A 144,179-nucleotide genomic window follows, 5' to 3' on the forward strand; every position below is an offset into this window, starting at 1 on the left:
ACATGATGATGATCAGTGCCGTGAATACAACACAACAATGAAACAACGTCTTTGCAACGCCTAGTGATCGAGCCGTTCATAAACCATTTGATCGTTGACGATAAAACAATAAATCGAATGGTTGGAACTGATACCTCCTGGCCCCTCCAAACTAGATTTAGAAAATTACTTACCTATATGTAGCCCTATAAAATAATAATAAATAAATAAATAAAAGGTATTTATTTCAGGCATAATAATAGAACCCATAGTTACAAAAAAAGTTGGACACTGTAAAGGGGTGCCAAGTTAAAAGTAAAATTAGACTAACTAAAACTATATAAATATTGCACAAATTTGTGCAGTCATTTTTTATTCTTGTCCATGTGAACAGAGATCAAGCGCTTAAACACTGGATTCCTGATGTCGTCAGAGACAGCCACGAGTATTTTGTTGTCGGAACGTTGCAGTCTCCGCCAGAAAGAGGCAACGCGAGACCGAATTATGGCGAAAAAGTCGGGGACCCCAGCGTCTGCGAACGTGCCCGACGCGCCGCACCGCGGGAGCCGCATAAGAGCCCGGAACGCATCATTGTACGGGACTCTTATTCTGCTCACAGCTTTCTGAGAAAACGTTACCCACAGCTGGCAGGTGTACATGCCAAAACAGTATGCCTTGAATAATGTGGTTTTTACATCCTTGCTGCATTTTACAAATCGTCGAGCGAGCATGTTGCCTCTGACTGCAAGGGCCCTCCGCTCGCGCTCAATGTCATCATCGTCATACAACCGTTCCGTCAACAAATGTCCTAGGTACCTGAACTGCTTAACTACACCAACCACCGTGCCGTACAAAAACATACTCGGTACTCTCTCCGGAGGCTGTCTTGCCTTAAACACCATCATTTAAATTTTAGAAACGTTGTATTTTAGTCCGTGCGCATTTCCAAAATGCTCACAGACTGAAAGCAGCTTCCTCAACCCCTTGATCGAGGGGCTGAGGAGCACCATGTCATCCGCATAGCTTAGGTTATTCACGCAAACGTTCCCTATATGGCAGCCGATCTTGGTGCTCCTCAGCTCCTCAATCAGCCCATTGACATAGAGATTAAACAGATCCGGAGAGGACCCCCCTGACGAACTCCACACTCTAGCCTATAATTGCTAGAAGTTGCGTCGCCCCATTTTACACAGTTCGTTTGGTTTCCGTACCAGAATCTCAGCAGCTCGACCACTTGTGTGGGTACTTGTGACGCCAATAGTTTGGCCCAAAGGATATTGTAGTTGACCAAGTCAAATGCGCGGCTTAGGTCTAAGAAGCACGCATAGACAATAGTATTTCTGGACGTGTAGTAACTAATAGTTCCCTTTAAACTAAATATAGCGGCATCTGTCGAGAGTCTGGGACGGAAACCAAACTGCGCGTCATCAATTTTGATGTTTTTAAGCAGCTCAGGATTAAGAAGACGTTCTAGAATTTTACCTAGTATCCATATCCAATGAGATAGGTCGATAATTAGAGGCAGAACCTAGATCAGCTGTTTTGTTCTTCACGATCGGAACTACAATTGTGTGCATCATGGCCTCAGGCAAATAACTATTTTTAATGCAATGGTTAAAGAGACAACATAGATGTTTATAAATTTTATCACTGGCCCAGATTACGTGCTCAATACTGAGCCCGTCGTGTCCGGGTGATTTACCACGCTTCATACTCAGTATAACTTTCGATATATCCTCACGTGTAAATTCAATGACGTTATTATTGTAACTAACTTCAGTATCGAGTTCGGAATCCGCGGCCAAAGGGCATACTTTGAACCTATTTGCAAACAATTCAGCAATACCGGACGGCTGCTGGCAACCCTCCACGGATACAGGTAAACTTTGTTTATGATTTAAGTTTTTTGTTGCATTCCAAAATTTAAAAAAGTTTTTGTTTCTTTTATGCGTAGCTAATATATTCATTTTAATACTGTCTTCATTTTTCTGACACCATTTTAATTTGTTTTTGAATAATTTACGGCTATTATACATATTTTCATATTCAACACCGCTGGAGGGTTTGCCAGCAACCGTCCAGTTTTTGAAATAAAACCGAGCTTCTTCATGGCTATCTCTGACGTGGTAGTTCCAACCCGGTACCTTCTTACGACTACTCTGTTCACGTGAACGACAACTAACAATAGCAGCGTTCTGTAAAACATCCGTTATATGTCTGTAGTGTCTATCTATATAATCATGGTGGTCCCGTATATCATGAACACATTTTAAATAATTATCACTGTCACAAATATCAGAATAATTTAAGCTAAATAAATCTAAATTATTGTAACAAAATTCGCCATAAGTATTAATTTGACTAGTAGTTCTCTCGCCCCATTTTACTTACTTTAGAGAGTCCGGTCCACAGGAGGTAGCTGAACTCATTGTCAATCCAGAGATATTACACTCATTGCTCAGTGGATGGTGATCGGGGCTTCTGACATCATGGGTAACATACGCGCCGACCACGGTATCCCAAGCCGCTTTGGTGGTTATACAATGATCCAGCCATCTCCTGCTACCAGTAGCCAAACATTGGAAAGTATATGTATCAGAATTGTTGCCCAATTTAATATGGTCAGCCCATTCCCATAACATGTCCTCACAAAATTTCTTTAATTGGTTACTGAACCTAGCACCCGGGTGCGCATTTAGGTCACCCATTATATAAGCCACTTGAACTTCAGATTCGTCCACAATCGCACTGGCTTCAGCTAAACAGTCCGTAAATTCCTCTACATTCTTACTATTGTCAACCGGCATATAAATATTTACTAATAAGAACGAACTCTTGCCTACAAATACACGAATCGCCTGAATTCTTTTGTTTGAGCACTGCACGGGTTCAACGTTGGAAAATATTTTCTTATCCCACATGATAGCGAGCCCACCGTATGTTCTTCCGCGAAGTATACCCTCCGAGGAGTCCACGGACGACTTCGCTACGCAGCCGAATGATGTATTGATGGACTGCACGAAGTTCAGGTCGTGCTCCATAAGCCAGGTCTCTTGCAGTAAAATTATATGTGAAGTAGTTGTCAAGTCTAACACAGTTTTAATAGAGCTCTTAATGTTCTTACAATTAAATGTAGATATTATTATTCTAGAGATTGTACTATCCATATTAGTGTTTTGGTAATTTTATTTCTCTCGCCGTGTGTTCATGGAACAACCTGAATTTGACACCTACTGGCCAAAAATCTTTACTAAGAAAAGTATCTAATTTATGTCTGACGACTGCTAACTTGAAAGAACAAAAGTCCGTTTCGTGCCTTTGTTGCAATGGTTCTATTTTAAGACATTCTTCATTGTTATCTTTTAAATAGTCTGATACATCCTCCACTGTAGTACTTTTTTAATCGAGATATGTAGATATGAGATGTCAAATCCGCTAACTGCAATCTACTAGAACTTTGCGCAGTTCCCGTTAAGTTATTAATCGTTTTCTTACGTTATACCTATACATGTTGGTGGTTCTAACAGTGGAAATCACTGGTTAGAGCAGCGGTAACTCCATTCCCAATCTGTAGTATCATTAAGAACGTCATTTATGTTATAGTAACCTTTACCACACAAAAGTTTTTTAACAATTCTATTGAATTTGTAACAGATTTGTTCTGTAAATTTTCTGGGAGCTTTTTGTAAGAGATATAATATGTGTTGCATCGCCCCACGAAAGACTTACTAACTCAACTTAGCCGAGCATTAGCATTACAATTTTAATGATTTCTTCTGCAAAAATTTTATTTCACCTGCATCGCAATATAAAGTTTTTTCAGAGGAACGGTCTATTTGTCATGATACAATCAGCAATATTCAACTTACGATTGATGAGGTAAAAAAATTACTAAAAACTCTTGATACATCAAAAGGCCCGGGTTGTGATAAAATTCCACCAAGCTTTCTGGTCGCTTGTTCTGCATCACTATCAGCGCCTATAACATTAATTTTTAATCGCTGCTTTCTTGAAGGATATTTCCCAAAAATATGGAAAACTACTTATATTGTACCAATACATAAAAAAGGGTCTAAAGCATCTGTTGAAAATTATATGCCTATATCAATACTTAATACGCTAGGTAAATTAATGGAAAGGGTAGCACACAATTACCTGTACCCCATAATCATCCGTCACTTACCTCTAGAGCAGCATGGTTTCATACATGGTCGCTCCACTAATACCAATCTTGCTGCTTGCTTGATGATGGTTATCAAATTGACGCAACGCCGTATCAAAATACTGATTTTGAGAAGGCGTTTGATCGAGTCGACCATATTATACTTTTACGCAAGTTGCAGTAACTAGGGATTCGTGGTGATCTTCTTCGTTGGATGGAGTCTTACCTGTACAATCGTTCGCAAGCTGAGACCTTGGCTGGGCATCGTACTGACCTTGTGGATGTTACTTCTGGAGTTCCGCAAGGGTCAATTTTGGGACCATTACTATATTTATCTTATTTGTATGATATTGGTGACTGTTTCCAGTTTGCTAAGTTTCTTATGTATGCTGACGACACTAAAATTTACGCTCGCATTAAGACTGAAATAGAAAAATAAACCTTCAGAACGATTTAATCAGACTGTGTGACTATTATCATGACAACCGTATTAGAGTCAATGTAACTAAATGTTTTCAAATCACCTTTACGCGAAAAAGAAATACAAATACAACACCAATACACATGTTCCTTAAAACGAAGGAATAGCATTAGGGACTTAGGAATAGTGTCTTTATTTCTCATATGTTCGTAGCGTCTTAGAATACTGCTGTAATATCTGGAACCCATATTATATGATATATATCGATGAAATAGAGTATATACAATCAAAATTTGTAAAGGTATTAGAATATCGCCTTCAGCACCTTATGGTTCTAGTTATGAGGAATCCTGTAGCCACCATAAATTAATGCAATTAAAAGACCGGCGAACTTTACTCGATGTGTTATTTCTGTATGACGTGTGCACAGTGGCGGATTTACCAGCAGGCTGAGTAGGCTGGAGCCGAGGGCGGCAAATTTTAAGGGGCGGCAAATTTAATTCATATTTTTTATTTCGATAAACAAATTGAAAAAAAAAATTAACACACACAAAAAACGAATTTCTAAATTTGAAGAGTAATTAAAATATTTAACAAAAATTGGAATATACTCCTATATACAGTGCTAAATAATAAATATTTCAACATCTCTACAAAAACAATTGCTTTTATTGTGAGATCCACCCAACGCTGGCAATAATTAATGACTGAAATTGGAAAAGGAAAAAGCGTGAAAAGGGTAAATCGCACACGTTGGTCAGCTAGAGAGGATTCATGTAATAGTTTGAAAGAATCTTGGCCCAAAGCTCTTAAAACTTTGCAATCGATCAACGATTATTGTGCCGAAAAGCCTGCGCGCGGCAAGAAGCAGCGGGAATACCTTTTAAATTAGAAAAACTGGAAACTGTGGTAATGATTGTTGTATGGTATGTTTTTTTGGAGAGAATAAACAAAGTGAATGTTCAAATTTAGACTTTTAACAAAGATTTTATTACCGTTGCTGATCTTTACGACGAGAGAGAGAATTTCAAGTACTTCGAAGAAAAGGCTATCGAGTTAAGCGTATCGAAAGAATATACAAGAGAGATGAAAAAAAGACAACCAAAAAGAAAAAAAGATTTGATGAAACACCCGATGAAGATATTGGAATAGCTGCGAGTGATTACTTCAGGGTTAAAACGATTCTCGGTTTCATAGATAGACTCATATCCGAGTTACAAAAACGGCAAGAAAATGAGTGAGTTGGTTACAATCAATTCTGACGGAAAAAGCCTTTTTTTGGAAAAAAATGTATCCTAATGATTTAGAAACAGACTTAGTTAAGGAATGCACACACTTTCAAAGCTACCTTTTGTCTGAAAGGATTTCAATCATTAAAGAGTCTGTCTTCATTCCTGCTCGAACAGAATCTAGGAAACATTTATCCAAACTTATAGTATGATATAGTAATTCGTATGGCTCTTTGTACACTAACGACAAATTGGTCGAGAAAGAAGCTTCTCTTGCTTGAAGAGAGTAAGGAACTACCTGCGATCCACTTTAAGTCATGAAAAGCTAAACGCTTTAGCTCTCTTGTGCATAGAGTCAGAGCTAATGAACAAAATTTCGTACGACGGTATAATAAGTGTTTTTGCAAATTTAAAGTCTCGTAAAAAAATATTGTAATGCTTTTATAATTTAACTTAAATTATAATACTAACAAATAATTAAGAAAATATATATCTATTGTATTGTTTTTAACCTGTAAGAGTAATAGTAAATCAACGTTCGTCATATATATATTTTTTATGTAAGCTTTATTCATATTATGTAAGTGTTGTATAGTTCTAAGACATACCTTACCTTACTTTTAAGTTAGTTGTGAAGTGCTACATGAGTGAGATATATTTTGCATACAATAATGTTTTTTGATAATTCTTTACTGTAAAAAATAATCAAGGATCTAACACGTTACCATAGTTTTCAATGATACTAACCATACGGGAAAAGTTGAGTTGATGTAACACAAATCAATGATGGAGTAAATCATAAAGTTGGAATTTTATTGATAGAAAATTGATATGATTGTGGACTAAGATAAGTTAACCTCTAAATTTTTAGGCGGCAAAAATTTAATAGCCTACGGGCGGCACATTTGTAAATCCGCCACTGCGTGTGCAACAACAAAATTGACTGCCCCGAACTTACATCTTCATTCATGCAATTTAGAATCCCGAATAAGCGTACAAGGCAAACCACCCTTTTTAATGTCCCAATTACTCACTCTATTTATGCACAGAATTCGGTGCTCTGCCGTACACTTAGCTGCTATAATAAACATTTCTTACCAACAGATATTTTATTCTTATTATATTCGTCCATACAAAAAGCACTTTCAAAAAGGAAATCATTTTAAGTTAACTATAATCGAGGAGTTGAAAACGACTGAACACATACGCACATACACTCATATGCACATACACTGATATACACATACACACATACACTAATTACGTTGGTTGCAGCCAGGAGATGCAAAAAAATGCAAATTTACTTCAACTTATTTATTAAAAGAAAGTTAAAACTAATTACAATTAATTATCCTAATGTCTACTGATCGATGCTAGATCAAGTAATGAACACACTTATATTTCCCACGATCGGGTAAACGCCGTCATGATGTCACCTAAGTCACGTTTCTGCTGCGCTTGCGCCTCGTGCGTCGAGTGCCGTGTGCAACGTTTATGGGACTATGCTTATGCGGCGCTTCGCTAGGGTTAGCTATGCGTAACACCTCCCCCCGTAGAACAGCGACTATTGCAGGACGTCTCCGAGATGGTCGCTGGTAGGCATCCATGGTCAACTTTTATTTGGTTAGGGTTGATTTTCCTGGGTGCCGGAACAGCATATGTTGCATCAGGGGTGCCGCTGCAGGTCTTCGTGATTCCGCTGGTTTCGTTTCTTCTATGTAATTGGAGATATAATAAAGTTCCAATAAGTGCACATGTACCCAATAGTATAAGGTACATGGGTATTGTCGTGTGATAGATTACTGGATCGGTGAAGCTTTCTTGATGTATCAATGATTGAGTTGCTATATCATTTTTAAAAGTATGGAGCTTGTGTAGACTTGGTGAATTTAGAATAAATTTTGGTAAAGATTTGGGCTCTGGTTCGATGTACTGGGGCATTTCAATTATTCTTACATGTCCTTTGATATGATCGTTTGAATTGGAGATCGTGAAGGTAGGTGCTTTCAAGTTGCAATTCAGTGGGATAATTGCTAAGTAGCTGCCATGTAAAGTTCGATACTGTTCTTGTCCACAGGATATCTTTACTTTTGTTGGAATAGGGAAGCTCATGGTGTAATGTTTGTCGTCAAGTGCTTCCAGTGCTTCGTTGTTCAGAGTAACTGACGTTAATTCACAGGATGGCGGGAGTTCTTGATTAGTAATAAGCTGCTGGACACAATCGGGCTTTTCCTGTATCTGTAGGTTTGATTTCGATTCGCAGAGAAATAGTGAGTTTAACTTCGGACATTCTGTCTCTATGTACCGAGAATCTTTGCTAGAGATTGCTACGAATGGTAAAGGTGGGATCAAGGTCTTATGGTTTCTGTTAGGAACAAGGGAGAGCTTATAGAAGTCGTATAGTGAAGGATCCACAATCGGTACTTTAATAACAATTACTATTTGTTTATCTAGATAAAAATAACCTAATTTAATAACTTCATAAAAATTTCTAATTTCAAAGTCAAGGACTTCCTTATTAGAATATAAAATCCTAAGCTTACTTAACATATCCTTAACATCACTAACACTAAATATAGAGTATGGAGTGCTCGATGCACGAATAAATGTTAACGTATTTTCTAAGTTCTGTAACTCTTCACACAGATCTTCTACATTATCTCCTAAGATCAGTAAGTGTTGTGCCATATGTGCGTACTTTATTAAGTCAGTGTCCTTTCTGGCGTCGCTTTGTAATATTAAATTTAATGCTTTATTCATTTTATCTTGATTTGATACAATACTACTTATTATTTGAGTGCTCTCGGAAACAAATTTCTTATTTAAGCTGACATGATTATTTAATTCTACTTCTAATTTCTGTTCATTACTGTGCAAGATCTTAATAGCGCGATCGTACTTCAACGCGTCTGTGTAATCCAAATTACCAGAAATGCTTTTTATGACGGAACCGAGACCGTCGATGAGACCTCTTTTATTTCGTGATGATTGAAATATATTGAGTTTATTTGTAATTGATGCAATTTTACTATTGAGATGTTCAATGTGTGGGTCAAAAAGGAATACAGTTTTATTATTTAATAAGGGTCTTAATTCGGATATCTGGCTTTTCACTAATTCTATCTGTCTATGAATATTTTCTAAGTCTATATGGCTAAGGAAGGCGTGGTAATGTGAGACAATTCTTGCTACTCCTAGTTTGAAAGGAAGTAATCCTGGTCCATTGTCAAGTGAGTCAATCGTTACTTCTTGTCCTAGGGTCGTGCGGAGTACTGTCAGCCATAGAAATATCCTGCAACAAGGTGAGGTTTTTAGGGCTTCGCTTAAGGCGAGATTTGGCAACTGGACCGCGTTTTTTCTTTGTGTAAATGTGGATTGGAAGGTCTGCAAGTACAGTATCCTGCGTAAAGCGAGGGGCTAGTTTTTGTCGGGATGCCAAAGGATTTTTTATAAAGACTTGCTGGTCAGGGGTATAGTCTATCTCCGGTTCCCTATCCTTGTTACGATTTTCAGTCAGTTGGGTGCGTTCGTGTAAGGAAATCTCATTAATCATATCATATACTTGACGCATTCGTTTCCTATGGTCTTGTGAATACTGCTGAAATAGATGTTCAGTTAATTCAATGTCAATTGGGTCACGCGGGTCAAAATGCCCTGTTATCAAGTCCAAAGGCCTACACCTCGTGAAACTATGGATGGAACTATTGTATGCTAAGATAGCATAAGGCATGAGATTAACAGCTGGTTCATTCCGTTTCTCAAGTTTCAGTATCCTGAGATGTTCAAGGATAGTGGAATGAAATCGTTCTACTATACCATTGTCGTTTGGTGAATATGCTAGTATTTTATGATGTTGCATCTTATGGATCCGGATGAATTCTGCAAATAACTGATTTGTGAATTCAGGTCCACCATCTGTCACTACTGTCAATGGGACACCGTGATGTGTGCAAAATATTAATAATGCTTGTACGACACTCAGAGCAGTACTATCCCTTAAGTGGTAGGCTTGCGCGTATTTAGAAAACGCATCTACAATTGTTAAAAATTTTTCGTTTTGAGCTGTAAAAAGATCAAGATGAATTATCTGAAACGGTTTAGAAGGAGGGGGAACTATTAAAAATCTCTGTTTAATTGGATTTCGGTCATATTTAGCCTGTCCACAAATGCTACATTCATTTATATATTTACTTATACATTCTTTCATCCTAGGCCAATAGTATTTAGATGATAAGGCCAAGTAACATTCAGTGATACCACGATGGTTTGTTTTACCCTCATGATATTTTTTTATGATGTCCTGTTGTCGCAAATATTCCTTAACGTTTTCTAATTCGATTTTTGTCAAGATGAGATTCATCGAAGAGCTTTTAAAGTTATCTTGTATAATTGGAATAATCTTATACATAGCGAGAGGTGGATGGATTATTATACCTGTTCTTACTTTTGGATTAATATATTCCTTAACTGCATTAACAACGTCATTAGTCAAGTTAGATTCGGAAAGTTGTATAGTAGTCCGGGTGTGAGTTTCAAAGGGTTTAGTCACTACTGGTCTTTTCGTAATATCGCCTACTAAAATGAAACAAATCTGTCTACTGAATTTATTTAGTGGTTCATCTGAAATTGGGACTTCGAGTATTGGAATTTCGTTACTAGTGTGAACAGTCACTGTTTCTGAATTAATCGGTAATCTGGAGGGAGCCGATAGAGTTTCAGACCCCGCAACTGATTGAGGCTTTTCAGATACATTAACAACTATAGAACTAGTGTCTTCATTATTTAATTCAACACGAGACAAAGCGTCTGCATTGGTGTTATGTTTGCCTTGCTTATAGACTGCGGTGAAATTATATTCACTCAACTTAAGTCTCCAACGGGTGAGTCTAGAGCCAGGCTCCTTAAGGCTCATAACCCATTGTAGAGGTCTATGGTCTGTGACTATTTTGAATTTTCTACCGAATAAATACGGACGAAAGTATTTTGTTGCCCAAACGATGGCTAGCAGTTCCTTTTCGATTGTACTGTAGTTAGTCTCAGTCGAGTTTAAAGTCCTGGATGCGTAAGCTATTGGTTTGTCGCTACCTATTGGTCCTTGAGAAAGAACAGCACCTATCGCGAAGTTAGAAGCGTCAGTTGTTAGTACAAAGTCTTTAGTGAAGTCCGGGTATTGTAGTATAGGGTCGTTAGTCAAGAGTATCTTACATTTCTCAAAACAGTCAATGTATTTGGGATCGTTGTAGGTGATTTTTGAACCTTTTTTTAGACATTGCGTCATGGGTTTAGTTATACGAGCAAAGTCTGGAATAAACTTCCTGTAATAACCGAGCAAACCGAGGAAACGCTTAATCTCAGAAGCAGTTTTTGGAATGGGGAATCTCTGGATGGCAGTGATTTTATCGGGATTAGGCTTTATACCATCTTTACTTATTACGTGTCCTAAATATGAGGTTTCTAACTTTAAGAATTCTGACTTATCCATTTGAATTTTGAAGTTAGATTCCCTTAATCTTTTGAAAACTTTTTCTAAATTAACTATGTGTTCCTGTAATGAGACGCTAAACACTATTATATCATCCAAATATACTAAACAGATAACATTCTGAAGATCCCTTAGGACATCATCCATCACACGTTGAAATGTGGATGGTGAATTTTTCAGACCCATTGGCATTCGTAAAAATTCGAAATGCCCATGTTCTACGTTAAATGCCGTCTTGTGGATGTCAGAGGGGTCCATTTCTACCTGATAGAATCCACTTGCAAGGTCTAAAGTGGTGAAATAATGACAGTTACCAAGCTTATCCAAAATATCGTTAATGTTGGGGATGGGGTATTTGTCATCCATAGTTTTTTCATTAATTTTACGGAAATCAACAACAATACGCCATTTAATTTTTCCAGAGGCATCGCTTTTTTTTGGAACTACCCATATGGGGGAGCTCCATGCTGATTGTGAAGGACGGATTATCCCTTGCTCAAGCATTTTTGTAATTTGTTCCCGTACTTCCTGTCTGTGAACGTAAGGGTATCTATAGGTTTTAGTATAAACGGGTAATTCATCTGTGGTACGGATTTTATGTTTAATTTTATTGGTGAATGTCAAGGGTTCACCATCAAGATAAAAAACGTCAGCATATTGTGCACAGAGAGATTCTAAGTTAGCACGTTCTTCTGGATTCAAATGATTAGTTCGTAATCGCGAAAGAACTTCCGAAGCACGATCACTAGGTTGTTGAGTGTGCGTGCATTGCTCATTAAATAGTTCTGCACTAACCGGTTTATCCATTGAGAACACTATATCATGCTTAGTGGGGTTTACGATCTCTATTATACCGCGATTGTTCTTGACTGTGGTAATGCAATCGCGAATAGTACAGTTGGATATTATTTGTTCTGTCACTAAAACGTCACCATCATGAAAATTAATAGGTATGCGGATCAATTTGGATGTGTTAGCCGGTATTATATCTTCATAAAGATTACAATTTCGTGAATCATACATGCATAACTGGTTGGTCGACTTACGTGTAACTAAGACTTTATTTTTTAAATCTATGCTAGACTCTAATTTTTCTAATAAATCTAAGCCAATTAAACCATCAAAATAGTTATGAAATTTATATATAAAAAGAGTAATCTCACTATCTTCGTTAAACTCAGAAAAACACGGTATGGTAATTGAATAATTATTCCTAGTGGTCGCATGAATATTAGTTACCTCAAAGGGTTCATAATTACACGGAACATTTGAAAAAAAAATTTTGACAGCTTCAGGGCTAATAAAGGACTGATTCGCGCCTGTATCAATTAATAATTTTAAGGGTGGATCTGCTATTTGAATAAATGGAAGTTGTCTCTGAGTTTGTAGATTAATTTCTATTTTGGTTTTTCTGATTTTTGAGTTTCCTGAAAATCCTGATTATCAGAAGGATGTTCATCATGGTGCTCTTCAACGTAAGCGGGAGTATGAGCACTATACGCTTGCTCGTACATTGGCTCATAATATAAAGGTTCTGAGTACGTCTGTTCGTAATAGTCATAGTCATATTCAGGGTATTCGTAATAATTGTAATAGTCAACGTCGTTTAAGTTTATTTCACGCGTCTTGAAATAATTAGATGGGGGTGGATTTCCATGTTGTCTCCAGTCACGTCCTATCATCGGTCTAGGCAATGGCTTAGTAACATAGTGGCTTACGCCACTCATGGGTGTAGGACCGTTATTATTAGGTGTGTGTCCTAACCTTTGCTGAGGAACTCTAAACACGTTGCTTTGCGGTCTGTAATTAGGTGGAGGTGTGCTGAAAATTTGTTGTGTACGCGTAGGGCCTCTGTTAGGCGGTGCTTGGGGTTGCCAGACTTGCAATGGCCCCGGTGGCTGAAAATTATGCTTTGGAGTTCCTGGTGCGACATTGAATGAATTAAAAGTAAAAGGCCGCGAGGGTGGCAAATTAAAAGGCTTAACATTATACTTATTTGTTGCGTCATATGAAGACGTAGACTGCACTCTGCGTTCACCTGGTAATTGGTCATTGCGCTGCTGTAAATATAAGGTGTTGATTTCCTCTTGAACGTACTCTAATGCCTTCTCTATTGTATCCGGTCGCATGCACCGAATACGTGAACCTAATGGGTCTTTCAGACCTCGTACAAACGCTTGTAGGGTTAACTTTTTATACAATGTACGCTTTGCTTCTACGGTAGTGGTTATCGTTTCATGAAGTGTAACATAGGTCATTATTGTACTAAACAAACTCTGACATTTTTCATAAAATTCTTGAGGTGATGAATTTTTCTGGGTTAAAAGTGCTAAATCATTATACAAAGCGGTCTCATCTCGCTGGTCAGCAAAATTATTAATTAAGGCATTTCTAATACCCTGCCAATTTTCGGGGATGCCATTTGAATTTATTGTGCGCGCGGCATGTCCGGTAATTTTATTAAGGATACCATTTAATAAGGAAAGGTTACTGAGTTCATATCCTGGCTCCGCTCTAATAAATTGTGCTACCAGTTGATCACACAAATGCACGAACCGCGTAAGTACGTTCGGATTTCCATCGAACTCGGGTAACAAGCGTAAGGCCTTGAAAACTTGGTCTACTAAATCTACACTCATTTTTGAATTAATATTATTATGCAAATTAAATAAACTAGAAAATTCTATGCTATCGCTACTTTCTAATATATCCTCTAAATTCCTACTTGCATCAATTTGCGAGATTCTACTAATACTAATTGACCTAGTGGTCCTCGGTTTCCGTGGATGGAAAATTTTTTTAAAATTTAATAGGTACACAGAGGAAATTACACTGGAAAACAAAAGGAAAGAGAAAAAAAAATCACAGGAAAATTACAATTAAAAAGGGTGAGCAACTCTAGTAAGATCTAGGTACTTACCAAATCATCTGCATTTCTCTGCTGTATCGATTTTCGGATACTCTACCTCGCCGCAACTCAAGTAGGTTCTAATAGCCCTTATCGGTGATCAATTCACTGACTCTATTATTTTAGACTATCCTACCGACTGCGCCAATTACGTTGGTTGCAGCCAGGAGATGCAAAAAAATGCAAATTTACTTCAACTTATTTATTAAAAGAAAGTTAAAACTAATTACAATTAATTATCCTAATGTCTACTGATCGATGCTAGATCAAGTAATGAACACACTTATATTTCCCACGATCGGGTAAACGCCGTCATGATGTCACCTAAGTCACGTTTCTGCTGCGCTTGCGCCTCGTGCGTCGAGTGCCGTGTGCAACGTTTATGGGACTATGCTTATGCGGCGCTTCGCTAGGGTTAGCTATGCGTAACACACTCATACACACCTTTATATTTATTAGTTATTTTTTTTATTTTGATTTAATCATAGTTTAATTAGAGCGTTAAATGTTATACCATAAATAGTGTGAACCTGTAATTGGCAGTCGGCCATCGCATAATATTTTTGTTATTAGTTTAATTTTTGTGTGCTGTTGGTTCAATAATAATAAAAAAATAAAAATAAAATTACAAGTTTTTGTTTAGTCCTGAGGGCATACCATCAACTTTTAATAAGCGATGCGATTCCGATGCAGTTCAGTTTAGGTACCTAAACTGAATCACTAAAATTCGTACCATGAAGTGCCTTTTACTGAATGGCGTTTGGGTCGCTTATGAAGAATGAACGAAATAAATTTGTCTGTGGCTCGCGGTGTCAGAAAGAGATGACGCTATACAGTCGTTGCATAAGTTTGTCTCTCTTACTCGAAACATAAGCGTTGTGTTTCGAAGCCTAAATTGATATCATTTTAGCGGTTTTTTTTTGCGTAGAAAATACTAAAAATACATTTTTAAATTGCGCTTTATAGCGTCAAATTATAAATCATTAAGCCCTTTTTGGCTTTGTCTTCCAGATAACGGCGAATTTGGAAATCTATCCAAATTTCGAGTTTTTAATACTAGGCGGGGCACAGGTGTCCGTTATAGACACATAGGCAGAGTTTTGCTTCATAAAATTTTTGAGCGTTATTGTGAGTCTACTTGAATGGATATAGGTTATTTTTAATGAAAATAAGAGACGAGACGAGCCGGACGTTCAGCTGATGGTAATTGATACGCTCTGCCTATTACAATGCAGTGCCGCTCAGGATTCTTGAAAGACCCAAAAATTCTGAGCGGCGCTACAAATGCCCTCGTCACCTTGAGGCATAAGATGTTAAGGCTCATTTGCCTGGTAATTTCACTAGCTTCAGTGCCCTTCAGACCGAAACACTGTAATGCTTACACATTACTGCTTTACAGCAAAATAGGCACCGTTGTGGTACCCATAATCTAGCCGGCATCCTGTGCAAAGGAGCTTCCCATTGGTAATCTACCTCTGTAGTGTGATTACTGTTAATCACATCTTTTTACATTATAACGTTTTACTTAACTCCGAATTAAAAAGTATTATAAATGTCAAATCAATTGATTATTGATAATCAAAATAAGATTTTGCCATCGGTTTATTTTTAATTAATTAATTTTTAATACAATGAAAACTTGTAGAAGTGTAGTAAAACTAGCACTTAGGCGAAATGTAGGTCCATTAAAATACAGTGTAAGAAATTATGATATGCCGGAGTACTTGAAGCCAATTGCAAATGACCCGTGTCCGAGCTTCTTTAGAATGGTGGAATATTACTATCACAAAGCTGTGCAAGTGGTCGAGCCCAGTTTGATTGAATATTTGAAAAGGCACACGCATTTCTCTGATAAGAAACGGCAGCAAAGAGTGGCTGGAATTCTGAAGGTACCTTAATTAAGTATAATAATATTGACACACTTTTTACACAAATTATCTTGCCCCAAGTTAAGCTTATATAGCCTGTGTTATGGGTTACAAGACAATGATATATTTAATACAATATACTTACTTAAACATACATATATTCATATAAACATACATAAGTACATTTAAACATCCATGACTCGGAAACAAACATCTATATTGATCATATAAATGCTTGCACCTACCGGGATTCGAACCCATAAGCATAGATAGAGCCTCTCTCTGTTACGCAACGCATCAACAGGCCAGCTTTATAACTTAGTGCACTCCACAGTGCGGTTTTCAAGGAACCTTTCACGCACATCAAAGCTGTGGAATGAGCTTCCTTATGCGGTGTTTCGGGGACGATATGACATAGGTACCTTCTAAAAAAGCGCCCACACCTTCCTTAAAAGCCGGCTCCTGTGATTCCTCTGGTGTTGCAAGATAATGTTCTTTCGACAAGTTCACAGTCTAGCTAGACCTATAAATTATCTAAGATGAAATCTAAGTCTCGTATGCCAGAAGGCGCCTCGATACGTAATGCGCTATCGTGTGTGTTTTGTCGCTGTTTTGTTTTTTACCAGTTGGCGGCTCCTTTGCACAGGATGTCGGCTAGATGATGGGTAGCAGTAATGTGTAAGAATTATTGTGTTTCGGTCTGAAGTGCGCCGTAGCTAGTGAAATTAGAGGAGACTTAACAGCTTATGTCTCAAGGTGACGAGCGCAATTGTAGTGCCGTTCAGTTTTTGGGTTCTTCAAGAATCCTTAGTAGCACTTTAGTGTAATAGGCAGGGCGTATCAATTACCATCAGCTGAAGGCCCTGCTCGCTGCGTCCCTTAGTCATAAAAAACTATGAATAAAAGAGACGAAATACACTTGATCATGGAAAATGTATTAGGACTCCTTCTGGAATACGGACCTGAGTTCTTTGGCCATTTCCATCAACATACAACCGACATAATAGTAAAGTGCGGCAGCACTACTATGCCGTACTCGGCCTATCTATCTAAGTCTGTCTCGCTAGTCTCATCGCAAGTAAACTGCAGGGTGGACGACCCGAGAGTCTTATTAAATTTAAGTCATACCCGATGTAAAATGCCAGTTTGCGATACGAAATAAGAATAACCCAAATTTCCAATAACGGAACCTGTTATTATGAAGCGCGGCCTAAGTGATAATACCGCCGTCAATGCTAGCGTTCAAAACAAAAACAAAACGATTAAAACATGAACCTTGATTGATTTGATTATTCGTTATTTGATATCTTGCAAACTTACAAATCTTGCGAATGATATGAACCTCTTTAACGGAGATACCTAAAGCAAAATGGAAAAGGAAGGCGAATGTATAGAGTAACCGATTTTGATTGACAAGTCGTAAATGCTCAGCCATACTTAGGATTAATTAGTGTTTTAAATATTAAACCACTAGCTGACGCACACATTGATAAATTGAAAATAGTCACGCATAATTGGGCTATTAGCTCATGTCTACGCTTGTATATTTCGTCTATGGGTTAAATATTTTAAAATGGTAAACACAATTGTACGCACAGGTGATGGGGTCGTGTAACAGCTCGCTACAGTTCGAGTTCCCGCTACAACGCAAGAACGGAGACTATGAGATAGTCCAGGGCTACCGCTCACAGCACAGCGTGCACCGCCTGCCATGCAAAGGAGGCCAGTATACGCAGTAGACACAACTTTACCTAACCATTACACTACATACTAGCAAATTACATGTAATATCTTTGGGTGTGCGACAAGGCAGCATTTTAAGTCCTACCCTCTTCCTATATATAAATGTATCTTGCTCATTCAGATCCAAAATGCAGAATTCTTGTGTTATGCTTACGGCGACACAGCTTTTGATTTCCACTGCGTGGTCGACTATAAAGGGTTTGAACCAAGGGCCGTTTCAGCCAAATAGACACACAGTATTTTTTTATTATTTATTTATTACAGCTTTGACATTACAGTGACTAAATAAAATAATGGTCCCACAAAACCATCTTGATGGTTTGTCGGTGGAATCTGAGCTATCTTAATTATACCATTTAGTAACTTAAATAGATGTAAAGTTATGGAGTTTTATTTATAAACGTGGAGGTGAAAATATTTATACAATATTATTTAACATTACTAAGGACTCTTATTATTTAAATGTTGATATATAATGTGTCCAGATTGTCAATATAATATTTTTTTAACATATTTTTAAACTTTATTTTATGAGGTTTGAGTCTGGTAAACTATTTAATATATATGGTATTCTCTTTTTTAATGTTCTATCTCCGTAATAATTATTAACTCTATGTACTTCATATTTACCATCAGATGTAGACCTTGTCTGGTGAGACATCATTTTGGGGAATATAAGGCCATGCTGCAGCTATACAGTAAACATTAAAAAATGATTGCTACAAATGAGATTTTTATTTGGCGTCTACAGAAAGATATTACAATTTAAACTTTGGAACATACTATTTATTCTTGTAATAGAATTTTTAATTGAAATACCCACCATCTGTAAATAATTTAAGTCCCTTGGTTGATAGGCATCAGATTCTCGGACCAAGTGGATCTTGAAGAGGTGAAAGCACTCGCCGCATTGATGACATACAAGTGTGCTTGCTCCAACATTCCCTTTGGAGGCGCGAAAGGGGGTGAGCTTACTTAGAGCATTTTAAGTCCATAAGTAAGTAAAAAGCACTTTTTTTTTCTTTTCACCCTTTCGATCAAAGGTCTACGCTCCTTTTAGCTCTATCTAGGTCTACTCAGATAGCACCTTCTAAGCCAATATATACAATATCAAGTCTATAACTATGGTTTAATATAATATTATAATAGTTTTTCATTTGTGTTCTTGCTCAGGTGTTTCCATAAATCCGAAGAAATACACGGTGGCGGAGTTACAGAGAGTCACACGCCGCTACACGCTCGAGCTGGCGAAGAAGAACTATATTGGTACTTATATAAAATTCCACTTGTATCTCAAGAATAATATATATCCTAATCATTATTTTAATAATAATAACAAACACGTATCGTTAAAAGTTATTCCAACCCCGTAAGCGCTTTAGACGAAGACTGCTTACAAGATGGCATGAGCTCTGATGATGGGTCAGGATAGGAAGAAGTGGCAGTCTTTGGAGAGGGCATATCCAAGGATGGGTTCTTGCAGACTAACTAACATAACAATAAAAATACATATAGTTAGATCTATATAAAATCATATATTAGTAGAATATTTTTTTAATTTTTTGTACAAAATTAACGGGTTTTCAATTTTATTATTATTAACATATTAAGTAAAATCCTATCAAGTAGTAAATAACAGTTCTGAAGTTCAAGTCTTATACAAGCTGCTGAAAGTAAAGAATATGATTAGTAAGACTGCACTGATGTTAAAGGAGCGGGGATCGATGTTCCAGCACCAGACGTAAACACATCATCCAGAGAGATGTCCTGGATAGTGGACACGTACATTAAAACGTTGGGTAAGTGCTCAAATTATCATACAGTAGCAGTTCAACTATAATCATACGGTGAGCTTTCAGGACAGTTTCTACCCCAAAATAGCTGTATACTTGCACCGTTTTGTTGTCTCGTAGGTATGTTGTATGGTGCCAATGTGATTCCAGGCACAATACTTCAAATCTCAAGTTGAAATTGGAGCGCAATGCGCAATTGAGGTCAAATCATATTAACACAATTAGCGAAGGTGATATTGCTTAAAATTTGTGGTGGATTATCTGGTCCTAATGTCTCTTACTTCAGTGTCAGTATTTTTATATAAATATTGACAGGCCAGATGTGCGACCTGCATCGGTGTTATAAGCCCACGTGTATTAAATATTATCAAAACCGTTAGTCATTTCGCAGATACGCAAAATAGATTTATAACAATTCATTCATTCAAATTCCTGTAAACTCTAGCATAACAGAGAGCATTCACAGTGCCTCTCCATCGCGATCGGTCCTGAGCATCTCTCTTCACTCCAGGTCTTTCCGATCTTTTTCGCTTCGTCAATGAGAGTCCACCGTTTGCTTTGGACGGCCGCGTTTCCGTTTTCTTTGGGGGTTCCAGTTTTGGGCTTGCCTCGGAATATGGTTGGAATCCCTTCGCAGTGTGTGGCCTATCAAGCTTCATTTGCAGCGTTTAATCTGTTGGTCGCTTGAGACTTCATGATAGCGTTGCAAAAGATGATCGTTTGAAATTTTGTCGTGCCAGTGAATATCGAGGATATTGCGAAGGCACCGTTTCACGTAAACCTGAAGTTACACCCATACAGCAATACGGTCTTCACGTTGGACCGTAATGCCTTGAGCTCAATTCTGCGTGTCAGTTTCCGTGATTGCCATACGAATCGAAACCGTACAAAGGTTGCTGGTCCAATTTGACAATCCTTGAAGTGATATCATTTTCAGCCCCTCCAGTCTCTGACCGCAGCTCCCGAGATCAGAAAATTTATGGACGCTTTCCACTACCTCTGTGCCAATGAAGGATCGGAGTGAGCTCGTTGCCCGGCACCTCATTTCTCGAGTCTTTCGAATAATAAGTCTTCGCTGCTTCCTGACGGACGTCGCTCAATTTGAACTGCATATCTGCGCGTGTGTGGTTTAAGAGGCATATATCATCGGCATAATCCGAATCCTCTAGAGTATTTAATATGCCCTATTCTGTACTAATTTATAAGAATTGCTTGTTTAATATTATAGTATACAATCAGTCATAATATATTAGGGGATGCTTTTAGCATACTAAATGCATAGAAGCAGGCCATTATCGATCCACATCGGAAGACTGATGGTAAAACTTGATATGAAAAAACTGAGACACCGCAAAAGATGAACTAATTAGTTTATTTAAGATTCTATTTTTTTATACACATATTTTTTTATCCAGATCAGCAAAGTCGATTTTGTTACAGTCAGATTCTGCAAGAGAAGAACTAAGTAATTCCTATTAGTTAAGAGCTGTATTTTTCTAAGAAGTATATTTCGAAATAGGTACCTACAGTGATTTAAGAACTTGATAGATTTAATATTTTACATTTGATTTGCTGATAGCAGCTGTTTTTTTAAGTTTAAGACAGTAGGGATACTAAGATCTGTTTGCACGTAGGTTATAATGATCTGAACGCGGCGGCCTGCGTCACCGGTAAACCCATCAACGGAGGCGGCATCCACGGCCGCGTGGAGGCAACCGGCCGCGGGGTCTTCATCACCGCCAGCGAGTTCGTGCACGACGAGCACTGGATGAAACTGATCGGCCTCGACGTCGGATTTAAGGTTTTCTAGGATTTTTCTAGCTTACTTCAAATGAGGAATGGTTATTGTCTATCAAGAAACACAGTAATTGCAGTCACTCATAACTAGATCTAGACTATGACTATTTTTTATTTAATTGTCATTTATTAGTATTAGTCAAGTATGTGTATTTCTGCCCATAACTGTAAGTTCTCCTTCTATTCTAACAACGGGCTCGTCAAACTCGACAAACGAGGAATTATGTTTTACTATGATGAGGCTTTTACCAGACTGCAACACATGAATTCTCTCAGTAAAGGTGTCCCATTCCAGGGAAAGACAGCGATCATTCAAGGGTTCGGCAACGTGGGGAGCTACGCAGGGGTCTGCCTGCAGGAGAGCGGCGTCAGAGTGATCGGTGTGGTGGAGGTGGACTGTAGTCTAAAGAACCCGGAGGGGATCAACTGCGCAGTAAGTAACTGCAAAACTTGCGAGGGTCGTGACGGACAAGTCGTATCGTATGGGTCACCTGATTGACCCATACGAAGTGATACCCCCCAATGATACTTAATTATTTATTTAGAGGATAACGTTTTAAAACACCATGATTACATTCGGACAGTTTTATGTATGTGTGTGTGAGTGTGAAGGTGGGAATGTGTGTGTATGTGTATTCGTTTTAATGTGATAAAAACACAGGATTTTAAGTATGAAAAGATACCTAACTGACATGAAAATAACTTATTAAATTATCTCTCAACTAATATTCTTAATATCTCATTGTGGAAAATATAAACCGATCTAAACTTACATACTCGTACTCTCTTGCAACACTGGAGGAATCACAAATCGTTGCAGGAGGAATACCAGCCTTTATGATAAGTGTAGGTTCTTGCTTTTTTTTTGGTAGCACATGTGTATGGCCCTGAAAACAAAGCGCAAGGAAGGTCATTCTATAATTTGGTAATACTGGAGAGAAAGTCCCTTAAGAACCACTCTGTGGTGGAACGCAACACATTCAGATGATAACGATATATTTTAGCTTGTAGCGTGCGGACAAGAATTCGGTCAAACAGCCTTAGAGTGATAAATGCAGTAGAGAGCTTTTCAGATCTACCTGATATCAACGGACGAACAATGGGCCCACTTGATTGAGGGATAATCGCTAACATTATTGAAGATGAGCAATGTGAAAAATTTTATAATTTTTGATCAGCAGCACTTCTTCGACTATGAGTCACAAACTAAGCCCAAATCGACTAGATTCATAACTATCACATCCACGAAAATCTGGGGTGCACCAGGCATACTTGTTGGCGCTGTTATTGAACTGTACAAATAATTATTTTATAAAAGTGACAAAAATCTTAATCTGTTTGCGCTTTGATTTTTTTGAAGAGAGTGAGCCCGCTCCCCGCCTGCCGTGTGGTTTAATTGTAGTTGTAGTACTCTACTCGTAGTTACCACCTCATTGTGTAGATGGCGTGCACAACACGTATATAACACACCAGTTATAATAAATCCAGTGTGATTCACTGCGTTATCTTACTGTGAAGGCTACAGAACTAGCAGACGGCTACAGGATTATTTTTGTTATAGGAGCTTTTGAAATACAAATCTAACAATCGAGGCAGCGCGAAGGGTTTCCAGGGGGCCACGGAGACGGGCCCTGAGCTGATGTTTGAGAAGTGCGACATCCTGGTGGTGGCCGCGTTGGAGAAGGCGATCACACACGAGAACGCACCTAAGATCAACTGCAAGGTAGACCGTTCAACCGTACTGGTCACCTACTACAGGCGTAGGAACATATTAAATGAAAAAATAACAACTACTTTCTCAGAAACATAGGTAAACATAAAATCTATATATATAATGAAAATGGTCTTTGTTTGAGGCTCAATCACGCCTAAAACACTAATCGTATCGACATGAAACTACCACCATTCGATGAGAAATTTAGCCTAGATGGTGTATAGCTATTATCTTATTTTTTACTTATTTTTCGAATTCCACCGTTCCTTCATTAATTTATTTCCATTTAAAATTCGCCCAGCGAAGCGGGCGGGAACGGCTAGTAATCTTATAAGATGTTCTGATAGTTAAACTTTTTAGAAACAGTAAGAGAAAAGAGCACTTTGAATAGATATTGGTCTAAGGTGTAAACTATATTACAAAAAAAAACACGAAGAATTAATTTTCAGGCAAATATAATTAAATTCTTTCTAGATAAAAATATTTACATATTCAACCTAAGATATATACAATAAATTTATGTAATCTCAGCTAGACGAAACTTCTTTAAAAGAATTGCAAGGATTAAAGAATAGATTATTGTTTATGACCATTCGTTTTTGGGTTTATTGTTCGTATTATAATAATAAACGAATAAAATGTAAAATAATTATCAAACTTTGTATCACCATGATCATTACTAAAGCCTACAATTATCATCTTTCCGAAATTTTACATTCGTCTCATTATCTTGAAGCCAAAATTGTTGTAGGTTCTTCTACACCACGTGTGATTTGCAGACATGGTTTTTTTTACGACAATAAGGGACGAGACGAGCAGGACGTTCAGCTGATGGTAATTGGCCATGCCCATTATAATGCAGTGCCGCTCTGGATTCTTGAGAAACCCTTGAGACATAGGATGTATACTCTCACTAGCTGACCCGACAGACATTGTTCTGTTCATAATAAAAAAAAAACTCTTGCGGGTGGGATTTCGTAAAATCCGTTCTGAGCTGACCTCTACTCGGTGAAAAGAATATTCCTACCAAATTTCAAGTCTTTAGCTCTGATGGTTCTAGAGATATGGTGATGATATACGTGGAAATCTCTTATATATATAGATTTAGCCAGTAATTTCACTAGCTACGGCATCCTTCAGACCGAAACACAAAAAAACGCCCATACGGTATCCGTAATCTAGCTGGCATCTTGCGCAAAGAAGCCTTGCGTTACTTCTTTTACACGCTATACTTTGAGCTTTGAAGGAAATAGTGTATATAGAAGGCAGAGCTATAGCACGATGCTTGCACGTGCAGATTATCCTGGAGGGCGCCAACGGGCCGACGACCCCGGCAGCTGACACTATACTGCGCGAGAAGAACATCCTGGTGCTCCCTGACCTTCTGGCTAACGCGGGCGGCGTCACCGTCTCCTACTTCGAGTTCCTCAAGAACATCAATCACGTCAGCTTCGGCAAGCTGAGCATCAAGTTCTGGCGGGATTCAAACACTGCCTTGTTGGGTAAGTACCGTCAGTAGAGCCACGCTCTAGAATTCCCTCCTGAAGAGGAGTACTGTGGTGTTTAGGTTTAGGGTATCTGCAGACTAGTGTTGTGCAGTATTGCTACTTCAATCTATACAGACCTGTATAATACTCGGAAGGAATTTCTTTCTAAGAATGGGATTGGGTGTAATTAAGTTCATTAAAACCGATCTTTGCGTGAATGTCACTCATGGACGAAAGTTATAGTGTCAAATTCGGCAATATTAGATCAATAATTTATTTCTAATGTATTTAAACGCGCCTGTGATTGACATGCGTAAACCCCATTTTTGTTAAATATCCATTTCCATGTATACTCTTTATAAATCATACCTGCAATAAAATTATGTCTTATGGCAAAGATTATATAATAGTACAAGGACGGAAGTCTCACTCTGCAAAATCAATTAAAGACATAGGGACTCTTGGCGTCATACAATGTAAGGTGTAATTCTGATCGCACAGAGCTACAAAGCTACATTTTTATTCACCTACTAGCTGACCCAGCAAACGTTGTTTTGCCGTATAAAGTAATAAGAAGAGAATCAATAATTAAAATTTTTGCAGTATAAACAAATATATGACGAACGATTCTCAGACCTACGAAATATTAAATCGTACATAAAATGTATCGTACTACAATAATTATTATATTCGATTCCCATCTTGCAACCCTATTTCTGTGGATGGAACAGAATAATATAAAAATCGCGATACAAAAATAGGTGTTGATTGTAGACAGATGAAAATGTTTAAAATTAAGTTTGTTTTCTAACTCCTGAGAAAGTTAGAAAGATATAAATATTCTAATTAGTTATTCATTTTAAACTATTCTTTCAATTTGATTTCTGAACGACGGGGGACATATCAAAGGAAAAACAAAATTGTTGTTTTTATTTGATTAAGAGCATTTTCATATTTATTCACCCTTTAAACCTTCCCTGGACTTCCACAAATACAGGGTGGCGCAATAGAACGTGCATATTGCATCATCTTTTTTCGCGGGGTAGAAAGTGCGCGGGCGGGGGGAGTCTGCATCGTTGGGTAGGCGGGCTCATGGAGTTTTAGTCACTTCGACGGGAAGCGTCGCGCATTTTACGAGAACTCTCGTTCATACATCGTTACTAGGCGTTTATATTGTTCTGAATATGGACTACGGCAAATTAGTGAAGCTCCGAGTGCTAATTTAATTAAAATATGGGTACAGCGTTTTGAAGAGACTGGTTCAACGTTTAAACCACAAGCAAAAGGTCGTCCAAGAACATCTAGGACCGACGACAATATTGAGAGAGTTATGCAGGTACGAGGAGATCCACAAATGTCTACTCGCAAGAGATCGTCTGTCTTACATTTATCTAGACGAAGTTTGCAACGAATTTTAAACTTGGATCTTAAACTGCATCCTTACAAGCTGCAGTTAACACAAGAATTGAAAGAGTCTGACTTCGGAGCAAGGCTCGCATTTGCTAATGAAATGCTTAATCGATTTTCCAATTTTGACAATATCCTTTTCTCAGATGAGGCCCACTTCCATATCAATGGGTTCGTAAACCGTCAAAATTGTCGTTACTGGAACAGTGAGAATCCCAAACTCAAGCACCAGAAACCACTGCATAGTCCTAAAGTGGCAGTATGGGCAGCAATCTCTGGTAGAGGAATAATTGGACCGTTTTTCTTTGAAAATGCGCGGGGGCAAAACGTCACTGTTAATACCGAACGCTATGTTGCGATGTTGGAAAGTTTTTTGGCTCCAGAGCTTGAAAATTCAAGAATAGTGAATTCTAGGACTTGGTTTCAACAAGACGGAGCTACCTGTCACACATCAAATGACTCCATGGCGGTTGTGAAACAAATGTTCCCTGGCAGACTGATTTCGAAAAGAGGTGATATCCCATGGCCCCCACGTAGTCCAGACGTGACGCATCCTGACTTTTTTTTGTGGGGATACCTCCAGAACAAAGTCTACAGCAATAATCCGAAAAATATCGATCAGCTCAAGGAGAATATCCGTGGTGAAATGGCAGCAATTACACCAGCATTACTGAAGAAAGTTTACAATAACTTCCGTTTGCGATTAGAGGAGTGTCGTCGTAGAGAGGGTCATCATTTAGACGATGTTATTTTTAAAAAATAAACTTCAGTTATTTCTTAATAATATAAATAATACCTCAGTTTTATTTTAACTATACCTTTTGTATTTATTTTTTAATCAATATTTTAAATATGCACGTTCTATTGCGCCACCCTGTAATTCAAGATCAAAAGTAGCCAAATCGGTCCAGTCGTTCTCGAGTTTTAGCGAGACTAACGAACAGCAATTCATTTTTATGTATAGATAAGTTGCCTCTCTTTCTACTGCTTGACTCTTACCTCTTCTGACGACATTAGAGTTGACTTCTTTACCTTAAACTGTAGCTTACCTAGTATAAGGTCATCTTATAAAAATTGCTCATTTTTTTCTATAATATAAATAGGTATGTAATCGTAATTTAAAATCAATATTCTTTCGCTGTCAAACCTACATTAGCTGAAGATTGTAATGTATGCGTTGGAAGACCACGACGTAGTCAAACCTACTTATTTTAAAGGAAATGAATTGGTAGCTATCATGTATGGTAATTTTCATTGTAATAAAAATCATTTTATTACTCTTTTCTTTAAATTTTTTTAATTTGGATCGCAATGACCTTTGATTTATTTATGTTTCTCCATTTTAAAAATATCTGAGCTTCTTGGTACTTCTTCCCATTTAGACTCAACTTTTCCGAGGGGTTATTCAATTCGATTCAATTCAATTTTCTTTATTTGCGAATTTGGGTGATATACAGGTGTTGAATATAAACAAAAGCACATGAGCAGCCAAACTCTGCTTAATTACAGCATGCAACTTTTAAAAAGACATATTACTATACTAATATATAATGTTCTTCATATTATCATCTAAATGTCGAAAATCTAAATGTCAAAAAACTAAATAGATGTCAAATTATAATAGTTAAAAATTGTCCGTAAGGTAATCACTGATTGTATAATATGTCTTATCTATTAGGAACATTTTTAACTTTGTTTAAAATTCGGGATCTCCTCCGTTTCTATAATAACCCTGGGTAAGTAATTATATAAACGAGGCCCAGCGCAGAAGAGGCTTTTTGTAAAATGGGCACAATTACTGGGTGGCTGTTGAAGCTCAATGGCATGTCTTTTGCTCTTGCGGTTATGAAATAAATTTAAATTACTTTTTACAAATACAATAATTTCATAAATATACAGACATGGCATTGTGAGAATTTTATATTCTTTAAAATACGGCTTGCAGCTATCTGTCATTTTTTATTTAAAAATTGCCCTTAAACATCTCTTTTGTGCCTTAAACACAGCTTCTTTTTCACTAGAATTACCCCAGAATATAATACAATATCTTAATAGCGATGCCACATATCCATGGTAAACCGTCAGTAGCACCGACACGTTTACAGTTTTACCCAACATATAAAGTGCAAAGGAGAATTGCCTTAACTTAGTACAAATATGATCTAAATGTTCCTTCCAATTTAAAGTAGAATTAATATACAGACCTAAGAATTTTGTTACATTTACTTCGTTGATAGTTTTACCTTCATAATTTACATTCAAAGCATACGATGTTTTTTCTCTGAGCTTAAAAATCATTAGTTCGTTTTATGTAAGTTGATTATGAGTTTATTACGATTAAGCCAGTTTATTATTATATCTAGTGTATTCTTAACATTAATAATAAGGTCATTTAAGGTTTTGTTTGCAAATATAACTGTACGATCATCAGCAAACAAGACCATGTCATGGTGAGTTACATATTTTGGTAGATCATTGATATATATAATAAATAATAGTGGCCCTAAGATACTTCCTTGAGGAACGCCGCGTTGAATTACTTTCGACTGTGAATGGTAATTAACAAGCTTTTTATATTTTAGGTTGACCTTAGTAATCTGTGTTATTTGTTTTCTATGTGTTAAGTATGAATTAAGAAGGTCTAATACGTTACCTCTTTCACCGTAGGCATAAAGTTTCTTTAATAATATTTCATGGTCAACAAAATCAAAGGCCTTGGTTAAATCCATAAATAAAGCACAGACTGGAACCCTATCATTTAAATTACGCATGATAGAATTAAGAAATTTGTAGACTGCCATGTTTATATTTTTATTCTTTCGAAAGCCAAATTGTTCCTCTGCAAACAATTTATTTTTTTCAAAATAACTATTCAAAGACTCATAGATAACCTTTTCAAATACTTTAGAAAGAATGGGGACAAGTGCTATGGGTCTATAGTTATTCATCGATTCCTTGTTAAGTTTCTTGAACAGTGGTTTTACTATTACAGTCTTCAGTTTATCGTGAAACACACCTTCAGAAATACATAGATTAATGATAAAGCTGAGTACCGGTGAGATTTTTAGAGATACAAATTTTAAAATCTTAGTAGTTATTTGATCATATCCAGTACTATTTGTATTGTTGAGCGATTTAATAGTCTTATTAACATCAAATGGGGTAGTAGGTTTTAAAAATAAAGAATTGTAATTATTACCATCATATTATTATTATTATCGTAAAAATGATTAAAAGCAGACTCAGGATTGTTAGTCTCATAAACCTCATTGAATCTAAGACAACCTAGATATTCTCTAAATTTTTCCAGATTTTCTTTACTATAGTCACGTGCTGATGAAAACCAATATTTCAAACAGTAGCTTACTTTAACCGGACACGATAATAATTGCGCCGTATGATCAGATAAAGCACAGTCAAAAAGTCCTTTGCACCCTTTAATATTATGGATAAAATGATCAATGCAAGATCCACTGATTAGTCTAGTAGGTTCATTAAAAGCTAGTTTAAGATTAAATGTTTTTAAAAGCTGAGGAAAAGTCCTAGATACTTTGGTGTCATTAAGAGTATTGATATTGAAATCACCGCAAAGAATTATTTTCTTTTTACTAAAGCAGAACTCTTGTAGGAGAGAATCAAGATTGAAAAAAAAGGTATTAAAATCACTTTGTAAAGTTTTTGGCGGTCTATAAATACATAATATTAAAATTTTATGTTGTAAAAGTTCCACTGCACAGCATTCTATTATATTGCTTTTACAAAATTTAGTAACGGGAAGAGCTTTAAACTTATGTTGCTTGTGAACTAATATACATGAGCCTCCATATCTATTATTTCTTGTAAAATAAGCTCCTAGTGTATAATTAGTGATATTAAGCAAGCTGGTATCATGAATTTGTCATGTTGTGCTCAGTGATGCATAAAACTTCAACTGTAATTTTTTATCAATAAAAGAATCTAACGTTAATAGTAGAAGATCTGATTTATTGATGAGTCCATTGATGATGCATTATATGTATTTTATTGTACACGAAAAAGATTGTTAGGTGTCGTGGAAATATTACTTTTAGTAGAAGTATCATTAGGGTACATTCATAAGTATCTGTTATTAATCAATTCTGATTCGATTTGACATGTAACTTAACAGACTCTGTGGAGAAATCGCTGAAGAAGTCCAATATCGACGCCAACATCTGTCCGACGCCGCTGTTCCAGTCGATGATGTCCGGCGCCAACGAGAAGCAGCTCGTCACCTCCGGCCTAGAATACTCCATGATCAACGCTTGTATGGTCAGTCTCACTTAATAAAATAACAAGTGCAAAAAAAACACGATTTGCTCTCCTAAGTACTAGATGAACTAAGTCGAATCCTAGAAGATGAAGTACTCCTCATCCTCGCGTCGTTTTCCTAATTACTGAGGGTCGTGACTCCCCCACTGCATTAGTTTCTCCCGTACGATTCCCCTCCATCTGCTGCGATCCTTAGCCTTATGAAGGGAATCATGGAAGTTGATGGTTAGAGCAGATCGTATTTGGTCCGACCATATCTTGGGACTGCGTCCTCTGGGACGCCTGCCATCTACCTTGCCTGTCACCATCAGCTGTTCCAAATTATGACCCTCTTTACGAGCAATATGCCCAAAGAATTCTAGCATCCTACTTCGGCATATTGTGGAAAGTCTTGTTTTGACGTTAAGCGCTCTTAGAATAGACACGTTGGTGCGAAAGGCGGTCCATGGAATCTGCAGCATTTTTCTCCAGCACAAAATTTCAAAGGCGTCTATTCGGTCTCTGTCGGACTTTTTCAGTGTCCAGGTCTCCGTTCCATAACTAAATATTGAGAAAACTAGCGAAGTCACCAATTTGGGTTTAGTTTTTCGCGTGATGTTACGGTCTCTCCATATCTTGTGCATCTGGGACATTGCATTTTTGGCCATCCCTATACGTCTCCTTATCTCTTTTTTTTAGACCCTTGGTAGACGAAGTCTAGGTAGATAAAGTACTAACGACTTAAAATTTAAATCGATGACGCCATTTTGAAATTGTCATTATATAGCTGAAAAAAGCGTGACAAATTATCGACGTTTTTATGAGACTTTAATAGTATATTATTTGAATCGATTTAAGGATGCTTTACAATTCTTATTTCTATAATAGACCTCCAGCCCCGAAATCCATCACGCAAACATGGGTCAGAAGTGGGATGATCTAGATTCTAGAAGAATAGTTGTTTGTTGTTGTGTGTCGGTCTAAATCTAGCGGTGCCCCTGGACAAAAATTAATGTTATCAATAATAAGCTCTAGATTTGTTCTATTGATATACACATAAACACACGTTTGTTGTTATATTACAATTTTATTGGAGTATGCATGCGGGAACCGTACGAACATTGATTGGTAAGTGTACATACAGTCTTATTACTTTTTATAGAATATTTATCACTACATAATATTAAAAAACAAAGTCCTCCGCCGCGTCTGTCTGTCTGTTCGCGAAAACTCAAAAACTACTGCACCAATTTTCATGCATTTTCACCAATGGATAGCGTGGTTCTCGAGGAAGATGTTTGGTATATAATTCGTTAAGTTTTTGTATATATTTTTGCATACATTAATTATATTTGTTGGAGGTGTCGGAAAACATAAGCCGTCTGGCAGCTTTCATCGAAAACGCTGTCTAAACTTTTGAGATATAACAAAATAATATGTTATGGAATTGTGTGTCTTATATAGTTCTAAAGAAAAGTCCACGATGGCACATGTCTATCTCTTAAGAATCACATACTATATCAAATTAAATACTTAAAAAAATGGCAATTATAAAGCGGTAAAGTAATAGCTGTTTATCTACAACCTTTGTTTTAAATCACATTAAAACACCCTCCTAACCATTACATCAAGCAAACGAGTGTTGTAATGAAATTCAGTACAACATATCATCCGTTTTCATAATAACACTCCTTTTGATGATATTATGGTTACTAAAAGGCATAAAAGGCTTTATACGCATATTTGTTTTAGAATCTTTTATAGAGGATTCATATTATGGGTGTAGATAAAGTCTTGTATGCAACTGTTGATAATTAGGTATTAAAACACACATTCGTGTTTTAATACAAGGGGTATTAAAACACGAATGTGTGTTGCATAAATAACTATTACACAAATCATTTTATATTCTCCATATTTACGGATCTCTATGAATTTTTTTGGAGAACAGTAATTAATTTGGTCTTAGTTCTAATATCATGTTGTTGTCGTGGGTGCGTGATATTTCGTCCTTAATTTTTCATTTTTTTTTTATGAAAACAAGGGATGAGACGAGAAGGACGTTCAGCTGATTGTAATTCATACGCCCTGCCCATTACAATGCAGTGTCGCTCAGGATTCTTGAGAAACCCCAAAAATATTTAATACCCTTTATCACAAAACAGTTGCATAAATAACTATTACACAAATTATTTTATTACTACATAATTATTATAAAATCATTCCTTTCCGATGGCTTAGACTACAATATTCCTGAATACTTAGATACGTAATTTTTTTGAGTCTGTTGGGTCATTTAGTTGTATTATATAATGTATTTCTTCTTGTTATTCACCAGAATGTGAAAAAGTCAGCGATCACACACAACCTGGGCCTGGATGTGCGGACGGCTGCCTACATCACGGCCATCGAGAAGATCTTCGTCACCTACGACGAACAGGGACTCGCCATATGATACATAATGTACTCCCACTGATTATTTATCTACCCCCATGCTTCAAATCCTCTATTAAAGATTCTAAAACAGAAGATTACATCATCAGAACGAGTGTTGTAATGATGTACTGAATTTCATTACAACACTCGTTTGGATGATGTTATGGTTTTAAGGACTGGCTTCTTTAATGTTAGTAGTAAGCTAACTGTTTCAGAATCTTTTATAGAGGATTCATATTATGGGTGTAGATAAAGTCTTGTATGCAACTGTTGATAATTAGGTATTCAAACACTCATGTGATACTATTATCATAATCCCACATTCGTTTTTTAATACCCCTTATTACACAACAGTTGCATAAATAACTAATACAAATTAAATCTAACTTTAATTTATTTTTAAATTTTTTACCAAAAATCAAATGTCGTATAAGTATCAAATAAAAATATTATTTCATATCTCACTTTATTTATATCAATATTACACTATTTACATACAAATATAATTGAAGTTATTTCATCGATTATAAATTATAAAATGATAAATTAAAATAATACTATACATTGGATTCGTTTACAAATTCAGTTAACAATATGTAGTTTAAGTTGTAGGTATATTGTATCCGTAGGCGCATGGCACGTATTATCGTGTATAGAAGAGGGATGTTACGAATATCAAACTTTTCACATTTGCGAATGCGCGAGCGGGAAGCGAAAAACCGCGCGGTCACCGGGCGAAATACGACAGCGTCCTGTACGAATTCGCAAAACATCAAGCGATGCGAATGTTCGTAACATCCGTTACTGTACTCAGAGCGCCGGTGATAAACATCCACGCGGGCACAACATCAACCTACTGGCGTCCAGACTTCAGTCGAGACAACCACTGGTAAAGTGTGGACGCCGTAAATCAATTATTCATCATCGCTGTCGCCAGTGTATACTTTCTTGTGGAATGTGCGAACATATAACGAGCGTACGGGTCACCTGATAGTGAGTAATCGCCGCCAATAAGGGCTATATTTCACCGGGACACCATGGTGGGGCAACTAGTGACACCAAATTAGACACCATACAGACACCAGAGTCACACCACTGAGACGGTATCAAAATGTATCGAAGATATAGAACTGCTGTATGTAAGCAGGAAAATACCATTAAAGAGAAAAACGGAAACAGTGTTGGATTCATCTATTAACTAATTATCTGATGGGGAATTATTCTAACGGCCGTTCCCAATATACTATCTACAGATAAAGATAAATTACTACCTTCTACGAGTACTGTCAGTAATTAGCTGTCAATAATCTGAAGCTGTTCCAATATACCCGATAAGTCATTCTTATATTGGGTCGCGTGATTTTCAATTTCCATACAAACTTCTATCGCTGGTAAGCTATACGTCCTCCCATTCAGAGACAGCGTGTACGGATAAGGTGAGTTACCGTCGATAAGTTTATTGGGACAGAAAAGTCAACGATAGACAGCCACAACTGGAGATAGACTGAATATTGAGAACGGCCGCAAATTGATGGTATACTTTGAATTTCGATAATAAACCTTTCTGTATCGAAATTATCAATCGTATGAAATTAACAAACGCAACTTAAAAACAAAACACAGAGGGAGCGTCACTGGCGTCCGGACTGGCGGCCCAGTGAATGAGACACCATACAACTCTATAGTAATTAGTGGTGGCGCGAACAGAATCATTATGTGCACGCTTCCAAGCTGGTCCCTGGAAACGGACACCAGGTGAGTAACTCTAATCGAGCTATATATATTTTGTTGGTTACGGCGACTGGGTGCTCCTACTTGGTGTCCCGGTAAAATATACACTTATACGCTATTGCAACACCACTGGAACGTTACCGGCCTTTGACGTACCCGCACTTTTTGTAAGTAAGTCGTAAGTAGTTACAATAATTTGTGGCGAGTTCTTCTGGTACTCAGCTTCAAGAATTAGATCAAATGCTAAATAGGTACTGATGGTCATACCGATAGTACGAGGAATAGCCAAGTACTTTTTTATGAAAATTAGGGACGAGACGAGCAGCTGATAGTAATTGATACACCCTGCCCATTACTATTCCGCTGAGGATTATTGAAAAAACTCATAAATTCTGAGCGGCACTACAACAGCGCTCGTCACCTTGAGACAAGATGTTAAGTCTCATTTGCCCAATAATTTCACTAGCTACAGCGCCCTTCAGACCGAAACACAGTAATGTTTACACATTACTGCTTCACAGCAGAAATAGGCGCCGTTGTGGTACCCATAATCTAGCCGGCATCCTGTGCAAAGGTGCCTCCCACTGGTAGCTGCTGGTACTTAAAAGGGAGTCCCGGGCCAATTTTGGTAAAATTTTGATAAAACTAAGACTGCATCAGGAACCGAACCCATTCTGAATATAACATGTCGTTCGCGGATTGCTTGAATATAACTATGATATATATGTGTACGTTGCGGAGCGGGTCACCTGTTGCAACCCGAGGGCACGGTTCACAGGCGGGCGGTGTCCCGGTGATCCCGGAACCAGGCCACGGTGTCTCTCACGGCCAGGTGGAAGGGCGTGAACTCGGGCGCGAATAGACTGCGCAGCTTCTTGTTGGAGGCTGTCTTCTTGTGCTGACCGTCTGCTCGCCCGGTGTCAAACAGCAGCCGACCTTCGAAGCCCAGCGCGTGCTTGATAGCCTCGGCCGCCGCCGCTATCGACACCTCGTCTTCTTCGTCCACTGCAAGGTTATATTTTTTTTATGACAATAAGGGACGAGACGAACAGGACGTTCAAAATTCTGAGTGGCACTACAGTTGCGCTTGCTCACCTTTTGACTTAAGATGTTAAGTCTCATTTGTCCAGTAACTTCACTAGCTATAGCGCCCTTCAGACCGAAACGGCAGAAATAGGCGCCTTTGTGGTACCCATAATCTAGCCTTTATTTTGTGCAAAGCAGCCTACCAATATTATCACTATTGCATTTATATGACATATTTTGGAGTTTGTACCCGTATATGATTTGCTTCCTACAAATCATTACCCTGTTTTATTTATGACAGATATCTTAGATCAGTTATACGTCTAGATAGACTGTAACAGCTGTGAAAACGTCGTAAACATAGAGGTTGACAGTTAAACTCTATTTTGAGTAATGCACGCACACTAACAAAGTGTCATACAAATCGCGAGTGTAAGACGTAGCTTGTCACGAACACTAAAGTAATAAACCTGGCTTGTTTTCATCGGTTGTCTAGCATCACGATGCGCTATCTAGATGTATAAATTGTCTAAGAAAGATATATTATGTTATGTATATCTTTTTACAACTATAATGCTTTAGAGATCAACATATCATATTTAATTATAATTAACGTACGATTGGAACGCTACTTGACAATATGACATTGTCAATATGCGTATCACTCCGGCTAGGTATAAAACTGAATGAACCACATCAATGTAGATGTGGCGTTCAGGTAGATGCTCTTGGACGTCACGGGTTATTCTGCCTAAAATCGGCAGGCCGTATCAGTCGTCACGCCAGCATTAATGAAGTCATCCGCAGGGCATTTGCCGCTCTTAATATATCAGCTGTTTTAGAGCCAAATGGTATTACCCGCCGCGATGGCAAGCGTCCTGATGGAATGACGCTGGTGGCTTGGGCACGGGGAAGGGCGCTATATGATAACATAAGTAGTTACTATACATGTGCTATAAATCACATAAGAGGTCCAATTTGAAACGCTTTGGTGATATCAAAAGGATTAGGGAATTGATTATCGGCATATTCTCTGATCAGGTTTCAGACCTGGAAGACGTCTTTCTTTAGTGATAAAAACCAGGCGATACTACTACACGGCCCCACTATCACTGGACCTCCTGTCCGTCCTGTTGTGTCAGTACGGTTACATGTCGTGATGTCGTCCTTAAATACCTATGAATTTTCTTATGGGCAAGTCCATTGCGGGAGACCTCGTAGAACATTCGTCCACCCAATTGGGGAGGCTTTAAAAAGGAAAGGTCCGAAGCACCCGGAACCGGCGAGCATGTATGAAAAGAGTAATGAATGTAGAGGAAGCACGTGAGATTTGTAAGGATAGAAGCAAGAGGCATTCTATTGTCCCTGTCTACCACGACGGGAACGAGGCGCGTGTGTGTGTGTGTTATTTAAATTTATATCGTCAATTCTAACTTCTTCTATAAATAACTACTAATTCTATCAAAAATGTTGTTAATGAATTCAAAAAATTCAAGAAGAGTTTCTCGTGCCGTGGCTGTCTCGATTTTAGAACGTGATTTAATTCCGAAGCATTGATAATTTAAGTGTAAGAATTCCAAAGGGATCGATTATAGCCAAATGAATAGCTCTTGCCTTTTTACATTCAAACAGTAATAAGTGTATTCTCACCGGAGAGTATCAGAGGTTCGATGCTGTCGTAGTTCCTCATCGTCCACAGGAACAGTTTGGCGATGTCCAACGAGTATATGAACTGGCGGAGAGGTTTGCCACTACCCCACACTGTGAACGTCTTCTCTTCTGTAATAACAAATAAACGTTTTAGTGGGATGTTGTAGGAAGGTATTGCGGCTGCAGTACCGCCAAGGGAGTGCAAAAAGTGAACAAAACCGTCCTAATTAGCCTTCGACATCTGAATGAATATTATATGAATGAATATACCTCTTGAGAAGCCACGAGTTAAACATATTTTTCTTCATCATTCCAGTCATATATATAATATAATAATATTACCAATACATATCATATTAATACAGTCCACATTAGCATAAGCAATCAACATATTGGTCCTTCGAGCCGGATTAAGATAAGCAATCAACAGAATGTGTACGCGTTTTATTAAACTCCTGTCGCCGAAACCCCACGTAAGGAAATTCATGCCATAGTTAGGTATATGTGGAAGAGTTTCTTGCAAACCAGACAGTGGAGGAACACCTCACACCCAGATGGTATATATATTTGTGGTGTGTTGTGCGAAGGTGGAATTCGTTGACAGGTTCTCTGATAAGACTAATGTTCAATTATTTATAATTACGTTAAATAATGCAATGCAATCTAAAGCGACAAGTGTCATGAAATGCCCGACAGTTTAGACCCTTTGGTCGCGAGAATACTGTACGTATAATCAAATTATTAAAACTTTCGTGAGGCATTAAAACGTTATTTATTAACACGGTTTATCGGAGTGGGTACCGACTAGTTTCTGAGTCCGACTGCGGACTTGTGCTCGTAGTGCCCGCGTTGACAGGGCGGGGGGCGCGGTATTTATGTTTTAGAAGCTACATAGATTTACATCTCCAGTCTACGTTGCCAATTTGGACTCACGAACCAATAATATTCTAAACAAATACAATGATTTGTAAAGCGATGAAGCTTCCAGTTTCGTGCCATTTTCTCGTAGAATCTCAACCTTTTCCGAGGTGGTGGGATATGTAAAAAGATAAGAAAACTTTTGACATTCATAAGTGTCATTTTCTTGACCTACATGAATAAAGTGATGTTGATTTGATTGGCCCTGCAATGCCCGCAGAGCGTGGCTACTAGCAAAAAATCAGGACACGTTTCTAATTATTCTACTAATAGAATAATTGTTAGCGTTTTTAGTACAGCTAATTACTAATCTATTGTACTTATAAAGTGGGGTCCTAATTTGTTAACTCTAAATCACTAAGCACCTGCATTCACACAAATAAAAGTGGAACTAAGCTTATTCTACAGTTTGAAGAGTGCGCGGTAGTTACCGTTTCTCATGGCGTCATCCATTCTGCGGATGAGCGCGGGGATGACATGGCCACAGCTCGGCGAGAAGTTGTCATGCGGCCCGAACACGTTGCACGGCACTACCGACGTGAACAGACACCCGTGCTGCTCGTGGTACCCTCTGCAACGTAACACATTCTAATTATGACAACTAAACAACCCTCTATCTACATATCAAACTATCTGCGAATACCCGCTTCGCTTGGTCATTTTTTAATGTATAGTTATTTGTTAAGGTTAATAATCTATCATTTCTAAAATTTTCATTTGATTATAATAATGGCTTACATTAGAAAACTTTCCAAATAACTCTAGAAATCTCTAGATCATTCTAGAATTTTCTAGAACAATCCATGTCATTTTAGATTAATGATAATCACACATTTTTAGAAATCACATGTTTTCACCCCCCTTTCTTCTAAACCCTTATAGGTATCAACTCGCAACCACCATAGTGCACGGTGGGAGTACAAACACTATGCGTCTGCGACGTGCAGTTTTAGCTGCAAAGTGAAACATAGGACCTCTATTTTAGTATAGATATAGATTTACTGCAACTAATTTTGAAATGTAGATGTGTGAGTATAGTAAGGTGAGGAGTTAAGACCTGTGGAATTTGTAGTTTCTAGGCATTACTGTTCAAATTGAAAATAATATATAGCTTTAAGGGTAAATGTATACACTTCTACAATAAAGTCCCAGCCACTGTTCAGGCATTATCTAAAAATAAATTTAAATGTTTTATAAAAAAATGGCTCTCGTAAATCCTATTACTCCACTGCTGAATATCTAAATGATCGGACAGACTGGGACTAGATTGTGATTATTTTATAGCGATAGAAATGACTGTACAATATTGTATATTTTTATTGAAAAGAGCGCAAAAAAAAGAATGCTGGGAGAGTTTCTTGCGCCGCTTCTACTCTCTCAGAGCGCCATTTGTTTCCGAAGCGGTAGTAGAATCTAGTAGTATAAGAAATGACATCAAAAAGAATTCTATAGGAATCAATTTTGAGAAAATAAATGCCTTTTATGCCTTTTATATTTTAATTCAAAATGTGATTTGTGACCCACCCTAAGAGTTATGCCTTACAACACCCGAGAAGAACAGGCGCAAGAACCTGGGCGGGCGTTTTTTTAAACAAAATTTCGTTTCAATAAAGTTTATGAATTAAATGGCCTCAGGGCAGTCGCTCAAAAGAGCGACTGCCCTGAGGCTGGGAAAACCCAGTCTGTGGTATCATTAAGAAAGTTATTTATATTATAGGTAGCCACATAAACAATCCAGACGTCATGGGACGAAAATTTGATGGCCAGAGCAAAATAGGGTCTGCGTATTTGGGTCTTGCCTTGCCTCCAAACGAGATTTATTTTTGATGATGCTAACTTATTACCGCACCGCCTTTTATGGGAATTTCTGTATTATAACTCCCTTGACAGGCAATATTGTTGCAAGCCGGTATATATATATCGTAGTCAAGAATGTCGAGGGTCGGGATTTTTTGCTTTTAAGTTTAAACCATACCATTTTATTGATTTTTCCTTTCCTTTTTGGGTAATGCTTGATATATACTCATAATAATTACAAACCGGGAGCTTTAAATCAAATTAGATCGCTTTAAGCTCACGTCAAGTACGTACCAACATTTTATTTATGGAAGAGAGGACAATCGAGAGTACGGAACACCTGATATTCAAATTCAAATATTTTTATTCAAAATAGGATGTGAAATCACTTATTGAAAGTCAAAAAAACTACCACCCATTCCAAAATGAATGCCTCAGGCCTGAGAAGAATGGGCGCAACAAACTCAGCGGGCTTTTTTTTTTCATCAAAAATATGTTTTACAATTATTAAAGTAACATTTACAAAGTAACATTGTACCATTAAACTTATTATTTAATAGACTGAGGGCGGTCTCTCCATTTCCAATCTGTGGTATCATTAAGAAAGTCATTTATGTTATAGAAACCTTTACCACACAAACGTTTTTTAACAATTCTTTTGAATAACGTAATACTTTTGTTTTGAACATTTTCTGGGATCTTGTTGTAAAAACATATACATCGCTCCACAAAAGACTTACTAACTCGACTTAGCCGAGCAGTAGGCATCATCAGTTTATGTCTGTTCCTGGTGTTAACATTATGGTTATGACAGTTTCTGGCAAATTCACTTATGTGCCTATGAACATACATTACATTATCAAGAATATATTGAGAAGCAACAGTCAAGATGTTAATTTCTTTGAACTTTGCCCTCAATTCTCTAGGACCTAGGTTATAAATAGCGCGAATAGCCCTCTTCTCCAGCACAAATATTGTATTAATATCGGTAGCGTTGCCCCATAGCAATATACCATAGGACATAATACTATGGAAATAACTAAAGTATACTAGTCGCGCCGTATCTATGTCAGTTAATTGTCTAATCTTTTTAACCGCGTATGCTGCAGAGCAAAGTCTGTTCGCCAATCCTTCAATATGGGGGGCCCCATTGTAATTTGGAATCTAGAGTTTAGTCAAGAAATACAGCAGATTCCACCGGGTCTATCACCTCTCCGTTTAACAAAACATTTGCATTTACATTTTTGACATTTGGTACGGTAAATTTAATGTATTTAGTTTTCTTGCTATTTAACAATAGGTTATTAGCGCTAAACCAGTACACGATGTCAGATAAAATATCGTTCACTTCGTCATACATAGCTTGGTTTCTTTTCGCCTTAAAAATCAGTGAAGTGTCGTCCGCAAACAATACTACCTTATGTTTTTTCTCTATAAGATTAAGAAGATCATTTATATAGATAAGGAAGAGGAACGGTCCAAAAATAGACCCTTGTGGTACCCCCATACTGAGAGGAGTCCCAGGAGATCTCCTGCCATTCACTTCGACCCTCTGAATTCTATTGTTTAGATATGAAGTCAGAAGATCGAGCGCAGTTCCTTTTATGGCATAGTGGTATAGCTTCCTGACCAGCGTTGAATGTTGAACACAATCAAAAGCCTTAGATAAATCACAGAAGATGCCAAGTGCATTCTGCGATTCCTCCCAGGCATCAAAAATATTCTTGATCAGCTCAACACCTGCATCCGTTGTTGAACGTCCCCTAGTAAAGCCAAATAGTTTCAAATGAAGTAACTTATGAGAGTTAAAGTAAGTAGGCATTTGGATTAAAATTATTTTTTCAAAAATTTTACTAAGGGTCGGCAAAACAGACACAGGACGATAGTTGTTCTTGTTATAGTTATAATTTTACTATGTTTCAGAAGGTCAGGAAACACGCCACGATTAATACAATTATTCTAATACTATTGCAAGATATGGTGCTATGACATCAATTATTGAACTTATTATTTTAACAGAAATGCCCCATACATCAGCAGTTTTTTTCATGTCGAGAAACTTAAAAGTTTTAATTATTTCTCCAGGGCTAACAAAACTAAAATTGAAAGTTTGTTGGCATTCTTTAACATTTTCCAGAAGAAGTGACTCAGCAACACTGGTGGAGGAGACAAGAGTGCTTGTGATATTAAGTGAGCACCGCCACCCACGTTCTCTTGCAACACCAGAGAAATCACAAGAGCGTTGCCAGGCCTTTAAAAAACTACACTAAGAATGCTTTTGCAGCATGGCAGTTTACGCACTAGACCCCGCTTCCATCATCCGATTTCTTTCCGTCAACCGTAGAAATAGTTCTACGACTACTTCGGACCGTGTTTTCAGGGATACGGAACGGACTCTGATCGGACGTAGAGCGTAAACGCATTTGTGTGTTTGTGTGAATACATATTAATTAGTCCAAGAAAGCTAACGTAGGTACCTATTACAGTTTAGACTAAACAGTTACCTATTCAAAACATCAATCATCCTTTTCGCATAGCTGTATCCAAAGTTAGATGTGTGAGGCTCGCCATTATGAATCTGAAATGCGCATTGGGTAATTGTATTGTGATGTTAAAATATTCATTTTTTTTATGACAATAAAGTACAAGACGAGAAGGACGTTCAGATGATCGTAATTAATACGCCCTGCCCATTACAGCGCAGTGTCGCTCAGGATTTTTGAAAAACCCAAAAATTCCGAAAGGCACTACACTTACGCTCGTCACCTAAGGTCTCATTTGCCCTGTAATTTCACTAGTTACGGCACTCTTCAGACTAAAACACAGTAATGCTTACACATATCGCTTCACGACAGAAAAAGGCGCCATTATGGTACCCATAATCTAGTCAGCGTCCTCTGCAAAGAAACATCACACTGGTAAATGCCCTTTGTAGTCTCTTACGATACCCTGGGACTTCCCAATTCTTTTTATGCCCCGGGGAAACGCAGGGCAATTGTGACTTCAAAAAATGTTCTAGTTAATCATCTGATTTTTGAAACCTGCAAGCACAGCTATCCTTTTACCACATTTAACTGATAATTTTTAAATAATATTCAAATATATTAATTAGAAATAGGATATGATATCACTCTTTGAAAGTCAAAAAGTACCAAGCATTTGAAAAAGTTTACCTCAGACCTGAGAAGAACGGACGCAGAAAACTCAGCAGGCTTTTTTTTAATAAAAATTATGGTTACATTGTAATATCGTACCATAACTACCATACTTATTATCTGATAGCCTGAGGGTTGACGCTCCATTCCCAATCTGAGGTATTAAGAAAGTCATTTATGTTATAGTAACCGTTACCACACAAACGTTTTTTAACAATTCTTTTGAATTTCGTATTACATCTACTTTGAACATTATCTGGGATCTTGTTGTAAAAGCATATACATCAATCTCATAAAACACTTACTAACTCTACTTAGCCGAGTAGTTGGCATTATAAGTCTATCTATCCCTGACAGTTTCTAGCAATTTATTCAGTTATGTGCCTACATACATAATATTATCAGGAATATATATAATACTCACCATAGTTTCATCAATGGGGTAGGTAACATTGTCAGGAAATATACAAGTGGACAGGCAGGACACGACCTTCACCACCTTGTACTTATAGCTGGCATGAAGCACATTGTCATTTATTGACATGTTGTCTCTCTGGAAACAACCCAACATCAACTTTACTCATATGATATTTACACTTTCAAACGGGTCTGTCTACAGTCAGCGTCAAAAAGCGTCTAATCTATACTAATATTATAAAGCTGCAGTGTTTGTTTGTTTGTTTGTTTGTTTGAATGCGCTAATTTCTGGTACTACTGGTCCGATTTGAATGATTCTTTCAGTGTTGGGTAGTCCATTTATCGAGGAAGGCTATAGGCTATGTTTTTTTTTTCAAAATTAGGAATCCGTAATAAAATTGCAATTTTGTAACACAAGGTGTAAAATCGAAAACCTATTTTTGCGTGCGCTGCAAAAACTATTGAGAATAGAACAAAATGATGTACAGGCTATAATATAGGCAATATTTTATTACTTATAAAACTATCGCGTGAATTACACTTTATATGGCAAAACAACGTTTGCCGGGTCAGCTAGTTTTAACCGTAAATTTTCACACCGCAAGTTCATTATCGACAAATGTATTCATATTTTTGAACACTTTGTGTGGTTCTATTTTTATGACGTTTATGGTCAATTCCCGATATATTTGACTACTTTGGATGATCTATTTGGTCACTTTCGGTGAATGTAATGGAAACAATGGGTGTTGCCATTTTTTTGAGTGCAATGGTTGGAGCTGACAGTACAATCAATACAAACAAAAAGGATTGGGCACAAACATTTTAAGAAAAGGGCAAACTAGTGTCCCATTGTTTCAAAGCAAATCAAAACATATTTAATCACGTAATTAGATGACACTTAGACATCAAAGTTGTACATTTTTCTAAACATTTTTTTATACGGAAGCGGGGGCAAACGAGCGTACGGGTCACCTGGTGTTAAGGGATCAACTCCGCCCACATTCTCTTGCAGCACCAGAGGAATCACAAGAGTGTTGCCGGCCTTTAAGGAAGGGGTGTGCGCTTTTTTTTAAATGTCGTATTGTGCTAGAAACACCGCACAAGGAAGTTCATTACACAGCTTAGTTGTACGTAGAAGAAAATTCCTTGAAAACCGAACTGTGGAGGAACGCCACACGTCCAGATGGTGTCGATGATAAATCCTAATTTATCTTGTCTCGTGCGAAGGTGGAATTCGCCTGCAGGAATCAGGTCGAACAGCTCTTCGGAACACTCCCCGTGATAAATGCGGTAGAAGACACACAATAAGGCGACGTCCCTACGCAACGCCAAATGATCCAGCCGTTCACAGAGCTCTAAAGACACAAAAAGTACCAAAAATATTATTCTTGTATACAATGAGGTTCTATTCACATAATATAAGGACATATCATTCGCTGTCTGATAGCGGAACGGTAAAAGTGTGCTTAAACACAATGCAAGCACACTTTTCTCCTTAGATAATTTATACGTCTAGATAGGTTCTCAACTTCTGCGATAACGCCCCCTTGTGGGCGTTTGAGACTTTCGGGGGGGAGCAGTAGAAGACCCAGAGAAAATTAGGGTGCATTGAGATGGCGCAGATGGGACGTGGGTAGATTAAAAAATATAGTATAAAAAGGCAAAAAAATACTCGAAAATACTGTAGAAAAAAACATATTCTCAAAGTGGCGGTGAGCAAAATAAGGTTGTGAAACAATGAATTGCACAAAAAAAGAGGTTAGTTCTAAACTCAATTTTACTCGACGTTTCCTACGAGGATATTTTGTGTGTCCGACATTTTACGCGTCGTATGCGTATTATAATTCTATAGGTTTTCTATTCTATTCTATTCTTCCTACTATGGCTCCTGTGGAAGGTATACCACAAGTTTGCCAATGTCACGTTAAGGTAGACCACCAAGCTTAGAGTATTCTTTTACTAATTTTAATGGTATTGATCGGTGCTTAAGATTGAAACAAGTTTTATTTTCTTATACCTGAAACAAATATACATGCTGTTAGGACTATAGACACACACAAATATAATTACTTAAATTATTTGATATAAGTACTTAGTGCTATTTACAACTTAATCTTATTTATTTTAATATATTTACACAAAATATATACAAAAGGAGTGAAAACTAGGGAGAGGAGACATTTAAAGGAAGTTGGGCGGGGAATTTCAGGAGGTATAAAATTGTATAAAGAAGGTTGTGTTAAAGGGCAATTGAAGAATAAATGATCCACGTTTCCCTCATCTAGACCACATTCACACAAGGAATTGTCCCTAATTCTTATTTTAGCCAAAAATACTGGGGTACAAGCATGATTAAAACGTAGACGACAAATAGTTGAAATTACTGACTTGTTGGGAATTTTAAATTTCGAGAACCAAGGTTTCTGAGGAATTACGGGTTGTAGATCTCCATAAAATTTGCCTTTAGAGTTTTTGGAAACTTGCCAAATGCTGGACCAATTCTCATGCAATGTGGGTTTCAGGATGGTGCGCAAGTCATGGGAGAAAATTTTTGAGTATTGGAGGGAACCTGTTGCAATAGCTGTCTTCGCACAGGCATCTGCATTTTCGTTACCAAGAATGCCTGAGTGACCTGGAATCCATGCTAAAACGATGTTAATATTGAGGTCATAGCATTCTTTCAAAGATTCCCTTATTTTAAATATAATTGGAAAATGACTTTTAGACCTAAATGGATTTGACAGTATTGATTGAAGGCAACTTTTGGAGTCTGAAAGAATAATAGAGTTGTTCATGCCATGAGCCTTAACAAATAAAATTGCTTCAAGAATGGCAATTGATTCCCCAGTGAAAACAGAAGTGATAGATGGGCAGCTGTAACTGAGTATAATTCTTGTTGAAGGAATCCATGCTGCAGCACCAACAGGGCTCATGTCTGTTTTTGAAGCATCAGTGTAGATTTTATGCCAATTTTGAAAATCAGAGTACATTATCTGAGAAAAAGTTTTATTGGCTTCTATGGAAAACTTATCTATACCTAAGTTTAAAATTACAGATGGTTGGAAAGTGAGTGCACTAAAAGGCATAGTAAATAGAGGCAATTTAGAATATTGGAAGAGGGGGTAAGAGAGGTGAGAGAATAATAAGTAACTGTGGAGAATGCAGGGTCTTTTGTCTTCAGGAATATTATTATTATTGTATAAAGCAAATAGTTGGTCTAATTTTGGAAGCAAGGGATGTCCACAACATTCAGCTAATTTGAGAAAAAATTTATTGGCAAGAAATTGACGGCGAAGTGAAAGGGGGGGTTCCAGACACTCTACTTGCATGGCATTAATCGGGCTAGATTTCATGGCTCCTAATATTATGCGCAAGCATTTAGCCTGAATTTTGTCCAGTTTATTCAGACCTGCTTTATTTCCTGGGATCAAAAACATAGTGCCGTAATCCATGTGGCTGCGAATGATTGCATTGTACAATAATTTTTGGGTGAAGGGGTGAGCTCCCCACCAGACACCAGATACAGAGCGCAGGATATTAATGTTTTTCTCACATTTCTGTGAGACATAATCAAAGTGCTTTACGCCTGATAATTTTTGATCTAACCAAATCCCTAGAAATTTAACATTGGTAACAACAGGTAACTCAACATTATAAATTTTAATTTTAATATGAGGAAACTTTTATTTGTAAATAAAACTACTTTGCTTTTAGCAGTTGATAGTGACAACCCATGTTGCATTAAATAATCAGCAAGATATTCAAGTGCACAATTTAACTGATTGGATGAATCCTGTATGGACTTGTTGGAAGTATACAGAACAATATCATCTGCATATTGCAGTATTTGGCAGAAGGGGGATACAGAGCTATTGAGGTCATATGTATACAGATTGTAGAGAAGGGGACTAAGGACTGAGCCTTGAGGTAAGCCTTTCCAAACTGACTTAGGAGGGAGGTAAGAGGATGGACCTTTGATAGTGATTGTTCTTTCCATTAACATATTACATATGAAACGAGATAGCTTCACGGGGATACTCAGCTGGTTGAGTTTACTCCTGAGTAGAGGAAGTGATACGTTATCATATGCAGATTCTATGTCAAGGAAAACTCCCAAAAGGTGTTCTTTACTGAGGAGTGCTATTCTTATGTCAGTTGTAAGGATGCCTAAGCTATCTAGGCAACTCTTGCCCTTTCTGAAACCATATTGAGAGTTGGAAAGGAGATTATTGTTTTCAACAAACCACTCAAGTCTGTGTTTTATCATGATTTCAGAAACTTTTGCAAGAGTAGAAGAGAGGGCAATTGGTCTATAACTTGTGGCTTCAGATGGATTCTGACCAGGTTTAAGAATTGGTATTATTACCTGATTTTTCCAGGGTGGAGGGATGACCCCAAAATCAAAAAGGTTATTTATAATATCTAGGTAATATTTCTTGGATGTAGTTGATGAGTTTTTGATGAAAGAATAGGGGATTCCATCTGCTCCAGGAGCAGAATCAGCTAGACCGTCTAAAGCGAGAAGGAGTTCAGAAAAAGAGAAAGGAGACTCTAAACTATGAGTAGAGGCAAGAGGGCCTGGAGGGGATGGAAAATAGTCCATGTTTGGAGCTGAAGGGGGGGACATTCTATCTGAAAAGTATTCAAGCCACAAAGATGAATCCACACTTAAGTCATGCTCTTGAGCACAAAATGAACCTCTAAATTTTTTAATTTGTTTCCAAACCATTGAGGATGAAGTGCTTGGAGACAAATTTTGGCAAAAGTTAATCCATCCTTGCTTTTTCTTTTTTTTAAATAAATATGTAGCTTTAGCTGCAACTTTTTTATAGTGAATAAAGTTAGAAAGTGACATGTTTCTGTTATAATTTTTTTCCGCTAACTTCCTTTCTTTGGCAGCAGCAGTGCACTCAGCATCCCACCAAGGAGTTGAAATTTTATTTAAAATAGGTTTCTTCAAAGGGAAGTTATTGTCAGCACAAGTAATCATAGCGGTTGTGAATTTCATATAGTTATCTACTACATTGAGATGGTTAGTGACTGGCAACTCTGCAATTTTTTTATCTAGGCAAGAAGAGTAATAAGGCCAATTTGCATCTATTAATTTATATTTAAAGGATGAGGAAGGGTTTTCTGGGGGGATTACTTTGTCAGGGATAGATATGGTTATAGGGAAATGGTCACTGCCATAGGAATTTTGTAAAATGTTCCAAGAAAGGAGAGGAGCCAGACATGGAGAACACAAGGTGAGGTCAACTGCACTTTTGGGATTTTGAGAAGGTGAAACCCTGCGGGTAGGAGAGCCATCATTGATAATACACAGATCACACTCATCAAATATGTCTAACAGAGAGAGGGCAAAATAATCACTGTGGCTTGAGCCCCATGAAGTGTGATGAGCATTAAAGTCTCCCATAATTATAATAGGAGGGGGAATAGATGAAATTAAAAAGAGGATATCAGCAATCATGGTTGACTGAGGTTGAGGTACATAGATTGAGACAAGAGAGATGTTCATAACCTTTGCTGCAACAATATTTATACCTGGATGAGGACTAGGAAGGGTAATCGAGGAGAAGGGAAGGGTGCGTCTTATTAATAAGGCGCAACCCGCACCAACACTTTCTGCTCGATCATCTCTAAGGCATACATAGCCGGGGACCCTGAAGTGTGAACCAGGGACCAGCCATGTCTCAGAGATGGCGATGGCAGAAGGAAGGTATTTATTTATGAGATGTGTAAGACTGGGTTTTTTAGGACGTAGGCTTCTGGTGTTCCATTGCAGAATGGACACTGGGGCCATGGTTATTGACTAAGGACAGAATTTGTGAAAGTTGATGGGCAACGTTGGATGGTAAGCTTAGACTGTTTTTAGTTATAAGGGATAGAATGATGGACAGGAGAGCCTCCAAGAGGTTATCATCCTGCGCTGATGATGAAAAATTGGATTGATGGGATAGTGCAGAACCATTCGGGAAGGATGAAGGAACATCGGCAATGATGGCCTGATGAGCAGCACGATCATAGGACTTACTTAAAATGGGTCTGGAGCGTGAAGGGAGTGTTACAGTTTTCCTGTAACTGACAGTAGGAGAAATGGATGGCTGAGTGGTATGAGCTGGTTGAGAGGAAGAGGGGGGTAATTCATTATGGGGTAATGAGGGATTAAGGAGAATTTCAGAGTAAGGCTTTACTGATTTCGGGCAACGGTTTGCTGCCTCCTCATAAGATAAGTTTTCCTGAGACATGATTGCTTTAATGGATTTTTGTCTACCATGTTCAGGACAAGCTTTGTTGGTGGCAAAATGTTGACCTGAGCAATTTATACAAGAAGCATCTTTATCAGTAACCTCACACGTATCACCAGCATGGGATTGGGCACATTTGAAGCACCTTGGCTTAGATCTACATACTGTTTTTATATGGCCAAAGCGGCAACAGTTCTGGCATTGGATAGTAGGGAACAGGTATGTTTCTATGGGGAGGGAATTGTGGAAGAGGAAGATTTTTCCCGGAAGCAATTGGCCTTGAAATGTTAATACAATGGTTTGGGTTGGTACCCAAGTCACTCTACCCTCCTCTATTACTTTCCTATTGAGTTTGCGAGCCTTGAAAATCTTTCCACAACCAGTGGGAAGATCAACCGACTCCACAAACTCATTCATAGACAGGTCCACTGGGACTTGACGAACTATACCCATCTTAGTGATGTTATAGTTGGGAATTGTTGCGGTATATTTATTAGCAGCTAAAAGTGGGTTATCCAGAAAACTGTTGGCATCTTTGGCTGTTTTAAATACTACTGAAATTTTATTTCTACCTACTTTTTTTATTCCGTCAGGGCAAATATTAGCAATTTTGTGCCTGTGGAGAAGCTGGCCGAATTTAATTGGCTTTATAGTGAGACCTGAGGCAGGGTCTTCTTCCGTGCGGGAGACGTGGATCAAAAAAGGTCCTTTATCAAATGTTGTATACTGTTTGATACCAATTATTAACGATGGATCACTATATACATTTTGGATAGAGGCAGAAGCCATGTCCGTATCGATAATTGTTTTTTTAGGCGCTGCGTTTCCTGAAGAACTATCTTCTAGCCGTCGTTTCGAGCCGGTTAGAGCAGGAATATCCGGTGGATCCGGAGGTTCCGGAGGAGAGATCTCCATAGTGTAGAAGTTAGTTGCTGTTAGTTAGGTTAGATGTATTATGAACTAATATCTATATTAAAATGTTAAGACCACTCACCAAAATAAATGTATAATAACAGAAAAGAAAACTGCTGCAATCAATTTTACAATAGGCTGCAGTAGGTAAAGCCTTTTTAAAAAAAGTGGTAACTAAAACTCGACTCACGCGTGATAGCTACCCGTCCGTTTTTTCGGGGTTCAATATCAACTTTCTTCTATAGGTTTTATTATCACAGACTAAAAAGTGCGTCAGGGATAGTCTGACGTCTGTGATTGGCCTAACCTCCAGATATACCCTTAGCATCACTCAGACCTCCTTTCTGTGTTGAAAGACCATTTCTCAGACAAATGATTAATGAATTTGGAAAAAAATATATTATTGATGACTACAAAACTACAATGAAAGAATTTTGTACAAATACATATTTGAACTACTCACAAAGAAGTCTAGATTGTGTGCCATGTTATGGAAAAGGCCTCCAACCATTGCTGCCAAGTGAATAACATGTGTAGGTTTGTGTTTTTCAAACAAAGCATCAGTTTCCACTTTATCTCTGAAAAAGACAGTATTAAATTGTATCACACTGTAATATTGTGCTAAATTTAAGTATTAATGTTGATAAAACATAAGGCTAACATGAACAGATATATTAATAAGGACTACCATAAACTATTTTTATTGTGGGTCACCTGATGTAAAGTTATCACCACCGGTACCATTCTCCTGCAACACCCGAAATAGCAGGAGCATTAGCAGCCTTAAATTTCTTAATATAATTGATTATATATTTTATATACAAATATAATATAGTTTAAATATTATCTAAGGGTGTTTTTAGGGTAAAAACAATAACTACCTCTAAAGTATGGATGATAAAGTGTTTGAAAGAAGACACAGATTTGTTTTAAACCCTCTTATGACAATATTATATAAGAGGTTCCTTAACGGCCGTTCCCAATATTCAGTCTATATCTTACTTGAGATAAAAACGTAACTATTGTTGACTTTTCCGCCCCAATAAACTTATCGACAGTAACTCACCTTATCCGTAAATGCTGTCTGTCAACGGGACGACGTATAGTTTACCCACAATAGTTTGTGTGATCATTGCAATTCACGCCTCCCAATAGAAGGCGATAAGAATGACTTATCAGATATATTGGGACAGCTTCAGATTATTGACAGCTAATTACTGACAGTAGAATGTAGTCATTTATATCTATCTGTAGATAGATAGGAACGGCCGTAAGAAATTCGATCTCGATAATAGATCGACATAGTGTGAAAAGTGATATGAAAATAATTACTATTCATAAATGATTAACATTTAAGATTTGTTATACTACTAGATATTTTCATGAACATTATTTATTACTAATGTAACCCAGATTACATAATAAGAATGATATCAGTTACTGTGTGATATATACACTGTTTATTATTATAATTGAGCGAAGCTTAGCTGAGCTCCAATTGATTTCTGTGTTAAATTCTTTCTCAGTCATTTCTGAACCAATTTAAAAAAAAAAATGAACTCATATAAAGCTTTCGAAATTATCTAGGTTTTCTCGAGACAGAATTTTCAATTTCGACTTGATTCAATTATTATATAGATTATATTTTTTACAGAAGTGGAATGTTATATACAAAATGTCTCATGTTTGCTTGACTTTCTTATAACGATGATATTGCACAAAATGTTAAGTATGACCAGATGTATGTTCAGGCAAAAACCCAGAGTGTTTTGTCTGTCATGTTCATAGTTATTGAATTTGCAAATCAGCACAAGTTTTTCCAAAAGATTCTTTTCATTGATTTTGTTTTATTTTCGTACACAGACTTAGTTTACCTCGCTTCGAAGCGGTACGACTAGCTACTGCAGCATCATAGAATTAATTTGCACACTTAGATATATATTTAATCTTTTAGAAGTAGTTTATATATTAGTATGTGATTGTTGGGTTCCCAAATAAATAAAAAATATATTTAAGAGTAGTAATTGATTACAGGCTACGGGATTCTCTAGCTATCATTGGCCGAACTTGTTATTCAGTGCTTGAATTTGATGGAAAAAAATATCTTCATTGATTTTTTTTTATTTCACGCTTATCCACAGTCAGTAATCTACTATACTATATTATGTGGATATGTTGGTAGATCTGGCTAGTGAGTGTGCAGTCCAGGTAGTGCACTACTCTTTCTTAATTCGGTCCTTGACTTCAGAGGACTTGACTTCTTGTCCAGGATATGTGCCCTTTTCAGATGTGTTGGTGGGTTGCTATAGAGTAGCCTTGGAGCTAACACATTCGGGTGGGTCCTTAATCTGGATTTGTATTTTGAGCTGGTATTAGCAATCTCGTCTCTGATTGAAGGCACGTTTGAGAACTGGTGAAATTTTGTTGTTTGTTATAAACCAAAGGGCTGTATTGATGATTTTAAGTATGTTGTAAAACCAAAATCACTGATTTTGACATTTAAAATAATAACAACATTCATGAAGGAATAATAAATAGGCTTTTGGCCAACGTTAAATTTTTTAATTTTAGCCAATTATTAAAGCTTTGTTTTCTGGGAAAAACAAATACATTTCAATTTGCAAATTTGTGAGTTCTGGCAACATTGGCCCAAGAAAATTTAAGACACTCCCATTTGTGGTAACTATTCAGTAACAATATTGTGTATTCTTCTCTGCTGATGCTAGTCTTTGGATGTTTGATTAGTGGCTAGTCAGGGATGTAGTGCCTATATGTATGTGCCACATCACAGAATGCCAATGACCCACCACATTTAGCACTGAAACAAGCAAATTGAGGTGGGATGCTTTCCTATTTGGGGCTGGGTTTGTTTCCAATTATTCGAGTGATTTTGTCAGTGCTGTAGCCAATTTGATACTACAGCATCAATGTTTTAATTCAAAGCAGTAATAGTATTGTTTTTTCTATTGACTCCAGATCTCAGAATCAGGTATAATGAAGCCCAGAAGATGCAATTTTTGTACATAAAATACTAAAATTATCTTTATCTATTAATACGGCTTTACTCACGTTTTTGTCGGTGTCGGTACCGTAGTTTCGGACCATTCGGAGGTCCTTCACCAGGGTGAGTGTGGTGGGTTCGCGATAATGTCCCACCTTTTACTGTAAAAGTAACTGAATGGTCCGAAACTAGTAGGTACCGACACCGACAAAAACATGAGTAAAGCCGTATTAATGGATAATTGTTTTAATAATTTTAAATTATCTTTTTTTTCGTATCACTACTATCTTTTAAACATTCCCCTGAAAACCTAGCCTAAGTATATGACTACTGAGTTTTGAATTGAGTGAAAAACTTGAGTGATTGAATCTAACACCTATCCCCTCGGTTTATGGGAAGGGAAGGGCGAACTTTGAATAAACAGTGTCATCAATACAGAGTGATACTACTACAGTATTATTGATGACCTGTATAGCCGAGTGGTTAGAGATCCTATCTACTAAGCTAGAGGTCCCGGGTTCGAATCCCGGTAGGTGCAAGCATTTATATGATGAATATGGATGTTTGTTTCCGAGTCATGGATGTTTAAATGTATTTATGTATGTTTATATGAATTTATGTATGTTTAATTTGTGTAAAAAGTGTGTCACTATTATTATTATTATTTATTGTCATCTGAGGACTCTTCTACTGATGCACCCTAGTATAAAGTTGAACTATTTGACCATATGTAACACAAAGCTGCTAGGATGAACAGAAATCCAGCACTCTGTAGCTAGATCTTAGTGATAATGCTTTATTGTATATTATCTTCTACCACATCTGTCATGGGGAGTGTTCCAAAGAGTTGCTTGACGCAAACCCTGCTGCCTAATTCTACCTTACTTCTACATGCCATAAACTTAACAATTACACATGTTTTACTAAAATTTCAGAAAATATTTTAACCTGAGATCAGCATCTTTGGATCCACAAAATATCCAGGTCTCATTGAGAACTTCATGAGCACCTGTTTGTTTTTCTTCCTTCACAACAGTCTCAATGGCCTTACCCACAAGCCCTGTTCCTCCTGTTACTAATACACGCTTCTCAAGGTTCATCTGAAAATATTAAATTCAACTATAATTATGTAGCTATGTCAAAAATTATTGATGAATAATACTCTAACGACTACAACTTATTAGTATAACCGTGTAATGATGGCTATCTAATTATAATACTGCATTTTCAAAACACGAATGTAACCTATTATCTCGATTATAGACACGTAACAATGTTAAACCTGAACGTGAACAACTAAAATTGCTAGAAACACCACTGTACCTTAATTAAATTACATCAATATTTATAATTTCTAAAACCAATTCCTAATAGGATAATATTTCTTTTAACTTAAATCTTTTTTCTTTATTTTTTAGATATTTGTAAATACTAAATAGTAAATAGACACCGGATAGCTAAGGTACTACCAAAAGATAAAAATTAAAAAATAATCTCGGTCTCGAACTTGATTCGAAGACCAAAATTGTCAAAATGTCAATTGTCAAGTGTAAGTTTGACATTTATATTATTTTTTTACTAACTTGTACGACCATCAAAGGTGGTCCTTTTCAGCCTATAAATAAGTCGTACGAGGGTAAAACTATAAACTTGTAAATACTTTACTACTCTACTATACTCGACCCTTTGGTGAAGGGTAAAGATTCACCCAGGCAGATAATACGTTTATCGAACTATCCATATATACCTATCAAAACTGGACAAAAGTGATAGGATCTCTTGGTTTAGGGGCCACCAAGCAATTCGGTAGAGATAATCTAAGACCTTTAGCCAGATCAAAATTTGATTGCTTGTGCCAGTGTGAAATATCTAAGTATGTATCCATCGTAAGCGTTGGGTAATTATTGCTGGAAATGTATGATACCAATCAAAACAACGAGATATAGTGTAAATATATTCATGATAAGTTTTTTCACTTAGTGACGTGAAGATATTTGAATTAATAGAGAGTTTTGACAAACAATAAAACTTACCTATTATTTTTTCTGAGATAGTCGGAATCCATATTGAGTCAAAGCCTTGCTTTTCAAGCGTTTTCGATGCTAGCGACTTCTATCTCCCTTCCGGTTTGTGCGTGCAGTGCTACCTAGTGTTTCTTTTACGGACTAAAGTTGTTACGTTGGAATGACGCACAAAATCTTTTCCTCATTATAAGACTCAATGTACCAGGTAGACATTACCTGGATTCCGGATATCTCAGAAAAAATAATAGGTAAGTTTAATTGTTTGTTAAAACTCTCTATTATTTGTTTCGTCTTCGATATCCGGAATCCATATTGAGTCATAATATGTTTATTATCTCCTGGTACTCTTTACGATGATGCTATAATGTGTTAATTACATAAATAAAATTAAATGAGAATTCATTAAAGTCGATATATTAATTGGTATACAATAATTAAAGATCAAAATATCATCTATTTGACAGCATTAAAATAATTAGATAAGGAAAGGGACTCCTGATTAGAAATGATTTGTTTCTGATAGTACTTCCGAAATGTGTGTTCTGATTTCCAATTTCCCGTGGACAGAATCTGATAGATGCTAAAATTTTCTAACCAGTTTAAGGATCCAACTGCCGAACGAACTGAACCAGGTGGGGCGTTAATTCCTGCATCTTTAAGTGCTGATTTTACCCAGCCCCCTATTATTGTCCTCGTAGCAGGTCGTGGACTACCCCTGGTGGTAATAAATAAATGACTGTAGTTGCCTTTCTCACGGCGTTCCTGTGATACCTGTATCAGACGTCTAATCCAGTACACACAGCAGATCTTTTGGTTGGTACCAAAATGCTTAAGAATACCAATTCTTAAGCATTTTCCACCCGGACTGTCTGTGATCAGCCTTATCAGTTTTCGAGCCGAATACTGGCCAAAGCAAGACTGAATCACCTTTATCTATAAAGATTTCCTGAGCCTATATGCAGCAAGGTGAGATCATGGACTCTTCTGCCGGATGACAATAATAACAAAATTGCAGTTCGTTTAAAAACTTCAAACATATTATTTTCATTAGGATTGACTTTAGATAAATGACTTATAAGAATTTAGTGATACCGAAATTGCTTTTAGTATATGCTTAATAAAGAAATTTGAAGATAAATCAACGTTATTGGTGATATTGGTAAAAGTTGAAATCACGGATCTATGAACAAGTATAGTTCTATAGGCCAGTCCTTCTACATTGTGGAGGTATGTTAAGTATCGTGCCACCTCTGTAGGAGAAGGAAATTTAAAATTTGTTGAACCCTTAGCACACCATTCTTTCCATTTTCTCCATGCTGGCGCATAAGTGTTAAGAGTTGATTTTCGCCAACTGGATAGCAATAAGGCTTTATCTTCTTCTGACCAATCCTCGATTACCCCTGACCACCCAAAATCAGCCACGCTTCCAACTGGATTTCTTGTTTTCGAGGTGGATTCATCCACGTCCTTGTGTCTACCAGTACTCTGTGAAGATTTGCAATGTGAAACGGGGCTTGTATTGCTCTGCGCTGGATGTCGGCTATCCAGAAGGATCTCGTCTATTGTGGGGCTATCAATATGTAAAGACCCTGAACCTCGTTTAAGTGCTGCAATACCAGAGGAATCAAGTTTGGCGGGGGGAACAACCATGCTAGCCGAAAGTTCCATTGTTGACAAAACGCATTGTGAAATAGGGCTTGACTGTCTAAAGTGTCTCTCGTTACGTAACAGTCCACTACATGAGCCGTATTTGATGCAAACAGGTCTACGACTGGAGTTCCCCACATCTGAAATATAATTTGAGTGGCTTCGTTTGTCAGATGCCATTCGGGCAAGAGGCCCCTTTGGCGTGACAAGGCATCTACTTCGACATTGTACCGCCCCGGGAAGTACTGAGCTGTTATGCATGTGTCCAACTCGTCTAGGAGAACCAGTAACTTCTTTGTCAATTTGAGTAATTTCTTTGACTTGGTCCCACCTTCCTTGTTGATATAAGCTACCACTGTGCTGTTGTCGGTTTGAATCAGTATGTGACATTGGGGCAATTGATCCTTCTTTTCCGATATTGCTGCAAAAACTGCATATAGCTCTTTGACATTTACATGCCAGCGTTTCTGTGTCTCTGTCCACTGACCTTTGATCATGGATTGTCCAATCTGAGTACCCCATCCCATATCGGAGGCGTCCGTTGTTAGGAGATGGGAGAACGGGGGACTGTGAATCGGTGTCGTACCCGAGGCTGCGTTGTACCACCATTTCATTTCTGTCACGGCAGGTTCTGGCAACTGTAACGGTTGGTAAGAGTGTAGTTTTGGAACCTGTCGACTGTAATATTGCAACGTTCGACAATGAAGCCTTCCTCTCCGAATCACGAATGTGGCAAAGTTGAGTCTCCCCAGTAGGGACTGGGCCTGTTTGAGGGACCAACTGCCTTTTGACATCTATTTCTGAAGTGCTTTGCGGAGCGTAGTGCACTTCGGCTCTGACAAGGATCTCGTGTTGTGTTCGGTGTCCCATAGAATTCCTAAAAACTCTAATTGACGAGTCGGAGCCAGAACAGATTTGTCGAAATTTATCGTCCATCCCAGTCTCTGCATGAAGTGTACTGCAAAAGCTATGTGATCGTAAAGTATCCGGCGATTTTGATTTACGATCATAAAATCGTCGAGATATACTACGCACCTTATGTTGTGTGACCTTAGATGTTCTGCGATCCAGTTTGTCACTGTGGCAAAAGTCCTTGGTGCTGAGGACAGGCCGGAAGGAAGGCAGGAAGGGTAAGCAGGTCATCTGCAGCAGTTTCCCTTTGTAGCTAAGTCTCAGGAATCTGCGATGTTCTCTGGCAATCGGCACGTGGAAATACTCGTAAGCCTGGCTCAAATCTGATTTTGCCATCCAATCTCGACTCTGTAAAAACTGTGGCACTCGGAAATGGCTGAACAGATGGAATTCCTTCGTTTTTACAAATTCGTTTAACTTTCTGAGATTGAATATCGGTCGAAGCGATCCGTCCGACTTCGGGACAAGAAAAAAGGTTGAAAGGTAACTGGGAGAAGTTTCGGCTTCCTCTAGAATTTGAGACTTGAGCATCACTTCTATTTGTTGGGTCATTAGAACACTCTCTTTGGTTTTGAAACATTCCAGTACTAGACGACTTGGGGTTATTAGGGGTGGTTTTAACATAAAAGGGATGCGCAACCTTTTAAGATTTGACAGACATGCGGTGGTGCTCCAATTTCATTCCAGATATGATAATATTGCTTTAGACACCCACTCCGAAATGATCGCGAGTCATGCACGGCGGTTGAAATGTCTAGTCGGGAGTCAGAACGGTGCTTTCTTGGTTTTCCATTCTGTCGTCCCCTCGATGATGCGGATCTGTTATCTGAGAATGATTTTGATTTAATAATTTTTCCTCTTTTAGAGCTGTTACGAAATGGCTTTTCATTCAGTTGCTTGCTTGTGGAAGGCTTAGGAACATTATCATTCCTCTGACGTTGCCTAATTGAACTGTTGCTGTATCCCTGTGTTGTACGCATTGCTGATCTGGCGGCAGACAATTTCTCGGCCCCCCCCCCCCCCCCCAATTTTTTCAATCAAGATATTTATTTGTTCGTTATAAAACAAATACTCTGCGGATGGTGGGATTTTCCTCAGAGCTTCAGAATGATACTCACCAGGAATTTGTTTAAGAAGCAGTTCGCGACGGTTCTGAATGGTATCAGCTCGCCTACCGCAAGCAAGTTGTATTAAATCACCCGTAATTTTCATGTAAGTAGAATCTTTATTAAGCGATTGATTAATTTTTTGGAAAAGTGAAGGAGGTGTTAGATTTGTTTCCTTATTTCCAGACCAATCAATTATTTCTTGTAATATTTTACCCAACTCATCTTTTTGTGTCAAAAGAGCATTCGCCATAGCAGAGAAAGAACGTTCTAAAAGATATTGACGATATTCTTCAGTGGATTGAGAACCAAAACGTTTTAACTCGTCATTAATTTCTAGTTCTACAAATCCAGGTGTCGTAACGTATTTCTTTTGTACTTCAGCAAACCGTACCGAATTCCATTCCTTACAATAAAATCTTTGCAATTCTTTTAACTTAGTGAGGTACTTTTCATTTGATTTAGGGTAGATCGGATCTTTAACTACAGTAGATGACTCAGCTAAAACCAGTTGATTTTTATCCTGATCGTTATTTGGGGGCACTAATGAGAAACTCCAACACGATTGAGAACCCGATGTCTGCATTGAGGGTACATCAGAGTTTAATGACGTAATCGGAACATTATTTAAACACGACGTTGTAACCTCTAAGCAAGATTGGTTTTTTGTATGTGAGGTATTCGCAGAATTAAACTAATTATTAATCATATCTGATTGAGATTGGGTAATGATATTTGTTAAGAAAGCAACATGTTGAGATAATAATTCTTACGAATGTGTGATTTTCCCTGCTGCTTATCGGTATTTGAACTGGATTCACTCTCCGAACTGGAACTCGATGACGAATTTTTGCTACTTCTTTTTTCATATCTTCTTTTATTTGTAGCACTTATATTTTCACAAATAGAATTAGGCTCCATTTAGAAGGGAGACAAAGTAAAGCTTAAATAACTTTTTTTAAAATTTAATTTGCTTTACTAAATTAGCTAGATCGATGTGAACGCAAAGAAAAACGATGCTATAACGAGGAAAAGATTTTGTGCGTCATTCCAACTTAACAACTTTAGTCCGTAAAAGAAACACTAGGTGGCACTGCACGCACAAACCGGAAGGGACATAGATGTCGCTAGCATCGAAAACGCTTGAAAAGGTTAATATGGATTCCGGATATCGAAGACGAAACAAATAATATTGAATTAATATACTACTGATGCAGACAGATAAAATGTAATAGTCCAAAATTGAAAACCGCCAAAATCTAATATATATAAGTCCAGAACGCTAGGCTGTGACATTGATCACTTATCTATATATATAAAAATGAATTGCTGTTCGTTAGTTTCGCTAAAACTCGAGAACGGCTGGACCGATTTGCCTAATTTTGGTCTTGAATTATTTGTGGAAGTCCAGAGAAGGTTTAAAAGGTTTAAATAAATATGAAAATGCTCGGAATGAAATAAAAACAACAAATTTGTTTTTCCTTTGATTTGTCCATACATAATTTCTATGAGAGAATTTATTGACGCACGGTTTGACAGTTCTGCTCTGAAACAATTTCATTACAACAGCAGGGTGCATATTTTACGAAATAATTCTTGATGTTATGATATATTATTGACAAATTCATAAAAAACATTATTTTATTTATTATATACAGAACAACGTCTGTCGGGTCAACTAGTAATTAATAATAATAAATTATATAATCCACAATCAAGTCATCGCCGATCAGCTTAATTATTTGGCATGCGTAGAATGTAGAGTATCTCTGCATCTTCTACAGCATATATCATGATGTTCAGAGGATTTGTTCTGGTTAATATCAAAATCCCGCATCACACATGTCGGCATTCCACTACCGCGCGTTTCATAAGAGCCTTCTAACCACGTGCAGCTGCTTTGCGGACTCATCTGCCGGCTGCTTTTACCCCGAATCGAAACGATAAGTCTCGAGCATACTCCCATCTTAATGGCCGAAAATGCATTTCTTGATCACTGGTATTGGCTATTGCTGATGTAGTTGGGTGGCTGGTTTTTTTACTTTCCATCAGAAAAGCCACTTGCCTGTATGCCCTTCTTATATAAAATAATATATTCATGTATACTTTGTGGCCTTGGTAACTAACTTGTTCCCTAATATACACTATATATAATATAATAAACTCCAATACCAAGGATTTAATCTAGAGAGATTAAATTCTATACGTGATGATAATTTGAGGAATCAAACCGGCCCTTGTTCACTAGCGAGTCGCAAAAATAATTTTAGACTGTAGATCTCAACGGACGAGCCGAGCGGAGCGGTAGTAGTGGTTGATGTGTGCCACAACCAAATCGACCCTGGATCACAAGTGACAAACAAAATTTAGATGGTTTTGGGTTTTTTTCTTTATGCTATACCTATAATAATACTTTCCAAGTGTAAATAATGTAGTAAATATAGTTTGGAACCCGGAAGCAGGAGTTTTCTTTACAAATTATAAGTATGTATACGATCAGTACGGAAAAAATGAGAATAATAAAAAAACACCCAAAATACATTAACCAAGAAATATAAAAAGTGAAGGTGAATGATCTTTTCCTTAACATCTAAGCATGCATTCAGTTAAAACTATACTTGGGAATTGGAAAATCGATAAAGTTTTTTCGATAGTCCAATCCATAGCAACAAAAACTAGGTTAAAAAAACAACCTGGTTCAAAAAAAGATTTCAAAATAATAGATATAATATACACTAAGAAGCATAAAAATAATTGTGCATTTTTTCACAATCTAATTCAAGATACGAAAATTATTATTTTTGGAGTAACTAGTTACTAGAGTAACTCGAATTGGATTAATATAATTGGATAAAATTACGTAATTATGTATATACTTTTTAGTGCATATAATATCTATCGTTTTGCAATAGTTTTTTTGAAGTCGATTGTTTTTTTTTTGTAAAATTTCGTTTTTATTTTATGATTTTTAGATATATATATTTTATGTATAGACCTACTAAGCAAGGCAACAATGATTGTAAGCATATTGCAATTTGATAACAGACAGTTCGAAATTCTGCTTCAGATCTCACCCTTGCTGTAAGTCCTTAAAGAATTGCATTGATCATCAATCTATACTGTAATATTATAAAGCTACAGTGTTTGTTTGTTTGTTTGAACGCGCTAATCTCTGGTACTACTGGTCCGATTTGAATGATTATTTTTTCAAAATTAGGGATCCGTAATAAAATTGCTATTTTGTATTTTGTAACACAAGGTGTAAAATCGAAAACCTATTTTTGCGTGCGCTGCAAAAACTATTGACAATAGAACAAAATGATGTACAGGCATAATATAGGCAATATTTTATTACTTATAAAACTATCGCGTGAATTATACTTTATATGGCAAAACAACGTTTGCCGGGTCAGCTAGTGATATTATAGTATTAAAAGAGGTATATATGTCACTAGCGCGCCGAAAATCAATCGCCTAAATTGAGTCAATTGGTTCCTTTGGTCGTAGTCGCTCTATCGATACGAAAACGGTACACACGCGTTTGTTGTTGACAGAATTGCTTGCAATTTGATATAGGTACAACATTTGTCTTTAAAACAATTCGACACGTGTTTCGCCTCTACACGAGGCATCCTCAGGACGTGTTGTCTCAAATAATTTTATAGGTACAACATTAAAATGCCGTCTTGTGCTATGGGAAGACGCACTAATTGCGGAAGTTGAAAAATAATCATAGAATTACATACCACAGTTAAGAAATCATGAATTCTAAAATTTTATTTGATATCATTATTTATCTAACAAAATAAATATGTCGCCATGACAACGTCGATCGCTGCCAAGCCGATAATAGATTAAAGTACAGAAATGACAAAATATTGATGCTGTCTGTTGCGGGATGATCGAGGTAGAATATTTTAGGAAATTTTGGTTTTTAATTAACTTTTTCAAAAAAAATTTTTTTCTACGAAATTTGGTGAAAACTTACCTTATTATGTCTCAAATACACTGTAATTTATTTGATTTAAAATATTTATTTTTCCGCCTTATTTTAACTTAATATCAAAAAAAACCCTAATTTTCAATCGAAAATTCTGACGTCAAAATATCAGCTTTTTTCAAAATGTTTGGGGGAATATTTTTTTTTACACCATCAGAAAGTAGATATTTCAAAGAACAAAAAGCCCCGTAACAACTAACATTCCTTCTATAAAACAAGACCAGCCATTATTATAATATAATGAGATATAATTATTAAACATGTTAATATTATTAAGATCTTCCCTATTAGCGTTGTATCATGCAGGCTTACCACGCGGCCGTGAGTAATTAGAACATCTTCCCTACTAGCGTTGTATCATGCACGCTTACCACGTGGCCGTGAGTAATTATAACATCTTCCCTACTAACGTTGTATCATGCAGGTTTAATGCGCGGCCCCAGGTAAGTAGAATATCTCTCCTACCAGCAACGTGCAGGTTTAGGGCGCAGCTGCTATTAAGTAAAACATCTTTCCTACTAGTGGCTACTAAAAGACAGGCAAGGTGTATGATTCCACCTGTATTGCGGAAGAATATCGATAGCATTTAGCAGGTGACCCGTGCACGAGATTGCCCTCCCTTTTCATATAAAAACCACGTTCAAGATCTTCGTTTGTTGTCTCTGTTTTGGTAGCAATTGTAAAGGTAATGCTTATTTTTTACATTTTAAGAGTGCTAGCGGCATCTGGGATCGACGAGCGGTATGCTGTATGATTGATTACGTTACTTACATTAACATACATACATACATAAAATCACGCCTCTTTCCCGTAGGGGTAGGCAGAGACCACTTCTTTCCACATGCTACAGTCCTTACATATTTGTTTCGCTTCGTCCGCTTTCATTATTCCTTTCATACATGCTCTCCGGTTTAGGGTACTCTTGACCTGGCCTTTTTTCAAGAAGTCCCTGATTTGATCTTGAAACGTCCGCCTAGGTCTACCCCTTCCAACACTTTCATTCACACTGGCCTTATACACTTTCTTCGTCAATCGTTCTTCATTCATTCTCTCGACATGTCCGAACCATCTCAGCATACCTTTCTCAATTTTTGTCACAACATCTTCTTTCAGACCACAACATTTCCTTATCTCACTATTTCTTATTCTGTCACTCAGTTTAACTCCTATCATACTTCTCAACGTTCTCATCTCAACTGCATTTATCCTGCTTTCATGTTTTTTCTACCATATCCAACTTTCACTTCCGTACATGAGTGTTGGAACCAACACCCCCTCATGCACAGCCAAACGAGCCTTATTAGACACCTTCTGCCTGCTCATAAAGGAGTGCAAACCTCCATTCACCATGTTTCCTGCATTCACTCTTCTTTCAATATCACTCTCATACTTTCCATCTCTTGTAGAACCCAGATACACAAACTCATTCACCTGTTAAATTTTTTCATCTCCAATCACGATATTGCATTTCATTTTCATTCCCTTTGTACCAAAAGCTCCATTCATAGCAGTTACCATCTCCTGCAAATCCTCGGCCGAAGATGCAAGTAATACTTGGTCATCAGCATAGAGAAAACATTTGACAAGTAACTCATTCATTGTCAACCCACTTTCATTCTCTTTTAAATCTGTGAAGCAATTGTTCATTAACAGAGTAAACAGCCACGGTGACGCTACACATCCCTGTGTAACACTTTTTTCGATATTAAACCATTCACCACCGCAGGAAAAGACCTGATCCGTATATCCCATTCCCTTTCTAAATCCCGCTTGTGCATCTCATACTTTTTCGTCTGTTTCATTCACAACTCTTTCAATCAACACTTTTGCATACAATTTACCGACGACGCTGAGAAGGCTTATACCGCGGTAATTTCTGCAGTCCTGTCGTGACCCTTTTCCCTTATACAATGGCACGATTACAGCTTTGCACCAGTCTCCTGGTACTTGCCCATTTCGCCAGCACAAATTGAAGATGCGGTACAGCTGGCTATGCCCTGACCAGCCCTCAGCATCTCGACGGTAATCCTGTCATACCCTGCAGCTTTATCTAATCTCATACTTTTCAATGCTTTCACTATTTCATCCATGCTTAACTTACTTTAACCCACCCATTAAAATCCCCTAACATGACGATCCGTTCCGTTTCTCCGCATTTATTCAAGACCTCTCTCATGCTGTCCCAAAATTCCTCTCTCTCTTTTTTACAACTGATTAAAGGGCCGTGTATAGATTCTTATTATTTAAATATATTTAAGAGCACGCTTAAATATGAACTGCCAGTACTAAATAAAAAAAGAAGTTGTCTATTACTTATTCTTCGAATGTGATTGGTCAATGTTTTCTTTAGTGTTTCAATAGCGCAATGAAAACGCCAAATTTGCTCTAAAGTTTAAACCAAAATGGAGGATTTGTCGGTCGAGGTGTACGGTGAAAATGGTGCTTATTATAAGGTTTGTAAATCGTGAAGTACAGTATTGTTTAACTTAAAATGTGTTATTTTTATTGGTGGTTTATATACTTAGTTATCCTAAGCAATAATTTCGATGTATAGTCTTATACTTACAAAAATACTTTTCTGAGAAGACCGTCGCGGCTCGAATGGACGCCATGTCCGTCTGACAGGGCGTGAAATTTCCATGTGTTTTATTCCCGATACCTTGTATATTTTTGTACGTCCGTCGTGATATCTTATTGGGATAGCGGGCACAAAAAATTATTATGCCCATATAACTCTTATTTGGCGTTAAATAGTTGATAAATTTCATAATTTCTGGAATTTTGTCCAATAATATTTTTATATTTATTTATATTTTTAAGGCCATTGTCACCGACGTGCTCGACAACGAAGTTCTCGTAGCCTTTGAAAATGAGTAAGTAATTGAGCTGTTTTCTTGATATAATTCAATTAATTATATTTATTTACATAAGCTTCTTTGTTGTAGTTGGCAGCCCGAATCGAAGTTTCCATTTTCGCAAGTATTCTTGCCACCTAAGGACACAGCTAAAAGCACAGATTATTTGGAAAGTCAAGAAGTAGAAGTATTTGCTAGATCAAATGAGAAGGAAGCATGTGGGTGGTGGACAGCAAATGTCAAGGTATTGAATTACATTTATAATTATTACCCTTACATTTTTGTTCCTTTGTTGTGTGAAAGAAAAGGTATTGTCTCGTTTATTTTTCCATTGGCATTAAAAGCTAAATTAGACGTAGTTAAGCAGAAAGGACTTAAACCACACTTTAGTCAAGTATGCCATCATACTCAAGATCGAATCTGTCATGTAGAGAAAACCCTATTTTAAAATGTACACGGAAACTGTTTGTTTTTTGATATTTTATAGGATACTTAGAAACTTAAATACCTATAACTCAAAATGCCTTTGTGTGGTTGGAGTCCTTTCTGCTTAACTACATCCAATTATGATATCTTGAATAAAACACATTATTAGAATACTTTATTTTATCTTTAGTAAGGGATATTTAAGTAGTTTTGATGATACTGTAAATAAAATTCTTAGATATTATAAATCTAATTGTTTTTCTGGTATGTTATATGTGTAGCAAAATATATAACAACACTACAGTTTGTTTGTCATTTAGTGCCTCCTGGAACCCCTCAAATGTAGGGATTGATCGGTTCTCTAAAGGTTTTGTGTTTTTATCTTAACCAAGGAGGAGCCAACCTCTTTTGGTTTTGAGTAGTTTAAATATCAACACACAATATTCAATGAATTTTTTAGCTATGAATTGCTTGATGGGAAGTTGTTACACCTAACCGATGTTGCAAGTGTGGGTACACTTGCAACATCGGAGGAAGAGTGCTGCGGACCTTACATGAAGGTATACATACTATGCATCAAGTATAATTGCAGTTAGTATAACATTGCATAAGAAAGTTGACAGCGCATTACCGACAAAGGTCAACGGGCTCGGGTTACACAATAAAATTTATTGCTTTTGAAGTGTTTTGGCTTGTTTATAAAAACAAATGTCAATGCTTTTGTTATTAAACAAGCTAGCACTTTGTTAGATTACATAAACAATAGATACTGCGTAATTTAAACAAATTTAGTTTTTAGATTTACCTACAGATTACATTTCGATTATTACTAATGAATTTAGTAATAGAATAGTTACTTAAACATCATAGATAATACGAAAAAGAAATTTTAAATCGACTGCTACAGATAATTTTTACGGTTGACCACATTTTAATGGCTTGTCGTATTTTACACAGAAGTTTTAAAATTAAATATTTTTACTTTTATATTCTGTTAAATTACCTTTCTTGTGGTGTATACAAATGATGTGTAGTATATCTAGTGATATTAAATCACTTAAATATATTTATGCATTATTCAAATACATAAAAATGAGTATTTATTGTGGTATTTTGTACATGGTATATTTTGTAAGTAAATTGTATTTTTGTAAATTTTACTGTCAAAGAACTGATGAGTGCCGAACATTACTAATTACACATGGCATTTCTCAGAATGACATAACATTTATTGTAGCTTTGAGTTTGTTTATCTGAATCTTACAAACTAATAAAAGTTGAATATCTTTTTGAATTCAACCAAATTATTAATATTAAGATTACATTTAAAACTGTGCACCATATATATATTATATATACTATATCATAAACATGAAAAGGTATAAAGGCATTTATTTTCTCAAAATTGATACCTTCCAAATTCATTTTGATGTCAATTCTAAAAAATAATAACTGAATAGAAACACAAAAGGAGTTTGAAACAAAATTAAGCAATATAATATGGCCTATTAAAATTCATTAAAACCTTATTTATCCTCATAGGGTGTCATGCCAGCTGTATTATTAGCATGCTGGCAACACTGCTTGTGGTCTTAACACAATCATAAGAAACGTATTAAAGCAGCTAGCTGCGAAAGCGCTAGCGCCTTGACCCGTATTTAGGACGCGGCTTTTAAATATCTACGACTTTTATTTATTTGCTTTACTCGTGCACGGTATCCACCGCCACCGACGAGCGGGATTATATTCTGGACAAATGACTTGTATACAAACATCAGTACCTTGGGGAACCGACGATACGCTGTATTCAATGGGTTGTTTTGAGAGTAATTCAAAAGGTTGTCCGAAAGCAGTCGTCGGGTGATCTTCACGAAAATCGTCACAGAATTGATCACGTCCACATTTGAATTTACTGAACTAGGAATGAATATACAGTTAAGAGTTGTTACTTCATTATCAATATTAAATCAAAAATTTTCTTGTTGACTTAAGTCAAGACACAGCTAAAATAATTGACCATGGAGATGAACGTCGCTCCATGTAATCGACGTGACGAGATGACGATAAGAGGAGTGATCTCGATAAGGGATTAGACAATGGGAGACTTAGCAGCGAATGCACAAATTTGTTTCTTCTTAGTTTTAAATTGGACTAAATTTTGTCGGCCCATGCCGGAATTGCAATGCGTAGTCTCGATTTCGGACACAAGTTTGATCCGGTTCTCGTCGACGGTATACCTGGACATGTTGGCCGGCCGGTGTAAGAAGCATACCCTGTGCTGGCATCTGCATATGAATTAATACTGAAGCATAGTAATTGATAGGCTTTTTGATTGAGGGTTTATTTCATTTACAGTAAAATGATGTTGGCAAAAGGCCAAGATGTGTACCGATCATGTGGTTATATTGATCCAGAGGTGATTATGGTCCCATTTTTGTTAAGAGTGTTCAATACTACATAATATATCTTTTGGTAATATTTTTGGACTACATGTCGTTCTGTTTATCCGTAGATGATACGAGGCGAGTTCCTGGTGATTGAGTACTTAGAATGGGACAACTGTTATTCAGAGATTGTGCCAAAAGACCGGCTGAGGGTAAAACAGGCCAAGACACCCATAGATAAGAACACTTTCCATAAGTTTGAGATCCCAGTGCCTGATGATCTTAAAGACTAGTAAGTATTCATATTTGAAATATCTTGTAGTTCGCAAAAGTAACTTGTGAGGAAAATTGTTAATTTAATTAATTCTTATAATTAAAAAATTAAAATGGGCACATATGCCCAAATTGAATGGTCTGAAATTAGTTATTTAAGCTGTCAATGTAATTGAACCAACCTTATCCTAACATTATAAAAGCGAATCGTAGTTTGTTTGTAACACTTTCATTCAACCGATAATCATGAAATTTTTCAAACAGGTAATTAGGAGTATAGAAAAGGAAATATGGTACATTTTATACCTAAATTTTATTTCACAGTCTACTTTATTTCATCATACTTTGCAAATTGTCTATAGTTTTTGGTATGCACGACACTAGAACGCACATGGTCGACTGTCATATCATTCGACTTGGTCCATTCATCTCTTTAACGGCAAACTACCCTAGCCTACTTTAAATAGTCTACTAAAATACACCTCAATAATGATTGTGACAAAAATTCAAACTATGAGAAAATCAAACGGTGAGAATCACCTGATAAGTGATCACCGCCGCTAATATTCTCCTGCAACACCAGAGATGTCCCAGTCAGCCCCGCTGTTGAGAGAAACGTAATATTATTTTTTATTAAGTAGGTACCCTTGTCCAGGAAAATAAGTTGGCATTACGACTGTAACTGATGACATGTGTAGGATCATGACATTTGCAAAAAGTCACGTGTCCTGGGATGTTTTAAAAATAAAATAAATAGAAGAGTTGCGTTTGTATAGCGTTCACGGTTTGCACAGCGCAAAGGTGGAGAACGCGCACAAGGAGTTTCAAAAGGCAATCGGCGCGGCGCTTGTGTGGTACGTGCCCGAGCGCGGCGTTCTGGCCGTCATTTCGCGCTGTGACACCTCCCAGCGGCGCGCGGACATGCTGCAAGAGATGCACTTCAGGTACTTTTTTTTATGACAGTAAGGGACGAGACGATCAAGACGTTTCATCATTAACATCAGCCGGTAGACGTCCACTGCTGGACAAAGGCCTCCCCCAAAGATTTCCACGACGATCGGTCCTGCGCTGCCCTCAACCCAACGTATTCTGGCGAACTTGATCAGATCGTCGGTCCATCTTGTGTGGGGTCTATCAGGACGTTTAGCTGATGGTAGTTGATACGCCTTGCCCATTACAATGCAGTGTCACTCAGGATTCTTGAAGAACCCAAAAATTCTAAGCTCTACCTTGAGACATAAAATGTTATGTCTCATTTGCCCAGAAACCTCACACTTGATATGGCGCCTTTCTGACAGCAAACACAATAATTGCTTACACATTAATGTTTCACGGCAGACATAGTCGTTGTGGTACCCATAATCTAGCCGGCATCCTGTGCAAAGGAGCCTCCCACTGGTAAAAACTTACGAGTGGGAACGGCACACCCGCACTGGCCGGTCGCACGACGCGTCCTTTGGCCGTTCGTGTCCGGCGTGTGCTGACAGTGACGAGGGAGGCGTCAGGGCCGCGGGTTCGAGATATAGCCCCCCGGTAGTATATGCCTCGCACACTGTTTAAATATATACATATAAATAAAATTGGAGTGTCTGTTTGTAAAATTGAAATAACCGCTTTTTACTACATGTATATGATGAATACATAGGTACATACACCAAACTAACATTTTTTTTTACAATTTTTGTGTCTGCCATGTTGGAGGTTCAGGTATTAAATGATTATAAGTCTGACTGCGATAATAAGCTCCTTTATTATGCAATGCAACTACTTATATACTAGTTGGAGCGATGAGTGTGTGCATAGGTGTAAAAAGGTGATACACACACTACACCTCCCACATAAAAAAAAATTATACTTCATATATAAGTAAGATATAATAACAAAATAAATACCTCAACATAATTACTGAAATAATTCACATATTTGTTAAAATGTACACTAATTGTTGCGGCTAATCTCTGAAATGGCTGGACCGATGTTGACGGGACTTTTATTGGCAGGTAGCTGATGTACTAAGGAGTAACTTAGCCTGAGGTAGTGTTGCAATGTCCAAGAAACGGTCTAACTCTAAAAAGAATTTACATGGCAAAACAATGTTTGCCGGGTCAGCTAGTCTAATAAACTTGGCCAATTACTATCTACTTAAATACCAGACTGGATTGGATCTTAGATAATTTATATGTATAGTATAAATATATATAGTATATGTATAGTAGTATAGCAAAGTCTCTTGCTGTTAGACATCGGATAAAAATAATAAGCCAGGTTTAATACTTTAGTGTGTGTGACAAGCTTATTATGTTTATGTTTCAGACTTTGGTGTGTGTACATTGCTCAATGGAGGTTTAGCAATGCACACACTGTAACTGAGGAACTGTAAACTCAATTTCTTTCAACATTTCCACAGCTGTCATAGTCTAGCTTGACATATAAATGATTTAAGGATTGGATATTGAAATTGGGAAGCAATTGGTATTTCTTTGATCTCCTTGCCACAAATATTTTATTTAGTCGTAAATAATCGATGTGGTGTGGTACAATCTGAATGACAAGTTTAGTTTGTACACTTTTATTTACAATTGTACCTTTATATTTTTCAGAAATTTAACACAGAAGCTATTACTACTGAAAAAGACTGAAGAAGCCGCTAGGCAATTAGAGTCAACGAAAATTCACAGCCAGGGAGGGTATGTTGCTTTTGGTTTCATGTCTTGCTTGTTTTTCTCAAATTATGAGTTTTGTGTATTAACATCCATATCAAACTGAAAGATATTGGATTTTGTAAGTATTTTATTTACAACTACAGTGGTTATGTATGACATTAAGATATTCAACCAGTATGACGAAGACTCGTTTGTAAAGAAAATTATGTAAACCACATAAAGTACATATGTTTAATTAATACCATATACACGCGCGTGTTTGTGTATATATCTATATGTGTATACAGGATGTCCAAAAGTTATGGGACATGAAGGGAAAGTACCTTAAATATCGTAGATAGGGTATTTTATTGAAAGAAGACTGTTATTTTTAAAAGTTAGTAAGCCTGCATTCAAAGATTGTCTAAAAATTACCTGCGACGACTGACGTCTGAAAAGACCCCTACTTTTATGATGCCAATCGAAAGAATGGCCAAAAGCTAATAACTCTTCATAAGATGCATAATAGCTTTAAGGGTAAATGTATACACTTCTACAATAAAGTCCCAGCCCCTGTTCAGCCATTATCTATAAATAAATTTAAATGTTTTATAAAAAAATGGCTCTGTCGTAAATCCTATTACTCCACTGCTGAATATCTAAATAATCGGACAGCCTGGGACTAGATTGTGATTATTTTATAGCGACTGTACAATATTGTATATTTTTATTGAAAAGAGCGCATAAAAAAAGAATGCTGGGAGAGTTTCTTGCGCCGCTTCTTCTCTCTCAGAGCGCCATTTGTTTCTGAAGCGGTAGTAGTATCTAGTAGTATAAGAAATGACATCAAAAAGAATTCTAAAGGAATCAATTTTGAGAAAATAAATGCCTTTATGCCTTTAAGTAACATAGTATTTTAAAAGAAAGGAACAACGAAAAATGTTTGAGTCAAATTTCAAGAAAGTTATTTACTGCCGACGATGACGTTCGAAAAGTAGCGATATTATCATTACATAGATAGCATTGGTTATTTGGGGCTAGTAAATTTTAGAAAATCTTTGAATGCAAAATTACTTCTTTCAGTAAAATATATAGATAGGGTATCTACGATATTTAAGGTACTTTCCCTTCATGTCCCATAACTTTGGGATGCCCTGTTTAATATAATTACTCATATTTTTTGATTTACCTATATAGAATATTCTTCACAAACAAGGTATATACTTAAATTTATTTTCACACAATGAACGACCAAAAGTACTGGAAACAATTAACTGTCCGAAACACGCATTTCGTTTCTGTCACTCTGTCTCGTTCGGCCATCCTGCAGTAACAGAACTCTATGCATGTATGCCTGAAGCTTAGTTCAGACAAAACTGTTTGGTGACCTCTTTTTTTTCTCGGACGTCAGAAGTGTCGAGTACACCGGATTGCTCTCACCTTGCTCAAAATGAGTGCTAGAGCGCTGCAGAATTGAATCCGGTGTTAATGCGTTTCTTCCGGCACTAATCATACGACATAGTCCCAGACTGGTGGAAGCCAGCCATTGTCCATCTGATACCTGAGAAAATATGTAGCTCCTCAGATCTGACTTTATACCTATTGATGGCTGGCGCTTCATGGCATATGTAGATTAATCAATAATCACCGACAGTACGACTTTCTCTATGTTCGATCGGCTGATAGGAGGAGGTCACAGGTCGGCTGCGATTATCCAAGCAAGGCTTTGCAGTTGGTCTGTACCTAGCAATGGCATTTGATAGAGCACGGCAAAACGCTCTTTCCCAGTCCCAGGCACAGGGTCACAAAGGACATCATCAAGAGCAGCTTTCGATAACATACAGAACTTGCATGTTCTGGATGGTAAACACTGGTCGTCGAGTCTGACCATGTGCATGTCGGCGTTAAACCAGGGTTTCCTTGAATTGTCCATCATGAAGAAATACACTAAGAATTTGTCAGTGCCGCGTTTGGCATTACAAGTCAGCAGATTGGGATAGGATGCGTTCCTTTTTTGCATCCTACCCTTGGGGCAGGGTTTGTTTCCTTTCAGATGATCCTAGTGCCTGCGCCGTTGCAGTAGCCGATGTGATACTGCAGGGCATGGATATTTTTATACCAAGCTCTGTAGTACCGATCGGTGGCAGATCACAGCCCTGGTTCGATGCGTCAGTTAAAGCAGCATCTGACTGCAAAAAACAGGCGTATCGAACTTGGGTTGCGGCGCTGGGCTCAAAGGATCCGAACTGCAAAGTTCTGAAGAGGAAATATAACCGTGCCTCCAGATTTTTTAAGCGGTAAATCGCCCGTGCGAAATCGAAGCACGTCGTCAAAATTGGCGAGCAGCTTTCCAGTTACCCGACCGGAACACGCAAGTTCTGGTCGTTGTCGAAAGCTGCTCTTGGTAACTTCAACCAGCCGTCCATGCCGCCGTTGCACATGAGGAATGACACCCTGGCCCATACGGCAAAAGAGAAAGCCGATCTCCTGTGCACTCTTTTTTCCTCCAACTCGACTCTTGACGACAACGGAAAAACACCGCCGACCATCCCGCGGTGTCAGAGCTCCATGCCTGAAGTACAGTTCCGACAGAAAACTGTTAGGCGAGCTCTGTTTTCGTTGGACGTCAGGAAGTCGAGCGGGCCGGATGGCATTTCTCCAATCGTGCTTAGAACGTGTGCCCCTGAGTTGACGCCGGTGTTAACGCGTTTATTCCGGCACTCTTATTCAAAAGGCGTAGTCCCTGATTCATGGAAGTCAGCCCTTGTCCATCCGATCCCAAAAAAAGGAGACAGTTCGGATCCGGCAAACTACAGGCCTATTGCTATTACCTCCCTACTCTCCAAAATTATGGAGAGCATAATTAACCGCCAGCTCTTGGTATACCTTGAGGGTCACCAGTTGATCAACGACCGGCAGTACGGCTTTCGCCATGGTCGGTCGACTGGCGATCTTCTGGTATACCTAACACACAGATGGGCGGCGGCTATTGAAAGCAAGGGGGAAGGCCTGGCAGTTGGTCTGGATATAGCGAAGGCCTTTGATCGTGTATGGCACAAGGCGCTCCTCGCAAAACTTCCATCATTTGGGCTTCCCGAGAGCTTATGCAAGTGGACCTCCAGCTTCCTCACTGGGCGCAGCATACAGGTCGTTATCGACGGTTATTGCTCGAATCCCAAGCCCGTGATCGCTGGAGTGCCCCAAGGCTGTGTGCTATCTCCCACGCTGTTTCTTCTGCATATCAATGATATGTTGGACACCTCTAACATTCATTGCTATGCGGACGACAGCACTGGTGATGCCGTATACACGGGCCATGCAGGTCTCTCTCGGGAAATCGTCGACCAGTGCCGGGTGAAACTTGTGTCTTCTATCGAGTCCTCTCTCGAGAAGGTCGCGGAATGGGGTAAGTTGAACCTTGTCCAATTTAACCCCCAGAAGACTCAAGTTTGCGCGTTTACCACTAAAAAAACCCCATTTGCCGTATCACCGCTCTTCGAGAACACTTCCCTTAAAGCCTCGCCTAGTATCGGAATACTGGGTCTCGAAATCTCGAGCAATTGCCAATTCCGTGGCCATCTGGAGGGCAAAGCCAAACTGGCTTCAAAGAAACTGGGCGTTATAAATAGAGCACGGCAATACTTCAAGCCGGCCCACATTCTAGCGCTCTACAAAGCGCAGGTCCGGCCTCACATGGAGTATTGCTGTTATCTCTGGTCTGGCGCACCCCAGTATCAGCTCGATCCATTTGACCGCGTGCAACGCAGAGCAGCTCGAATTGTCGGGGACCCAGTACTCTATGAACGGCTGGATCACTTGGCGTTGCGTAGAGACGTCGCTTCATTGTGTGTCTTCTACCGCATTTATCACGGGGAGTGTTCCGAAGAGCTGTTCAACCTGATTCCTGCCGCCGAATTTCACCTTCGCACGACACGCCACAAGTTACGATATCATCCCCACCATCTGGATGTGTGGCGGTCCTCCACAGTGCGGTTTTCAAGGAGCTTTCTTCCTAGTACCACGAAGCTGTGGAATGAGCTTCCTTGTGCGGTGTTTCCGGGACGATACGACATGGGTACCTTCAAGAAAAGCGCGTACACCTTCCTTAAAGGCCGGCAACGCTCTTGTGATTCCTCTGGTGTTGCAGGAGAGTGTGGGCGGCGGTGATCACTTAACACCACGCTCGTTTGTCCTCCTATTCCATAAAAAAAAAAAAAAAAAAGTTTATTCATTCAATTTGAACAAACACTACGAAGTAAGAAGATGGCGCTGCAAGCAAGTTTCGAAATACAATTAAGAAAGACTTATTGCATAAAATAATAAAGTTTGATACAGAATAACGATATTAATTCTAATACAAATTAATTTGAACATTTACACATTCAATTATTTTAACAATAAATGAAACATCAAACAATTCAAACAGTCAAAACAGTGTCTATTAAATTAGATAGACCTTAATAAATAGCAGTTATATGTTTACAAATAGCTATTTGTATTTAAATCTTATATATTTCAGATATATCTATAATAATATATTCATTTTAACGATAAACTAAGACATACATATATAAGTTGCAAACAATTGACGGTAGGTGGCGATTTGCGCCCATATGCATGATGGACTTGTTCGGCCAAATTTGCCATTTGGAGTTTCAAGGCATGGTTGTCGTTTTTTTTTTTAATTAGAAGCTTAGAACTTATTCGCAATTACTCCTATCTCTGACTTGTGATGTTCTTTTGCGGTATTCCAGATTTCCGTCTTATCAAGACGGATATCTCAAAAGTGTGACACTAATTTAAAAGCCCCTCCCTCTGATTCTTTTGCCGTTTGCATAGAAGAGAGTCATCTATCACTTACTATCTTGTGACATGAAACGCCAGTTGTTTTTTTTGTAATTATAATAATATTAATCATGTTTAATTTGAGCAAAAAGGAATTCACAACCTGTCTCCACAACATGCAGTCTATACTCCGCAGTCTTACATATAAATAATGTTTCTATATTAAATGCATCAGATTGTTTATTAAAATAAATTATTTGGTTTTCAAGAAAAATTTATAAATTTTTATATCTCTGTATTTTCCCGAGGATCACATTTCTGACGGCCCTTTAGCGTTATGGCGGATTGGGTACCATTAGCTACTAAAAATGAAAATTTTCCATCCTATTGAAGATTGACACATAAAGGCGGTCAACTGTTTGTTTGCAATGAATTCCTAATCGTTAAAAACATCCATATTATCCACTTGTACTATCATGTAGGTATTCTTTGGTAATCCTAAATTCAATTCAAATAGTTTTATTCGAAGTAAGATTTTAAATCACTTCTGAAATTATTCCCAAGATTATTAAACGTTTAAACAATTATTGTGATATTCGTAACACATTTGTATTGTACATTTTCTGGTATCAATTTGTAAAAGCATAGACATCGCCCAACAAAGGACTAAATCACTCGACTCAACCGAGTAGTAGGCATAGCAAGTTTATGTTCTTGGTGTTAACATTATCATTATTACATTCACATACAAAATTCATGATACAATGCTTGACCTTTATCATATTATTATAATAATAGGATTTTTGAGTAAATTGGACGCATTAATGTTAAACTCAAATTCAATAAAACGCAGATTGCGCTACTACGTAATATACATTCTATGAAGATAATATTCTAGAGACACTCACAAAGTGCAATTAAATCAATAAACAAAAACGATAAATTATTTTAAATCTTCATTTCTTCGCAGAATGATCGCAAATATGCACATAATATTTACTCTGGAAGCGAACTGAGTTGGCGGCAAAAGCGTTGATACTTTTAGAATCTCCTTCCGTTCAAATGTGTTTCATGTTTTCAGCAAAACAGAATTCATGCTGTTTAGATTGACATAGACTTAACAATAGTTTTATACTATGATGCTACTTTTCTGACGGTTTTTTATATTTACGTTCATAATTAATAATCATTAAAATCCCTGCAAGAATCTATATTAGGATTCGAATCAATACTATATAGGAAACATACGATTTTTATGATGCCATCTCACAAGAATTGAGTAAAGAATAAATGTAGAATATTTTTAGGAACATCCTGCATCAAAAAATAAGACTCATATAATCTATTGTTGAATTGCAGATTCACAGATGAATTTACTGTTCGTGAGGATTTGATGGGTCTCGCGATTGGTACGCACGGCGCTAACATCCAGCAGGCGCGCAAGGTCGAGGGCATCACCAACATCGAGCTGGAGGAGAACTCCTGCACCTTCAAGATATGTGGAGAGGTGAGTAGTTGACATAATTTTGCAAACAATTATTTTGCTTATGTTTGTGTGGCTACAGTCTCAGAGAATAGTTATTGTAGTTAGTGGATTGACTACAATTCTTTAATATCAGTGTTTTCCCATGCTGCTCATACTTATACATAATTCATCGTAAAAGTTGAGAACTACTACACAATATTAACTGTATTTTGATATAGGCAATTTGTCACAACATAGTGCTGTATTATATAAATATATTATAACTATACAGGGTGTCCCAAAGTTATGGGACATGAAGGGAAAGTAAGTGACTTAATTTACAAAAAAATACACATTTAATTGAGTACTCTCTTTTAAAATACTATGTTACTTAAGAAGAGTGATTAGTTTTTGGTCATTCTTTCGATTGGCATCATAAGAGTAGGGGTGTTTTTTTTTTACATTTAAGTCGGTTCGATTCCCAGACAAGGCAAGTAATTTTTAGAAAAACCTAGAACGCAGAAGTACTAACTTTTAAAAATAACATAGTCTTCTTTCAGTAAAATAGCCTATCTTCGATATTTAAGGTACTTTCCCTTCATGTACCATCACTGTGGGACATCCTGTATGCATGAAATACCCATATATATATGTATATTGGTGTTGAAATGTGTTATAATATTACTCTGGATTTGATATTTTGTAAGTAATATGAATTATTTGGTCAAAATTGAAAGATGTGGAAATTATAGTTATGAACAAAGAATCATTTTAATAATACATATTTCCACATCGAATGGCCATATAGTCCCATGCCGATACATTTACTAGTTGCTGTGTGATTAGATTAAAAGTCATTTAAATTTTATATGTGTACATATTGACACAACAAAGTAAATAATATGACCTTTGTAAAATAAAAATCAGTTGGTCATCTTTAAAAAAGAATGATAAATATTAATGTAATAATTTTCATAAGTTTATTGTTTAAGAAATGACGCTGAATATGTCGTGTGTCAGTCCGCAGAGGCGGTCCGGCGAGCGCGCACTATGCTGGAGTACGCGGAGGAGTGGGTGAAGGTGCCTCGCCAGCTGGTTGGCAAGGTGATCGGCAAGAACGGGAAGGTCATTCAGGAGATTGTGGACAAGAGCAGCGTCGTCAGAGTCAGTACAGTACAGTACAACAAACAATTAACATATATATTTTACGCGATATTACAATTTTTTTTTTATTGAAAATAAGGGATGAGACGAGCAGGACCTTATGCTAATGGTAATTGATGCGCCCTGCTTATTACAATGCAGTGCCGCACAGGATTCTTGAAAAACCCCAAATATTCTGAGCGGAATTACAACTGCGCTCGTCACCTTGAGACATAAGATGTTAAGTCTCATTTGCCCAGTAATTTCATTAGCTACGGCGCCCTTCAGACTGAAACACAGTAATGCTTACACATTACTGCTTCACGGCAGAAATAGGCGCAGTTGTGGTGCCCATAATCTAGCCGACATCCTGTGCAAAGGAGCTTCCCACTGGTAAAGTCTCCCCAGTCATGAAAAATCTCATAAAAAGTGGCAGAAAATTTTGAACTTGTGTATTATTCTTTTTATATTTGTCAACAAACGTTTTTTGACTGTCGATGGCGCCGCAGGTGAAGGTGGAGGGCGACAACGAGCCGCAGCCGGTGGGGCCGCGCGAGGAGGGTACTGTGCCCTTCGTGTTTGTGGGCACGCGCGAAAATATAGCCAACGCTAAAATACTGGTCGACTACCACGTGGCGCACCTCAAGGTGAGCAGTTAATCTTATCCAATTTAAATTTAATGAAATCAAAATCACTTTATTGAATAGGTGGGTCAATGATTGACACCTATGAGTGTTAAAAATTTTCTTTTTACATTTACCACTATCTCGTAAAATGAGAAGTGGCCAGAAACTCAATTCATTCTTTTAACCCTTGAATGCATGAAGCCCGATTTTAATTAGAATAAAAAATATTTTATACAACTTGAATTAATGATTAAATTAATTATTAAACAGGAAGTGGAGCAGCTCCGCGCAGAGAAGCAGGAGATAGACCAGCAGCTCCGTTCCCTGGTCGGCACGGCTACTTACCCTCCGCCGCAGAACAGGGTGCGGCGACCCCGGCCTGCGCCGCCCGGCCCGCGGTACCCGCCCGGTCAGTCATTATAGTGTTAAGTGGGCCTTAACAGGCTTGCAAGTCAAATATTCAATTTTAGTACATTAATTGGACGTAGCTCCTGAAAAACGTTCCACGCCACATTTTAAGGAATTTGTGTTGAAAGTTTAATAAATATTAGTATATCTAAGTCATGATGTCATTTAAAGAGTGACAGCAGGGCTGCCATTTTTTGTCAGTCCGTTAATATGAATCACATGGCCAGTTTTGTGTTCTTAACTCAATTTCGACGTTATTGTGGTTTGGAACGTTTTTCTGAAATGACATCCAATTAAGTAGCCAGATGTTATTTAAATAATAATATTTGATATGTTTACTGTTGGTATCACGCAGGCGGACGACGAACCACTCCAGAGATGGGTGAGGAGCGCGGTGAACGCGGTGAGCGACCGGAGCGAGGCGAGGGCGGGTACCGCGGCAGGCCGAGACCCATCAGGCCCAATAGGTTAATATATTTTTTTTATTACATTTATTCAAAGACTTAGTTGGTTCCCTGCATTAAGCAACTCAAACAAATTTTTAATCCCTAGGTTCCTGAATGTATGTAGATAAATAAACATACTTCATGAGTTAGTCACTAATTGTTTCATAAAGGTAAATAAATTACGCACCTCAGTAACGACACTATTTTAATTTCGAGTGACGTACTTTGAATGGCTCGCCCCAAACTGAATTCATAAAAATTGCGGTTAGGCTATGATCACCTATTTTATGCCGTACGCGGCGTCTAGCGTTAGCGTCAACGTTCAATTCCGTTCCTTCCAACGTCTGGACGCAACGCACAGCGTCGGCGATCAATACGTCTGGCGTGACGCAGGTGGCTCCAGAAGATCTGACTGCATCACAATTTTTTTTTCCAACATTGATGCTTATAAATATCGTTTTTATGATTATTGTCTCTTTTATCATACACTGCATTATAAGATTTTACTGATTCAATCAACAACTAGTGACGCGGGGCATGGTGTACGACGTCAATACGCCAATGTTGACGTGCGAAAGAGACCACAACAGTACATTTATATAGTAAGCATTGTGACGCAGCGTACGGCGTAAAATAGGAGACCATAGCCTTTACTTCTTGGGAAATAATCTTCTATTCATACTTCCTGCTACACAATGTTCGACTATATGTCACGAAATGTGTCTTTAAGTTTGCAAGCAAATTAGTTTCAAAACTCCAACTCAATGTAAAGGTTAAATGTTACAGGTCGAGTGAACGGCGTGGCGAGGAGAGACGTGTGCCGCTAGAGAATGGACGCGCACATCCGCGGCCGCCGCGCGATTCACGGGACACGCGCGAGCCACGAGAGCCGCGCGAACCTCGCGAGCCGCGTGAACCAAGAGAGATGGTGCGTCACTAATAATAATAATACACTTATTATCTTGCCCCAAACTCTAGTTTACATACATTACATAGCCTATACTATGCGTACAAGACAACGATATATTTAATACAATATACTTACTTAAACATATTGTTGTTCTATTTTATTTCGAAATACATACATAGAATGGGGAATTTTTACCGATTTTCACGCCTGTCGTCTTCCTGGTCACCTTTATCTCTCATACCCATCTGTGTTTGTTGGCTTCCTTGTTTACTATCACTGTCTCAGCAATCGTGTGGATAGTAACATTTCTTTGGCCATTGACCCTTGATTTTGAAGACTACTTCCGTATCAATTAACCATACATTTTGAAGACTACTTATGTAACAACCAGCCATACATATTGAAGAATACTTCCATATCAACTCCCCGTACATGTTGAAGACTACTTCCGTATCAACCACCCGTACATTTTGAAGAATACTTCCGTATCAACTACCCGTACATTTTGAAGAATACTTCCGTATCAACCACCCGTACATTTTGAAGAATACTTCCGTATCAACTACCCGTACATTTTGAAGAATACTTCCGTATCAACTACCCGTACATTTTGAAGAATACTTCCGTATCAACTACCCGTACATATTGAAGACTACTTCCGTGTCAATTACCCGTACATTTTGAAGACTACTTCCGTATCAACTACCCGTACATTTTGAAGAATACTTCCGTATCAACTACCCGTACATATTGAAGACTACTTCCGTGTCAATTACCCGTACATTTTGAAGACTACTTCCGTATCAACTACCCGTACATATTGAACACTACTTCCGTGTCAATTAACCATACATTTTGAAGACTACTTATGTAACAACCAGCCATACATATTGAAGAATACTTCCATATCAACTCCCCGTACATGTTGAAGACTACTTCCGTATCAACCACCCGTACATTTTGAAGAATACTTCCGTATCAATTAACCATACATTTTGAAGACTACTTATGTAACAACCAGCCATACATATTGAAGAATACTTCCATATCAACTCCCCGTACATGTTGAAGACTACTTCCGTATCAACCACCCGTACATTTTGAAGAATACTTCCGTACCAACTACCCGTACATTTTGAAGAATTCTTCCGTATCAACTACCCGTACATATTGAAGACTACTTCCGTGTCAATTACCCGTACATTTTGAAGACTACTTCCGTATCAACTACCCGTACATTTTGAAGAATACTTCCGAATCAACTACCCGTACATTATGTACAATACTTCCGTATCAACAACCCGTACATTTTGAAGACTACTTCCGTATCAATTAACCATACATTTTGAAGAATACTTCCATATCAACTCCCCGTACATGTTGAAGACTACTTCCGTATCAACCACCCGTACATTTTGATGGCGACTGCTTTTATGCAAGTCATTCTGATACAGTATGAAAGAGTATATTATAAATTGATAAGTTTATTATATTTTAAGTTTATACAATTGTAACAAACCTTGTCCACATATAAATAAAAAATAGCAAACAAAAGCCAACTAAAAGGTTTCCATTCTCTTTCACTCGCTTTCGGTGAATCTTTCGCTTTCGTTCATTAGCTTTCTTTTTGTGTCGTTCGTTTTAAGTGGATCTAGTATATACATACAATTCTGCTTTCCACAGCGGAACGCTGAGATAATGGCTTTAGTTTCGGTCCCGACATATTTAAGGCTTGTTCAAATCTAAGTGGTATCCGCCACCGCTTGCGGTAGAGGAAACCGAGTCGGTATGATCTAATATTATTGTTCCGACCAAAGCGGATTTCGCTACCCTTGTGGATAGAATAACTCACGGTTATCGAATTTTGCTCACGAAGATGAGTAGTTTTCGCCAGTTATTTCTGTGTCGCCAAAGAATATACACGTCAGGCGCTATTGTAATTTGTACCTAGCATCCGATTTTAGAGATTGACAGTGATGAAGAGGAAGTTTTACTTTTATTCGCTTTAATTGGATCCATGATATCAACAGACATCACCGAACTATTCCACTCTAGCCTCGGAACTTGACATTAAATTACATTATCAGCCGGAAGTCCACTGCTGGAAAAAGGTACCCCTCCCCTACCTTGCTACCCTCATCCAATGTATTCCGGCGATCTTGACCTGATTCTCGGTCCATTTTGTGGGGGGGGGGGGGGATCTATCCAGTATGTGGTCGCCATTCGAGGACTTTATTGCACCAACAGGAACTATGTGCCCTGCCCACAGCCACTTCAGTTTTGCAATCATTTGGACTATGTCGGTAACATTGGTTTTCCTACGGATGTCCTCATTTCTGATTGGATCTCGCAGGGAAACTCCAAGTAAAGCCTTCTCCATTGCCCTCTTAGACACTAAATACCTTAGAGAAATTTGCACTGCGGTATGCACTTCACAGTGGCAGCAAATACCGCTTATGTTTGAAAAGGCCTTAATTACGACATTTACACGTTCATTTACTATATAATATTGACACACTTTTTACACAAATTATCTTGCCCCAAGTTAAGCATATATAGCCTGTGTTATGGGTTACAAGACAATGATATATTTAATACAATATACTTAAACACACATAAATTCATATAAACATGCATATAGACATACATAAATACATTTAAACATCCATGACTCGGAAACAATCAATTATATTCATCATATTCTATATAGTAATTTGTATATTTATTTAACTTAATTTTGTACTATAGTGATGTATCTGTTTGTTTCCTTAATAAATAAATGTGTCGCAGGGCGGGCGACGGCGCGACGTGCGTGACTCGCGCCGACACACCGACGACGAGGGCTCTCTGCTGGACGCGCAGGACGTGTCCGCCGACAGAGGTCAGTGATACTTGAAGTCTTAGACAGTAAGAAAAATAAGTATTTTGAAACAAATAGCTGGTACACACAAAAATAAAAGATTTGAAATAAGCTTATGATAGATACAAACAATATACAAACAAAAAACAAAAACTGAAACATTTATACTATACAACTATAAAATGATCTCAACTCCGCTGAGAAAACCCGCTTGTTTGCGGGTTTTGGTGACATCAAAATTAAAATTATATAATTATATAAAGCAAAACCTTTTTTTTTAAAGTAGCAAACTAAAAAGTAACGTAAAATAAAAACTAAATCTATAAACTTACATGTTAACTAATTTAATTAATTTCTTTAGTGAATCGATATGATTGTAACATGGTCAATGAGTTAAAATTTAAGTTTATCCTTGTATATTCAGATAGACTGTGACAGCTGTGAAAACGTCGAAAAAGTTAACCTCTATCTTGAGCAATGCATGCACACTAACACAAAGTGACATGCAAATCGCGAGTGTAAGACGTTGCCGTAAAATCGTAACTATCGTTGACTTTTCTGTCCCAATAAACTTATCGATGGTAACTCACCTTATCCGTACACACTGTCATCTGTCAATGGGACGATGTATAGCTTACCAGCGATAGAAGTTTGTATGGAAATTGCAATTCACGCGTCCCAATATAAGGCGATAATAATGACTTATCGGGTATGTTGGGACAGCTTCAGATTATTGAAAGCTAATCATTATTGATTACTGAAAGTAGACAGTAGTAATTTATCTCTATCTATAGATAGTATATTAGTATTAGTTGTCTAGCTTGTAAATGATCTAAGCTTGAAGTATTAACCCCAATATTTGGTAATAGTGTTATCAGCTTATTGCAACATTTTGTGTCATTCTGGCAATGTTAACAGTTGGATAGCTTAATATGGGTTTAATATGCTCTTGGCGTTATTATGAATAAGATTGTTAATACTAGGACATATGTATAAAGAAAGCTTTAAGCAGTCATGGTTTCAATCAAATCAAAATTAATATGCCATTTATAATAATAACTAGCTGACCCGGCAAACGTTGTTTTGTTATATAAATTGTATTGATCTTTTGCTTGCTAGTTGATAAGAGATGGCGCTAGTTGTATTCATTAGTAACAATCAAACTTCTTTTATATTTTGTATAATTCACACTATAGTTTTATAAATTGTAGCCTATTTGTTATTCTGGTGTGTAAGCTATATTATTGTAAAGTTTCATCAAAATCTATTCAGTAGATTTTGCGTTAAAGAAGTTCAAACATACATCCAGACATACAAACTTTCACATTTATAATATTAGTAGGATATACAGTATTAAAATATGTTTCATATTTATTCTTATACAACAGCTTACAATTTGTTTTGACCGTGCTATAATCATTGGTAAAAAATGCGTAAAAGAGTTGCTGTTTTAAAGCAGTAGTCAGCAAGTACATTTTTCTTCTTATCAAATAGACTACAGACTAATTTGAATTAATTATTATTATCTTGCTTTTCGGAATACAATTGGATGCTTTGTGTCAAATCACTTCTACTTTATTTGTAAATTGTATAGTTTACATTTAACAAAAATTTAGTTAAGCACACATCAATGATTCATAATGTTAATGTATGCACGGCTGGCTTTACAATTACTGTTGCCTGTTTTCTTTCTTATCTTGCAGGTGTAAGTTGTATTCTTGTGTACATAATTTCCATTTTATTGCATTTTTTTTTTGCTCAAGTTGACTATAATTAACCAAACCGTCTGTCTGCCACTCATAAAAACATTTAGTGTGGAATATCTGCCATGGATACTAGACATAATATTGACATGTAGGGTAGGTCGCCCTTCAGTCTGATGGGCGACCGTAGCTAGTGAAATTACTGGGCAAACGAGACCTAACATCTTATGTCTCAAGGACGAGTAGCAAGCAATTGTAGCGCCGCTTAGCATTTTGTGTGTTTCATGAATCCTGAGCGGCACTGCATTGTAATGGGCAGGGCGTATCAATTACCATCAGCTGAATGTCCAGCTCGTCTCGTCCCTTATTTTCATAAAAAAATGTAGTAATTTTTTTTTAATCTTAAAGTTGTTAAACTGCTTGATATTTGTACTGTCGCCGGGCTTGCGTTTTCATTGGTGGATCGATGTAGTAGATGTAGATTGTAGATATAGTGGTGTGTGGTTTAGAGTGTAATGTAGAGAGCACGTAGAGTAGTACCGCGGTGACGAGTGTCTGTCGCGCAGAGTCCGTGACGTCGCACGAGGAGTCCGAGCAGAGCGGGCGCCGCCGACGACGCAGACCAGGCAGAGGTACATACACACACACACACAGCTTAGATCACTCGCACATTGACTCTTTCAAACAAACAATCAAAAATAATCACCTCTGAATTGGTGAAGGGAATCTGATGTAACGATAACAGAGCATTTACAGTAAGTTCAGTTTACAAAAAGGGGGTAAACCTCCGAATGAGATTAAGAAGGTTAAAAATAGATGCAACCGATTCTCAGACCTACCAAATATATCGTACTACAATAATTATTGTAAGTATTCGATTGCCATCTTGCAACCTTACAGTGGATTTGTGGATGGAACAGAATAATATAAAAAAAGCGATACAAAAAAAGTTGTAGATCGTAGAAGGGCAGAAATTTGAAGTTGAATGTATTTGCCATGCTGAAACATAATAAAACAAAAAATGTCCAAAAATTATATTTAGGGGTGGGTCCACCCCTTATCATTTAGGGGTATGAAAAATAGATGTTGGCTAATTCTCAGACCTACCCGATATGCACACAAATTTTCAAACACACACGAGAATTTTATATATTACATGTAGATTCCTTGTTGTATCCAAGGCCCGCTCATATGACTGACATGAAGCACGGTCTCGCGATGGCCACCCTCCTGTCCGTCTAGAAGGCACAGGCACTACACTGATACGTTGAGATAGACTTTCAATAGTTATTTATGCAACTGTTGTGTAATAGAGGTATTAAACCACGAATGTGGATTTATCACACGAGGCGAATAGTATCACATGTTATCAATAGTTGCATACAAGACTTTATCTACACCCAGAATATGAATCCTCTAAAACATTCTGGAACAAGTTAGCTTATTGCTAACATTAAAACACCAGTCCTAGTAGTAGCCTAATATCATTCATTACTGATTATATACAAATAAACTAAGTATTAATGTAACAATTATTTATTTTAGTAGTAATTTACATTTTGTACAGTGCAATAATTAAAAATCACTCGAATATTCAGCGTTCAAAATGAATCGCTCATTTTTTGTAAACAAAACAATAATATCGAAGAAAAATGGCGGGGATTCGAATAACCTACGTTTTTTTACGCCGCGCGACGTTCTGGTAGTGTGGAACGCGCATAAACGAAAATGCTCTTTTTCTGAAATTCATACAGATACCACGCATCGAGCAATAAGAAGGTGGCTGTCTGTTCAAACTCTTTGGGCATGAAGGGATCGAAAAAGAAACATAGGAATGTTGTTATGAAATTCAGTACAACATTACAACACTCGTTTGGATGATGTAATGGTTATTAGAACATTGGGTGTTTTAATGTTGGCAATATGCTAACTGTTTCAGAATCTTTAATAGAATATTTAAAGCATTGGTGTAGATAAAAATACTAACAAATTTTGCACAAATATTGTGTATGTAACACGTACGTTCTGTGCGGAATGATCATCAACACACCTCATTATTTACAAGCACACACACACACACACAGCTTGCGCGCTTATCATTGACCGCACTCAAAACCTCCGCTTAATGCATGAGCATGATTCAATACAAACGTCATTATGTTATAGATCTTTTCGAATGAGCAATGGTGGATCCGTGACGTATTTTGAATAAAAATATTTGACTATGAGTTTATGGATTGCATGGGGTATGGTATACTAGCGGCCTGTAAATGCATTTTTATCCTTAAATAATTTATGCGTCTAGGTAGTCTTGCTGTCAGTCAACCGATTTAAATAGGCCAGTTTTATTATTTTAATGTGTGTGACAAGTTACGTCTTACACTCGCGATTTGTACGGCACTCTGTGTTAGTGTGCGTGCATTGCTTCAAAATTGAGATCAACTGGCAACCTCAATTGTCAGAGTCTATCTAGACGTATAAATAATCTAAGTTCTTTTGTCTCGTCAATGGCGCAATCTAAAATGATACGGCATCAAGCCGAACGATAATAATAATGATCTAAAGGAGACGGATACCCTTTCATACATTATTGGGCCAAGATGTAAAAGGATGAAATTAGTGTCAATAAATAGCCGATATACTAAAAAAGCATCACTGAAAATTTGAGGATTTTTGGCAATCTGAAAGCTGAGTTATAGGAGGTTTTGAAAAATTGAGGTTATGCAATATATGGGCAACAACCTATATTAAAACAGCTGATTTTTTAAATGCGATTGTTATTTTGTTGTATGATAATGATTCTACAAGTTTTGCAATATCGGAAGTCAAATAGAAAGAAGGAAAATATCAATAAAACAACGGGAAACACTCAAATGACAAGTTGCGTAGTTATGAAACGAGTGATTGACAATAATTGCTGTTCTAGACAATTCTGTGGTTGTCACTGTCAGCACAGATAAAAAATACAAAACGAGATTCAGAATCGGCTTTTTCTTCGATCGATTTCTTTATAATATTCATTTGATATTTTTTTTTAACAAAAGACATTTTATGTTAATTATAATGTATTTTTTAGTAAGGTACTTTTATTGAACCAATCATCTGGTGCAAGTGGTTTTGGGTTGAATTGTATAAACTCATTCACATTAATCGATTATAGTAATTGATATCCCACTATTATCGTGAATTTCTCGTTTTCTAGATTTTGAATTAGGCAAATTTTGTATATTTTGAAATAGAAAAATATGACAATATTTTTAAACCATATCTCAACCTATTACATTTTGGCTCAGAAATCCCCGTCTCCTTTTTACCAATCAATTATAAATAATAAAATGACACAGAAACCAAACTTGCCAGTGTGTGTATTATTTATTTTAACTTAATTAGCCATTGTTAACATTTGAAAATGTCAGACTTATTTTCACTGTTCACTTAATATAATTCACACCCTGTGCAAATGTAGGTGCTGTGCAATAGCTAGCAATATTAGTTAACTTAGTTGAATGCGAATGTATCATTTCTCTTTGACGACAAAGCAATAGAACATCTTGTTACAACAAAACTTATGTGTATAATGTATGCATTATATATATTATTTAAAATTAGTATTGTAATTGTTAATGTATAAAGTATTTATTATTTAAAGTAGCTTAGCGGATTAGATTAGCAAATATTCAAGGAGTTCAAGTTAATTGTGTTTACCTCTATTTATAAACATAGTACTACTAAAAATTAAAAATAAAATTGTCTGATTTATCAGCTTTTAATAATAAAAGGCCTATAATACACAGTCCACTTGTCGGCAGTGGCATAATATAAACATAAATTAAGTGAAATAAGTAAAACATAAAATAAACATTTTAAATTTGTATTATTAAGAGTCAAGTCTGCCGTGTCTGTTTATACGTGGCAAACAAATGAAGCATTATTTATGTGCGAGCGCGGACGTGTCGACGTCCGAAAAAGATGTATTTAAATAAAAAACTTGACTTTGAGCATAATAAAATTGATGAATAAGAGTGATGAAAGTGTATTTGCTCATATCATTTTACCGGGAGGCTACTATGCACAGGATGCCGGCTAGGTTATGGGTACCACAACGGCGCCTATTTTTGCCGTGAAGCAGTAATGTGTTAGCATTACTGTGTTTCGGTCGGTAGGGCGCTGGGGCTAGTGAAATTACTGTGTAAATGAGACATAAGGTCTCATGGTGACGAGCGCAGTTGTAGTGCCGCTCAGAATTTTTGGTGTTTTTCATGAATCCTGAGCGGCACTGCATTATAATTGGCAGGGCGTATCAATTACCATCAGCTGAACGTCCTACCCGTCTTGTCTTTTCAGAAAAAAAATCATATTTGCCTATCATTTGTTTCTTGTCGATAATATTGTATGTCTTAGAATAATAATAACGCTTAGAACGTGAGTAGGCACAAGCGAAATGAAGCAGTTTCAATGTGGTCTTTTATGACCACATACGTTTCCCGCCGCGTCAATGTCATTCCGTCAACTTTCAGGACAATCAGTGCGCGAAATTTAATTGAAAAATTATAACTGCAGTGAAAGGGTGTCACAAAGCGTCTTATGTAATAAAAATTATAATAAGAAAATCACATTTCACACCTAAATACTATTTCACAACAAAAAAAAAATATGTTGCCAGCTTTGAAAGTACTATATACCCCGAGTTACTCCGCTGGGATAGTTATTTGTGTTTATTGGTAGATATTGAAAAGAGGCTTTAATGTACGACGACACTTGATGTTTAAAGTCAAATAATCTTAATTCAATTAGGCTTAAACTAAATTTAAACGCTTTGAATAGTCACTATAAATATTTTTTTAAATTACTGAATTTACCATATGTTTGGAAAAAGTTGAGCTCGTGAGAACATTAACAGGCCCTCTTTTTAACCGACTTCAAAAAACGAGGAGTTTTTCAATACGTCGGTATGTTTTTGAAGTGAAACTTTATCGACGTATGAAAGAAATTTTATAGCAAATCGTCACGATTTTAGCTCACGCGCCATTTGTTTTTACCGCAGCCATTTTGGATTTTAAAGTTTATCCCCAATTCGTTGTTTGCACCTTCGAGAATCTCGGGATACGATATCCATATTGTTGAAAACATAATATTGCACGGCGGCCATATTGTATTTTAAAAATGATCCCAAATTAGTTTTCTGCGCCCTAGAAAACCTCGGATGTAGCTGGGAACGGCGCCTCTATTATCTCGCTTTTTCGTTTCATCGAGTTTAAAAAAAAACTTCTTTACTTACATTTCAAAAATTGTTGCAACCATAATTAAACATGTGATGCTTTCATTAAATTCTTAATTTATATTTTATTTCTTCTTTCTTAATTACATATAATTTAGTATTTTTTACAATTGACTGATTTAGGGAAATGTCTATTCACTTGCAACATTATTTGGGTGTCTGTGTGCGTGTTGACGAATGTAAGTACGTGACGCTTACGTACTAGTTATTTATGCAACTGTTGTGTAATAAGGCGTATTAAAACACGAATGTGGGTTTATCACACGAGGCGAAGCTGAGTGTTATAATAGTATCACATGAGTGTTTTAATACCCCTGCAATATGCAATTAGGTTAATACCTAATTATACACAGTTGCATACAAGACTTTATCTACACCCAGAATATGAATCATTTAAAAGATTCTGAAACAGTTAGCTTACTGCTAACATTAAAACAGCCAGTCCTAGTAGTAAATTAATATCATACAATACTGATTTTATACAAAATATAAACTAAGTGTTAATGAAATACTTAATTATTTATTTTAGTAGTAATTTACATTTTGTATTGTGCAATTATTAAAATTCACTTGAATATTATGTTCTTTTGCAGCGTTTAAAATATCCGGCGGTGTGCTGGCTAAACTTCAATCGCTCATTTTTCAAGTCAAGAAAAATGGCGGGGTTTCGAATAAACTACTTTTTTTTTACGGCGTGCCAGGTTCTGGTAGTTGGAACGCGCGTAAACAAAAATGTTCTTTTTTTGAAATTCATACAGATACCACGCATCAAGCAATAAGAATGTGGCTGTTTGTTGATACTCTTTGCGCATGAAGGGATCGAAAAAAAAACCAAGGAGTGTTGTTATGAAATTCAGTACAACATTACAACACTCGTTTGGATGATGTAATTGGTTATTACGACATTGGGTGTTTTAATGTTGGTAATAAGCTAACTGTTTCAGAATCTTTAATAGAGGATTGAAAGCATGGGTGTAGATAAATTAATTATAATGTTACTTCTATATGGACAGGAACTTGATTTTTATGGATTGTATTTTTATAGGTGGCGGGTGGAAGAACGGCGTGAGTGGCGGCGGAGGTGAGGGCGGGCGGGGCGCGGCGCCGGGCGGTGCGGCGGGCGGCGGCGGCGCGGCGGCGGCGGTGACGGCCAAGGGCAAGCGGGACGGCAAGGGCAAGAGCGAGGCGCTCGTGAACGGCACCGCGTAGGAACCCGCTGACTGCCGCCGCGAGTCACTCCGCCGCGAGATCCGCGCCCCGCGCCGCGCGCCGCCGCAGCCCGCCGCGCGACCCGCGCTCACCTAACTAGACTCACTCGTATTATGCTTTCTAAGAGATTCGTGATTTGTATTCCTGATTACTCGATTATATGAAAAATTAAACAATGTGTACGTCGCTCCCCCGGACGATACTTAGCCGGCGCGTGTAACGCCGAAGTGTTGGAGACGCACACGGGCCGCGCCGCGCCGCGTGCCGCATGCTGCGCCGCGCCGCCGCGTGTCTGCATTGTGCTCATGTCGTCTCCCAACAAATAAAACATTTCTGTACATATTTTCAATGGTGGTTTTATTACGTTCCTTTCACAATATATCTTATATTATAATACTATGCTAATACTGTTTTGATATCTCTATAAATACTACTTGACTTGACAAAATTTATTTGAACACAAATCACCTATTAATATTTTATACATGACTCGTAAGTTGGATCACTTAAAAACAGTCCAACCTTCCTAATAACCATTACATCATCCAAACGAGTGTTGTAATGAAATTCAGTTACATCATCCGTTTTCAATACAACATTCGTTTGGAAGATGTAATGGTTACTAGAACTGACTTTTTAAATGTTAGCAGTAAGCTAAGTGTTTCAGAATCTTTTATAGAGGATTCATATTATGGGTATAGAAAAAGTTTTGTACGCAACTGTTGATAGCTAGGTATTAAAACACTCTTATGATATTATCACACTCGGATTCTGTAAAGTTACATTCGTATTACCCCTAAGGGTATTACCCTTTATTACTCAACAGTTGCATATTATGCAACATGATTTATCAATTTTCAAATCTTTAAAATTTTATTTGTTTTTTTTTTTTTATTTAATTAAGGAGCTGTTTCACAATGTCCAAGTAAAGAAGCAGATTGTCATAGACTAGATAAATTAATGGATTCATAAAAGTTTCATATAAAACAGATAACGTTTCACAATCAGTTTACCGCTATAATTAATTTCTAGGTGACTTATCTGACAGATCGGTCTGGCAAACTCGCACTAGTGCTGTAAAAAACGTAAGAAAATATTAAGAAATCTATTTCAAACAAAATGACGTAATACAAGCTTAATAGCTTTAAATGAAAATTTTATTTCATATTTTACAGTTTTCTACCACTATTTTCACAATAAAATCAATTTTGAAATCAAAAACTGAGAATATCAACTAATCAATTGTCATGAGCATTTTTCATAACACAGGAGGGGACCAAGTGGGGATTTTGGGTTTTATTCCAGTGCGTCATAATAATATTACAAGGTGTTAGTAAGAGGGGCAAACTTGCATCAGCGTTGTAAAGTATACACCCACCATACCTGAGCCTTGTATATAGGGTCGAACGTATAGAGCAGCCTATCAGATTAGTGAAAAATCGATGGTTACAACAACTCTAGCGCGTCAAATACAGGTAAGGCTAATTATTATACGCACTAGTGTCAATTCAATAAAATCAAAAATATCAATAAACTAACACAAAGTTTCAAACCGTCAGCTAAAGGGAATTCCTCCACGTAATTATCAGATTATGGGATATTAGATAAGTTTTTGTTTAATTTAAATACTTATTAAAGGATTACAACTTCTCCGTTTGGCCATCCCACCATGCAAACCGGCAGATATTTATTATATCATATCTAATATAATATTTTTCCGTTACCAGAAACACGAGGGGTGCATAGATACACTATCAATATCTGAAGCTCTTGAGTATTTCTTTGGGACTGTTTTTTTGTGACGGGCACTTCACATAAACATTTTTTTTCTTTTTAGCATCTAATCGCCATTCTAATGCCCACGACGCTCGAGTAAATTTCTATTTAATCGCTTATTACATACACTTCTCTGAACTTCGTCGTCTAAATTCAGAAGCAACTTATAAATTAGAAGCTTGATCAAACTGTCCTAAATTTAGTTACTGAATCAGTTACCACTACGAAGTCGAACGTGTCGTATACAAGGATGTCTCCAGACACCAAAAAATTGGCCTTTGCCTAGCCCTGGCTTAAAATAGAAAAAGAACTTGGGTGAAGGGAATACGTACGCAAATATAAGATTCGCGATCGTTTGAAATATTATTAAATCTTGTGACACTGTTTATTCAAAAGGAAGATACTATCGTACGAGAAAGTATTAGTGCAAAAGAAATATTAGTCATAACAGTAAGATTTATTGCGACAGGAAATTCATATTAAGATTTAAATTCAGTTGTTTCATATTCCAACCCCTGCTGACAATAATTATCTATACTAATATTATAAAGCTGCAGTGTTTGTTTGTTTGTTTGAACGCGCTAATCTCTGGTACTACTGGTCCGATTTGAATGATTCTTTCAGTGTTGGGTAGTCCATTTATCGAGGAAGGCTTATAGGCTATGTTTTTTTTCAAAATTAGAGATCCGTAATAAAATAGCTATTTTGTAACACAAGGTGTAAAATCGAAAACCTATTTTTGCGTGCGCTGCAAAAACTATTGACAATAGAACAAAATGATGTACAGGCTATAATATAGGCAATATTTTATTACTTATAAAACTATCGCGTGAATTATACTTTAAATGGCAAAACAACGTTTGCCGGGTCAGCTAGTTATTCCTAAAACTTGTTTGGCTATTGCTATTATTCGGGAACACAATACTTACATACGTCAAAATAGCCACGAGCGACTGAACTATGTAAATTATTGGGATTACATCTTTCTAAATGCGTTTCTCCTTATTTCTGAATCTAGGATGCTAGCTTGCTGAATGCGATTATACTTGTCCAAGTTAAGTCACTCGTCTGACTAAATTCAGTGAAGTGTAATAAGCGCTTTAGCTATTGGGCTCCCCCGCCATTTAAAAAATTGACATCATTTTGTCAAATGCTTGTCAGGTTATCCAGTACCCGGACGTAGTGTTTAAATTCTCTTTGGTACCCGGCAGATAAATTATGATATCTGCTCCTACATCCATCCTATAGGTATCCACTAGGTATTTATACATTGTGGAAAGCCAAATGATGTCTTCATTCGATAGATAAGTAGCAAGTAGCCTACTCTACTAAGGGCCGATTTTTCAATCCTCAGATAAAGCACCAGATAACTATCTAGAGAATAAAATTAACTTGCTGTTTATCTAACGACTAAAAGTTTTGAATTTTTCAATCGCTTTTTATCCAAAGAATAGTTGTCTGTGGTATTGTCGAAGCAACTTCACACTTCATACGTGCAAGCGAGATGGACGTATATATTATTTAACGCATAAGACAGAGAAAGGCCAAAGGATGCTTCTTTGACATTAGACATTTATCACAACAATTAATAACAACAAACCTCTAATTCACTCGTTTGTTTGTTCAGTTTATTTCAATTTAAAATTGTTTTCGTTGTTGTCGAGGAAATGGATTTCTAGTTCAATCGCGAAGTCGTCAATTGTCTCAAAAATATCCATTATATTATAAGTTCTACTATATTAGATAGTTATAACATAAATTACGTGTGTAATCGTCAAAAGATGATAGTTATTAGATCTTTTGACATGAGCATAGATAATACACTTATAACTAGGGAATGACTTATCTAAAAATATAGCCTAAAAAACTTAAAAACACGTCTAAATTATCCCACCGATAGCTCTTAACCGGCTCCCAAAGGGACCGATAAATATAATCACCCGATATAGTCTTAATTCGTTCGAAAACTTCTATCTGCCTGTTGAAAAATTCGAAATTGTGCTATCCGTCGAATTTTTCTTATCTAGTTGTTTAACTGAGGATTGAAAAATTGGCCCTAAGTAACTTTACTTGGACATTGTGAAACAGCCCCTAAGACTACAAAAAGCGGAGGGCCTACCTTGGTTTTCGAGGATTTCTTTTGTGTCAATTAGAGTGTTTTTAATTTTTCAAAATAATCTGATATTTAAATAATTCCTCTCCTATCTTTAACTGTGCCGCAGCCAGTCCCGGACTGCATATTATCTAAAATACTTTACATAGGTAATATACGATATAAAATTAAAACTATTATAAAGTATAACTAATTATCGTATTAACTAATAGACACATTTTTGTTATCTTTAAATCGCAAGTCCGAAGCCAAAATCCAATCCAGTCAAAATATCAGATAAAGGTCATCGTAATTGGCCGCGATCGCACGATGGCACAATGCGTTCTCGTCGTGCGATGAGTTCAAATATATAGATTTCCTCAGAAGTATCCTAATTATAGCTCGTAAGCTGTCGCATGAAGACAGAGAATTTTTTAACGATCGTACGAGGTTTGATCGTTAAAAACACAACAAAACATACACCGATCTCTTTTGAGTGTTCTTATTGGTACGCGTATTGGAATCGTATTACATTTAAATTATATTTTTATTCAAAATGGATTTAAGAACACTACAGTATTATAGATGTTTGATGACTGTCTATCATATAACCGTAAAAGTTTTCTTCGTTATTTCGTACATCAAATAATATTTCTGGATCTATAAAGTATTTATGTGGTCTACTTTTCCTTTTTTCAATGTCATTTCCAATTTGTCTGACTGTAAAAACTGCTCCTGTAAAATTAAAATGGCGCTAGTGAGTTGATTGGTGGTCTGTTGCCATCGTGCGACATAGGACACCCCTGTTCAATGATCGCACGACAAGTTGTGTCATCATACGCCAAATTACCTATATTATGTTTCACAAACAAAATAAAACTAACATTACAATATTTCGAAATAAAAATGGAAATTCTAAATGCGTTACAAAGACGCTAGAATAAACCTTACATATTTATACTTAAATTATGTAGACATATAAAACGTTGCATTTGATACACCGCGATCGCACAAAATAGTCGTTAGTTGATCACATCACTGCATCAGTCTATTATTATGATTACACTTTGACACATTATTGCCGGGCTACACTTAACGATATGCCTTATTTGATACGTAACATTTCTTTGATGATATGTGTAATTTGCATTCGGACAGACATCTGTAAAATTTTTGTTAAATGTAGAAAAATAGGGCAACATTTTATGGTTCGTTGACGAATCCTAGTTCAAAATTGGTAGAATTTAACCGTTAACATTTATAGCTTAAACACATGGCCGGATTTACACTCAAACATTTTGTACGATGGGATGCGACATACCATCGAATATGGTCCCGGTATTCGACTGCGTACGATGGTTTGGCCGTACTAAATCCTACCATGTGTTCAGGCTATTAGGTAGAAGTTGTTTGGATTTAGAACTACCCGCCCTAATGCCGCTGTGTACACATAGAACTCTTCGTTATTCAATTGAAATACCTAGCATATTGATTCCTTTCAGGCTAGGTGTACCCCTGTGCTCTCTGGATACCCGTGATAGATGATAGCTATCCAGGAGGAATATGTAGATTGAAAAAATGCATATTTCGTTATTTCAAAATGAACCTTGACTCTTGGTTATTCAATACGATAGACTAGTAGAACCGAGTTACTTGAAACCATAGACTAATAAAGAAGAGAGATGAATACTTTACTTCTCACTGTGAGGCAAGTAATAGGAAGCCAACCGCTAGATAGTCGTTCCTAGCTATCAAAAATGCTTATAAATATTTTTTTAAATAACAATTGTTGTAATTAATATACAAAATAGATTGAATTGTTTGACAGCTGCGATTAATGTTCCTTATGTTATTATTATTATTAAGTTTCACTTCCTGTTTTACCATTGGGAGGCTCCTTTGCACAGGATGCCGGCTAGATTATGGGTACAACGGCGCCTATTTCTGATGTGAAGGAGTAATGTGTAAACATTACTGTGTTTCGGCCTAAAGGGCGCCGTAACTAGTGACATTACTGGGCAAATAAGACATAACATCTTACGTCTCAAGGTGACGAGCGCAATTGTAGTGCCGCCCAGAATATTTGGGTTTTTCAAGAATCCTGAACAGCACTGCATTGTAATGGGCAGGGCGTATCAATTACCATTAGCTGAACGTCCTGCCCGTCTCGTCTCTTATTTTCATTACAAAAAAATATGGCTCATTTGAGTGGTAACTTAGAAGATAAGAAAATTATGGGAGCATTTGCCAAATAACAAAGTCACCCCATAATAAATAACTTGAGATCTACGTGTGTACACAGGCACAGCACCTACAAAGTCTAGACATTAGAATCTACACAAAGGTCCCCAAGCACCGCGGTGGTTGCGGCCCGGCAATAATGAGGTGGCGGCATTAAATGAGTCGGTGACTGTCGTCGCGGGCGGCCGAACTACGCTCGTCGCCGGACGAGTCCGAGCCGCACGACACAGACGACTCGCTCCAGTGCTGGAACTCCTCCTTGTGGTGCTCGAGCGCCATCAGCGACGGGAACAGGCTGTCGCACGAGCTGCAACTGTCAAATGACTGGCATAAATTTCCGTACTCCACGACATCAGTTGTTCGGTGACTAGTATCTACGATCATTAGGTACTGTTTGTCATAAGGCCAATTGAGTATGTAGGTACTCTATCTATATTACATTTCTAAAAATTGAAGAAAGGTTTAAAAAGGTAAATATTTTCAGATGTAAGCACATTTATTTATTGATTAGGTACTGCTATATTATACACCCAAATAAACCTTCCCTGTGAAATTATCAGTGGGAGGCTCCTTTGCACAGGATGCCGACTAGATTATGGGTACCACAACGGCGCCTATTTCTGCGGTGAAGCAGTAATGTTTAAGCATTATTGTGTTTCGGTTTTTAGGGAGCCGTAGCTAGTGAAATTACTGGGCAAATGAGATTTAACATCTTTTGCCTAAAGCAATTGTAGTGCCGTTCAGAATTTGGCATTTCAAGAATCGTGAGCACCGAGCGGCACTGCATTGTGATGGGCAGAGCTAATCAATTACCATCAGCCGAACGTCCTGCACGTTTCGTCCCTTATTGTCATAAAAAAATCATGTTGACTAACCACTTAAAATTCAATGACTGGGCAACTTCTAGCTCACACATCTCTCGCAGTTCATATGATTTTAAAATTTATTATCACGATGAAAGATTTAAGGAAGTAAGAAAGTACTCCATATGTTTAAAAAAAACTTGTAAAGCGGCTAAAGCTATCAAACATAGAATTAATAGTTCGTACAGTAAAATTAATACGGTATGGAACATTATTAATGCTATCAATAAAGATGTCGGTACAGAAATTAACGATAAACATGAAGTAGCTCGTGTTTTTGAGAAGTTTTTTGCTGACTTACCGAGTAAAGTTAGTGCAACTAAAGTTGAGCACGTACTAAAGCTAAAAATTGCTGCTACTGGCTCTACGTTTCAGTTTGAACATATGACTTCCAAATTCCTAGTCAAAAATTTTAAAATGTTAAAAGTCACTGAAGATCTGTGGGGTATGCCAGTGAAAAACTTGTGATCAGGTATTGAAGTGGTTGCCCCAGATTTAGCTAAAAAATTTAATGGTTGTAATGATCTGGGTGACTTCCCCAACCTGATTAAACTAAGTGAAATTATACCACTATTTCAGAGGCAACCTAGGAAACGAACAACCAACGACCTATAACAATTCTACCAGTTTTTAGTAAGATATTTAATGACTAACTCTAAATCAATTGTTTTCACACTTTACGGTAAATAATCTATTACACCCCAAGCAATTTAGTTTTATCAAGGGAAAGTCAACCATGGATGGCACTTGTTAAACATGTGTTTTACTCTTGGGAGGACTTCGAAGTTGCAACAGCTATTTTCTATAACCTTTCAAAAGTTTTTGAGTGCTTGGATTTTAGTACCCTTTCACTGAAGCTTAAGTTTTGCGACAATTCTTTAAAATTATTGACTTCTTAGTCGTAAACAGTTGGTACACATTTGCGGTATATAATCAAAAGGGTCCGATGTAGAGATAGGCGTGCCATGACAGCTCTCGACCCTTGGCCCATATCTCGTTTTAGTCTATATTAACGATCTCGTTCCTTGAGGCATAAGATGCTAAGTCGCATTTGCGCAGTAATTTCACTAGGTACGGCGCCCTTCAGACCGAAACACAATAATGTTTACACATTACTGCTTCACGGCACAAAAAGGCACCGTTGTGGTACCCATAATCTAGCTGGCATCCTGTATGGAGCATCCCACTGGTAAATGTCCTTAGTCACCTTTTACAGCCTCGGACTACCCTATTCTTTTTATGCCCCGGGGAAGCACTGTGCATTTCTATTTTGGTCAGATCACAACATTTCGTTAACAATCGCTACCATGGATTTATTTTATATAAGATCTTTTTTTCCTACTGTCCTACCTACCTGAAAGCGGTCGCCCTTTAAAAGCTTAGGTATATGGGCCTCAACTTTGAACTATATGTTTAGGTACTTACCCGAAATGTCTTTTTTTTTGTTGGTGGTCGCTAAGTTGACGGCGACTGGAAAATGACCGGTCGCAGACGTTACAGGTTAACGCCTCGTCTGGAAATAGTATACCAATATTATAAAATTTGTAGGTACCTAGTAAATAAATACATCTCATTTTTAACTCTAAAACATTTTTAAATATTTAATAAAAAAAACCGCCTATGGATGATCATTTATAACATGATAGTAGAATGTGCAGGTACATGTTTATATATAGATAAAATCTATAGGTATACATTTATGTACCTAAGTAGAGAATTGAATGAATCCACCAAATAAAGTTGAAATGGTGACATCGACAACTCTGCCAACTGAGCTAACCGTTCAACTCAGTTGGCAGAGCACTAGCACGGAACGCCAGAGGTCGTGGGTTCGAGTCCTTTGAGTGAGTTCATAAAATTTTGTTTTCAAATTTTAATTGTGTATTATCCTAGAAGTGAGGGTTATCACTTTTAAAAACATAACAAATTGTTTATTAATAGTAGAAGAACCCTTATGGGATTAATACTTACACCCATACAGTCAACCACACAGTTTGACGTTTTCTCACATTGATCAAGAGACACGTGATTAGGGTTACCAGTTAGTTATTTGAAAAGTACTGACATTTCTTTATCTCGCTTAAATTTCATTTCTCGTAAAGACTTATATGATATTCCATCTAATTATAAAAATCCGTATTAGTTAGAGAGCCGGACAAAATCCGTACTAGAGTCTAAAAGTCCGAATTAATCCGGACGGATGCTAACCCTACACGAGATAGGAACTGGTGAGACATGGACATCCGCAAAACCAGAGGTCAAGAGATGCGTTGCCGGCCTGTACCTAACGATAAATTGATCAGTCTCGTGTACGAGAACAGGTGTTTGTGGGATATGAGAGACAAAAATATTAATATAATAAATTATCACAACAGAGATATTTCTCGGCAAAAGTGGGAGAAAGTTGCTAAAACTCAAAGTCCACCTCGGGAATATCAACGGAAGTAAGACCTTCTTTATCGATGCCGAATCAAACGTACTCGTCAGAACTCGCATCCATAGTAACCTTAGCCTAAGTGTATGCGGTAGGTCCTCATGCCCTAAGGCCCGGCTTCCACCAAAGCGGAGATGAGATGAGTTTTGATACCAATCAGATTTCGTTATTTCCACATTTCCTCTTCGCTTAGCTTCGGTCGAAGGATCAAGCGGAGAAGAGAGATGTCTTATTTTTATTTAATTTTTTGCCGCGAGTGAGCAAGCGGCGCGGCAGAGCGGAGATGTCTGTAGTCGGGCGGCCGGGCCGTGCGGCGTCCGCGGGAAAAGGGAGCCCTTTTCCGCATCTCGCACACCCGAAAGCGTCATTTATTCGATTGACTGATCTTGAATGCAAAAGGCATTCCTTCCGTTTTTTAGCGGAGTATTTTAACTCAAAAAAATAGGAACTCTTCCTCTCGTAGATATTAGCTTACATCTCCGCTATGCACAGCTCATATCTCCTCCCCGCTACACATCTCCTCTCCGCTTTGGTGGAAATAACCTGACCGCTTTGCGGCTAACCTCCTCTCCACTTTGGTGGAAACCGGCCCTAACGCGGTGTTTCTGGGAAAGCATGTAAGTGGGTGTAAGAGGTCAACCAGTAGGTATGTCCATAATTCAAAGTCAACAAATAAAATCGATAAATTACTTAAGTATTTTATTTCTGAATTTGTATAAAAACTATTAGGTTACTACATTATTATATTACATAGCATCAGTTCATAATATATCGAAATATATTTAAGTCTATACATAATATATCTAAGTCTGACATACAAGTGTACTGCATTGTTAGTTCCACTTAATATTCGATCACATATCTACTAGATCTTAAAAAACGGCAAGAATATTTTTTTATGAAAGGAAACAAATAATAATTTCAAAATTTGAATATATATGGTACCATTGTGTAAATGTTGCAAAAGCATTATTTATTTTTAATTAACTAACTTATAATCACCGTATTCATAAATAGCAACAGAAAAGATGAAATAATATACCCATTTTAATATAAGTATAAATATAACTAGAAAGCAAAATCACACGATGAAAGTTATTTTTTTTTTTCAAACAAAAAGGAGAATAAACTCTTGTATATTATTTTTGTTATGGCCGTTAACATCATCGATAGGGCGTCATTCGGTATCGTCCACAGATCTCTCACTAGAACGTTGTTGCGATAGCGGACTATGACAAAGAATAGATATCGCAAAGCGCTTACATTTAAATATTATAATTGAAGCTCCTTCGGATCGCGGATTTGTAGATTATCCGTGATAATATCATGATACGATCTATTTTTCTTGAATATTATCACAATATCGTTATAGATGTTTAATGCCCCATTGAGTAAATTGACTCTGCTACAATCCTTCGCTCGATTGGATATTGAACACTAAATCTAGTCCCTATCCACATATTTGATCGAAGCACTGATATAACTGACCTAATTCATTTTAGATTGAACTCACATAAAAATATAAATAACCTATTATGACAAATTAAAACAAAAGTTTTCATAATTCAAGATTTTAAATAATTTATTATTATTATATTGCCAAATTCAAATTGAACATTAAATACTAAAGAAACATCTACATTACCTTTATAAAGATATTAATCTATATTAGGGACTTCATCTTTCGATTTTTTCCAGGGAAATAATAATTATTATTGTACCTAATATCTTAACTATACATATAATGCTAAACGAAATTTTGTGCTAATATAAATCATAAAAAATTGTGCTAAATAAGTACTTGACATGGTAAATTTTATGAGAAATTATTGATACAATAACTTATGTATATGAAACATTATCCATGAAAAATAAATAGAATTAGTTTTTTCATCAACATTAAATTGTTACCAAACTAGTTTGATGATGCAAGTAACACACAAGTTAAGTGTTTAAGTTAACAACGAATGTTAAGTGGAAGTATTGTTCAAGTATTATGCAAGTTTTACTTAAAGCATTAATTTCAAAATGTTCTTACATAATTCCACAAGTAAGGCATTAGGATACTTACAGTGTTGTTGTGTTGTATTGATTACTTACAATTTTTTTATTTAACTACAAAAATAATAATGCACACAAAACTATAATTGAATAAAAGCACACTATTATTTCTGTTTTGGTTCCCAATATAAAAAAATTTGTAGAATTAATTTAAGCTGCCACACGGACGAGTAAAAAAAGAAGGACTCTGCGCCGTGATATTAGCAAGTGAAGCACCATTATGCTAGTGTGTATGCGGTTACGGGGGATACTAGTTACACAATTTTTCCTCCCTTAAATAATCATATATGGCCACAAATACTTATACAGTATTGTTTTTTCACTTTTTCACAACACACAACGACATTTATAAAATATTTTATTGAGATGCAAACTAATCTGTCACTTACGATGACAATTCTCATAATGGCCGCCTATCGGCCTGGAGTAGTGTGTGTGCGCGTGGCGCTATTTATTTACTCGTTAATTGGCTTGTTTTGGTGCTACACTGTTATGTAAGGTGACACAGAGTCCTTATTTTTTTACTAGTCTGTGTGCTGCCATAATTAGAACTAAACATTCTGATATTATAACATAATTAACAGAATGTTACAACGATAATTAAAAGCATTTGAATGTGTTAATATTCGATTTCCTTTTACATTTCCTCTTAAGCACTTTTCAGACTATGGTAAATAGATATAGCATGGTGTTCACATTACAGGATATAATCACAAGTATTTATAGTATATGGCAAGCTCAGATGACCACGATCTTTGAAGAGTGTGCACACAATCGACACAATGGATTTAATAATGGCTAGTTTTAAAAGCTCATTGCTTGATGACAATGCAAAATTTGACATTATCTTGTCGTTAATGCCATGAAAGAACAAAAATATCAAATCATATAAAGTTCAGAGGAGGACATGGTAATTTCAAACTTTTTGAATATGGAAGGCGGAAGGGCATGCACACAATATAGCACAACATGAACTCAGCACAAGCACAATTTTATTGCGTATAGTAAGCCAATAATATATCAAATAGTGAAGTGTGAACATGTCCATAATAATGTATGGTGCACAATATTGTTGTGCTATGGACTATATATTATATCGTAGTCTGAAAAGAGCTTTAATAGCTTTATAGCTGATATTTTCATCCTAACCACCTAGAAACGAACTCACAGTTTTAAGCTTGTGTCATCAAGAACTTTCCAACAAAAAAAAGGACATCATTATGTGTAACAGAACTTATGGCCAGTTAGTGTACAATTGGGCTAAGAATTAAATTTCCATAGAATATTTCCTTCAATAATTACTTAATTAAAATTAAAAACAAACAAAGTTTATTATATGCTATATTGGCAATGTGTTTGACACAGTGGATTTGAACATGCTGCCAAAGAACCTCATTCCTGAGGAGCCTCCTGGTATGGATCCCATCATCATCCACAAAAGCGCAATAACTTGCGACACAGCACAAATAACTGTAAGTGGTGTGCTCTGTAGATGAAGAGCACAATAAAGTGTTGCTATGAGAGTGAATCCATAAAAAATTGTGCTTAGTGCCCGCTCCTTTGAAAATAGTGATTTAAGATGAGACCAAGGTCCATACAGGAAACTAAAGCTGAAAACATAAATTAATTAAAATTAGGCTAAACTCGAAATTTAACTCAATAAAAGTAAATCATGGTCATAATGAGTGGTTGGACATACCTTAGTATAAAGAATAGACTCCCCAATGTAAAAAGTAGAGAAAACTTCCTTGCTTGTAGCAACAGTATTGGTATGTATAGGAATGATAATATGAAACATAGGAAGCCAAAGAATAAACATATACCAAAACCCATAAACCTCTGAGTTCGGCTCTGAAACATAAAAGTATTCATTAGGACTATGACCCCATTTATCGTAGTTACATTGAATTAAAAGTTATCTTTAATGTAAACAATGGGCACATAAGAACTCACCAATGTGAAATATTCCTTTTGAACTTCCTCAAACCAAGAAGCTGTCGTGTTACTACTGCTTGGAGATTCGTCATCATTTCTTGAGAAAAATTTTGGTGTTGAAAACGGTAAGCCAAACTTAAAGCTCCTTCGATTCTCGTTTTGTAGTAAATAGTCGTCTAAATCGGACTTCAAATTGGCCATCTCGAATTTATTACTAATTTACACTACAACTCAGTAAAGTAATCGCGAAAATATCATAACAATAGCACACAAAAAAGTTTAAGCCACAATAAAAATAGTCATGTGAATAAAAAATCTGAATTTAACCTGATTGATACCTTGTTAAAAATATTTATCAACAAGTGAACATTGAACAACCGTGGCGTAGGCCCTAAAGTGTCAACGTCAGAAATCAGAAGGCAGAAACAAACAATAAAATTACTGTCATTTTTTGTCATTGTAAGGATACGTCAACTTTTACTTTAGATTTTAGAAGTAGTATTACCACCAGTCCGTTGGTACTACAAAATGTATTCAGTAAATAGAAAGTTAATTATGTGTATTATAATAACAAAATTGACTCACCATAATCACTATCATCACTTAACTCATCATGATCGTGGCACCTGACATTGTTGTTGTATCGATCATGCGCACAAGGCGGACACACACCACGCGTGTCTCTTTCATCTAAGTCTGTGCTGCTCGCATCTGAGTCTACATCAGCGTCCTCTATGTGAATATCTTGGCGTTTTTGATCTTGGTGGTCTAGTTTTTCATTGGATGATAATTGATTGTAGTTCTTCCGGGGAGGTCGCGATTCTGTAAGCAATTAGAAAACGATCTTAGAAAAAGTACTGACTGTTAATAAACATCGGAATAAGGAATTGATTTATGTAAGTACTTATTTAAGCTCAGGCATTAATATTGTTATATTACTTAAAAGTAACATATTTATCTAAAGTAAATATTATAACAAGATATCAATTATTTTCGCTATGCAATAAGTACTATCAATTTCTCTTCATTAATTTCGCTGACCATTCAAGATCTGTGTTACCCGACCTAACTTTGTACCTAGAATATTTTTATGAGCATTTCATGAATCCGTGATTCTAAAAATATAATATATATAGAAAATATAATATATATATATATATATATAGAATTCGTACAATGATTAATTCTACTGCAATGTTATCTCTTCTTCTCTTCTCATCTAAGACATCTCACTCGATAGCAGGTGGTGCGTGCCACATAATATTATCGTGTTTCTATAAAGGTCAGACACTTGGACACTTCCAATGTATGTATCAAGTATATTGAATAATTAATGGTGTTATTGTGATGTCCGCGAGTTGCGTCTGCGATGATTGGCTCAGAGACGGTATTGTTTTATCTTTTGCTTACTGAGCGATAAGTATGAAGCGATAAGTATAAATAAAAATAACAATTACTGATATAAGTATGATATTGCCGCTTGTATCTATTTGAAGAGAAGCCCAAAGATTACCATTATTTGTTTGTTTTTCTTCATAAACTTATGTTCTATGGTTATTGACACCCATATGTACCGGTCTGTTATACATGCGGGTTAATTTTGTGTCCCCCACATTGCACTAACCCGTAATAATTGACGAACCCTCACTCAGAGTTTGACACTATAGATTTTTACATTTAGTAAATACTACATTTAGTAATTTGATCTGAAATTTCTCTTTCACTATTTTGGTTTGGAATCAATTTTATGTAGCAGCAAATCTTTTTCAAACACCGATTAGAGCTAGTTCTAGTAACCCTTATTTCGTATTGTAATTTTCAGATCATAATGGGTAAAGAGTCACCCAAAATAGCTGTACTAGGTGCCGGAGTCGTGGGTTCCACAGTAGCAAAAATATTACAGGAACAAGTGAGAAATGTTGACATTACAATCATAGCTGATAACTTTAGAGAGGAGACAGTGAGTGCGGTGGCCGCTGGCATCTTCCGCCCGAGCACCAGTTTCCGAGGAGCGACGGCGGAAATTACGAAACGATGGATCAACAACTCTTGGTACTTCTGGCAGGATATCCTCAAATCGTCCGAATCAGCTCAAGCTGGCGTCATTTCATTCGGTACTTATATCTTCTCGAAAGAAAATTACCACAACACCAGAAATCACCTGATAGAAGACTTAGTTCCAATCTACCGAGCTGTAGATGAGAATGAATTGAAAATTTGCGGGGAGGGTTGGAAATACGGATCATACTTTAACACTGTGAAGATAGGTTGTGATAATTATTTGCCATGGGTGGAGAGATCTTTCGTCGCGAATGGTGGAAAAGTAGTACAGAAATACATCAACAGTTTTTCGTCCCTTCCTGAATACGATTTAGTATTTAACTGTACGGGCCTTGGAGCGAAGTATCTGTGCAACGACCACGACTTAGTTCCAATTCGGGGTCAAATATTCAAAGTTAAAGCTCCATGGTTAAAGACTGCATTTTACGGCGATTACGATACATACATAATACCTGGTCATGACGGGGTAGCCACTCTCGGTGGAGTGCGGCAGTACAACAGTTATAACCGGGACGTGTGCAAGTATGACGCTGCAGCGATCATGGAGAGGTGTGTTCAACTGTTGCCGGCGCTGAAGAATGCCGAGGTAGTCGCTCAGAAAGTGGGACTGCGTCCACACAGAGTCCCGGTAAGAGTGGAGAGAGAAATAATAGACCGTGTTAAAGTCGTGCACTGTTACGGACACGGGGGATACGGGGTAACGTGTGCTCCGGGCACGGCTATTGATGCCGTAAACATTGGCTTAGATCTGCTTAGATCTAATAGTAAAAGCAAATTATAATTTTAGTATTTATAATATTATGATGAGATGATTATGTGATGCGTCATTTTACTATTGTGGTATTTAGCGTCCTTACTTGTATCGATACTAATATTAAGAATTAAATATGAATAAATTGCTGCATTGTTAACGTGTTCAAAAATAACTTTCCATTTATTTAAACTGTAATTTTTTTATTAATTTCTTGTTCATTTCATAAATTTATTATTATTTCACTAGCATGTCAATTAAACTTTTGTTAAAAATAAGACATTGCTGAAATGGAAGAGCGAAGCCACCTGGTACAGGTATGATTTGCCTAAAAGGTGACTCCGGCCACTAGTTGCTGTAACTTAAGTTTTTAAGAGAAAAATATTATTATCATTAAAAAAATATTAAAGAGAGAAGTGTTGTGTTTTTGTCTGTGGTTATGCTTACTGCGTTATGCGTATTGCTTGTAATAAATGTACTCAAGAACTACTTGCCCGACTTTTCACTAGAAGCATGGTATTTAATAAAGGTGTATTATTAGCAAGATAAGGGATGTCATTAATATAAATAAGAAACAAAAAGTTTCTAAAATTGAACCCTGTGGAACCTCCATTTTCACAAATGATTCAGAAGATTGTTTTGTATTCACATCCACCCTTTCTAATCTACCGTTTAGGCATATTAAGTAAAAATCTATAACTCAAACATCTACGCGATACAAGTGAGAAGAGGCGGTGTGATGAGAGGTACGAACGCTTGCCGGCGATCACACCGTAAGTGCCGGCTTAGAAGTCAGGGTTAGCACGTCCAAGTTATTAAATCATAATAATTTAATAAAAAGATAAAAACATTTACTTCAATCTGCCCATTTATATTAATTATAAAATATATTCAAATAGGTAAGCCCAATCACAAATTTATTTATAAAGTTTTTGTGTTTCGTTTTCGGTAGATGTTCGAAAATAGATTAGTGCCTGTGTAAAATCACAGAAGTTTATGTGTGTGTTATCCTATCCTAGCCTATATATATATATATCTATATCTAAGCCAAGCGATGATGAAAACAAAAAGGTCCATCAAAATTTTATTCCTTGCTAAGTGTGTTAATTAAACGTGTCTTAAGATAAATCTACATGAATAAACGCTACCAGGGAAGATGTTCTATAAGTATTTGGTTAGGTTTTTAAAGTGATAACCCTCACTTCTAGGATTAATACACAAATAACATTTGAAAACAAAATTTTCTGAACGATGCGGGGCTCGAAGCCACGACCTCTGGCGTTCCGTGCTAGTGCTCTCCCAACTGAGCTAACCGTTCGAGTGACGTATTTTACAGAAGACGACAAATTTTATTTGTGTATTAATCCTAGAAGTGAGGGTTATCACTTCAAAAACATAACAAATTGTTTAAAATTTACAAGACGACGACATCTCAAGTCAACTTCCTAACATGCAAATATTGGGGTTGAGCAGGTTATCAACTGTAAAGTAGATCCTGTAGAATGTAGATGAAGCCACAACCTGAGAGTTGAACAAAGCATATAAGTAACAAGACTTTATGACGATACGTCACTCGAACGTTTAGCTCAGTTGGGAGACCACAGGCACGGAACGGCAGAGGTCGTGGGTTCGAGCCCCGCATCGTTCATAAAATTTTGTTTTCAAATTTTATTTGTTTTTGGTTAGGGTTGTCATTTTACATGTTCACCACAATCAAAAGCCTTCAATAAATCACAGTTGACGCTAATATTCATGCCGAAATTCCCCTCAAATATATTATGATTTAAGCCGACTAGACCAGCAGCAAACTAAGCTGTTTTATATTATGTATTAAACTACTACCACAGAGTAGTTATTACAGGAAAAACAATTCAAAGATTTTACTTCAAGAGTAGGTACTTTATTTTTAAAGAGATTTTACTTAATATAATTATTAGGTAACAGCTGAACATTGTTACACAATTTTCAAATATAGAATGTTCTGTCATGTGAAATATGTTTCACTCTGAAATCTCGCCACTAACAGTCGGAAAACAAAACTAAATTTAAAATTTTATCACATGCTGGCAATGAAGTAAGTCATTTTATGATGTAAATAGGTGTATCAGTAATGAGGTTTCAATAAATGTTGCAACTTCATGGTTGATCTTAATAATATGTATAGCTGCTAGCTTTTCGTTTAGTTATATGACAGAGTAGGGACGATACTTACGAATATAGTTATATACAGGCTATATATAAATTAAATACTAGATTATAGACTATACCTGAATAGGAAATACAGTACCATACTCCATTTTATAGCGCGATGCTTGTTACAACCCTAGTGCGACTGTGTATCCCAAAGAGGATATAATCACTACGTTTGTGTATCCGTCAGTGTTTCCGAGTATATGTAAATGACACACAATTAGCGTTTACAAATGATTCCTTGTTTAAATGTTGATTTATGGTCGGCGGTTGTGACTCGTTTTATATTATACCACAGACCATTATTTTATTCAATTGTATTACATACGCTGTGAGGTCGAATGAATTTATATCAATTAATGCAATTGAATTGTACCTCGTTTCCGATTATTAATTGTGTCGGTGAATAGATATTTTAAACGGTGCTATTGAGTAAAATAACATCGATATTTAAAAATACAGTATGAGGTAGCTATACTTTCTAAACACATACACTGGTTTGTAAGTACGGCATAAAGCGACTGGGGTTAACTTGACCAATCATTGTAAAGATATTACTTAATGAAATAAATTGTAACAAAGGGATACAGATTTTCAAAACGCTCCTTTTTTATGAAAATAAGGGAAGAGACGAACAGGACGTTCAGCTGATGGTAATTGATATGCCCTGCCCATTACAATGCAGTGCCGCTCAGGATTCTTGAAAAACCCCAAAATTTCTGAGCGGCACTACAACTGCACTCGTAACCTTGAGACGTAAGATAGTAATGCTTACACATAACTGCTTTACGGCAGAAATAAGTGCCGTTGTGGTACCCATAATCTAGCCGGCATCGTGTGCAAAGGAGCCACCCACTGTTAAGTCCTATCTACACCATTTATTAAGGAATTTCTGAACAACAAAGTAAAGAACAGCAGTGCACTAAAGAAATTTAAAGTATATTCATATAGTAATCAGAAATAAGAAAAATACACAGAACTTTAAATGAAATAAACACACACACACACACTCGAACGGTTGGCTCAGTTGGAAGGAGCGCTCGCACGGAACGCGGGTTCGAGTCCCGCATCGTTTATAAAATTTTGTTTTCAGTTTCATTTGTGTAATTAATCCCAGAAGTGAGGGTTATCACTTAAAACATAACAAATAATATTCTAACTTGTAAGATATCGACATACGGTCACACACATTGGTGTTACTGTGTGTGTGCCCTACAGTTTCTTACACATGTTTAAATTTTAATTTGTAATTAATTAATTAGTATAACATAATATTATGATATCGGTATTTTTACAGTCTCTTCAAAATTTGCCAAATAATGATCCCAAGTTCATTTGATCCTACGATACAATCTCCGACTAGTGTAGCACTAATTATTGTATTCACTGACAAACTGAATTCAAATTCAAATATTTATTATATTCTTATTGAAAGTCAAAAACTACTGCTCATTCGGAAATGAATGCATAGACCTGAGAAGAATAGGCGCAAGAAACTCAACGGACTTTTTCTTTTTTTGTAGTAATATTTATTTAATATACAGTCTGACAGCCGTCGCTCGATTCCTTATCTGTGGTTTCATTAAGAAAATCATTTATGTTATAGTAACCTTCCACATTAACTTCTTTTAACATTTCTTTTGATATTCGTAATACATTTTTGGAACATTTTCTGAGATATTGTTGTAAAAGCATATAACATCGCCCCACAAAAGACTTATTAACTGCTAGTTGTAGTCCTACGCAATGTATGTAAGGAGATCGAATTAATGAATTTATTCTTAACTTATTAAGACTTTCGTGAGACATTATAAATTTTATTTGTAAAACTAGTCGCTACCAATTCCGACAAACCATGAGTAAAACCGTTTTAGATAAATAAAATTTATTCTAATATTGGAATCCAGGTCTGAAAAGTCTTGCAACATTAAAACCGACGCTTCGATTACCCTTCTTCCTATTTGGATGGATCTGTATAAACTCCACAGAAACATATAATAATATTGAACGAAAGAAGACGAGAATGTAGGTAATAGGTATCAATCATTTCACAATACAAGAAGATTTACGAGACAGGAATCAATGATACCTCGAATGGTTCCTTTATAATTCAGATAAACTTTGATTGATGATGTGTTTACAAAATATCCACAATGCGCAATTTATAATAAGTTGATTTGATCAATGGTTACAAAAAAGTAATTTTTTTTGGTTATTCAAAATCAAATGGGATGGTCTCTTAGCATAGCTTGTCACTACGGTAGGGCTGACAGCTAAGGTGCTTTGAGTTTCAGTTTTACATTACGCAATGGCAAAATTTCAGCTGACTAACTAACCCGGTTTATAAGAAATAACCCGCTGAGATACACACGGATAGACAGTTGGACGCATAGCGATAGACCTCGCTAATAGGTTACCATTGATATACTCCGGCTACCGAACTCTTAATATAAAATATATATCAACAATTTATAGTGCTTTTAAAATCCGTAACTTGTACAAATAAACTTGGTATAAAATTATAACTGATGCCGTAATATCGTTGACAGCACTGACAATACATTGATAATTCTGAAGTTTTCCGAACGATAAGCTGCCTTGCAAATAAACGCGGGAAACGTAATATGTCCGAACAAACTATTCGTAAGCAAAATGTCTATTTGTAAACATTTTACATATTTGGTTTATTTAAGGTAAGGCCGGTATAGTTTAGTAGTTGTGGATAGGGTTGCCAATTTTTCTGGAGGATAGAGATGTGATAGAGTAAATGTGTCTGAATTCAGAGAGGATTAATAAATAGTACAGATTATCAAAACAGATAAACATTTTTCAAAATCCTTCATTTACGTGACTGTGTTCAGAATCGCCCGAAATTTAATGTCGTTGGGTATCAGCCAGTATATTTACTAAAACTCAATTTTGTAAATAGTATTATAGCGTAGGTACTGAAGAGAAGAGAGAGAAGACGGGCGTGGGCAGCTTACTCCATACTCAAGTTCGCGTTCAACATGAAAATCAGTGCCGACCAAAAAGCTCGTATTCACGACCAGTGCATCTTGCCCGTGCTTAAATATGCGGCTGAGACTTGGGTTTTTACTAAGGAGATCCTCCATAAACTTCAGGTGGCATTTGAGAGAAAACTGGTAGGAGTAACACTGAGAGACCGTAGAAGAAACGAATGGGTGAGAGAGCAAAGCAAAGTGAGCGATGTAACCAAACGTGTTGCGAAATCGGCTGGCCATGTCGCCATGTTGATGTATGCAGATGCGTTGGTAGGCCGATAACAACAGACTGGCGGGAACAAAGTGGTTGAAAACTGCTCAAGACCGGAAAAGATGGCATAAGATGAAGGAGGCCTACACTTTAGAGGTTGAGAACGGCTAAAGAAGAAGAAGAAGAAGCGTAGGTACAGGCCTACTCTATCATTGTTATAGAGGAAACCATGGATGAAGTAGAGCATAATATGGAGTACAATACTCTATCTAAGAGTACGGTTGACAACCCTAGGTGTGGAGCTAAATGCCAGCTACAACAAAAGCACTAAAGTAGATAATATTCCTCATACAATTTTACCTCTAATAAGTTTACTTATTATTATCTGTAAAATTAATCTGATGTTGTAATAACGTAATCTCAAACAAAATATATTATCACGTCTCTGGCAACCCAAATTTAGGACCCTTTGCTTTGTGAAGTGTGAAGGTCGGGTTTACGGTCTGCAGTGAATTGACACGGTCGGCAAAATTGCCTCAACGTTGCTTATTCTGTGTGTAATACAATAGTCTAAAATGTTTTCACAGACAAAACTACACGTAAATCTTTCGTGTGTTACTTTCCGCCACAGTGCAGTTTTTAAGAAACTTTCCTCCATGTACCTACAATGAGATTCAAATAAGAATATATAATTGTACAATATTACTTTGTAAACACATTTTTTTCGATGAAAAAAAAAAGCCCGCTGAGTATGTTCGTTCTCAGGTCTGAGGCAATCATTTTGGAATGGGTGGTAGTTTTTGACTTTCAATAAGTGATATCACATCCTATATATATATAATATACAAATGAATTGCTGTTAGTCTCGCTAAAACTCGAGAACGGCTGGACCGATTTGGCTAATTTTGGTCTTGAATTATTTGTGGAAGCCCAGAGAAGGTTTAAAAGATGAATAAATATGAAAATACTCGGAATTAAATAAGAACAACAATTTTGATTTACCTTTGATTTGTCCCCCGTCGTTCAGAAATCAATTAAAATAATAGTTTAAAATGAACAACTTATTAGAAATTTTATATCTTTCTAACTTTTTCAGGAGGTAAAAAATAAACCTAATTTTAGGAAACTATAGTAGGTAGATTAAATACAGTTGTTAACTAAATAACAGATTATGTTTATGTAGATATATATCGCTATAGCGATCTGATCAAATGCCAGTCTGGATCGCGCGCTATTATTTAAATAAGACCGGTGCGGTGGTGAGTTATTGTGAATAGTTAAAAACTCTATGACATTTGGCTGTGTAAGAATTTTGTTGCCATCCCAAATTATAAAGAGAGACTTGAGATTAAAGCTATGTAAATTGGAACTGAATATAAAATCTTTTTATTTATTTAATTAATGAGTTTATTGCGCCCGTTCTTCTCAGGTCTGAGGCACACTTTTTCGAATGGCTTGTAGTTTTTGACGTTGAATAAGTAATTTTAAATCGAAATTTGAATCAATATATTTGAATGCTGAGCGCTACTTACAGCAATTTAACCGGCAACGCGTATTACTTATCATTACGTTAACGTCTTAAGGCGACACTAAATGCCGGCGACCTTGAGCGATATGAGTTCACGGTTCCTATGTAACAAAGCCAATATTTTCAAAATTCTTGGGTCAAAAATGTAACATTTTAACAGGCGCAAACTGCTTAATTGCTTACAATCTTTATTATTGATTACTAATCTGAATAAATGTACCTACATAAAAAAGTAAAATCTATAAGAACAACTTTTATCATAGTAGTATACTAAACAAATGCAAGATGCCGAGAAAAAACTTGTTTAACTGCAAAGAAAACTCGTAGTTCATAATAGCTCTGGAGTGCTTACTTTAACCAACAATAAGCATTAGCAACTTACAGGTAAGACTTAAGGATATGTGTAACAGGATAAAGTAGTGTTCACAGCTCTAAATCCAATTTTTTCACCACAAAACTTGTCTAAAAACACCTTGTTTGCATGTTTTCTGTTTACCCTTCGCCAAATTTTGAAGATATGGATGATAATCAAAGACATGGATGGAACAAAACACCCTAAATTTAAACAATAAATCGATGTTAAGATAGTCGCTTAATTAATTATGTGAAAATAAGACGATCAATATTTTCCCTCTTCCGACGTATTACATTAGCTAACTGTATGCGCGAGAAGTCCTTTTATGTTTCACCCTATTTATGAATTCATTATGTGGGTTGAAGAGTTCGCATTTTAGATGTACCTACTTTGATATAACATAACTGAGGTAATATTATGTTTAGAAATGTTTGTTATTTACTAGAAGTATATCATAACTCGAACATAATTCATTTTAGTTTTTCTCTATACAGACTTTTATTTTTATGGAATAGGAGGACAAACGAGCGTACGGGTCACCTGTTGTTAAGTGATGACCGCCGCCCACAATCTCTTGCAACACCTGCCGCCAAATTCCACCTTCGCACGACACGCCACAAGTTAGGATATCATCCCCACTATCTGGATGTGTGGCGGTCCTCGACAGTGCGGTTTTCAAAGAGCTTTCTTCCACGTACTACAAAGCTGTAGAATGAGCTTCCTTGTGCGGTGTTTCCGGGACGATACGACATGGGTACCTTCAAAAAAAGCGCGTACTCCTTCCTTAAAGGCCTGCAACGCTCCTGTGATTCCTCTGGTGTTGCAGGAAATTGTGGGCGGCGGTGATAACTTAACACCAGGTGACCCGTACGCTCGTTTGTCCTCCTATTCCATAAAAAAAATTCACAAAACCAGTAAGCAGAATTGTAAATACAGTATAACCAGATCAACTTATCTTGATAAGATGTCGCGATCTCTACAATTTTATTGAGTTTTTAAGTCATGTATTATACTTAAAATATATAAGAAATTTTAATTCTTAAGTGTATGCCACGCCTAGCACATATAACCAGTGTTAACTGAAACAAACGTAATTAAGTAATACTTGTACACGCATCGTGTTTGCAAACTGGCTTTAATTACTGTCAACTCATCGGTTACGATCTCGAGAAGAGTGTTAATTAAATTTAACTTTGAATAATTCACGTCACTTTAGGGAGATAGACAATATAAGACCAGTTCACACTGCGAGCTTTGTGATTTATCAATAATGAAAAAAAAGTGTTTGAGAAATAGATGCTATATCGGTTCTCTAGAATATTAAATTCTATTCAAAAAGGACCGGCTATCCTTTATAGAAATCAGTATTAAATGCATGCCTTACTAGCATTTTAATCTTCAGTACATAGTGATGTGGCGTTCAGGTAGATGCTCTTGGGCGTCACGGGTTATCCTGCCTAAAATCGGCAGGCCGTATAAGTCGTCACGCCAGCATTGATGCTTAATTTCACTATTGTAAATATAGTTATGAAATTTGTTTTGATTCTTAGGATGTTTTAAGGTTTTAAAATACGTAATATTTTATTGCATTGAGAACTTATCGAGCGACAGCATATTACACCTAACAGGTAAAGCACGTCTCTCCCGTTCAACATCTTCGTCGTCCTTGAGGTCCTAAGTCACAATGTGACCGAGATATCTGAACCGCTCAACCCTCTCGAGTTTATCTCCATCCAAGAAAACATCGGGGTCGACTACGGTTCTCTCCCTTAACAGAACACCATCGCAACTGTCTCCTTAACGTTATAACAATTTAGACTCTAAACCCCTTATTCATAATGGTCCGCTAGCTTTAAACAACCGCTTAGGAGCGTTTTTTCTCATTCTGACTTAGGTCAATAGAAGAAGACAGAGTGAAACATTAGCAATGCTTTAAGTTAGTAGACTATTATGAATAAGGGGGTAACAGTTTACGGAGACCCCTGCAGAAGCATCACGTCATTAGCACTGATAAAGTTGTTCATACATATTTTTTTATGATAATAAGGGGCGAGACGAGCAGCCCATTACAATGCAGTGCCACTCAGGATTCATCAAAAACCCAAAAGTTCTGAGCGGCACTACATTTAGTCTAGTCACCTTGAGACATAAGATCCTAAGTCCCATTTGCCCAGTAATTTCACTAGCTACGGCACCCTTCAGACCGAAACACAGTAATGCTTACACGTTACTGCTTCACGGCAGAAATAGGCGCCGTTGCGGTACCCATAATTTAGCCGACATACTGTGCAAAAATGCCTACCATTGGTAAACCTATATGACAGCCGACTTAGTAAGGGCTTACATAAAATCCCTAGTTTACGACGTCTCGCCTGTGTCATCCGCGAAGAACTTATAACAAGAATTATAAACGCAGAAAATGTAATGCGGAATAACTCCGTGCAAGAACTTTAATTAGGCTAAATTACAAAATGTCTTAACTGTCATTACTAATAAACTGTTTATGGTTCTGAATTGTATTTTTTGTTTTATTTAAATTGGATATTATTTTCAATTAATTTTATGGAAATTTTAAATAAGGACCTTAATTTTTGTTTGAATACAAATTTACCGCCTGATACCTTTGTGTAAATTTTTTTTCAGTTTCGTTTAAATAATTTCCTTGTATACATTTTAAAAGCTTAAAAAACGGCCATGGTTTTAATATAATCTGCAAGCCATGTTTCATAAAGTTTTTTTATGTTTTTCAGGTAAGTATTTAAGTGAAAAAAATCTCCAAATGATTTGAGTTTTCTTTAGTGTTAATTCCGCCAATATTTGTCTTTAAACAATTCGACACGTGTTTCGCCTCTACACGAGGCATCCTCAGGAGGTGTTGTCTTGCCAAAATCTAGCGAGACAACACGTTATATTCCGAATTGACATTCAAATTACATAATATCGAGTTTGACATTTTAGACAATAAAGTGCGGGAATTAGCCAATAGACTAGTACAAGAAAAATATCAAATACAATCTAGGCAATTAGCACAGCTATTACGGGATAGTCAAATTAATAACTCCTATCACGATGACTCTATACGCGCGTCAAAAATCTTTCAACAGCAGAAGTTTCTCCCCCCGAAATTTCATTACTACAAAAACAGACAGGGTCTTAACCAAAAAACTCTTGATACATTGGCAGTAGATTCAGCAGTGGCGTGTGTTAGAAGTCAACAAGATATGGCCGTTAAATATCAAATTTCGAGTCTTTTGAAAAAACATGTTTTTCGTTCTTTACAAAATAAATTAAATCTAGAAAATTAAGTCATTTCAAGGCCGATAAAGGTAATTGCATTGTTATTCTAAATAAAAACGATTATGAACAGAAAGTAAACGATATAATACAAACCGAAGATTTCGAGCGTTAGAACTCAGACCCCACTAAAAATTTTACTTCAGAATTAAAAGAGTCCATCAAAAATACTTCATTTATTTCTCCAAGTACATTAAAATACGTAGTTCCCATGAACACGCGACCTCCCATCTTATACGGTTTACCTAAAATTCACAAAGAAAATAATCCTATCTGTCCAGTAGTTTCTTATATCGGTGCCCCGACGAACGACCTTGCCAAAAAACTCAATGTAATAATAAAAAACAAATCTTTATTCAGTCCTCAGTATAGTTTGAAAAATTGTCTAGATTTGATGTATAAAGTAAAAAATACCAACCTTCCACCAAATGCCAAATTATTGTCTCTCGATGTAGATAGTTTACTTACAAAATATGTTCCATATGAACAAAGTTTAATTATCCTTGATGACCTCTTTGAAAAACAGAGGATACATCCCGCTGACAAGGATGACATCATCAATCTTACTAGATTATTAATGAAACAAAATTATTTTAAATTCAAAAATCAATTCTATCGCTAAAAGGAAGGATTAGCAATGGGATCACCATTAAGTCCTAAGTATGGCTGAAATCTTTATGAATAATTTTGAGTGTAATTACGTGGTGAGAGACCCACATATCCTGTTTTATTACCGATACGTTGACGACGTAATAATTTGCTGGACAGTCACCGAACGTCAAAATCGATCTTTTCATTTATAAAATTAATAAGATCCACCCTAAAATAAAGTTTTAATTGGAATTCGAATCAAAACAATCTCTAAATTTTTTAGATTTAACATTAACAAGAGTAAATAATAAATTGGAATTCTAAATCTATAGAAAGTCGTCATATACAGATATTGCAATTCCAAATCATTTGGATAATTATGGATTTCCGCAAAGTAACGCTTCAATAAATTTTCTGAAAAAATATATAGAAATAATATCGCTTTTTGTATCGTTTTTCTAAACTTTGACGAATAATTATGTCTTAATATTGATAAATAACCAGAGTTGAATTGTTTTGATAAATCAAAAGTAAAAAAAAAATTATACTTTTTTAAAATAAATTTTTGAAGTTGAAATTTGACTTTTTTTGATAAAAGTAAAAAAACCTGATAACTCATAAATGGTTCACTTTTACATTATACATATGAGGGTTAAAAATATCGCTACTACTGAAATGATACCAATAACCCTGTATACCTACATTAAGTTTTAACAAATACATTATATTTATACTTTATTTGTAAAGCTGAAAAAGTATTAGAATATAAACTGTGTTCAGTTCTCTGCACCTTTAAATTTTAAATTGAAGATTTTGTCTGTGCTTTCGTGCTATAATTTGTTAAACGTTACCATGGCCACTATGGTTTGAAATTCGAACAGTTTCGCGGCGCCGACTTTCAATGGAGTAAACAAGCTATGTTAAAATAAATAGTAGTTATAAAAAAAAAACTAAAAACCACGCTTTTTATAGAAAAAAGAACTAAAAAAATGAACATATATCTTATAAATATAAATTAACAAAATTCTTATTTTTCAAATTGAAAAATGGAATAAATTTTTTCAAATTAATGTATTGTCAAGTTTGAACTAAATCTGCCCCTCTAAAATGGGTCAAAATCGCGCCAAAATGAGTCGGTTACAAACTAACATACATACAGTTGAAGCTAATAAGAAGCGTGTAAAAATTGTATCTAGAAATGATGATCGAATATGCTTCAGTGCTATAATAACGGTTTAAATCATTGTTTGTAGTGGTTTATAGTATGCCAGCTCTTCAAACTCATCAGAATTATTTATTCTGCTATAACATGCAGACGTATCAAGCAACGAAATGTTGGAATGAAGCCGTTTGTGTGTTTCAATTTCAGATGATTGAAGTAGGTCAAGGTTTAATTCGGGTTGACTTTCAGAGTTTTATCAAAAAATTTCTTATTTTTTTTTAGTTTAAGTTAAATCTCTTATAAGATATAGATGAAACATATTGCCAGGTTTACATTTATTAATTAATCTCTTTGATTAAACATAATTTGTTGTAGAATAAAGGCTTTTTTATAATATATTGCCAGCTTTAATGTGTTGTGGTTGACTTGAATTAAATAATCTATATATATATAATGAATTGCTGTTCGTTAGTCTCGCTAAAACTCGAGAACGGCTGGATCGATTTGGCAAATTTGGGTCTTGAATTATTCGTGAATTCCTGATAAGGTTTAAAAGGTGAATGAATATGAAAATGCTCGGAATTACATAAAACAACAATATTGTTTTTCCTTTGATGTGTCCCGCGTCGTTCAGAAATCAAATTGAAAGAATAGTTTAAAATGACTAACTAATTAGAATCTTTATATCTTTCTGTCTTTCTCAGAAGGTATAACAAACATAATTTTAGCTACCTATAGTTGGTAGATTTTATGTACGATTTAATATTTGTTAGGACTGAGAATCGGTCGTCATCTATTTTTTATACCCCAAAATTTTTAATTCTTGATTTTTTCTTTTTACTTTATATGGCAGTACAACGTTTACTGGGTCAGCTAGTATAAAATAAAGACTTTATTTTGCGAGATGAGGTTTATTAATCTGAAAGTAAACTAACTTAAAAAGAACTGAAACATGAATATCTTCTCTTTTTATCAAGTGTCCTTCACCTTGGTGTGCCGTTTCACGTAGGCCTCTTCCAACAGTCTCCATGAAGTTGAATCCTTCAAAATCCTTGTTCAATATGGCCTCAAAGTCAAGCGCGGCATATCGTCCTCCTATCTCATTTATATTATACCTATATATGGTTATACCTGGTCTGGTGACATCTTTAGGATATCAAACCGTAATTTAATTTTGTTTAAAACTTTTAATCATTTGGATAAAATTAGACAGATTGGACCTAACGTCGATGACGTCACACGGTCGCTTTGTAACGGTGCGTAAAACAAGCATCACTAGGCTATTATTATTAATAAATAAACAACAATTTTTTTTTCAGTATTACAGATTGATGTAAAGTATTGTGTTGTGATGCTGATTATAATTATTATAATGATAAAAAATCAATGAAAGAATCTGGGTTAAATCAAATCAAAATCAGTTTATTCACGTAGGTCACGGAAATGACACTTATGAATGTCAAAAAAAAAAATCTTATTGAATCTACCGCTACTTCGTAAAGGGTTGAGCTAATGAGAAGAAGTAGCCAGAAACACATTGCCACTCTTTTATATCAAGATTTACATTTAAGTACATCGATTTACAAATCATTTCAAATTACAATATATGTAATATGTAAAATGATGCAACAGACACACTCAAACGTCAAAGTCTTACACGAGTAAGTCAATGTTAAGTAAAAAGAGTATTTTTTTCTGGCAGTACTTTTCTAGCGACACAGAGCAACAGAGAGACGATAACTGTTAACAGCAAAAGTCAAACCGTAAGATCAAAGAGGATTGAAATACTTGATACTACGTAATAAGAGGTGGGATTGCCTAAGTTCCTCCCTGAAAAATGTTATTTTAGAAAGACTACTTTCAGGTCAAATAAATAACGATAATTTATACCAAGCAATTAATTAAAATAAGTATAATAAATCATACGTGCTTAAAAACTATTTTTACTTAAATAATGTCACGTCACTTATATGCCTTTTTTAACCGACTGCAAAAAAGGATGAGGTTCTCAATTCGTCGGTATGTTCTTTTTTTATGTTTATTAAATTTACGAATAACTCAATATCGCGCCAACTGATTTCGATAATTCTTTTTTTATTGGAAAGGATATAGTTCAAAGATAGTATGGTGAGAGTTTGGTTAGGTTCTAATAATGGAGTCCATGACAAAGTAACGGAACTCTTCAATTCTTAGGAGCAAATTAACGATACTCGGCCGAATCTTTTTTATGCTATCCGGATATTTAAGTCATCTACCAACACATAGTTATGGTCTAGTAATTGTCGTAGTCGAATATGATGATCAATGGCAATGCCTTAACGACTTACAGTAAGGGTGCGATAGTGACAGAATTCTAACTGTCTGTAATCAAATTGTAAAGCACTTACGTTCATTGCTGCATTGAAAAATTTAGTATATCTACACATATTTAGACAAATTGAAGTGTACTTCAAATTCACTTAAAATCATCATTATTTTTATACTTTTTTTTGAAGTCAAGCTTTACGAGTTAACTTGATAATAGATGTTAATGATATTTTAGAAAAGTGAGCCCACTTTTACTACACAAAATGTGTTAATTAATAAAGTTAGCGGGTTTACCTATGTGTAGCCTGCGGGCAATCAGGCCACTGAATGAGACAAATACAACCAAATTAAGGTCGCGTATCCTCGAGAGACCATTATTGTCGTGTGTTTTGATCATTGAGTTTTGTTTCATTACGATCATAAAACTGATTATGAATCCTTATTGATTGGTGGTTGACTTGTTTATGTGAAAACAATTTATTGTTTAAATACAAAGAGGAATTATGTGGTAAATATTTTACGATAACCAAATCCTTGCTCTTTATAAAACACTATCTTACAGATAAACTTGGTATGAAGTTATATCAGGGAATAAACCAAGAATATGATAGCTACACGAAATTTTCAAATTCTGTTTATTACCGCTTAAAATGTTTTTTCCACTTCGATGAAAAGCTCGCCAGGTACTAAACCTGGTATGAGGGAGAAAAGTGGCCGATTATCTCCCGGCACGACGACTTTTGTCCCTCGAACCAAGGACTAAAAGCGAGCTTTTTCATCCAGGTGGGAGAAAATGGTATATGCAAAACGTGAGATAGGTAGGACATTGCGAAAATGACCTAGGTGCGTAATATAAGAACTATTTTTACCACTATACTCTACACTACTGTATACTATTTACACTATATGTTTAAAATTGGCCTTAGAAACGTGCCTGAATCTGAGATTTGAGTGTGCCACGAGATGCATGTGGATTGGCTACTTACACATTCATAACTTCCGTGATGCCAGAGATCGGTAATTTTTTATAACATGTAAATCAAAAAGTGCGCAAAAAATCGAACGCATCTCACAATGACGAAATGCAGAAAAAACGTAGTCATAAAACAATTTTACCAGTGGGAGGCTCCTTTGCCGGCTTGATTATGGGTACTACAATAGTATTACAGCCGTGAAGCAGTAATGTGTAAGCATTATAGTATTTAGGTCTGAAGGGCGAATAGCTAGTGAAATTACTGGACAAATGAGACTTTACATCTTATGTCTCAAGGTGACGAGCGCAATTGTAGTGCCGCTCAGAGTTTTTGGGTTCTTCAAGAATCCTGAGCGCCATTGCATTGTAATAGGCGCATCAATCAGCTGAACCGCAAATATATATATATATATTATATATTATGCAGTTGAAATTAAAACGATGTAGTCAAGGTTACAGTATCTTGAAGCTATGAAATAATCAAACTTAGTTAACTTGAGTTAACGTAAGAACTGTATGCCGCAAGAGACGTGTATTTCGATACGCTCAAGGGAATGAAAATTTATAGGGTATTTTCCGTTGACCTAGAAACATGAAATTTGGCAAGTAATACCGTTTTATACTACAAGTCCAAAATTTTTATTCAGTTGACTGTGTCATGTGGGATATCGTATGAAAGAGATTTTTGATTATTTTCGATTTATGACGAGTTTTTTTTTCATTTTTCTATCCTTATTTTATACTTTACTTCTATCAGGTACCTAATAATATGTACGGAACCCACTGAGGGTTCGCACTTGTTCAGTTTTTTTTAATATTAAAACATTAACCAGAAACATTATAAAAATCTATTTTATTAATTCATTTTACAATTTGCGGCATTTTGCCAATGAAAAATGAATGTAAAAATATTATGAATCTTATGCTTTCCCTAGGTATTCTACACAATTATACAGAACACACAGCTGGTAATATTCATAAAAGATGAGGCTCTAATGTAAGCCAGTAAGAATTTAAATTATGATTTTAATATTATAAAAGTAGTATGCAGAAAAATGTATAAGGTTATCATTTTCAAATATTACCTACCTATGTTAATGTAAAGTAGGATATGCACAATAAACTTATTATATTTCATACATTGGCTGGACAACCCAGGTATTCTATAAATTGCTTAGGCATTGTCCAGATCTGACCTGACCTGAATTGCTGGTAACATTAAGCCTCCTCTCCACTATCGGCAATGATGCTTACTTGTATGTACATCTGCCATTTATTCAGCGGCAGTTCTTTAAGATTCATTGTATTATTTTACCACCCATTTAGTAAAATAATAATTCAGTTGAACGAAAAATTGTAAAAAAAAATGAAAGACTTCTGGGAGTATTCAAAACTTTCTTCGCATGTTGTCTTATTTAGTTCAAAAGATATCCCCATTAATTGCAAAACAAGACATACTTGGAGGTATTTCATACCAGTTAAAATCCGTCTTGATATTATATAACATTGAGACAATGAGAACAACGCCAAGAGAACAAGAGCCTAGTACGTACGGCTTCGTTCACGGTCTAAGTGTCCTCCAGTGAATGAATGACCGGCGATTGTGCGGGCACGCGCACGCAACTACACGCGAATTCCCTTTGATGCGTTCCCGAAAAACCGACAAGTCACCGATCGTAGCGATTACTATGACGATTATAGACGACTAGAAGCGAATAAGCCCTCTACACGATCGTGCTCGCGTGTAATCACCGATTGTGAAGAGGCGCCATTATAATATCCCTTTAATTGGTGTATGCTCGCGGTATACCACACAATGCTAACTCAATACATCACTTAGATGTGATACATCCCAAACAGGCTTATGTACTTTGTGTTAATGCATCATGGTTTCGTGGTTAATATTACATGTTTAGTTAATATTATTTTTTGTAATCTTTGACGTTCAAAAAGCGATTTCTAATCCTACATTGATATATATTTCAATTTGTTACAATATTATTACTTATTCGAAATCACTTCTAATCAGTTTCTAACCTTTTTTTACTTAAATTAGGCTAAAATTACACGTAATAACATTAATAGCAACAGTTAAACAAAAAATTTTTACAAAATTTATAACTCTACTAGATTCCCTAACATGATCAATATGCAGTTGCATACACTTCGAAAGGTTAACACAACACCACGTTAACGTTGTGTTATGTTGTAGCTGTATCGACGTTCGTTGAATATTCATCGTCAAAACGCACAACCGAGTCATGAAACTGTTCCAATTTAGGATGTATTTTGAAGGTAAACTGCTCCGAACGTTAATTACAATCTGTAAGATACTTTATATATTACTAGCTGACCTAGCAAACGTTGTATTGCCATATAAAGTAATAAAAAAGATTCGATAATTAAAATTTTTGGGGTATAAAATAGATGACGACAGATTCTCAGATCTACCAAATATAGCGTACATAAAATTTATCGCACTACAATAATCATAATATTCGATTGCCATCTTGCAACTCCATTGCGTATCTATGGATGGAATAGAATAATATTAAAATCGTGATAATAGGTGTTGATCGTAGACGGGTGATAATTTTAAGTTGTATGTATTTTTTAATGCTGAATCATAATAACCCGATATGCACACAATTTTTCATACAACTCGGTTTAGCCGTTTCGAAGGAGTTTGGTAAAAAACACCGGGAGACGAGAATTTTATATATAAGATATTACTTGGTAAATGATTACAATGTCTATGATGATCCGTTGATATTTTTTATTTCAATTTCGAAACTTGCCCTGTGCTTCCCTGGGGCATAAAAAGAATAGGGAGGTCGCAGGCCCCAGGGTGTCGTAAGAGACGACTTGGCCCATTTACCAGTGGGGGCTTCTTTGCACAGGATGCTGGCTAAAAACAACATCCATGACTAGGAAACAAACAAATTCTGTCACGAAGCGTTTAGATATTAAATTTACACTCCAAATTAAAGGGGCTAGTACACACTGGACTGGCGGCTGTCAAAGTGCTTTTGTGCCTGTTTGATATTCGCAATTTTAGCGCTGTTGGCCATAGCGAGAGACTGCGGTACTAAAACTAGTGATGACAACCTCAGCAAACATCGATAGATGGTGGGAACCTATTTACAAAAAAAATTGTGTACTTTATTACGTTGAGTCCAGAAGTATAAATAACACGGAAAACGAACGAAATTAATTCAAAATGCAAAAATACTAGAGTGTTGTACGTTCCTTCGCAGCTATTTGTATTATACGTCAAAATTAGTTCTCTGGACGCTGGCGATTTCCGCTTCAAATAGGCACAAAAAAATTGCTGTCAAACATATGGAACAGCCTGTCCAGTGGTATTTATACAGGTCAGTGGTCTTGTAGTTAAAACCGCCACAGTAGCAACAAGAGGGATATTAAACATTTGAAGGTGACGAACTGTTGGAAAATTATGCACGAGAGAGGTATTTCCATCTCTACAAAACTAACATTTTTCTTATTATAGTGTATACCAGTGAATAAAGTAAATATTTAAATTTGTTTTATTAAATAAAGAATCAGATCAAAATCACTTAGATTTATTTTAATTTAATTCAAAATTTAAAAAAGTCTTTATTCACTGTAAATCTTTATAAGTTACTAGCTGACCCAGCAAACGTTGTATTGCCGATATTAAAATCGCGATACAAAAGTAACTGTTGATCGTAGATGGGTGAAAATTTGAAGTTGTATGTATTTTTTAATGCGGACTCATAATCAAACAAATTTAAAAAAAATGTAAAAAAAATAAAAAAATAAATCGTGTGGACCACCCTTAACATTAAGGGGGATGAAAAATAGATGTAGTTCGATTCTCAGACCAACCCTACTCAAAATTTCATGAGAATCGGTCAAGCCGTTTCGGAGGAGTTCAAAGTTTAACACCATGACATAACCTAGAGGTCCCGGGTTCGAATCCCGGTAGGTGCAAGCATTTATATGATGAATATGGATGTTTGTTTCCGAGTCATGGATGTGTAAATGTATTTATGTATGTTTATATGAATTTATGTATTTTTAAGTAAGTATATTGTATTAAACATATCATTGTCTTGTAACCCATAACACAGGCTATATATGCTTAACTTGGGGCAAGATAATTTGTGTGAAATGTGTGTCAATATTATTATTATTATGACACGAGAATTTTATATATTAGATTTACTGCTAGTCAGGATGAAGTATAAAAGTTACAATAGCATTAAAATGAGTATAACTATATTCATTAACAATAAATTTATTAACATTAATTCCAACTATCTTTATCATTCAAATAATCTTTCACACTATAGGCGTTATTATTATTAATATTAGATGTTAATTTATTTTTTACGACACATTTAAATTTTTTAATTGGTAATATTTTAATATCTTTTGAGAGTTTATTATAAAATATAACACAATCTACTTTAAAAGATTTAGCAATTTTACGGATAGTTAGATGGACTAGTATATAGAATAGTATACTTTCATGATGGATGATGCTGCAAACAGCATCATCCATCATGAAAGTGTAAATCCCAATACCCACAGCGCTACAGCTGTTTCTGTCAAAGGAAATTAAATTAAATTCAACACATTCAGCGACTTGCGTTCATTGCATGTGATGCATATATTTATCTGACTGATCTGTCTCGATTTTCCGACACCATTGGTAAATCTGCCTATAGTATAGTGTTAAGTGATATCCTTAGATCATACGTCTAGATAGACTATGACATTTGTGAACACGTCGAAAAAAATAGACTTTAGAACTAACCTGTATTTTGAGCAATGCACGCACACTAACACAAAGTGTCATACAAATCGCGAGTGTAAGACGTAGCTTGTCACGCACACTAAACTAATATTCCTGGCCTGTTATTATCGGTTGTATTGTTGCAAGAGAAACCATCAATAAATAAATTATCCAAGTAGATATCTAAACTCAAGACATTTATTTTGCAAACTGTAACACTGTCCAATATTTAAGAACAGGTAACTATGGTACCCAATACGTCACAGTACTACTTCTAGAGGTTTGTTTTCACGAGCAGAGGGCCTACCATCAACTTTTAATAAGTGATGCGAATCCGATGCAGTTCAGTTTAGGTACCTAAACTGAATCTCTGAAATTCGTACCATGAAGTGCCTTTTACTGAATGGCGTTTGGATCGCTTATGAAGAATGAACGAAATAAAATTGCGTTTCGAAACCTAAAATGACATGATTTTAGCGGTGTTTTTGCGTACGCCCTGCCCATTAAAATACAGTGCCGCGCGATTCTTGAAAGACCCAATGTTAAGTCTCATTTGCCCAGTAATTTCACTAACTACGGCGCCCTTCAGGTCGAAATGCAGTAAACATTTACACATTACTGCTTCACGGCAGAAATAGGCGCCGTTGTGGTACCCATAATCTAGCCGGCATCCGATGCAAAGGAACCTCCCACTAGTAAAATTGTTTCTTTCGCTTCATCTTTTATAATGATATAGAGAGCAATAACTAAAGGAGCGGATTCTTAAGGTCTATGTTTGATCACTGCCTTGTGTAATATTATTGACAGGCTCGGACATATAACTGTGAATACTTCAACACCACTGGAGGTTATCGTTTTAACTGTAATATTTCTCAGTAATCCGGTTAGATAATGTAAACTCTCATACTGTAATATTCTAGGGATTGTCAGGATTTAGGGTGGGATTTAGTGAAATTACTCGCACTGTTTAGTAATGCACTGTGTACAAGCAATCCACAGTAATTACCTTAATGAAACCTCGTTATAAAGGCCTCGAGCGTAGCAGCTAAGCTCGGAATACAAAATCATCGTCAAATCAAAATCTTCCACAAAATTTATATCACAATTTATACATTCTCTCGGACCCTATATTTATATTAAAAAATTTAAACTTTTTAACATGTATCCAGTCAATTCAAATCGTTGCAAGAAAAAAGTATCTGAACTTCTTCATAGTATTACTTATGGCGAATCGGAGCAGCTCCTGATCGTACCAACGTAGAAAGCAAATATACTATTGACTATATATTATATTGACTGCGTGCAACGCAGAGCAGCGCGAATTACCGGGGACCCAGTGCTGTGTGAACGGCTGGATCACTTGGCGTTGGGTAGAGAAGTCGTTTCATTGTGTGTCTTCTTCCGCATTTATCGCGGGGAGTGTTCCAAAGAGCTGTTTCACCGGATTCCTGCCGCCAAATTCCACCTTCGCACGACACGCCACAAATTAGGATATTATCCCCACCATCTGAATATATGGCACTCTTCTAAAATGCTGTTTTCAAGAAGCTTTCTTCCACGTACTACAAAGCTGTGGAATGTATTCCTTGTACGGTGTTTCCGGGACTATACGACATGGGTACCTTCAAAAAAAGCGCGTACGCCTTAACAACCGGTAACGCTCCTGTGATTCCTCTTGTGATCACTCAACACTTTACACTCCTTTTTCATGAAAAAAAAACGTATATTTCTATATACGTTTTTTTTTAACTATTAGCCACGGTTTCATAGCTGTTCAAAGTGTCAAATTTATTCGGCTATTTAGTAATTACCCTATTTCTACATAACTTTGGAAGTTGTAGTTTCTAGAGGCGAGCTTAAGTGCTTGTAGTAAATGACTAAGTTTGGTCTGCACTAAGTTATTTGCCGAGCTGGCTGCTCAAGGAAAGTGTGTCTCGTGTGCAATGCAATATACCTTATTTGTTAGTATTCAGGGTTTGTAAATATTCAGTATGACTACATTACTAACTGCTGGTTTTGCCAAATAACATTATGTATTACTGTTTCAACATCCGTGGTACGTCGTTATAGCATGTGAAATAATATTTATTTTTATGAAAATAAGGGACGTGACGAGCAGGACGTTCAGCTGATGGTAATTTATGCGCCCTACCCATTACAATGCAGTGCCGCTCAGGATTCTTGAAAAACCCAAAAATTCTGAGCGGCACTACAAATGCTCTCGTCACCTTGAGACACAAGATGTTAAGTTTCATTTGCTCAGTAATTTCATTAGCTACGGCGCCCTTCAGACCGAAACACAGTAATGTTTACACATTACTGCTTCACGGCAGTAATAGGGGCAGTTGTGGTACCTATAATCTAGCCGGCTTCCTGTGCAAATTAGCCTCCCACTGGTAAGTGCAATATGAGTGAAGTGTGTCTACTAATAATGTACACACTTCACACATATTATTGTCTTAGATTATCTCGGAAGAGCTTGGCTATACGTGGAAGAATGTTCCTTGAAAACAACACTGTGATGGAACGCCACGCATCCAGATGGTGGGGATGAACTCCTTATTTGTGGCATGTCGTACGAAGGTCCAACTCGGTGGCAGGAATCAGGTAAAACAGCATGAAACGACGTCAGTTCGTAACACTAAGAGATCTATCTACCCGTTCATAGAGCAATTCCGACAGTTTGAACTTTGAACAGCTCTGCGATGTACGCGGTCCATTGGTTCGAGCTGATACTGGTATGGGTCAGACCAGAGATTACAGCGATACTCCATATGTGGCCGGAACTGCGGTTTTTAGAGCGCTAGAAGACGGGCCGGCTTGAAGTATTGCTGTACTGTATCTATGACGCCCAACTCCTTCGAAGCGAATTTGGCTTTGTCTTCCAGATGACCGCGGAATTGGCAATCGATCGACATTTCCAATATTCCAATACTAACACACAATAATCATGTAACCATACAAAATATTGTAAATATGGTTAGATAAAATATGCCTAGATATGCAACTTGATGTGTTTCATACATACATACATACATACACTCACGCCTTGTTCCCATCGGGGTAGGCAGAGACAATAGAATGCCATTTGCTTCTATCCTTGCAAACCTCACGCGCTTCCTCTACATTCATTACTCATTTCATACGTGCTCGCCGGTTGCGGGTCCTTCGGACCTCTCCTTTTCTCAAAACGTCCCCAATTTGGTCGACAAATGTTCTACGAGGTCTCCCGCGACCGACTTGCCCACACACACATGCCTTATATATTTGATGCGTCATTCTTTCTTCACTCATTCGCTCCACGTGTCAGTGAAATGGTTTCATTTCAGCATTCCTTTTTCAGTCCTTGTCACAACATCCTTTTGAAAAAACAGCGCGCTCGTATTACCGCATTCGGAATTCTATCTCTATTCTATTCTCTCTCAGAGCGCCATTTGTTTCCGAAGCGGTAGTAGTATCTAGTAGTATAAGAAATGACATCAAAAAGAATTCTAAAGGAATCAATTTTGAGAAAATAAATGCCTTTTTATGCCTTTTTTATCAGTCAGTCTTACCCCACACATACTACGCAGTGATCGCATCTCAACTGCGTTAATTCTGCTTTTATGTTTCTTCTGCCATACCCAACTCTCACTTCCATACATTAACGTGGCGACAAGCACTCCATTGTGTACTGCTATTCGCGCTTCTATTGGCACAGTCTGACCGTTTATAAAGGCATGCAGCGCTCCATTCACACAGTTTCCCGCAGTCACTCTCCTTTCAAAATCACCTTCATATCTTCCGTCTCTTGTAAATGTGTTTCAATATAGTTAAATAAACATATAATAAGTTATAACTTAGATGTATGTATATTAAATAATGGTATATTGTGCTAGAATATTATATCAATGATAAACATAATGAATAAAGTTTAGGATAGAAGTTAAGGACAACATAATCAAGTGAATATATTTTGTGTCACACTTCTGTTACAGAATGGACCTATTTCAAAGACATAATATCATTCAAATCTGCGTCATATCTCAACCGAAAATTCCGACATGTTTGGGAACAGAGCCTGTTAGGTATTCATGATATTAAATACCATTTTAGAAGATATAGTTATATGTATCATATAACCTTTCCGGATCGGCGCGCTCCGGATCTCGCTGTACACTATTGATCGGCAAGCTTCCGGCAATTTCGCGGCATTTTCCCCGTGTGTATTATTTTACGTGTAGTTATAAAATGCTTATAACTAGGGTGATATGAGTGACTGTCACTGAAAGCTATTGAAACATGCTATAAGACCATGTATAAATTATTCATATTGTCTTTCTTTTTTTTTTCACACAGACTTTTCATTCGAAAAAAAGTGTAAAAATAGGTATATTTTAAAATAAATATTGTTATTATTGTTAATTACTTGTTTTATTTATTTCCTTTTATGTTTTTGTAATGAATAGTATATGTTAATTATAAAATAAAGCTTAAATCTCCACAAAGAACGATCTTCGTGTAAAGTCTTGATAACGACCGCTCGCTGCGCCGGCCGGGAACAAGTGGACACATAAGTGCTTTGTCCGTAAAGCTATGACGTCGAATATTGGTGGCCTTGAATCGTAACGGATCGAAATGTGTTTGGGAATTCACTCGTTCATAACTGCGTAGGCAAATAAACCATCTTGTACACCTAATAAGGGTGAAAACTGGATGAGGTAAAAAAGTGCCCCGCGGCACAGCCGCTCTCATTGTTTTTTGAATTACCAGTGCCCGCGGGCACGGCCGATGCGGAAAGGATAATATTCGAACACGACTTTGCTTGGAATGTAACTATCGTAATATAATAATATGTATTAAAATACTCGTCATTGTAAGATGAATAACTACTCATTTCTTTTAACTGCCTCATTTTTACAAATTCTATATACTCTTAGAACCTTAGATTAAGGATTGGTCTCCGCTGCGCTCCAATTAAATACCGCAAGCGTAGTCGCAAAGTGCGGCAACTAAGCCAAGTGGACGTACTCGAGCCAGTTTCGAACAATATGTGACGTTGACATGCCACATGTTCTGTTATACTATGCTAATAATTGCACCTAAAATGGCGGGTTGCGTAGTAAAACTCTGTAAAAATAATACAACAAGAAATAAGAAAGACACTGGGTTCACATATCATCAGTAGGTATTTTATTTATTTCAATGTAAAATAACACGAAGCGTATGTTACAAAATTTGAAAGATGCCATTGAGTGTCAAGATGCCACGCACACAAGCACCTAATAGTTGCCGCAATCAATGACGTTATAAATAAGCTATTGTTCTTAGGTAGTGCGGTACTAGATATTGATATTGGAGCGCAGCGGAGACCAATGCTTAATCTAATATTAATAATAATAACTGGATAAAGGGTCAGTTACAGAAAGCAGCTGTTTTGGGAACGGCACGCATCGTGCGGAAGTTCCTCAGTCTGTCGCCCTAACCACCGGCGGAATTGTCATGAACCAACGCGCCGGCGGGACTCTATTTTTTATATTTATATTTGTAATATTGTTCTTTATAAATATGTTATATATATATATATATATAAATGTAGAAAATAAGATGAAATTATAATGAGGAGAATAATAATATTAAATATTATGTATTAAAAATTGAACTGGTTCCAACCAAACGATGTTTAGCACAGTACTTGAATTTTGCCAAACTTTCACTAAATATGTCTAGGTTTTTATATTTCTGTGATAATTCAATATACTTATAATCTACACATAAATATAACAAGAGGTATTATTTTTGTACACTAACAGAGAAAATTCGTTTATGATCTTGAATTATGAGTGTTAAAATTCAATGAATGAACAAGATAAGGGAGTCAATGTTGGAATTTGTTATTTTATATATAGTCAATAATTATGATACTTTCTTCTGTTCTCCGAAGATATTTTGTATATAGCTTTGAAGCGTATATTATATTACACTCATACTTAGCGTGGCTATAACTTTTTTTTTGGAAAAGGAGGACAAACGAGCGTACCCGTCACCTGGTGTTAAGTGATCACCGCCGCCTACATTCTCTTGCAACACCAGAGGAATCACAGAGGCGTTGCCGGCCTTTAAGGAAGGTGTACACGCTTTTTTTGAAGGCACCCATGTCATATCGTCCCAGAAACAACGCACAAGGAAGGTCATTCCACAGCTTTGTAGTACGTGGAAGAAAGCTCCTTGAAAACCGTACTATGAAGAAAGTAACACAAACATGTGGTGGGGATGATATCCTAATTTGTCATTTGTTTGTTAAAAAATCCTAGTTTGAAGATGGAATTTGGCGGCAGGAATAAAGTAAAACAGCTCTTCACAATGAAGCGACGTCTCTACGCAACGCCAAGTCACTGTCTACTGTGCGATACTTAATACTGTATGTAACAAGGAGTTCTTATCCGCATATAAGAACTCATTGTTCTATGGTTGGCCGTAAAGTTAAATAATAAGAAATGATTCAAAATTTGAATATTGACGTGAATGAGAACATAATCGAATAGACAGAATAGAGAATGAAGAAAAGTAAGAACGGCCAGCCTTCGTCTTGTATTTTATATTAAATAAATTAATGATTACATAATATTATATAATTACTAGCTGACCCAGCAACGTTGTATTGCCATATAAACTAATAAAAAAAAATTTGGGATGTAAAAAGTAGATGCAACCGATTCTCAAATTTATCGTACTATAATTATTGTAAGTATTGATCCATTGCCATCTTGCAACCCTATAGCGGATTTGTGGATGGACAAGAATAATATATGAATCGCAATACAAAAATAGGAGTTGATCGTAGAGGGTTGAAAAGTTAGGGTTGTATTTTTTAATTTTGTAACATAAAAAATAAAAAACAAAAAATTACTTACAAAAAAATTAATTTAGGGGTGGACCCACCCTTAACATCTAGGGGGATGAAAAATAGATAGTAGCCGATTCTCAGACCTACTGAATATTCATATAAAATTTGGTAAAAATCAGTAAAGCCGTTTCGGAGGAGTAAGGTAACTAACATTGTGACACGAGAATTTTTTAAATAAGATATAAAAGATGGTAAAAGAATATACGTATTAAAAGTGGAAGAATGTTTTATTGTAAAACGATCCCGCGTGTGATTGAGGACTCACGCGCTACAATACATTGTTTTTGTATAAACGTCACTAATTGTTATTACGACATTATTTCCACATCATGCAAATATAATTAAAGATTTGTCAGGAAACAGACTTTGTGTAGGCAACATTGCTTACGTCACTATCTTGATATTAATTAGCGCGGCTCCCCAGGCCACGGCGACCTAATTGTGATTAATGATCTCGTCGATACAACACGACCAAAACTTTACCCATATCAAAGACGTGACTTTCATAATTACATTCTCGCCTGTTTTTAAGGTCCGTTGAAAATCTAAGCTTCCAACTTACATGACTTATAAGACCTTATAAATTGTTGTAATTTATCAAATTTAATGAGAATATGGCGAAATTGATAATAGGATCTAAATTCCTTAGTAAAACGAATATAGGTATAACAATAAAAAGTTTTACTGTTTTTTGTCTTATTTTAGAAGATGCCAAACTAAATTTAAACATTATTATAGCACTAGAAATAAGGGATTGCTTGTAACTAATTCTAGTAGGCTTCATAAGATACATAATAGCTTTAAGGATAAATGTATATACTTTTAAAATTAAGTCCCAGTCACTGTTCAGGCATTATCTATAAATAAATTTAAATGTTTTATTAAAAAATGGCTCTGTCGTAAATCCTATTACTACACAGCTGAATATATGAGTGATCGGACAGCCTGGGACTAGATTATGATTATTTTATAGCAATTGCAATGCCAGCACAAAATTGTATATTTTTATTAAAAATTGTTTCTTGCGCCGCTTCTACTCTCTCAGAGCGCCAATTGTTTCCGAAGCATTCCGTAGTATCTAGTATATTAGAAATGACATACAAAAAATTCTAAAGGAATCTTGCCCCGCACAGCCACTTTGTGGAATCAATTACTGGCTGTGGTCTTCCCGAACAGATCCGTTCCAAAGTTCCGAAGAAACATCAACATTCTAAATTCTCAATAGGTCACACTTGTCAGAGTGGTCACGGTCGTTAAGATGATGCAACATTAGTCGCCGTTGGTCTCTTTCGTTTTGGGACGCACTGCCACCCGCGTGATGCTCCTCCACGTTTTGCTTGTAGCATTGCGGGAGCACTCCACCACAGGTATCTGGGTCTGTGCTTTGATAAGAGCCGTCCATTGCGTGGGTGAGCGTCCTCTCACTCTTTTCCCCTCCACTATGCCCTGCACTACGAACCGCTCAATTGATCCTTCATTTCTGGAGATGTGACCAAAGAATTTGCAGTTGTACAGTCAACGATAGCCTTTCTTTTATCTTCAGTTCTTTTAAGATGGAATTGTTTTTACGGAAAACCATTCAAGGGGTCTTGAGGAGTCGCCTCCAGTCTAGGGGACCAGGATTCAGCCCCGTTGAGGAAGATTGGAAACACAAGGCACCTCTTAAGTCGAACCTTGGTGGTTTTGGTACCTTCTAAATAATGAGGCCATTTAGGGCTACTATTTACAGAATATTTTCCTCGCCTTTAAACTAAGACATGCTTACTTACTGAGGTATCTTGTGAGAAAGTTTGTGTAGGTTATAAATTGCACTAATTTCGTTCTTCTCCGGGGATTACAAGTTGGAGTTCACTGTATAATGTAACACCGCCAGTTGCCACCGCCCACCGGAGTGTTTATGTGCCGGCACGTGTACTTTACTGGGAACGTAATTAACGGTGTCTTACAACGGTCTTCACTTGAGGGATTTCAAAGAGTTTTAAGTATTTATTTATTTTTTTAAGTAAGTTTAACTGTATTCTATTATGACTAGTTTTAGACTGAACGGAGGTCATTTATCAGGGTGAGTGAGTACGCGCTGACACGCTGGCGCAGCGCTCCGCGACCCGAGAATTCTCGTAATTAACTACGGACTCGCCACCTAACTAACTCATCAGTGATAAAGTGATCTAACCACCAAACACGAGCTAAACGAAGAAGAACGGATTTATATAAAGGCCAATTGTTTCCCCTGGGGAATGAAGAGGAGTACCAGCATATACCAGGTCAGTTCCCTCCGTCTCTGTATATGCTTTCTCGTCCGCACGCCCACTCCCATCTAGCGCAACAAACTTGCGCTAGTGGCACAATACAATTAGTAATATAAGTTACAACAGTAGTGTAACACAGCAATCGTCTTGAAATTTATTCCTACATCTGGGTGCAGCACTAGGATTGGTAGGTACAAAAAGATTGACGACGCGGACGTCGCGGCGCAGCTAATTTAACTCAGACCAAGCGACCAATCCCGGCGGCGTACGGCGTGGTACCCAATAGTTTTGTCTTCCCAAGATCGCAGCGGTCGTGTAAATCATGTGTATGTGTGTGTGTGTTGATTCGGGCGCTCTGGTATGAAGTTAAAGAACTGTTATATTAATTTACTTATGGTTCTTTTAATATAAGAGGGGGCAAACGGGCAAGAGGCTCACAGGATGGGGAGAAGTGAGGCAACCGCCCATGGACATTCGCAACAACAGGTGTCAAGAAATGCGTTTCCAGCCTTTAAGGTGGAAACGGGAGTATGCTTTTTTCTTGAAGGTCCGTAAGTATCTGTTCGGGAAAACCGCAGCCGGTAATTGATTCCACAAAGTGGCTATGCGAGGCAGCTAATTTCTTGCAAAACGCGCGGTTGTGGAATGCTAGACGTCAACGTGATGCGAAAACAACAAAACAAAAAAAAACGGTGTAGTGGGCGGCTTGACAGGGTGGGGGTGAAACTTTTGTGTCACTATTGGTGTTCACGGGTGCATAAATGTAGTCAAACAATAAATGAAGTTAAAATTGTCTCACGAAAGTCTTAATAATTTACTTATAATGAACGTTCTAGGAGTGTTCATCGTCTGTCGGTTGAATTCGTTGTTTGTGTAAGGATGCTTCGTGAACATGGTGGTCGTGATTACTGTCTGTCTCTATTCTATCACCGCGAATGTTCACTTATCACTAAGACTAAAGTCAATGAATCAATGAGCCAAGGGTGCTTCTATTTTTAACCGACTTCAAAAAGGTTATCAATTCGAACGGTATTTTTTTTATGTATGTACACCGATTACTCTAAGATTTATGATCCGATTTACGTAATTTTTCTTTTAGTTCGATCCAGAATAGATGCCATCTGGTCCCATAAAAATTTAACATAGTTTGGTACAGTAGTTTTCATTTTATGAACAATTTTATGAAAACTTTTGTTTACCTCGGTCCACGATGATATTATTGGTTTTGTGTACGGCTTTTTAGGAGTTTTCATTCAGGTTGATTATATATTATAATTATTAACTGACACTAAAAAGTAAAAAAAAATACTTTTAAAAAAACCGACTTCAAAAACTGAAAAGTATGAAATAACTAAAAATTTAATTTAATACACCTTTAAGTTTGTGCTACATATTGATAGCTTTGAAGTCGGTGCCAAGCCAAATGTGTAGTAAGTACCTACACTCGCCACGCGTGACTTTGAGCGGGATAGCTTCGTCTAGAAAAAAACAACCCAAGCGGACAGACACGCGTGGCCAGACAACCTAAATAAATACAGTAAGTAAGCTGTTTATAATATTAAGTTTTAATTTGTTTAGGGCTTGGCACCGACTTAAAACCTACCAATAGGTAGCACATATAAATAATAGCATTTTATAAATATTAAAGGTAAAGGTGTATTAAATTAAATTTTTAGTTATTTGATACTTTTCAGTTTTTGAAGTCAGTTTTTTTTAAGTATTTTTATTTTATTTTTTTACAAGTATAAATAAGTCTCCAATATACTACTTGTCTTGTTACTATCAACAAGAAAACATGCTTTTGTAAATAACTAGGATTTAAGAATGTCAAGGTCATTATGAACAAAATCATATGAATGAATAGATAAAGACCTTCCTCTCTCACTTGTGAAACCTAATATTATAATATAAATTACGCTAGCTACATATTTTATGATCCCCGTTTCTACGATTCTATTATGCGGGTAGAACAATTAATGTTTTATGTGTACTTTAACCGTACTTTACTCAGAGAATTGTACATGGTTATACCTACATTACGTTTTATTATTACACGGGAAGCATGAGAATAATAATTTATTATTTTTGGATGAACATGAAATAATATAAATGAATACCTAAGACGAAATTAGCGAAAGAGACCTCTGACTCATTTCGTCGGCGATGTTTTTTGTTTTAGCAATTGAAATGTTAGTATTTAGCAAAATATATATTTATTCAAAACAAATCTTATAACAATATTTACAATACTACGACTACATAAAATTAAAACTATCATTACGTGGAAGCGTACCAAGAATACTGGCAGCATTACCGCGTTGGATAACAAGGCTGATCCGTTGACCGAAATAGCTGCCAGCGCTTGGGTTTCCAGTAGCCTTATTGAGGCGCGAAGATAGTATTTTGAACATTCTCCGCGCCTCTGGGCCCCACGGGCCAAGTGTCTCGACACCAAACGGCACAAAGATGTATGACTCACTGAGACCAACATGCGACGCTTGCTGTCTTCGGCAGTCGAAGCAGCAGCCCCAGCACCAACTGACGTAACTTGGACATGAGAAGGAGCCAGAGTGTCGACGCAAGTAGCGTCCCACACCAGCGCCCTTCCCCGTGCCCAAGCCACCAGCGTCATTCCATCAGGACGCTTGCCATCGCGGCGGGTAATACCATTTGGCTCTAAAACAGCTGGTATATTAAGAGCGGCAAATGCCCTGCGGATGACTTCATTAATGCTTGCGTGACGACTGATACGGCCTGCCGATTTTAGGCAGGATAACCCGTGGCATCCAAGAGCATCTACCTGAATGCCACATCTACATTGATGTGTTTCATTCAGTTTTATACCTAGCCGGAGTGATACGCATATTGACAATGTCATATTGTCAAGTAGCGTTCCAATCGGCGCAGAAGGTAAGGCTAAAGGAATTAATTGCTAATTAATTGCTAAGCAATTTTGCTAAGGCTTAGCAAAATTGTTAAAAACGTCAAGTTAGTTACATAATTTCGCTAATTTATAGGGGCACTTACCTGAAATACTACACATTGTCATTGAGTGGCGTTGTATTCAAAGCGCCGCTTTTAATACTCAACCGTACGAAAACTCTGCCTAATAGGCAGAGTCTGCTTCATATTCAAATACAAATTATTGAACTTGATTGTGAGTCTAGTTGTAGTAGCCTACAACTAGACTCACTTTATTGTAGGCCTAAAGGCTGTTGCCCAATACTCAATGCATTGCATGTGTTTAGGCCGCAACCTCATCTACCAGTCTAAGCGTCATATCTCAAGAGCTTCAGTATTCCTAGAATATAACAAATATAATATATAAGTACCGATGTTTTGTCTAATAATGCACTAGCGAATCCAACCGGGAGCTTCATTTCTCAACCATTATTTTAAAATTATATAGTTTCGGCAATTAATAGCATTATAAGTCTTGGTATCTTCAACGGAGTAAGTATTGGTATATCGTGGGTATATCTGTCAATAGTATGATACTTATAGGAATCTTAATAAGGACCCTGGAGAGAGTACGGGAAGAGGCAGTGAAAGCGAGTTAATACCTAGCATCCCAATGCCGGTAATTCCGAAAATAAAATAAGGATTCCCCTATTAATGCCATACGCGAGAAAATTAATCAAAATAGTACATGGACAATAATGTGTAATTTTGCACATAGATAAATAAAAAACAAATTAGATGCCGTTTCGCAGTGATTCAAGAAGCTCATTTCAAGATATTCTATATAAAGGCGTAGTCCCTGACTCATGGAAGTCAGCCCTTGTCCATCCGATCCAAAAAAAGGAGACAGTTCGGATCCGGCGAACTACAGGCCTATTGCTATCACCTCCCTGCTCTCCAAAATCATGGAGAGCATAATTAGCCACCAGCTTTTAGTATACCTAGAGGGTCACCAGTTGATCAACGACCGACAGTACGGCTTTCGCCATGGACGGTCGGCAGGTGATCTTCTGGTATACCTAACACATAGATGGGCGGCGGCTATTGAAAGCAAGGGGGAAGGCCTGGCAGTTAGCCTGGATATAGCGAAGGCCTTTGATCGTGTATGGCACAAGGCGCTCCTCTCAAAACTTCCATCATTTGGGCTTCCCGAGAGCTTGTGCAAGTGGACCTCCAGCTTCCTCACTGGGCGTAGCATACAGGTCGTTGTCGACGGATATTGCTCGAACCCGAAGCCCGTGAATGCTGGAGTGCTCCAAGGCTGTGTGCTATCTCCTACGCTGTTTCTTCTGCATATCAATGATATGTTGGACACCTCCAACATGCATTGCTATGCAGATGACAGCACTGGTGATGCCGTATACACGGGCCATGCAGGTCTCTCTCGGGAAATCGTCGACCAGTGCCGGGAGAAACTTGTGTCTTCTATCGAGTCCTCTCTCGAGAAGGTCGCGGAATGGGGTAAATTGAACCTTGTCCAATTTAACCCCCAGAAGACTCAAGTTTGCGCGTTTACCACTAAAAAAACCCCATTTGTCGTATCACCGCTCTTCGAGAACACTTCTCTTAAAGCCGCGCCTAGTATCGGAATACTGGGTCTCGAAATCTCAAGCGATTGCCAATTCCGTGGCCATCTGGAGGGCAAAGCCAAATTGGCTTCGAAGAAGCTGGGCGTCATCAATAGAGCACGGCAATACTTCAAGCCGGCCCACATTCTAGCGCTCTACAAAGCGCAGGTCCGGCCACACATGGAGTATTGCTGTCATCTCTGGTCTGGTGCACCCCAGTATCTGCTCGATCCATTTGACCGCGTGCAACGTAGAGCAGCTCGAATTGTCGGGGACTCAGTGCTCTGTCAACGGCTGGATCACTTGGCGTTGCGTAGAGACGTCGCTTCATTATGTGTCTTCTACCGCATTTATCACGGGGAGTGTTCCGAAGAGCTGTTTAACCTGATTCCTGCCGCCGAATTTCACCATCGCACGACACGCCACAAGTTAGGATATCATCCCCACCATCTGGATGTGTGGCGGTCCTCCACAGTGCGGTTTTCAAGAAGCTTTCTCCCTCGTACTACATAGCTGTGGAATGAGCTTCCTTGTGCGGTGTTTCGGGGACGATACGACATGGGTACCTTCAAAAAAAGCGCGTACACCTTCCTTAAAGGCCGGCAACGCTCTTGTGATTCCTCTGGTGTTGCAAGAGAATGTGGGCGGCGGTGATCACTTAACACCAGGTGACCCGTACGCTCGTTTGTCCTCCTATTCCATAAAAAAAAAAAAAATCTGTTTTTCATCTGCCATTTGAATTTATAAAATAAATAAAAAGCCATACTTTGCTCAATTGAGCGAGTGCTAAGATTTTCTCGTTCATTTTGCAAACAGTTCGAAAACTTTTTAATATAATCATAAAATATTCAAAGCGTTCTTCGAATTGACGGGACTCAACATTGGAAAAGTTTTATGGATAATTATTTTTCTTCATTACATCTTTCAAATCGTTATTGACGACATTACTATAGACAGACTTATCAAATACTGTTTTTTCAAATATTTGTTTTGAATATTTGTGTACAAACCACAAGTGTAGGTAGATAGAATTTTCAAATACTGCTATTGCTCGCTTGAGTGAATGACTCGAACAGACCCGAACGAACGAAGGGTACTTCTAGTAACACAAGTAAGGATAAGTCTCGAATGTTCTCGAACAATCTAGTTAGTCACAGGAAAGAAAAACAATAGAATGAAAAGGTTCATAAGTAAATAGCTCTCAAATACTGTAACTCTCGCGAAGTTTCGGCGTGACCTACGTAACAATA

General features: G+C 36.9%; 5 protein-coding genes and 1 long non-coding RNA gene across 13 annotated transcripts; 4 read left to right on the forward strand and 2 right to left on the reverse strand.

The window, feature by feature from the left end:
• The first annotated feature begins 22,211 nt into the window (after positions 1 to 22,211).
• Positions 22,212 to 33,076, forward strand: LOC126976026 (glutamate dehydrogenase, mitochondrial-like). The gene is made up of 5 exons (XM_050824173.1): positions 22,212 to 22,228; positions 22,947 to 23,105; positions 24,394 to 24,598; positions 30,138 to 30,280; positions 32,598 to 33,076. Exons 1-5 carry the CDS (start codon positions 22,220 to 22,222, stop codon positions 32,712 to 32,714), a joined length of 633 nt encoding a protein of 210 aa, XP_050680130.1. The 5' UTR covers positions 22,212 to 22,219; the 3' UTR covers positions 32,715 to 33,076.
• Positions 33,077 to 33,144: 68 nt separating this feature from the next.
• Positions 33,145 to 55,045, reverse strand: LOC126976020 (GDP-L-fucose synthase). Its single transcript, XM_050824165.1, has 8 exons — positions 54,877 to 55,045; positions 54,502 to 54,653; positions 51,016 to 51,130; positions 43,397 to 43,525; positions 42,322 to 42,395; positions 38,452 to 38,591; positions 37,103 to 37,231; positions 33,145 to 35,431 (listed from the first exon to the last, which is right to left on the reverse strand). The coding sequence occupies exons 2-8, from the start codon at positions 54,651 to 54,653 to the stop codon at positions 35,199 to 35,201; spliced, it is 972 nt and encodes a 323-aa protein (XP_050680122.1). The 5' UTR covers positions 54,877 to 55,045; the 3' UTR covers positions 33,145 to 35,198.
• On the forward strand, positions 46,911 to 48,055 carry LOC126976034 (uncharacterized). Of its 2 annotated transcripts, none has more exons than XR_007731818.1 (3): positions 46,911 to 47,032; positions 47,107 to 47,319; positions 47,668 to 48,055. It is a non-coding gene; the product is annotated as an uncharacterized LOC126976034 (long non-coding RNA). The 2 variants fall into 2 exon arrangements; XR_007731819.1 differs by having other exon boundaries at positions 47,018 to 47,032; positions 47,110 to 47,319.
• Positions 55,046 to 65,580: 10,535 nt separating the features above from the next.
• LOC126976008 (RNA-binding protein FXR1) lies at positions 65,581 to 93,054 on the forward strand. Of its 6 annotated transcripts, none has more exons than XM_050824140.1 (15): positions 65,581 to 65,695; positions 66,063 to 66,115; positions 66,188 to 66,341; positions 69,036 to 69,199; positions 69,957 to 70,124; positions 71,781 to 71,867; positions 77,967 to 78,114; positions 79,093 to 79,245; positions 79,725 to 79,862; positions 80,112 to 80,250; positions 80,605 to 80,716; positions 81,482 to 81,623; positions 84,396 to 84,486; positions 86,735 to 86,800; positions 92,492 to 93,054. In XM_050824140.1, the coding sequence occupies exons 1-15, from the start codon at positions 65,645 to 65,647 to the stop codon at positions 92,653 to 92,655; spliced, it is 1,830 nt and encodes a 609-aa protein (XP_050680097.1). In that variant the 5' UTR covers positions 65,581 to 65,644; the 3' UTR covers positions 92,656 to 93,054. The 6 variants fall into 6 exon arrangements, with proteins under 6 accessions (XP_050680097.1, XP_050680098.1, XP_050680099.1 ...); XM_050824141.1 differs by having other exon boundaries at positions 79,093 to 79,236; XM_050824142.1 differs by having other exon boundaries at positions 69,975 to 70,124.
• A 9,692-nt stretch (positions 93,055 to 102,746) lies between these two features.
• On the reverse strand, positions 102,747 to 106,456 carry LOC126976028 (uncharacterized). The gene is made up of 3 exons (XM_050824175.1): positions 106,076 to 106,456; positions 105,822 to 105,973; positions 102,747 to 105,732 (listed from the first exon to the last, which is right to left on the reverse strand). Exons 1-3 carry the CDS (start codon positions 106,256 to 106,258, stop codon positions 105,462 to 105,464), a joined length of 606 nt encoding a protein of 201 aa, XP_050680132.1. The 5' UTR covers positions 106,259 to 106,456; the 3' UTR covers positions 102,747 to 105,461.
• A 244-nt stretch (positions 106,457 to 106,700) lies between these two features.
• Positions 106,701 to 109,285, forward strand: LOC126976019 (D-aspartate oxidase). 2 transcript variants are annotated; one of them, XM_050824164.1, is made up of 2 exons: positions 106,701 to 106,953; positions 107,880 to 109,285. In XM_050824164.1, exon 2 carries the CDS (start codon positions 107,886 to 107,888, stop codon positions 108,897 to 108,899), a length of 1,014 nt encoding a protein of 337 aa, XP_050680121.1. In that variant the 5' UTR covers positions 106,701 to 106,953; positions 107,880 to 107,885; the 3' UTR covers positions 108,900 to 109,285. The 2 variants fall into 2 exon arrangements, with proteins under 2 accessions (XP_050680121.1, XP_050680120.1); XM_050824163.1 differs by lacking the exon at positions 106,701 to 106,953 and adding an exon at positions 107,310 to 107,444.
• Positions 109,286 to 144,179: the final 34,894 nt, after the last annotated feature.

The sequence above is a fragment of the Leptidea sinapis genome, chromosome 39 (assembly GCF_905404315.1).
Source record: "Leptidea sinapis chromosome 39, ilLepSina1.1, whole genome shotgun sequence".
Classification (NCBI taxonomy): domain Eukaryota; kingdom Metazoa; phylum Arthropoda; class Insecta; order Lepidoptera; family Pieridae; genus Leptidea; species Leptidea sinapis.

Bases quoted from the DNA above. Each gene is read 5' to 3' on its own strand.
- LOC126976008 (XM_050824140.1), top strand. From the start codon at position 65,645: ATGGAGGATTTGTCGGTCGAGGTGTACGGTGAAAATGGTGCTTATTAT. The intron at 70,125-71,780 runs GTACTTTTTTTT...TATATTTTTCAG, and splicing joins CTGCAAGAGATGCACTTCAG to AAATTTAACACAGAAGCTAT. The intron at 79,863-80,111 runs GTGAGCAGTTAA...ATTATTAAACAG, and splicing joins ACCACGTGGCGCACCTCAAG to GAAGTGGAGCAGCTCCGCGC.
- LOC126976028 (XM_050824175.1), bottom strand. From the start codon at position 106,258: ATGGCCAATTTGAAGTCCGATTTAGACGACTATTTACTACAAAACGAG. The intron at 105,974-106,075 runs GTGAGTTCTTAT...TTTATGTTTCAG, and splicing joins AAAAGGAATATTTCACATTG to AGCCGAACTCAGAGGTTTAT. The intron at 105,733-105,821 runs GTATGTCCAACC...TTATGTTTTCAG, and splicing joins AGTCTATTCTTTATACTAAG to CTTTAGTTTCCTGTATGGAC.
- LOC126976026 (XM_050824173.1), top strand. The intron at 23,106-24,393 runs GTAGACCGTTCA...TTGCACGTGCAG, and splicing joins CACCTAAGATCAACTGCAAG to ATTATCCTGGAGGGCGCCAA. The intron at 30,281-32,597 runs GTCAGTCTCACT...GTTATTCACCAG, and splicing joins CCATGATCAACGCTTGTATG to AATGTGAAAAAGTCAGCGAT.
- LOC126976020 (XM_050824165.1), bottom strand. From the start codon at position 54,653: ATGAACCTTGAGAAGCGTGTATTAGTAACAGGAGGAACAGGGCTTGTG. The intron at 42,396-43,396 runs GTGAGTATTATA...TGCGCATTTCAG, and splicing joins ACCCCATTGATGAAACTATG to ATTCATAATGGCGAGCCTCA. The intron at 37,232-38,451 runs GTAACTACCGCG...TTGTTATTACAG, and splicing joins GGATGACGCCATGAGAAACG to AAGAGAAGACGTTCACAGTG.